This window comes from Episyrphus balteatus, chromosome 3 (genome assembly GCF_945859705.1).
Source record: "Episyrphus balteatus chromosome 3, idEpiBalt1.1, whole genome shotgun sequence".
In the NCBI taxonomy this organism is placed as follows: domain Eukaryota; kingdom Metazoa; phylum Arthropoda; class Insecta; order Diptera; family Syrphidae; genus Episyrphus; species Episyrphus balteatus.
This window is the reverse complement of record NC_079136.1, coordinates 37,657,466-37,801,644: the sequence shown is the minus strand read 5'-3', so window position 1 is coordinate 37,801,644 and position 144,179 is coordinate 37,657,466. Positions and strand designations below refer to the sequence as shown.

The 144,179-nt window shown below is 30.5% G+C and overlaps 7 protein-coding genes across 17 annotated transcripts in view; 4 read left to right on the top strand and 3 right to left on the bottom strand.

Moving 5' to 3' along the window:
• LOC129915242 (uncharacterized) overlaps positions 1–2,156 on the top strand; it is a 2,217-nt gene extending 61 nt beyond the window's left edge. Inside the window, exons 1-2 of one of the 2 annotated variants that reach the window (XM_055994722.1) lie at positions 1–224; positions 1,377–2,156. The exon at positions 1–224 is cut by the window's left edge and continues 61 nt beyond it. In XM_055994722.1, coding sequence (XP_055850697.1) covers positions 95–224; positions 1,377–2,089 — 843 coding nt within the window. In that variant the 5' untranslated portion in view covers positions 1–94 and the 3' untranslated portion in view covers positions 2,090–2,156. Of the gene's footprint in view, positions 225–757; positions 915–1,376 lie in introns of those variants that run through there. The other variant, XM_055994723.1, reaches the window with a different exon arrangement.
• Positions 2,157–2,820: 664 nt separating this feature from the next.
• On the top strand, positions 2,821–9,706 carry LOC129915240 (DNA ligase 1-like). The gene is made up of 2 exons (XM_055994720.1): positions 2,821–3,158; positions 8,777–9,706. The coding sequence occupies exons 1-2, from the start codon at positions 3,005–3,007 to the stop codon at positions 9,526–9,528; spliced, it is 906 nt and encodes a 301-aa protein (XP_055850695.1). The 5' UTR covers positions 2,821–3,004; the 3' UTR covers positions 9,529–9,706.
• A 49,422-nt stretch (positions 9,707–59,128) lies between these two features.
• LOC129916339 (endonuclease III-like protein 1) lies at positions 59,129–62,575 on the top strand. The gene is made up of 5 exons (XM_055996203.1): positions 59,129–59,358; positions 59,426–60,061; positions 60,115–60,288; positions 61,929–62,088; positions 62,154–62,575. Exons 1-5 carry the CDS (start codon positions 59,239–59,241, stop codon positions 62,417–62,419), a joined length of 1,356 nt encoding a protein of 451 aa, XP_055852178.1. The 5' UTR covers positions 59,129–59,238; the 3' UTR covers positions 62,420–62,575.
• Positions 62,576–64,411: 1,836 nt separating this feature from the next.
• LOC129913111 (GATA zinc finger domain-containing protein 10) lies at positions 64,412–115,066 on the bottom strand. 9 transcript variants are annotated; one of them, XM_055991608.1, is made up of 10 exons: positions 114,538–115,066; positions 102,805–103,429; positions 71,470–71,828; positions 71,246–71,412; positions 70,984–71,192; positions 68,467–68,604; positions 68,245–68,329; positions 68,108–68,189; positions 67,501–68,048; positions 64,412–67,325 (listed from the first exon to the last, which is right to left on the bottom strand). In XM_055991608.1, exons 2-10 carry the CDS (start codon positions 103,073–103,075, stop codon positions 66,935–66,937), a joined length of 2,250 nt encoding a protein of 749 aa, XP_055847583.1. In that variant the 5' UTR covers positions 103,076–103,429; positions 114,538–115,066; the 3' UTR covers positions 64,412–66,934. The 9 variants fall into 9 exon arrangements, with proteins under 9 accessions (XP_055847583.1, XP_055847585.1, XP_055847582.1 ...); XM_055991610.1 differs by having other exon boundaries at positions 102,805–103,221; XM_055991607.1 differs by having other exon boundaries at positions 114,548–115,066.
• A 5,839-nt stretch (positions 115,067–120,905) lies between these two features.
• LOC129914933 (THAP domain-containing protein 1-like) lies at positions 120,906–122,426 on the bottom strand. Its single transcript, XM_055994385.1, has 3 exons — positions 121,863–122,426; positions 121,231–121,486; positions 120,906–121,020 (listed from the first exon to the last, which is right to left on the bottom strand). Exons 1-3 carry the CDS (start codon positions 122,074–122,076, stop codon positions 120,906–120,908), a joined length of 585 nt encoding a protein of 194 aa, XP_055850360.1. The 5' UTR covers positions 122,077–122,426.
• A 2,582-nt stretch (positions 122,427–125,008) lies between these two features.
• LOC129913644 (26S proteasome regulatory subunit 6A-B) lies at positions 125,009–126,633 on the top strand. Its single transcript, XM_055992416.1, has 2 exons — positions 125,009–125,343; positions 125,403–126,633. Exons 1-2 carry the CDS (start codon positions 125,134–125,136, stop codon positions 126,477–126,479), a joined length of 1,287 nt encoding a protein of 428 aa, XP_055848391.1. The 5' UTR covers positions 125,009–125,133; the 3' UTR covers positions 126,480–126,633.
• A 2,515-nt stretch (positions 126,634–129,148) lies between these two features.
• Positions 129,149–143,650, bottom strand: LOC129913643 (protein sel-1 homolog 1). Of its 2 annotated transcripts, XM_055992413.1 has the most exons (9): positions 143,493–143,650; positions 142,891–143,290; positions 131,688–131,908; positions 131,280–131,621; positions 130,865–131,219; positions 130,661–130,809; positions 130,269–130,603; positions 129,994–130,198; positions 129,149–129,837 (listed from the first exon to the last, which is right to left on the bottom strand). In XM_055992413.1, exons 2-9 carry the CDS (start codon positions 143,273–143,275, stop codon positions 129,370–129,372), a joined length of 2,460 nt encoding a protein of 819 aa, XP_055848388.1. In that variant the 5' UTR covers positions 143,276–143,290; positions 143,493–143,650; the 3' UTR covers positions 129,149–129,369. The 2 variants fall into 2 exon arrangements, with proteins under 2 accessions (XP_055848388.1, XP_055848390.1); XM_055992415.1 differs by lacking the exons at positions 142,891–143,290; positions 143,493–143,650 and adding an exon at positions 132,708–132,785.
• Between the last annotated feature and the right edge of the window lie 529 nt (positions 143,651–144,179).

The following is a 144,179-nucleotide window of genomic DNA, read 5'->3' as shown; positions in this document are numbered from 1 at the left end:
TTTCATTGCAAAGCTTTTGACATTGATTTAGCAAGTTGGTTTAGTTTTATTTTAATTATTAATAAAAAAAAAAACAGAAATCTTTGAATTAAAAATGTTTGACCATGAATTATTTATTGAATCAGTGAAAGCGCGTCCGGCTTTATATAATAACTCAAGAACAAAAGCTGGAAATGTTTCAACAGAATATTGGAATCAAATAGCTAACATTATGAAAATCGATGGTAAGAAAGAAAACAAAATAACAAAGCAAAGTTACAGTGCAGACGAACAAAATTGGAACAGTAAAAAATAATTTAAACTTATTGGCTACTTTTGGGAAAAATAATTTATCAAAAGACAATAAATTTACAAAAATCAAAAAAGGGTTGCCAGATGCCATCAAACTAAAAAAAAAAATAAAAAAAATTTTTTAGGCTAGATTTGATGGCATTTTTAGGAGTGACTTAGTCCACTTTCATAATTAAGGGCACATTTATCTACTGCGCAGTTCTTAAAACTACTTTGAACTACTTGTGCTGTATTGAAAAAAGCTGCGTTCCTTTGGAAATATTTATCTACTTTTTAGTACTTAAAACTACTTTGATCTACTTTGCTATACTGAAAAAGTAGTTCAAAGCAGCTTTAAGTACTAAAAAGTAGATAAATATTTCCAAAGGAACGCAGCTAAAGAAGTTCAAAGCAGCTTTAAGTACTAAAGCCTAGTACGCAGTCTCCAAATTCGATCACGAAAATGCAAACGAAAAAATATCATCGAGTATTCTGTCAAAGTCAAAATAAAAAAATCCAAATTAATTTAAACTCAAGAAAAAAACAACAAAAAATAATTTTTAACAGAAGAACTAAATGAACTAAAAGTGAAAAACGGTCAACACTGCTTTTGAAATCAAGAAAAATGCATAGGACAATAAAAAGTAAGTGACAAATATGTAAGTAAAAACTCTACCATTTTCCCTCAGAGCTGGGTACTGAAAAACAAAAAGCAAGATGAAATTTCGTTAACAAAATTTTGTATGGAAAATTTTGCTTCAGCTGCGTACTAGGCTTAAGTAGCTAATGTAAACCGTGTTAAAATCTCTGGTTGGGTAAAAATGGTTTCCTTGGTTCTCAAGCACAAACTCTATGCCAAGTGATTCATCTGTTGAAAGTTCTTGTCATAATGTTAAAGAATAATCAGGTTCATTCTGTTATCGCGACTTATCATTAAAAAAAAAAAATAGCAGAGCATTTATGTGTAGACAAATAAAATGGCATATTTATGGAGATCGACCCATTTTTCCAATTCTTAAACAATGGCCGATTTCACATAATAACGCAAAAACTTAAATTTTTCAAATATTAACTTGCCTATTTCAAATATTTTTTTTTGTTTTCAGTTCAGGAATGTAAAATACTATGGAAGGGTCTTCGTTCATCATATGCAAGACATCTACAATTTATGAGGCAAAATGAACAAGACCCTAAACGAAAACCAAGGAAACCCTGGTATCTTGCAGATCACATGTCCTTTCTCGAAAAATACATTCAAGTGAAATCAAAAGATAGACTTTACTATAAAACAACGAAAAATCCAAATATTGACGATAATGATAATTCAACATCGTTTTCAAATATTGAATATAAAAGTGAAAATCGAACAATGGATGAAAGTTCAATTAAATCTGAAGAATTATCATTCAGATCAGAAGTTAATGAAGAACCAAACACTTTGATGAAAAGAAGAGAATCTTACGAAGAAAATAATGAAGAGTTAACTAATATGATGGAATATTTGGTAAGAGAATCTGAAACAGAAAACAGCTCAAGTGTGGAAAAATCTAGAATAAAATCTAGTGATGAGGATGGAAATGAAACACAACCTGCAAAACGTATTAAAATGAATACAAGAACTGTATCGATATTAAATGCCAATAAAAAAACTATTCCACCACGTGAAGAATCATTTTTGAGATTTCTTCAAAGCTTGCTTCTTGATATTGGAAAATTGTCGAATAGAAATTTAAGATTGTTTAAGGAAGATGTCTTAAAAGATATGAACAAATATCTAGATGAGCAGGAATACTCCACTCGAGTTCGATTATTTGCTTAAGTTTGGATATAACTATTATTTAAAAGTTTTTCCTTATGTAATACAAATCCTAAGTTATTTGAAATAAACAAACATTGTTTTATAAATAAAGAAATAAGGAATTGTGTATTTTATTTTTACCTCATCTACTTAAAAAAAATTTAACTTGCGAGTGTTAACGGCGCAGTGGATTTAGTGCTTGACTGCTAACTTGGACGTTGTAGCCCTACCTTAAAGCAGCATTCTTTTATCTATCCTCCAGCTTGGACGCCACCTGTTGGGGTTAAAAGAGATAATAATTATCTTAATCTTAATTCACTCTACCTTACAAAATTCTTTCTATTCGTTCTAACTAGTTACGTGCAATATGCATTTAAAATGACCTAACAGGCATATTATACAATTCATAACTTTTTCATGTTCTTTTAATAATTCCATCTACTCCTACATTTTGATACATTTTTCTACCCCAGATTAAAGACGACGGCACTGCACACACAAATGAAAAGTTACTTTGCTTGTGTATTGTATTTTTTTTTTTTTTAATAATTCAAGAATTACCCATGTAAAAATTTCGTACAAAATATTATTTCATACGACAGCCCTGGTAGTTCATTTACTAAAAGAACATTACACGTACAAAAATGTGTACACAACAATACACGAAACACTACATTAGCATTTATATTACACACTCATATGATACACTCACTCACTTACAAATTAACAATGAAAACAAACAAAAATGAAACAAACAAAAACGAATTCGCCTCTGAATGAATCTCGTTCGCTTTGAGTTGCTTTTGCTTGTTTTGTTGATATTTTTTGATGATAAGTAGTATTGCGTTTTCAGTGCTTGAGTTTGTGTATTGTGTTATTATTTGTTAGTGAACAAGTGTGAACAATTTTAATGCAAAACTAAAAAGCAAAACAATAATGCCTCAGTTTTTAAAACATCGAAGAATTGAAGAATTTATTTCAATGATTAAAGATCGACCTGCACTTTATAATTACGATTTAGATGAATTCTATGACAAAGAATTAAATAATAAATTGTGGAGAGAAGTAGCTACAGCATTTGGTATTAATGGTGAGTAAGAGAATAAAAGTACATAGTTATACCTTCACTAGGGTTGCCAACCGTACTCTAAAAAAGAGTATTGTATTCTATTTCACGTATGTGTACTCTATAATCTATAACTCTGATAGAGTACGTCAAAATACTCTTTTTTTACTTAAGGCTGAGTGTGCCACCACATAAACATAAGCATTTTAACGTTTACAAATTGGTGGATAACTTTCATATTTCTAAAGATAGAATTGAATGAAAAAAGAATGAGGCTTAAAATATTCGACCTTATAATTTCTAAATTTGAACAAATGTAATTTAGAGAGTACAAAACACTATAATTTTTGTCGTTGTTTTAGTACGACCTCTTTGTTTTGTGTTTGTTTCTGAGTCAAACTTAAAATTTAATTTTTTACTAAAATTAAAAATTTTTTTTTAATTCAAATTTTGTTCTCTATTTTACTTTGTTTTGTTTAACACCTCAAAAAATTAGATTTTTTCTTGTAAAATTTCAAGGTATTTAAAATTGAGTTAACCTTCTTATATATTTTTATTTCGATATTGTAAGCCATATTATTCTATCTGTTCTTGCCACTTCAGTATTCACTGAGAGAGTATTTTCGGTCTTGAATATGAAGTGGCGAGAGGAGTGGAATAGGGCTTCGTTGAAATTGATCAAAAATGAGCTCTTAATGTATATGAATTTGGAATTTGAACGTTTAGTCATACACATATTTTAAAAACAACAAAAAAATTGTAATGTACTATAAGAAGCAAAAAAAAAAATACATTTTCAAGACTTGAAATAAATGGTACTCTTCTTTTTTCAAATGTACTCTTTTTTTCGTCTCTGAAAGCAAATACATATACTCTATTCCTTGTTAAAAAAGTTGGCAACCCTAAACTTCACCTACCCTAAATAGATGATGTTTACTATGCATATAAATATAATACACTTTGTTAATATGTACCTACCTAGTCTATACATATTTGTTTTAATTTTTTTTTATCTTTTCTTTAAAAACAAGCATGCAATTCAAAACATAGGTGCATATAGTATTATAGATTTGAAAATTATTAATATATTCAGTGGCGAACGTTGAGTTGTGAGGGCCCCGGGGCAAGACTAAATTTTGGGGCCCCTTTGATATAGAAAATAAGAACAAATAAAAAAGTATGTATACGCCCACTTATTTTTTTTTGGGGGCCCCTGATGTACCTTTCATTTGTTGGTCGCTAAAAATATGCAAGTAATAATTTTTGGGGCCCAAGATAATATGTAATTTTTTTTTGTCTCTCTTGTGTCCGAAGTGATTCATGTCAAATATCTTATCTTTTTGCTTATCTTTTGGCTTCTCTGCATTGTCTCCTTACGGGGCCCTGGCGTGTTGGGGGCCTCGAGGCACCGCCCCACTTGCCCCAATGGTATATTATTATAGATTTGAGATATAGTTGATCAAATTTTATTTTGTGTACTGTGGGAATGGGTATAGGTATTGCAGGTTGCGTAACTGAAAGATGGTAGGTAGGTATTTCATATTATCTAAAGAGCTTAAATTCAATACAAACATAAGTTTCCAAATTAAAAAAAATTTACCTACCATTTTATGTCAAATTAAAACGGATTAGGTACATATTACGTAAAAAAAATGGGTTGGGTTCGATATCCCGCTTTTTATATTCCCGAATTTTTAAAAGCCTGCTTTTAAAATCCCGGTTTTTATAATACCGTTTCTTATAATCTCGTTTTTTTTTAATCCCGATTTTTACTTTTCCGATTTTGCAATCGAAACTAGTAAAACAACTAGTTTTGATTGCAAAATCGTGATAATAATAATCATTTTTATCAAAAAAAAAACAAAACCGACTTCCATGATTAAAAACGGGTTTTTTTAATAGTTCCTATGGCTTTAACTGAACGAAATTGAAATGGGACCACACTGCAGCCACTAGCTTTCCAATACAAAAAGAATTATCAAAATTGACTGACTCTGTCCAAAGTTATGCGGTAACAAAAATAAAAAAAAAAAATAAAAAAAAAAAAAAATACAGACGAATTGAATACCTCCTCCTTTTTGGAAGTCGGTCAAAATTAGACCAAATTAAAAAACGAGAGATTTTTTTAAATTCATTTCATTGTAACCTTTTCACAAATATAACCTATAAAAATAATAAAGTACCTAATTTCGTTTGAAACAAAACAAAAAGTGAAGTCAAAGCCTAGAACGCAGATCGCGCTTAATTTTAGCTGACGGTTTTTTTTCTCCGTGTTTCTTAACTTAATTTTCGTCCGCTCAGTTATGATAGACAAAAAATTTGTAGTTGGAAACGAATGTGTAATTTTCTAGCTGAATCTGCGCTCAAACACAACTAAGATTCTCAAATAAATTTTACTTAGGCTAAATTTTTTCGATAATTTGTACACGGAGAAAACAGACCACATAGAATTAACCTTAATTTAAGAAGATTTCTGCATTGTTTTTTGCTAAGATTATTTTTAAGATGAACATTCACATAAAAATAAGATGAAGTTCACATAAAATTTAACTGAGTTTAAGTGAAATCACCTTAATTTAAGCGGACACCACCTTATTTTAAGGTGTTGAAATTTAATGTGTGCATCATCTTATTTAAGGGTGACACTTTTTTCTCCGTGTATAGGAGCTAAAATTTCGCTCGATCTGGGTACTAGGCTTAAATCAATTAACAAAGTAATAAAAAGTAAAAGTAAAACAAAGTAAGTAAAAACAGTTTTAATCATTTTTATACATATTTTAATGCATTTATTTTGAAAAAAAAAACGGGATTGTCGAGATTTTAAAAAGCGGGATTATAATAAGTCGGGATTTTGATTTTAAAAATCGATATTTTAAAACTTTTTTTCGGGATTTTTGAAAAACGGGATTTTATAAAGCGGGATTCCGATACGTTCCCAAAAAAAATTGGTTGTCTGGTGTAAAATCAAATCGTTTTATACTTTGAGCTGCTGACTCTATACAGGGTGTCCCACAGTCACCGCACAGTGTGCAATTTTGCCAATCTAGCGGAACTAAATTCGTGGTTCCAAGTAGACTTAATTTTTGCTATGAAAACCAGTTTAATTATATTCAACATGTATTTCTGCAAATGCCTTATTGATTTTCAGATATATATATCTAATTATAAGTCCGATATGAGTACTATGTACAAAATAGATGGGGAAGAGCCGACATCGAGCAATCGAGTTGTTTATCAAAACCATCTATATCTCGAAAACGAAGCAAGATATCGAAAAACTTTATTTAATCTTGTTGTATTATATTATTATGAGGAGTCTAAAATCACTACTTATTCACAAAAATCTGATTTACGCTTTTTGAAAATATCGAAAATACGTTTTTGGCCTATAAATCTGAACAAAAAAAAAATATTGTATGGGGGCCGCAGCTATTCACAAAAACCCTTTACGGATTCTGATAAATAGAATATTGAGCGAGGTCCTTAGCGACATTTCACGAAAGATACATGCGGATACATTTTTAAAACGCTGGACGAAGTCAGAACAAATAATTGAAATAAAGGGCCTAAGGTCTTGAAAAAAAAATTAAATTTTCTTCCATTTTAAGACTTAACAACACATTTTTTTTTGTGGTTACATCATAATAGATGTTTGTTCTTTTCATACAACAATAGCTCAGAAAATGTTTTTAATTCATTTAAGTTAATTTTTTTATTAAAAAATTATTTTTTTTTTAATTCACTCAGTTTGTTTATTTTTTTTAATTACTTTCAGTAGTCTTTTTTAAGAAAAAAAAATTATTTTTTTTAAGAGAATAAACTGGGCTGTAATATAATCAGTGAGCAAAATTAATACTCATTTACGTATTTTTTTTTAAATAAAATTATATGAAAGTGAAAAAAAAAACAACTTAAAAAACGATGAAAATTGGGTTTGATGTAGAGCCTACTATTGCACGTGTATTAAGGTACACGTGCTACACGTGTATTTAAATAATTCGTGCCGAAGCACGTGTATTTGTAAATACACGTGTATTTGTAAATACACGTGTATTTGTAAATACACGTGTATTTATATTTACACGTGTATTTATATTTACACGTGTATTTATATTTACACGTGTAAATAGCGTTCGAACAGGTAGATTTGGTGGCGATTTCCTAAAATATGTATTATATTGAATGAAAAGGATATTGTTAAGTTTTTTGCGGTTATTGGCTAGATTTACACATTGAAATTACACGGAAAATTTAATTGGAAATTCTTATTCAACCCTAGCCATATAAATCTTGGAAAAAAATTTTGACCCGATTCCCATTATCGTATCGAACTGAACTTTGTACACATATGAAGTTTGGATTGCAACGCAATATTTTGGGGTCCGAACTCAGGGGAGGGGCATTGGGGGGTTGAAACACCCCAAATCTATTTTATAACATTCTAAATATCGCAAAAGCTTTTGTAGGTAAATTGCAAGAGAGGGGCTTTGGGAGCTCATACCACCCAAGCAAATTATCATCTTCTTTCAAATATAAAGTAAAAAAATAAAGCAGATTAGATATTTATAAAACACCTTTTACACTTTCACTATGAACTTAGTAAACCATATGATCTTCAAATAAACGGTGATTAACAAAAAAAAAAAAAACATGTAACAGTTGGTACACTTTCTTCTGAGAAAGACACAGTAGGCAATATGCAAATATATCTTGGAAAAATTTATTAGCTTTTTTTTAATGAAAAGGCACATTATTATTTTTAATTTTTGAATAAATTATTTATAAGGTCTTCAAAAAGTTCAAATACTATTTTTCCAATTCGAACTATTTATTTGCACAATAATCTTCAGTTGTTTAGTTTTAAAAACTTTTATTTTACCCTCAAAAAGCAAAAAAATCATTTTGTTTCGTATTTACACGTGTAAATATAAATACACGTGTATTTAATAAATACACGTGTAAATAAGATACACGTGTAAACGTTTTTTAGATACACGTGTACACGTGTATCGGGTACACGTGTAATTAAATACACGAACAAAATCGTAGGCTCTAGCATTAACATTTATTTTAATATTCAATACTATAGTTGAAATAGCTAATGTATGGTTATCAAATAGCCAAAATTTTAAGAAATTCGACGAATTATAAAAAAAAACTATGCACAAATACATTGCATTGAATTTTTTTATTTGCATTAAAAAGAAAAAAACGATTTTTAAAAACCCTGCACTACAGTCTATTGAATTAGGGCCATGTAAAAATTTTGGGTAATTTTCCAAAGAATTATATAAAAAATTTTTTAATTATTGCATGTTGAAATTTTTGTATGCAAAAAAAAAAAAAGAAGAAAAATTAAGATTTGTAAACTGTCATATGGTGATCACTTAAACCAAAAACGAGAACTTATCTGTGGCAACCCTGACAAAAATATCAACTGCGCAAACTGTGTATCTTTAAATTAGAGTAGAATCACAAGTATGAACTTTAAAGTTGGCTCCAATATTAAGGTTTGTTATTAATGTTTGAACATTTTCTATGTTATTGTTAAGTAAAACGTTTTTAAATTAAAAGATAAAATTCAAGTGAATATTGGTTTGTTCATAATTTTTTTTTTAACAAATTTCTCTTTAAACTTTCAGTTGGATATTGCAAAACGAAGTGGGGTAGTATACGTGTTTCATTTGCCAGACAGATTCGAAATGAGAACATGAATGATCCAAGAAATTATAAAATTAATTGGTATCTAAAGGATAATATGGATTTCTTGCGAAAGTATATGCGTAGTAGAGATAATAAGGATAACAAAAATAGAAAATGCAAAAAACCAACCAGAACAAAAATTATAAATAAATCAAACTTAGAATTATTGAGAGAAGAATCTAATCTATCTGGTTCAGCTTCTGAGGTTAAAAATGAGCTTATTTTTGAAGATGAAAACGATGAAGATGATGAAAACGAAAGTTTAGCAAGTTTAGAATTCTTTGATGAAGATATTTTGGATGAAAATAAAATTGATTCCTTAAGTTCAGTACCGACCAGTGAAAGAGTTGGCAGTGAGAAACAAACTACAGTAGACACTTGTACGAATTCAAATTATCAAGAAAAAAGATTATCAGAACAAAAAGCGTTCCCTAAAAGTATAACAACAGATCATGTTTATAAAACACCATTAAGGAAACAATCAAGTAGACCGGAATCGTTATCCAACATCCGAAAAGAAAAAAAAAGCTTTTCACTTGCACCTGCTGTACAAGAAGATAAAACCATGACTTTTTTCAAGAGCATCTTTCATGATGTCAACAAGTTAAATGGAAGAAGACAACGTCAGCTTAAACAGAAACTTATGGAACATTTGAATGAGTTACTTGATGAACAGGAAAATGAATCGTAGTTACTAAATATATAAAATATACGACTTCAACAATGTGTTTCTATTGATTGATCTGATATTCCGGAAGGCTGGCATGTTTTCTCTTTGAACCACAAATTAATTGTTAGGGTTTTATTATTAGAAATACATTATAAGTTTTATACTTTTAATTTTAGAGTTTTAATATGTGGTTGTTTTTCAAAACTGAATATAAAAAAAAAGAAAACACTTCAACTTAATAATTGAGTTTTGGATTTTAATAAGCATGCCCTGTTTAAACCCTTGGTCCTAGAAAAATAGTTTATATCTTTTTAAAAACGACGTTTAATGTTGACAAGTTCTCAACCTCATCAAACATTTTTTATTTAAGGCCTCATAAATCAACATACATATATACCAATACCTACCTATTCCAAATAAGAAAGAACTTAAACCCTTTTGGGGCGCCATCTAGCGTCAAAATAAAAAAAAATTTGATTATAGTACAATATATTTTTGGTGTGGAAGTGGATTCAAGGTAGAACCATTTTGATGGCAAAAGTAACATTTCAGCTTCGATAAAGGTATAAGGGAAGCTACATTTCAGCTTCTGTTAAACTTTAGTAAGATTGTTGGGCATAAAAAAAGGAGAACGTTATACAAATTGGACCCTTTATAACAATGTTCTTATAAGGTCTATAAGTAGCTTAAACAAAGCTTTACCGAAGCTCTACTGAATATTTTAGATTTGAAAGTTAGTTTCCGAAGAGCTTGTATAGCTCTTTAATACAAGTCTTATCGAAATTATAGAAACAAATATCAAAAAAAAAAAATTTCTTTTTCAATTGGTTTTGATTTGATTTTTTATCCTGAATTTTATCTTTTAATCTGGAATCATTTATTATATTCTATTACATAAATCAACATACATATACCAATACCTACCTATTCCAAATAAGAAAGAACTTAAACCCTTTTGGGGCGCCATCTAGCGTCAAAATAAAAAAAAATTTGATTATAGTACAATATATTTTTGGTGTGGAAGTGGATTCAAGGTAGAACCATTTTGATGGCAAAAGTAACATTTCAGCTTCGATAAAGGTATAAGGGAAGCTACATTTCAGCTTCTGTTAAACTTTAGTAAGATTGTTGGGCATAAAAAAAGGAGAACGTTATACAAATTGGACCCTTTATAACAATGTTCTTATAAGGTCTATAAGTAGCTTAAACAAAGCTTTACCGAAGCTCTACTGAATATTTTAGATTTGAAAGTTAGTTTCCGAAGAGCTTGTATAGCTCTTTAATACAAGTCTTATCGAAATTATAGAAACAAATATCAAAAAAAAAAATTTCTTTTTCAATTGGTTTTGATTTGATTTTTTATCCTGAATTTTATCTTTTAATCTGGAATCATTTATTATATTCTATTACATTTTTACCTCAACCAGGAATTGAACTTGTTATCTGCTTGGTGGTAGTCCACCACTTTACCCAGTCGGCCATCCTAGTATATTCATTAATGAAATCAAAAACTAAATCAGTTCAAATAGCGGAAATGTCAAAACAAAAAAATTCCGAGCCAAAATATTCAATATCAAAACCAAAAAGTATCCGAGCTAGATTATTCAATATCAATATTAGAACCAAATTCTATAAATTCATTCAAGCTTATCCGAAAAACAAGCTTTCTTCGGTTAAGTTTCTTTAACAGTATTATAAAGAACTTATTAGAAGTTGTTAAACAAGTTCGAACTTCTATAAGCAATTATATTCTGAAGCAAGCTCAATACAAACTGTATAAAAAGTAGTATCTGCGAAATTTCAATTTACAGAAGCTGTTGTGTTAGTTGGGGGGGGGGGGGGGGGGGGGAGTTAAAACACCCAAAATTAATATTGATCCACTTCCAATCATCGCATCGTATGGAGCTGAAAGCACATAGTTTGGATAATTACACATTATAATAGTGGTGCGGACCAAGGGAGGGGCATGGGGGTCAGTCGAAACCCTCCAAATCAATTTAAGTCAATATATGCAGTATGGATGCAAAAACTATAATTTGCAGGCAGTGGCGTACGTTGAGTCGCCGGGGCCCCGGGGCAAGACTAAATTTTGGGGCCCCTTTGATATTTGGGGGCCCCTTATATGCAAAAAAAAATACGTATACGCCATAAATTTTTTTGTATCTCTTATTTATTTTTAGGTTTATTTTAATGTTTTAATATGTTCGTAATGCACTTTGCTATAGGTACTTACTTAAAATTTCTGTCGCAAAAGTAGTAAATACTTGTACTAGGGGCCCCCAAAAATTAAATATTAAGAGACCCCTAAAATCAAATTGGTTTTAGCTTAGAATTGATAGTTCTTGGGGCCTCTGTTCTGAAGTAATAGTATGTACACATTTGATTTTCCATCTGCAAACATAGTTTATTTCTTTTGGGGCCCCTGAAAAATTATTTTTGGGGTCTCAAAATTAAGTGCTTAGAGGCCCCTAAAATATAATATAATTTTTTTGGAGCCAAGAATTAATAAGTATTGGGGCCTCTGTTCTGAAGTAATATTCGGAATGCCACCAATAACGTAATGTTTTTATTTTGGGCCCTGATGTATTTATGTTGGGGCCCCTGAATTGATATTTAATTTTCCATTTGATTGTTTTAAACCACTGAGGTAATAGCTTTTGAGGATCCTCAAATTATATTTGTCATGCCATCAGAAAATTTGATGAATATTTTTAGGCTCCTTAGTAATAGATTTTCGGACCCCAAAATTAATATTTGATTGCCACTCAACTAACGGGGTTCCTGAAAAATTATTTTTTGGGACCCTTCATATAATATTTTTGGAGCCCCGAAGTCATATTTTTTGAGGCTCCTAAAGTAATATTTAGTAATCCATCAACAAGTGTAATTTAATTTAAAAAACAATTTTTTTTAATTTAATTTTTTTTGACGCCCTGAAGTAAAGGCTTTTGGGGCCCCTGGCCTGAAGTTGTTTTTTGCTTTTTTAGGGCCCCTAATGTATTATTTGTGGTTGCAAAGATTTTTTAAGTAATATTTTTTGGGGCCCTAAGATAAAATTATAATTTTTCTTTTAAAAAAGCAGTTTATTTTTTTGGAGCCCCCGGGGGTAACCTTTTTATTAAATCAATATATATTGTGTGGCTACCAATGCATTAGACATAATTTGTCTCCTTTGTATCCAAAGTGATTCAAATACTTCGTAACTCAATTTATGCTAACAGTTTCTTTCTCTGCATTGTACCCAGTGGGGGCCCTGGAGTCGGTCGGGGGCCCCGGGGCGCCGCCCCGCTTGCCCCAAGGGAGTGTACGCCCCTGTTTTCAGGTACAAGCGGAAGAGAACGGCTTTTGGACTCATACTAATTAAAATTTTTAACCTACTTACTTTAGAATACAAAGTTAAAAATACAATAAACAAATATGGAGTTTAAAAACTAAAAATACGCTTTTATCACGCACTAAAAACTATTAAATAATTTCATCGACTTATATCAAATGGTTGGATCAAAAACCGTAGAGCGCATAGTTTAAACTTTATTAAAGTACACACACTTTTTGGGCTCTAAGCTATTTTTGATCTAACCATTTGATATTCATATTAGTCAATTAAATAATTTTATAGTTTTTAGTGCGTGATAAAATCGTATTTTTAGTATTTTAAACTTTTTATTTTAATTAGATAAAAGTTGTAAGAAATTTTCTACAAGTTTTAACTTGATGGCACCTAAGGCTGTTACCGAATAACTCTAATTAGAAGCACTATCGATATCGAGTGAGTTTTCGCATCCACTCATAAAGAAGACATGGGACTCAAAGGTTATAAAAACACCATGTTTTCAGCTATCCAAACCAAAAATTGTTATTTTGCTACCTATCTAAATCTTAGCTATATTCATACTTTAAGATACTTCTTTACACACACACACAAACGCACAGTTCAAAATCATTAAAAGAGCACTTTGTCATGCAGGAAAATGAAAATAAAAATTTACTATTATCAGCGACATAAAAACTAATGGGATTACTTCCTGAACTGACATCACAAGGAAATTAAACGTGACTCTTTTTGACACGATATTCTTGTAACTACTTCTATAACGTATCTAAAACACATCCTTATAAAATGCACTAGATTCAAACTTTAACTGTCATTTCATTTTATATGTGTCGCGTTTTTTCTCAAACCTCAACGTCACGATAGAAGAGAATATTCAAACGGAAAATAATAAAAAAAAAAAACTTCCATTAGCTAGTGACACTACATGGATAAGGAAAACTTCAAAAGTTCCTCCTTTATCCTTTAAATAAAAAAAGTTCCTTCAACAACATAAAACCAAAAAAATGGAAAAAGGATAAACATATTCATACACTTTGTGTATGCATTCATGCATATGTTGTAGGTATAATAATGATGGGGTTATAAAATGACGAAAAAATTCACGTATCCTTTATTCGTAAAAAAGAAACATGAATTTTGCACATTCGACACAAATTTTACTTTATTTTTCATCGTTACATCTTGAAATAGTTTTCCCACAAACTAGAAAGAAGGGGTGCATTAGGAAGAAAAAAGTGAAGATTACAAAAATGTTAATCCGGCAAACCATTAAAAAAACCAAAAAAAAAAAAACTTCCCGAAGTGTATTATAGTGTCCTTGAAGTTTTCTCGTTATACTCAAAAGAATGTACAGGGAGAAATTCAAGTGCAAAGTTACTTCAAATATAACATTTATTACGTTTTGACGATATCTTATGAACGATAAAAAGAGGAAATAGCCATAAGGATATCTGCTGCATCAGCAGGACAACTTCCCACGTTTTCTAATTATAATCCTGCGTTTGAGGATTTTGGCCACATTGTTCTCGTTTTTGTGTGGACGAAAGATAAAGTCAAACTGGGAATTATTAATTGGAAAATAATAATTCCTCTCACTCTTCTTTGCCACAGCAGAGTCACTTCGATTTCAAGTTTTATTTTTTTATTTGGTTTAACAAAATATAATTTTGTTAGTCTTCCTTGAGTAAACACATTGTAAAGTCAAGAGTCAGCTTTGTTTGTAAAGTTTTTCAGTGTATCTTTTAATGGATGGTTTTTTGTTGTTGATTCAGTGTTTAATGTTTGTTTAAAGGGAATTGTCTTTGTTTTGACAATATGGTGGTGGTTGGCTAGCGGTTAATTAAATACTCATCATTTTGACAGCACATTTCGGGGTGTTCAAAACTTATAATTAATTAAGTAATCATTTTCTTTTTTTTATCGCATTCCAAATATGTAGGTATATTAGGGTGGGTCAAAAAAAATCGAAATTCGTTTTTTCGATTTTGTACTCCTAAAAATCGATTGCTAGACACCTCTAGAATATACACACTAAATATGACCTCTTTATATTAATGGGAAGGTCATTCACTTCGCAATTTTCCATTTTTACATCAAGCTTCTACTAAAAAAAAATTATGTGTGCAATTCACACGTGGTAGAAGTGAAACCTCAAAAAATCATTTTTCTTGAAAAAAAAAAAATAGAAAAAATCTACTTATTTTTATTCTATCACCTTCAAATCTATGTTTTTTATATGACAACCAATATAAATTTTATATCATCTGAAAGCTTATTATCCAAGTTGAAAATACATATATCGATCAAGTCTATGAGACATCTAGAAAAAGAGCTAGAATTTTTTAAACTCGATGAAATTTCATCAAAAAAAGCAAAAAAACATTTATTTTTATGTTCTCATGCTATTAATTCAATTTTTTTGTTTGACAACCTATAAAAACTTTTATACCATGTGAAAGCTTATTGTTTCACCTTTCATATGACGTATCAATCTCATTTCAAAGATGCCTACAAGAGAAGTTAGAATTTTTCAAAGTCAACCATGTCGAATTTCCAGACTGAGATTACGGTACTTCCTACACTGGTGGCTGGTCATCGGCAATAGATCTCCACAGGTGTTTTGAGATATTTTTTCAAATTTTTCCAATTTAAGATTGGGTAACTTGTAGAGCACGTACCGTTTTATGTGATATATAAAATAAAAGGTTATGTTATCAGCATGTGTATTAAAGTTAAATCAAATTTGTATGTGCACTAGATCAAAAGATATAACGTGTGTAGGAAAAGAACATCTTTTTACCGTTATCTCAGAACTCAATTAAAAAGTTAATAACTTTTTATTATTAATTGAATTATATTCAATCACTCCGCTTAAAAATAAAAATAATTTTCATTATTTTTTTCACTTTGTTTAGTTATCTCAGAACTTTGAATATGAAATTAATTGAAATTTTGTACAATTATAATTTATTTATAATTTAATTACCTATCTACAGTACAAATTTCATTCATCTATCTATTAAAACAAAAAAGTTATAACAAGTTGAATGTTCGTGTCGCGTTTTCGTTTTATCTTGTTTTAAATCACTACGATACTAAAGAAGTTTTCACTTCAAAAATCACTTTTTTATTTATCAACTTTTTAGCTAATTTTTTTACATATTCTTGTAGAAAATTTAACGCTCTACAAAAAAGGCCTTATACACTTTTTTTCAATTATATAACCGTTAAGTAGATATTTGAGGTAAAAAAATTGAGAAAATCTTTAAAAATTCGTTTTTTGTTCTTTCATATAATCGATTTTTCGGAGTACAAAATCGAAAAAACCAGTTTCGATTTTTTTTTTGACCCACCCTAATGTTTATAAGGTATTATTAAAATTATACTTCTTTTCGTGAGCCAAGGAAATAACAATATTGGCTCAAAAAGTGAAAAAATGTTTTATGTTTTTCCAGGGGGAGTTACAAAAATGACATAGAAAGCTTAGTTTTTCGTTTAAAATACAATTCGAATAGGTTCACTTCTTTGCAAACCAACTTTAACTATGCTATATTTACAGGTAAGTTTTTAGTTGGTCTATGTAGTAGAGGCCTTATAAGCGTAAAATTTAATGTTGAGTGGGCATTTTCAAATTTTAATAAGGAATTTTTTTGCTATCTCAGTTTTCATTTGATACGTTAACATATAATACATATATTCTATTAAAAAAAAAAAACATCATCAATAATGTCATCCCTCCGCAATATCCATACACTGTTGATCAGAAAAAGTAATGGCAGTTCTATTGACTTAACTATTTAGTATCCGGGAGCAAAGAATTACATAAATTAGCCCTGAGACACTCGAACATGCTGATAATAAATATGGTGCGTTTACCATGTTCGTGTTAATTTTACTCTTCTTCTGAATATTTTAAGTAAGAACATTTTCTTACGACTCGACTAAACAGAATCAATTATTTGGAAATTGAGTGCAGAGCAACCTGTGATGGAATCGGCTTAGGTTATACATAGTTGAATTTCGCATTTTTACCGACTTCCAAAAAGGAGGAGGCATTCAATTCGTCTGTATTTTTTTTTTTTTTTTTTTTTTTTTTTTTTTTATGTTTGTTACCGCATAACTTTGGACTGAGTGAATCAATTTTGATAATTCTTTTTGTATTGGAAAGCTGGTGGCTGCAGTGTGGTCCCATTTCAATTTCGTTCACTTTTAGCCATAGGAACTATTTTAAAAACAAAAAAACCCAGTTTTGATCCATGGAAGTCGGTTTTGTTTTTTTGCTAAAAATGATTATGTATTGTCGTTTTCGATTTCTCAACTATTCTTTGCTCCGAGACAATCGATCACCAAAAGCTATTTGGTTCTAGGCATCACTTACGCTTCAATTTCTAAACTCAACAAATGCTTAAAATTCAGCGCAAAGCGTAGTGAAGTGACTAACAACTCTTAACCAGCGTTACCACTTCCAGAAAAAAAGTCGAAGAAAAAATGGAAGTAGATTGAGAAAAATCGAAAAAGATTTCAAAATATCCTTTTTTTTATAAAAATCTACTATTAGGGAACCCGGCCGAAAAGCTCTGATTTTGACGATTTTTTTTTCTAACGTAGGTAATTAAAAATACTTTAAAGTCTATAGATTAAAAATTGCCGATGTTGTTGTATTGTTTTTTAAGATTAAAATTAAATTTTTTTTGAAAAAAAACATTTTTTTTGCTTAAATTTCATAAAACAAAAGATAGCAAAAGATTCCCTAGGTAATTTAAGGAAAAAAAAATATGAGGGAGTAAGGGACAATCTTCCATCGTTTAAGCGATAAATGCAATTTTCTAACATTCTAAAAAAATATTTTTTAAAACAACGGCAACACCTACAATATTTTAAAATACATTTCTAAAAAGCCAGAAGCTCATTCTTATCTCTAAAATTTAAATGCACTAAATTTAATTAAGAGTTTTTGAAAAAATAGTCCTCAAACTCAGAATTAAAAAAAAAATATTATTAAAAAAATTTAAAATGACTTTTTTCCAAACTTTTTCTAATAAAATACGAATTTATTTTTAAAAAATCTTTGGCCATAAATATTATGAATAAAAAATAAATTTATGTTTAGATAATGAACTTTAAAAAAAAGTAAGTACAATTTTTTTTTTTTAAACTTTTATTAAAAAAAGTTCTTCGAAAATGAAATACTTTTTAATTTTTTTCATAAACCGTTTTGACATTTCCTTTTATAATTTCAAATCATAATAAATGCGGTCAAAAATATTTGAAAATAAATGCATTTTATATTACGAAAAAGTTTAAAAACGACATGTTAAAATTTTTTCAATAATTTTTTTTTTTTCAAAAATCTGAGTTCAGTTACCATTCTTACAAAAGCCCTCAATTCAATTAAAAAAATTTTTATTTTAAAAATATGACTAGGCTTCTAGCTTTTTAAAAATGTATATTTAAATATTGTAGGTGTTGCTGTTGTGTTCAAATATTTTTTTTTTGTTTGAAGTCAATTAATAAGAAAATTGCATCTATCGCTTGAACGATTGAAGATTGTCCCTCACTCCAATATATTTTTTTTCCTTGAATTTCCTAGACAATCTTTTGGCATCAATTAATTTATGAAATTTAAGAAAATATTTTGAAAAAAATTTTTTTTTGTTCACAAAAATCTTCAATTAAATTTAAAAAATCAAAACGGCAGCACCGGCAATTTTTAATCTATAGACTTTAAAGTATTTTTAATTACCGACGTTTGAAAAAAAAGATCATCAAAAAGACTTGTCATTTAAGAATCCCTTACAATACTCACGCCAAACTATTGAATATTTTTATATAGGTAACTTCAATGAGTGAAGTTCATAAATATTTGTTTTTCTTTGACCATGTGAACTAGAAATGTTAATTTTTCGAGTCATAATGCATATTTTTGCAACTGCTCATATCCAATTTGGGAAAAATATGTGTTGAATAAATTCCGAATATTATCCAAGTTTAAAAGACACCGTCTTTGAGTAAAAATATGTGATCATATTTTTATTCAACTTAATTGATCATTTTCTCAAATTCACAACTTAAACCGTTCACATCTTCAACTTTCTAACTCATGACTCTCAAAAACTTTTTTCTAATCTCGCGAATCACTCGCTTTGAACTCATCATCGTTCTAAAATTGGGCTGGTAAAGCCGCTTGTTTCACAAAGCATCTACTTCCTTAATTTCGTGAAAAGTTTTCAACACTAATGCTCTGCTACTTTTTTGTTGTTTGATCTTCGCCCATTTCGCTCTTTATTTCCAGTTTTACTTATAGCTCTAAGATGATACTGTGATTAACGTTGATGTTATTGTCAACTCGTCCCAGCACACTTAAAATCATTGAACTTAGAAGCAGTATACAGTTTATTGAGAAAAAAAAGTACGCATACGCCACAGTGACCTTACATTTTTAAAACGGATTTATAACGAAATAATCGTTTTAGAAGAACTTAAATTGAACGTTATCTGCGTATTATGTTTACCCAGTCGACTGTAAATCCATATTTATTCATATGTAAGGGACTCTTACTAATTTTTGTTTTCATGGTCTTTTCCTCTTTAAAACCAGATTACTTAAATGTTTAATTAATAAATCAAATGATTAACTTTTTAAATAAATCATTTTTCATTTTATAGATACTTTTTCCAAATAAAAAATGAGGTTGAACCACTGACTGCAAACTTTTCCACTCATCAATCGATAACACTTATCATACAAAACTCACTTATACGAGTACTCTATATGTTTATTAAAACCTTTCAAAGTTTATTTGAAAAACTTTAATTTTAATCCACTCACTACTGAGTGGCAGGTGAGTTCTATACCACACCATCATAGCTGTCGCACGATTTTCAATGTCAAGTGCTAGTAACGTATACACCAGAGAAGCCGCAGTCCCAGCAAAAAAAAAAACGATATAATAAGTCTTTGCATCGATAAGTTCGTACGTGCGAATCAATTATTACCTTTACGTGAGAACCGACAGCAAATTGATTAGATTTTAGCTGAGACCACCTGGGTGATGATGGTGTCAGTGTCAGTGGCAAGTGACTTTGTCATAGAAACTTTTGTTAAATAATATCGATTATGTTATCGACCGGCGTCATGCTCAACCAATATTATATTGTTGGCAAACTTGATACATCTGTAACTGTTTGTACTCATAGTATAGCTCCATTTGCAAAAGACAGAAAGAATTGTTTATTATATGCGATGTGTATATTCGTCTAGACAAGACAAGAACCGTATTACATTTTAGATTGAGATAGCACAAGTATACAAATGTGAGTTTTTAAACTTCCCAAAAGTGCCCATATCGTGTGCGAGTTAGATACGTGCTTATCAAATTCTTGTGCATTAATTGTTCAATCGCAGCTAAGTTTGGGGAATTATTGTATCAATTAGTCAATAATAAGTTTCAAAGTACAACAGTGTAATCTTCATTCGAGTAATCTCAAGACAATGTACGTGCTTAGGAATTGATAAACAATCCATGAGGCACTGAGTGGAATGCACTGCACACGAAAACGATTTTGCTATCGAAGTTTGAGTTTTTAATGTGTTAGTCATATTGTCAATTTAATATATATATGTTATTAACATTATAAAATCAATATGGCAGAACTATCGATACAGTTGATTGGAAAAGTTCTTTACTCCCATGGACATTTTTAATATAGTTCTTAAAAAACATCGCAAAAACCCTAGAATTACATTTTCCACGTTAACGGTTGTTATTGGAAATGTAGGCCCAATTCAGCCGCTTTGTCTACGGACCAAAAACATTTCCATCCGACCACGCAGTAAGCTTCCATAAGCGTTTGTTTTAAATTTACTATAAACATCGCAAAAAACATAGAAATACATTTTCCACATTAACGGTTGTTATTGGAAATGTAGTCCCCATTCAGCCGCTTTGTCTACGGACCAAAAATATTTCGATCCGACCATGCAGTAAGCTTCCATAAGCGTTTATTTTAAACTTACTATAAACATCGCAAAAAAACATAGAATTACATTTTCCGCATTAACGGTTTTTATTGGCAGTGTAGGCCCATTTCAGCCGCTTTGTCTACGTACCACAAGCATTTCCATCCGAATAAGCAGTAAACTTCCGTAAGCGTTTATCTTGAACTTACTATAAACATCGCAAAAAAATATAGAATAAAATTTTTCATATTAACCATTGTTATTGGAAGTGAAGACCCAATTCAACTTTGACTACGTACCACAAGCATTTTCATCCGACCACGCAGTAAGCCTCCATAAGCGTTTATCTTACACTTACTATTAACATCGCAAAAACATGGAATAACATTTTCCACTCTAACGATTGTTATTGAAAAAGTAGCCACCATTCAACCGCTTTGTCTACGTACCACAAATATTTTCATCCAAAAACGCGGTAGGCCTCATTTTAAAATAACTATAAACATCGCAAAAACATTGAATTAGATTTTCCAAGATAGCTAACAACAATTTTTTGTTTTCGTTATATCCCATCTCAAATATATCTTTTTTTCACATACATATATACGTTTTTTGAATTTTCTATCTTTTAAATATGAGAAGAAAAAAAAAAACAATATCAGCTTCATGCGACCCAGTTGCTAATAATTTATTTTTATCATCAACCTCATTTTTAAATGAAATCAAGTCAAGTGAAAAACAGCCAAAATCTTAACGACTCAAGTTTCAAAAAAGTTATCCATCTTAAAAAAATTCTAATAAAATAATAATTAAAATGCGAAAGGTACACAGTACACATCCTTTCAATCTGTTTTCTTTATTTTTTCTTTTACCCGAATAATTAGTCCTTTTAAACATCAACAATATTCAATCCATAGGGAACTTTTTTTTACAACATTACTTACCTAGTATTTACAAAAAAAAAGTCCTTTCTTATCTCATCGAGGACACACTCAATTAGAAAATCAAATAAAATTTTAACTTTTCCCTTAAAAAATACTAAAAGTAAGAGGATAAAAGTACCCAATTTCGAACAACGTAATTACATGTTTAATTGAATTCGCCAGAAAATATGTTTATGTCCTGTTTGTGTAATTTTTTTTATTTTGTTTCTTGGTCCTTTATTCTCTTTGAATATTTTATATGCGCGAAGGGTGAAAGTACTCTACTAATTTTGTTTTTTTTTTTTGGTTCTCCTTTCTGTCTCTTGTTGTTTTGAAAAGTCATTGTCCTTAATACTTTGTGCACTGGCCCTTGGTTATTAATTGAAGACAGAATGAAAAAAAATATGCTAATTTAATAATCTAGCACAAGGACACGCATCCTTAGCTATACTCTTATACTTTTACTTTTGTCATCACGTAGTTTGATTGTAATTTACAAGAGCATATTTATTTTTGAATTTTCTATGCTTAACAGTAGCAGTAGGGAAAAGACTTTCGAATATAAAATTAAGGATATCTTACCAACTTCACATCTGTTAGGTAGCTAATTGAATTTTGTTGTGGGTCTTGAAATTGAGTTATGCGTTTTCAATATAAATCAGCAATTAATGATTTTTTTTTTATTAGTATATTTTTTTTTTAAAGGACAATTAGAGTATTCTTGAATGCATTTGCATATCCTTGGAGATGAAAATAAAGAAAAGAAAGAAAAATACTTGAATTTTGTGTAGTAACATTATTTAAGGAAGATTTACAACTTCCTATGGCTATGGGAGCTTTGTCCTTGTTGTTGTATATAGTTTCATCTTACTTGTCTCGATTACCCTTTTTTTTCAAAGATGTTGTGTTGTCGTTGTACCATCTGGAGAGGATGTCCTAAAACTAACAACAGCAGTCATGATGCTACCTTATTTGCATGCAAATTAAAGAAGAAATCTCATTACGGGCAGACAAAAAAAAAGGACTAAAAAACCAAAAGAAAAAAAAAGAATAAATTTATATCTCATTTGTTAAGCGATTTATAGCGTGGCGGCCGGCAGTGAACTTTATGCGCCATGATCGTGCAATTTGTGCTAAAAAAGAAGAAAAGGCAGACACAGGATAGGAGAAAACTCTTAAAAGTAGACAATTTGATTGTACGATGTGGTGGTGGTGTAAATTTCAGATTAAAACATCCGAAAAAATGAAGATTTAATTTTTCTTTTTTTTTTTTAATTTTATTTGACTTGCCGTTGTCCTTTTTGGGTTTTTCCTTTTTAATTCTTGAACTTATTTTTTTTTGGGTTTTTCCTTTTTAATTCTTGAACTTATTTTTTTGGTATGTGGGTAAGGTAGAAACGTTTATTTGTGGGATTTTAATTGTGAAAAAAAAGACTAAGGAAATTTGACAATTTGAAATTCATTCTACTTTATTGTGTTAAACAGAGTCAAGTGGTAGACAGCATAGCTTTTGTTTACTTTTGTTGTTTGATCTTTATATCAATTTTTTTTATAGCATCTTAAAAGGAGCTTTGCACCTAAAAGGTTCTATTTCTCTTTATTTTTCCACTGAGGAACAGGGGTGGAATCGAATACGTTAACGTTTTGTCTACATATTTCTGTCTCTATTTAATTAGTAGAAAAAGATAGGGACAAATAGCGACCATACGTTAGCGAACGTATGCTGTAATTCAGTTTTTTTTTATGTACATAGGGGGAAGTGGTCACCCTTCGTACAGTTTTTACGTATTTTTTTTTAGTTATTTATTTACTCACTCCAGTTTCGAGAAAATGGACTTTATTTGTAACATGTATATTATTACACTTTAGAAAAAAATTTGACACTTTTAAATCAAAGGCTTAAATAGTAATAGCCATTTTACTGGGATTAGATTTTTGTACGAATCCTCCCCACCCGTGGGGTACCTTCGTACAGCACATGGGGTACATTCGTACAGGATATTTAAAACGTTAATTTGACTAACTTTTGATTTGTCAAATGCCAAATATGAGTTTTAAAACATTTAATTACTTATTAATTTATCAATTAATTGAACTTGACTCAGAAAAAAACAAAAACAAATAAAAAACTTAATTTTTCGCGATTCGATGATTCTGAAACAAATTATTATTTACATATATAAAAATACCAACCTTAATTCACTATAGAATGCTAAATACTTATTATAGAGGTTTAAATTTCGTTTCAATAAAACTGTAACTCCGTGTTTTGATTGTTATCTGCTGAAGAAAATTTACTGGCGGGCATACGTATGTACATAATGCAGAAAAATCGATTTTTGAAAAAATGTACTGAGATTTTGCAATATTTATAATTAAAACACAAATTTAACACTTTAAACAACAATTCTTCATTACTGTTTAGCCAAAAACATACTTAACTTAAACACAACATGACATCAAATGTACATAAAAAAATTACTCAGAGCACTAAAAACACAAAAAGTCTTGTGGCGACCGAATCCGTTGCACTTAGGATTCAAAATTTATCTAGTAGCTCGGCGCCTACTATGTCTATGCACACTAGTAAGCACGTGTTTGAATACCGTTTAGTTTTTGGTTTATGCTCACTGTACGAAGGGTGACCGTGTACGAAGGGTGACCACTTCCCCCTACCTACTTTTGTTTTTTTTTTTTTTAACTCTATTGATTCATTGCACTTATGCATCTGAAGTGACCCAGAAAAAAAATTTTGTTCTTTTTGGGCTCCAAGATTCTTCAAATTCGGTTCCTTGCCTCTTACATATTCTGTCAGCACTGAACACCAATCGAGATTTTGTCTTTTCTCTTTTCTTCCAGGAACTTCTTTGTGCAATTTGGATACCTACAACATATGTCAACAAGAAAATTCTTGATAGCTGGAGTTCGTCAAGATTCAAAACTTTGACCCTTTCAATACAACATTTCTTACTCCCGACCAAACGACTACTGCAAGAACTTGCTTTATACTGATGGTTTACTCCCGTTTTTGTCTTCGTAAAGTCGAGGTTCACTTCCAGAAACTGTGTTCGAGTTCTAAAAATTCTATGACTCAAATTTATGAATTCAGTCAAAAACTTTTTTTTAATGAGGGCTTGAAAATTTGAGTCAAATAAAGAATTAAAATTGAATTCTCTTTTTTTTAACTGATGTCAAAAATGGGAAAAAATTTTATTTGGGTCTAAATTTTCTCATTCAATAAAAAAATTTAGTAAACACAGTCCAATTTTCCGAAAAATGTGCTAAAACGATAAAACAAAGATATGAACCTACATTTTTTTGTTGTTCAAAGCATTATTGAAAATATTGTTGGAAATGACGAAAAAAAAATACTGTAAAAGTTTCAGCCCTTAATATTAACATTAAGTACCGCCGCATCGCAAATTTGTATTTTCCATATGATTTACATGAGAAAGATTGTGTTAAAAAGTTATAAAATTTCAAACTCAAAAACACAATCTTTCCCATGTAAATCATATGGGAAATATGATGCGATGCGGCGCACATAGGAGTATTTGCAGTAAAAACCTGGTCATAAGTCGATTTTCTGAAAATCAAAATTGACACCAAAAAGTTTGGCAAAGTAGGTGCAAAATAAACCTGTGTCAATATGCTGCACTCATTTTTACTTGCGATATAGGTACTATAGAGGGCAAGTTTAGGATTCGTAAAAAAAATCGAACTCGAGATAACAATTTTACATGACATTACGATGATGGAGAATGCCAAAAAAGTGGGTCCGGCAATTCTGTCTGTCTGTCTGTCTGTCTGTCTGTCTGTCTGTCTGTGTGTCTGTCTCTATCTGGAGCTACAGCCTAAACGAGTGAAGTGATTTTCTTCAAACTTGGTAGTTAGAAGTTTTTGGTGATTCCCTAGAGGGGAAATTGAAATTTTTTTTTATGAAGAAAACTAACGGTACCTGCCATATAACGGAAATAGAAAAGTTAATTTTTTTCAAAAACGGCTCCAACGATTTTGATTAAAATTTTTGTGTGTAGTACTACACATAAGACCCAACTTTTGAAATAAAAAAAATTATTGTTGTACCGTTATTAATGGTACCTGTCATAGAACGGTTTTTTTCGTTTCTGAATATCTCGTACAACATTAACCCGATTTAAATGAAAATTTTTATACAAAAGTGTGTAAGTAAAGACAATTTAAAAATTTTAGAAAATTTTCAAAAAACGCATTTTTGGTTTTTTAAAAAATATTTCAAAATTTTTTTTTGAAAAATCAATTTTTTGAAAACGGATCAATGAAAAATTTTGAAATTTAGTTTTTATGTGTAAATTAATTATGTCTTCAAAATGGCATACCAACTTTTTTTTTGAAAAATGTTAAAAAAATTTTATATATAAAAAATTATTTTTTTTTAAAAAAGGCTCCTACAATTTTCGAAAATTTTTTTCTAAAAATACCTTTTTATACAAGAAATAAAATGGCATATTTGTTTTTCTTTTTAAGATAATTTAAAACGGAGTTTAATTAATTATAAAAACAGATTTAATTTTTTTATAGTACTTATGAAATTTCTTCAAAATATCAAATTTTAAATTTCTTGAATAAAAAGCTTTAACATTATAGTTACTTTAAGCATAAGAGCAAGTACGTGCGACCCCAGTCGTGCAATTTATTTTGTTTGTTTTGTAAAGTTTTGAAAATGTTAGATGGTTTTTTAATTCGGGCTTAGAACTAGTATCTAAAAACTTGATATTTTTGGTAAGTTATTATTTGAACTTTAATGATTTTGTTTTAGTATACCCCGTTATTCTGCGATGAATTGAAACTTATGAGTTAGTTTATATATTCTTTAACACAATGCAACAAAAATTGGGTGCTCTAAAGTGCTCTTTAGAGAATCGAGGGTCAATTAGTTTTTCACTTTCTGATAGAAAATACTCCTTACTTTATGCAAGGTTTTTTATTTTTAAATTAAATTTACTGATGTTATTAGTGTATTTTATTTTGGGTGATCTTAATTAAGGTTGGGGAAGAGAGAAAAGAAACTGAGAATTGCGTCTTAGGGATGAGGAAAAAATTTTGAGAAAAATAATGTCGACAGGCGGAGTACAACAGGTTTTAATCAATTTTTTTAGTTTTTGGTAAAAAAATACAAATAACAAAAACTAAGTTTATTTTGTATTTTCTTGTAGGAATACTCATTTTAAACAGAAATAATAACAAAAACCATGAAAAATAATTATGGCCAGGTTTTTGATGACAATACTCCTATGTGCGGCGGTACTTAATGTTAATATTAAGGGCTGAAGCTTTTACAGTATTTTTTTTTGTCATTTCCAACAATATTTTCGGTAATGCTTTGAACAAATCAGTCTAATGTACATAATATGTACCTACTTTTATTTGAGATACAAATTTATTTAAAAGCTAACTCGGTTTAACGCCGATGGAATTTAATTATTTTGAATATACTTACTGAATTCACCAAGTTTATTTCTTAAAGTGCAGTACATTAAATTGAGTTCGTGAGAAAATCAAGTTAAAACCATTTTTTCAAGGGTCTTTGACTTATTTAATTGTAACATTTTATATTATTATTACCTACTAAGTTTGAATTTTGAAATTAAAAATTAGTATCTTTGATATGTACCTACCTACAAATATTTTTTAGAGAATTACTGAAGTCCCCAGATTTGACATGCATTTTTTGCGCAGAAAACCTTAGTCAATTCAGCAAGCTTGTTTTAAATATGGGGTAAGTTAAAGCATTACCCTGATGTGTTAATTTTTTTTAAACTAAACTAGGAGTTTCAAAATTTGGCAAAAAACATTTTATTAAATTTTGAAACTTCTAACATTGCCCTTCATTTATATGAACGTACAAAACGCAATTAAAATTCTAATCAATTTTAATCTAATAAATCAATCTTAAATGATAATTTTAACCAACACCATCCCATCAGCTTAGTTACTATACGTATAAACTCAATTTTCATTAAAATATTGTTACTCAATTATTATTGAACAAAAACTTACAGAGTTTCTTATAGCTTTTATAAGTGTCCTTGTTAATATTAATTCAAAACATCAAAGTAAATCAAAATTACCTTCATAGTATACATAGTTAACAATCCAGATTTATCCTGGTAGTTTTGATGTAACAAACAAATATTTGCATATCCTTGTTAAGGATATAAGCAAAACTATCATCTTTTATATACACGCTCCTTATAGAAACATACAACATAATCTAATTTTACTCCCAAAAGCATCAACATCAACCCTCTCCTGATTCTAAAAATATCTTAAGACAAGGGACCAAAAGTTTCTTGAAGAAATCACGTCACTATGGTTAATCGAATAGTTAGATCATGTTTGTCATAAAATACGAGTATATCCTTTCTTGTCAAACTATAAAAATCCTGTTTACATAGCTCAAAGTAGTTATGTCACTATATGTATAGTTGGTTGGCACATTAATTGGTGTAAATCTCTAGGGTGACACGTCATCATCGTTATCGTCTTTGTTGTTTCTTGATAGAGAATCCTTTCGGATATTATTTGATATGTTTGATATGTGAGCGCGATATCAAAAGACGTACGCACACACATGTTTGTACTTGAAGACGCATGTGGTTGATGGTATAAAAAAAAAGGACTCAGACATCGTTACTATTTTAACAAGGACTTCGTGGAATGAGCATCAATTAAAATTATTTATTGTGCGTATGGTTGCGTTGTGCGTTCGGGATAAAATGTTGTGGTTTATTTGTGTTATGTTTTCTACGAAATATGCGAGGAATTTTTTTTTTCTATGTATATGTTCAGTCCTTTTTATGCAAATTATGAACCTATTTTTGGCTGAACGCTATGAAAGTGGTCTTTTTGCAACAGCTTGTCTTACTGGCAAACAAACGACGAAGCAATTTATGATTTTAATATTTAAATATACATATAATATACGTGCCACATGTGCAGAGTTGGAAAAGTAATTAAAATTTTAACCCCAATGCATTTAAAATATTAGCTGTAATGGAGTCGAAATAGAGGAATGTGTTTGCTAAGAAATAAGTTTTCAGTAGAAGAATATGGAAGTTTTATGCAACAAGTTTTTTTTTCACACAAGAAAAAAATGTTTATTAAAAAAAGTAGTCAAGTCGATTTTGAGAAAACAAAATTGAAAAGTTTTATAAACTCCATATAATCCATATTTTCTCCACCTAATTCACTCTTTAAACGTGAGTTAGAAGAATTCCAACAAGAACATTAAGGGTGATATGCTTTAGAGAGCGAATCCTCGCATCGGAACCAATTATATCAAAATGCATGAATTAATTTTGTTGACCATAACTTTCCTGAGCTTGCAGTCGAATAAATGTAGGATTAAAAAAAAAAAAAATTCTGAAAAAAAGGGATTCAAGACACCCAAAATCCCGAAAACTCAGAATCCGGAAAACCCAAAATATCGAAAACCCAAATTCCCAAAAAACCTAAAATTCCATAAACTCAAACTTCCGAGATAAAATCCAAATGGCTAAAAAAAATTTTCGGGATTCGCTCAAATTTTTTCATTTTGTGTAATTGTTCGGAAAAAAAATTCAAAGTTTGAAATTATGAAGTCTTTTACTTCTATGAAATATTTAAAGTTCGCAGAGGAAAAAATGTTATAATTAAAAAAAGTCAATGGGAAAGTTCAGAAAAGGTTGGTGCTCTGATTGGTTAGCTGTCATTCATAATCCCATTACCTTTCTTAGGGTTCGTCACTATGTTTGGAATATTCCATTTCTGAGAGAAGTAGCATTTGTCATTCCAGAACTCTGCCCTTTTTCACTTATAGGAAGCAATAATTTCATTCGCATTTGTCTCCTTTCAAATACTAAGCTTTCAATTTTATTAAAAAAAAAAAGTTGTGAATAATATTGTCGTATTCTTCGTTTTTTGCATTTAAGGTTCCAATTGTTAAATTTACCATATCACTTTCTTTAATGCTTGATAAAATTAAAAAAAAGCAATTTATGTGTTTACCAGAGCCCATATAGGTTCATAATAAAATTGTATATCTTCTTGTACTCATACCCGTCAACTACCTTTGCTTTTTTTATCGTTCGACAAATGTTATTGTTTTCGATACCGAAAGCACTGAGTAAGTATCTTAAGGGATTTTGGCATACGCCCGCGTTAACGTTCATTGTATCGGTCGTTCCGCTTACGGTTATATAACCTGCTTACGACAATTTCAATATCAATGTTATCTATGTGGATACAGCTTTTGGTTTTATAAAAATAAACAATTTCACCATCATCCTGATGATCTCTGGAATGACAAATAAAAACATTTACGCAGGTTTTTGATGTTTTTATTTTTTTTTTTTTTTTGTCAAACCCTGCCAAATCAAACTACCCCACCTCTTTGGCACAATAAAAGGCCTTCTCGTTAACCCACCCACGGCATTTTTACAACCCCCTTAACCCACATCACAAAACTCACATTCGAATTGGCAACGTGATTGTAAACTTCCCACACCACCCCCGTGGTAAGTACACATAAATACAATAACAGTATCACTATACATTCATCCCCCTCACTGTGATGCTTTAGCTGAATTTATGCAATTAGAAATTAATACTGCGTTCGTCATAAAATAAAAATAAGAAGAAGAAAAATATAAAATAAAATTGTATAATGTTGAATGTTTATTACACGTCGCCTGAAGCTGCTTCTTTTTGCAAAAAAAGACTAACAGAAAAATCATAAAGCATCCTTATATTCTCATCCAGTTTAGTGAAGTTTACGACTGTCATTGCGTTAATATTGATGTTGATGGTTTACGAGTCCGGTGGCAGTTATAAAAATGGCTGTGGCGTTTGCATTTGGCGTCTATTATAAATTATTTTGACATTTTTGTGTCATTTGGAATGTTATTAAAATTAATAACCAAAAAAGGAACAATTCGCACAAAAATTGTATAACAATGAAGATGATGCGTAGAATGAGGTTATAAGTTGTTTCAATTGTTTTCCACAGAAGTATGTTCCGTTCCTATTACAATTGCATACAAATTATAAGAATAACAAAGTTTTATGCTGGCAATAAAGTTTTACTAACGAGTTATAGGTTTTCGATTTCTGCTAGTTTTTATTTTACTATACTGCCTTCATAATAACATTTCCCGTTTGGATGCAAATTCTGATTACCAGTTTTAAAAACAGCCTGAATCCAAAATATTCCAAAAGCGACTTTTAAATGGAAAAATTACATAACTTTGAAGAACAGATCAACACCAATTGAGCTTCAGCTGGTAGCTCATCTACTTTACCAAGTTTCAGTCAGTTAAGGTTTTTGTGATTTTTTAACCCTTACATCTCAGGAAATACTCATCCTCAAGAGCTGAACTTTACGCAGGTGCTTGCTTTTGAAAATATGATGTATAAGTTTAAAATGTCTGGCATTTTTTTAATAGTAATAAGAAATGGCCTGATTTGATTCCTTTATAATTAAAGAAATAGATGTTAATGTGATTAAAAACCTGCAGTAAATCCGGAGTACTTAAATTATTTCAAGTTTCGTCATTCGCTAACAAATCTGCTCCACAGAGTTCGAGACGCGGGACAAATAGACCGAGAGCCGGGAGCAGATTTCTTGCGTGAGAGGTAACCGATTCATATGAATGTCAGAGGTAGCGTTTATTTGGGGCGTTGTCGAGAAAAAGCGCATCCATTTTTCTGAAAATCGATTTAGTGAGGGTAACCACTTAAAATTTGTTGATAACCAACGCCACATACTCACTGATAACAAATATACCAATGGCAGACATTTTAAGTGCGGCCAAACCCCCTGCAGACTGTCCCGAAAATGCGTTTTTTTTTGGCGTTTTTAGACTTTGGGGCAACCACCTAAAATTAATCGCATCCTGTAGCGGTGGACTCCCTGATAACAAAAATACCCATGGCAGATATTTTGAGTGCGGCCAAACCCTCGGCAGATGGTTTTGAAAATGCAGTTTTTCTGAAAATTGATTCATTTAGGGTAACCACTTGAAATTAGTCGCATCCTGTAGCGGTGGACTCCCTGATAACAAAAACACCCATGGCAGACATTTTGAGTGCGGCCAAACCCCCGGCAGACGCTCCCGAAAATGCAGTTTTTCAGGCAGACTAAGGTATTCGTCATCACCATGACCCACGCTACCTCTCACATTCATATGAATCGGTTACCTCTCACGCAAAAAATCTGCTCCTGGCTCTTAGACTAAAAAACGACATTAATAATTTTCTCCTAATTGATTTTACTGGTTTCAACAAAAAAATTTACAGTAGCTTAATATTGAAATTTTGAAAACTATCAAAAAAATTAATTTTTGATTTAAAAAAAAAGTACAGTGTATTGTACCTACATATATTTAATTTTTTTTTTTTCAAAAAATCAATTAAAAAAAAAACGGGCCAATGATATTTTCTGAAATTCTGCAAACGACTCAAAAGACAAAATAAAAATCTAAAAATTCTTTGTAAATAAGAAATGGACGTCAAACCCGTTTAAAAAGATGTTTTTGTAATATTAAAAAAATATTTTTTATTCAATTATAAAAAAACACTTTTAAAAATTTCTTCTTAAATTAAATACAAATTCTCTGAATTTAAATTTTTTAAATTTTCAAAATGAAATAACTCAAAAACCTATAGGCTGTGAGAAATAATCCAACTTAAGAGGTCTGATGGTAAAAATGTTGTTGACCAGTGCTATCATCCGTTTGTGTGTTTCAACCTGTTTTCGAGAAATTGATCTTTCTAAAAACGAAAACTCAATTTTTTGAAAATTTTGTCTTAAAGGAGATGGCACATTTTTGGACCCAATGTGTGCACTAATGAAATCGGTATCAAATGATAGGTGACAATAAGCACATTACGTGGGTAAAATATTTTCAAATTCGTTGGTGGGATTTTGGAGATATTTGAGTTTGAAGTTTCGGATTTCAAAATCAAGATTTCAGATATTTTTCCAAACAATTAATAGTAGAATGCGTAATGATGGATGTACAAAAATAATATTCGTATCAAATAATATTGGTATCAATGGATATTTCTTACATGCAAACTTGGAAGTAATTGTTTTGAAGAAAATGAAAAGCTTGTATAAGCTATACTTACAAAAAAAATTCAAACTGTATATTTCCACTCAGGTACGTGGTACCAACTTTATTGAAATATGAAATATATTTAAAGACTTTTAGTCTATAAGCCACGTAATTGCCTTTAAAAGCATATATAACTTTAGATTTTTTCAATAAAGAATAAACTAAAAACTATAGATTTAAAATCCTGCAGCATTGCCTAGCAAAAAGTAGTAAAACCACAAACAAATAAGCCAAGTTTTCCTATGCTGAGGTGAAGTTGGGCATAAAAAAACCAAGCTCAAAAAATTGGTTTTAAATTTCTACCTTTTAGTTACCTTTTCTTAAAGTTTCTTTAAATCTGACAAAGTAAAACAATCATAACTAAATAGTAGCACTGTATTTGTTTAGTATTTATGTACATAGATTGAAAACAGTACACATAGTTAAATATTATTATATCCCAAAAATGTACGGAAGTTTCCAATTAAAATAAAGAAAAACTATTTAAAATACAGTATGATTTTATTTGCATAGAAAAAAAGTTCGTATACGCCAAGGTGAACTTAATTTAATTTTATTTTTTCAATATCAATTATCTCGGGTGAAATTGCTTAAGCGAACAATATTTTCTACTGGTTTTAAAAGCTAAATATTCCATTTACAGGATAACGAATTTTTTAAACAACTGAATCTTTCCATTTTCCGAGACCGTTTACACGAATAATTTTAACAAAAAATTTTAGAATAAACAAAACAAAAAGGATTTTTGTAATTGAGAAACAAGTTGTATGTAGATAACCTGCATTGGAGACTGGCCAATAGAATAACCTAAGTGAAGAAGCTTATCACTTTCCTAAATGCAGCGAAGTGATGAAAGTAGGGTTACTTGTGTAAGGTACATTATGAGCCTTGAAATTTGGCTTAATTCCTTCCCTTCCCTTTCCCTTTTTGCATTTTTATAGGTTTTCTCTGAAATTCCTTTTTGATGTTTTTTAAACCCAAAATGTTAACTTAAGTTCTTAGTTGTTTTATTTAAATCTGATTTTAAATCTGCATGCACAAAAGGAAGTGCTCTGTATAGGTACTCATACTCATTCCTGATTTCCAAAAACCAAATTAAAGAAGAAACGTTCATAAATTCGCATCGCATTCATAGCACAAACCCTGTGTTGCCACATCCAAAGGACTAATGAAGCATTAAATTATGTTGGTAGCACATACGTCACGTACTCTGCCATTACACAATCTACATGCAATCATCCAACTTAATCCTTTTCGGGTTTCCATGTGCAAAATTACAAAATCGCAAACAGCGTCGCATATCTACATACACAACACCCCCGCCATAATGTCTACCAAATACGAAATAATTTTCCGTTGCGAACAAAAGACAACCATCAGAGCCAAAGCCAACCAAAAACTCCTCTCGCATATTTGCTCATCTGTGACAATGTGACAGAGTGGAAGAGAAAATAACGAACGATTCATAAGCCTGTTGCCTCAACCAGCTTAAATGCAGGTTTGCATACAAATTAAAACGCGTATCGTCGTCGTATCGCTTGTCATTACATTTTCGAAACGCACACATGATTTTGCAAAAAAAAAAAAACCAACGAAATATCAACCAAAATCGAATCTGATAAACTTTCACGCTAAAAAGATTTCTTTTTTGATTGTCCTTGTGCCTTTGATAACCGTGACGATGACGAGCGGTATTTCGGTTCGGTTCATATGCATATGAGGCTAGGCCATAGGGGTTAAGAACTACTAACTTGTTTGGAAGTACATAAATCCCTGCGCCTGATATGCATGCAATAAAGAAACTTTTTTTGACTTCATATCGTCCAATCCACGTTCCACCACGTGTGTTACCACTTCAGAATTTTCTCCCAGGAAGATGTTACAAATACTAAATATTGTGAATGTGAGAGCAGACTTGGCAGCAAAAGAATGTCCTTAAAAAGTCGTAAATCTTTTTGGTAAGGTTAATTTTCCTGATGCTGTTTACTTTTATTTTTCGCTTTTTTTTGGAAATTACAATAAAGGAAGACGCGTGTTTGGAGAGACGGTAAAAATCTATTAATCATTCTGTCACTTGACTTAAGTATTCAAATACAAGGAGGAAAAAAATCAGGAAAGCTCGTTGTAGTGTGCATTAAGTAAAGGTCCTTAAGGAAAGGACATTTTGCATTTAAATTGAGATGTTTTATTTTTGAGTACTAGTAAGGTTTTTGTATTGCATATTTTGGTTTCTTGTCGAAAAAAATCTCGAGGTTTTAATTAAAACTAACATTACTATAATGGAGGAATACGAAAAAGTAGTTTTCTAATTACCGTCCATACTCTTTAGAACTGCAGTATTGTACAGATGCTATTTAAGTAATTTCAAATAAATGTTCTAATTTCAATACTGAATATGGATTCGTTTGCTCTTTATTGAAGTTAACCAATTTTATTTTGAATAAAAAAAATTGAAAACAGAATAACTATCTTTGATCAAATAAGTGACACGTCATCCTTCTGAACAACTTGGTTAAAACACATAATATTTTTATTTTGTTTTACCAATTCCGGAATTTCCCAAATTCCGTCCCAAAATCCATGGAGGGCTAACGAGCTAAAATAAATAATTTTAGCAGAGTACCACTAAAAGTGTTGGATTTTTCTTAGACTTAGACGGAGATCTATTACGTTTTGCAGGGCTTATCTCGCTGATTAGAAAAAAAATCATTATACCATCAATAACCTGGCATAAAATGGGTTTTTGACCTGGTTTTTTGAAATTGCAAAAATTCTGTCTTCTTACATTTTCATCTAATGTTACCATATTTAACTGTTTCAGAAAGAAGATATTTAGTTTAAGAATAAATAAAACCTGTGATTTTGCAAAAAAAAAACTAGACATTTATTTTTTCACAATAATTTTCTTAACTTTGACATCGATTTTAGAACGGCTAAAACAATGAACATCGTTTGGAAATTGTCATGAAAATTTTTTTTTATAAACAACAAATCATTATTTGAAAAACTTACCCTGTTATTGTAGTTTTCAAAAAAAAAAAAAAAAATATAAAAAAAATTCAAAGTTGAGCTTAGAACGAAGAATTATTCATATTTGAATTCAACAAAACGGGTTATTTCAGAGCTTGTCGTATAAGGTTAGGAACACACATGCGATTTTGGTCGCACCACTATACAATCGCAAAAATGGATAACAACGAATTTTATGCCTTCTAACTCACAGAAATTCACTTATAGTAGGTTCACACCATAACAAAACTGTTTTACAATTATGAACACTAGATGGTGCTACTTGCTGATCTCTTTGACATTTCTTGTCAAAAAGTAAATTTTCAAAAGAATATGTATAACTTCAATAATGCTGAAATGGAAAAAAAATGATTCGTAAAGATTTTTTTATTGAACGGTAGAGAGGCTCAAAATCGAGCTTGAGCTATATCCGCCATCTTGATTAATAAAACATGTTTTATTAACCCCGACATTTTTTATTTTTGTCAAAATTGAATTAACGGTATCCGTCATAGAAACGTTTCATTCATTTTTGACTTATACACCAGTGCCGAAGCCTTGAGTTCTTAATATGGGAAAAAATGGTATATCTCGATTTCCGGCAAAGCTAAAAGTCCTAAAAAAAAAGGTGGATGGAAAAATTGTTGTTAATAAAAAGATCTACAACCTTTGTATCGATAATTTTTTCACAAAACCTCAAAATTTATGTGAAAAGTTCAAATAACCGAGTTTGCGGTTTTTCATTTTTATCTTTTTCAAAAAAAAAATTTCTACAAAATTTGGTGACAACTTGCCTTATTATGTCTCAAATACACTGTAATTTATTTGATTTAAAATTTAAAATATTCACCTTATTTTGACTAAATATAAAAAAACACATTTTGACTAAATATAAAAAAACACCCTAATTTGCAATCGAAAGTTCACGTGTCAAAATATCAACTTTTTTCAAAAAGTCGGTGGGCATTTTGTTCGTTAAAATGTTTACTTTCTGATGGTGTACAAAAACAAAAATCACATAAGTATACTATAGTACATGTTGTCGTAAAATGCAAAAAATGAAAAACGCTTGAATTCGAATTTTTTTTATCATTGTTTAAAATTTTGGCTTATTTATTAAAATTTGCACTTTAATTACTCAAAAACCGTAAGATTTTGATTTTCTATTACTCGTTTACAATTAAACAAATTTCAACGAGAATTTGTACTTTACATATGTAACAGTTTTAGTAACCGTAAAATTCAAAATTACTAACATTTTTGAAAAACACACTTTTAAAATTTTTAAAAATTTTCAATTTTTTTTTTAATCGGGTTGATGTTTTTTTTCGGAACTTTGTTTTCATGTGATGATTAATAATTCTAAATACTATTTAATTCTATTTTTCCACAAGGAAGTTAAATTTTTTTTTTTGTAAGAATTGTTTGTATAAAAAATTTAATGGTATTCTTCGTTTAATGACTAAAACATTTAAATACAAGTTTTTTTCTTTATAAAACAATGTTATAATCGGACCAAAGAACGTCATTGGATTCAAGAGTATACCTGAACAAGAAGAGGACCTGAACAACCCGAGTTAAGAAGCTGCCAACAGAATTAATATTTAAAACAAACACAATGACAATTAACTGTAAATTTAGCTTAAAAAAAAAAAAACAATGTAAAAACGTTAGGCCCCTTTTGTGCCAACATATTACTAATATAATCAATGTACATTTTTAGATTACTAGCTTTAAGCAAATTGTATATATAATAACTGTTCAATAAAAATATCGTTAAAAAAAATTCAAGAGTATACACAGACAAATGTACATAACATAAAAACAAACATTGAGTTTTATATTAAAATTTCTAATTGACAGGTACTAATGATGCTCCTGGGATTTTTGACCGGTAGGTTTTCCTGAGACTGAGAGCCTGAAGGATCTTCTGATGCCTTCTTCTGTAACATATAGTGTGAAAACTTGTAATCGGTAAAAACATGTGAAAGCTCCAATACTTAAATCAGTAATGAAACTCAAAAGATCAAATTTCGGGAGATCTCATTAAATGAAATACATTGATGAAATATTATTGTAACAATAACTATGTAATCTGAGAATATATGTACTTCTACTAACGTTGAAGAAAAAATTCGTTCTGGCAAACTTTCCTCATACCCAAAATACTCCTTATCCGAATACTTTAGAATTAGATATGTCAACGTTCTATTTCACCATTCAAATGAGTAATAGGTCTGTTAATATATTGTCATAAGCAAATAAAAGAGTTTTCCTTCGTAATCCAAACAAATATGCACAAATAAAATCGCAACCCATTATCCCACAAAATTGCACTCATTTGTTCTAACATGACACATAGACACATAATATCCTTACAATAAACAATTCATGCATGTTTTTTGTATCCAAAATTAAAATATTGATATCAATCGGTCAAAATATCCGGAACGAATTTCCAATCAAAATTTTTTTTATTGACTATCCAGTATAGCTTGTACTTGTATGTGAAGAACTGGAAGAACAAATCCAAGCCACAACAACGAATAACCAACAAAAAGAGACCTTTTTTTCGAATTATTTCAGCAATGCAAAAAGCAATTCATCTAGCTAAGGGTTGTTTATAGATAGTTTATTACAAAAGGACATAATACAAACACTTGTGTCGGCTCGATGGCTATATTCTGGAACAAATAATGCGAAGTAAGGTGTAAGATCGGATGTCATAAATATTATCAATATTTCCACTTTACTGAGTTTTGGTAATTTCAGTCGATTTGTCATAATGAAAATGCAATAATATAAGAAAACATTTGGTGTGATATAACCAACCAACACACCCCACTTGAAATCCTGGAAATGTACATATTTATGAAGTTTATACATTAATTTGAATTTCGGTGGAAATTTAACAAAAAGGAAATTGTTATTAATGTTTTAAGGAAAATTTATTTGAATAGTTGTCGATAAATTATGAAACATTGGTAAACTTTAGAGAAATGTTATAAATCTTCCCAATGAACTATGTATAGGGTTAATGCTCGTTTTGAATCTTCTGAAACCTCTTAAAAAGCTAATGTCTTTCATATTCTTTAAGAGTTTTTTTTTAATACATTCTAAATATCCGAAAAGTGAGCTCGAAAACATGTGTGGTGAATCTTTTATTCTACAAATTCAAGTCACATACAAAAGACTGGTATAATCAAGAAATTTTCAAAACATCGCCATCAACTTCGTTAAACTAAAAAAAAAATACTTATTTCTTTTGCTTGACTCGTAACAAGGTTACTTTGATTGATTGTGATTACATGACACAAAAGTTAATGCGTAAAATACCGATAAAAGTCCTTGTTTTCTTTTGGGAATTTAACAATTGAAAAAACCTAGTAGATGCGAACCTGCCCACCCCACGGCTTAATACTCAATATTCAATTGGAATGACTTGTAATTTTCATGTGTGTGATGATTGCTGTGATGGAATAATGATTAAGGAGTTTTGATTTTTTTTTTCGTTCGTTTAAGAAGCCTAATCAAGAATTCAAAAAATTCAGTACTCAAGGGAAATTACAATTATTTAGGATATGCATTAAAATGAGACTGCAAATTATATATACACCTTTTTTCCTGTACGAAAAACAAGCAATAAATTAAAAAAAAGGATAAACTCTTTTCGTTGATGATAACTTTAAAACCTTTCTCTTGGAGAAGAAAATCTCCAGTTATGCTCAACTTTCACTTTCAACTTTTTACTTTTTTCTTTTTTTTTCTTCTTTTTTCTTGGTGGGCACATGGCCATTTGTATAAAAAGGATTAAACAAATGAATTATTGCTTGGTTGGTTTGGTGTGGTGCATTTTAGATTATTCCTTTGAGGATAAACTATAGGAATAAAAAAAACTCTTTCAAATAAAAGAAGATATTTTTTTTTTGTTAAGAATTCTAGGATTTGTACATTTTAAAACGTGCAAATGAAGACAAATGAGTATAAAAAAAAAACTAGAAAAAAAATGAGCTTTCTAATTACTTTTCAAAGGTAAGATCTGTTCTTTGGACGAAAAAATAAGAAGACAGATGCGACTTGCAATTAAGAACCTTTTTTTTTCGTTTGGGTTTTATGCTAATGAATCAACAACCGTGTAATATACACATAGGTATTTGTACGTTTATCTTTGAAGGGTTCTTTCATTGCAATAAATTTACGTAAACACTGTTAGTATGTACTTCTCCAGACTGTCTAAAAATTTTTGAAGTTTTAATTCTTTACCGATACTTTTTTATTTAAATATAGAATTTAAAGGTAGGCCCAAAGTAGGCACAAAGATATTTGTATACACAGTTAAAAATTCTGGAGTATTTTTTAATATTTTTTGGGTTACATATAGGTCTACACCAGAAATGTATTAAAATTTAATACATGACAAGTATTAAAATTTTTTAGTTCATACAAAATGTATTAAAATTTAATATAGTTGTATTAAAAAATAATACAGTTTATATTAGAATTTAATACCAAATGTATTAAATTTCAAGTATTGCGTTAAAATTTAATCTTTTTATATTAATTTCTAATAAGAATTTTATTAAAAGATAATACAAAAATATTTCAATTCAATATTAAATGTATTTAAAGTTAATAAAATGTATTTTTTTTTTCAAAATTCATTACTGAAAATAAATATTTATCATAAATAATATAATAATGGTTATATTGTTGTCTCTATTTTATTTGTTTCACAAACTGTGGAATGTAAAATCTTTTTGCCGATCAAAATTCATATGCAATGTATGCATTTTGCTTTGAAAAAACACAAAGCACCTTCAAATTAGTACAAATTTACAGTTTCTGATTTAATTTTTTTTTTTAGAAAAGGTACCTCAAACAATGGATTAAAATTTAATATTCTTGTTTTAAAATTTAATACTTTTTATATTAGTTTTTAATAAATTTGTATTACATTTAAGTACAATTATATTAAAATGTAATACAATTTATATTAAAATGTAATACAAAAAAATTAAAATCTAATACAGCTGTATTAAAATTCAATACAAGATTAGAATTTAACCCACTTAATACTTAAATATTGAAATTTAATACAAAAAAGATTAAAAATAATTTTAATATTTTAGAAGTATTAAAATGTAATATTTTTTGTATTGAAAATTGCTTTAATACAAGAGCTGTATTAAAAAATATTCCAGAATTTTTAAACCGTGTAGACATAATTTTCCTACATGGTAAGTGTGATGTATGCATTTGGAAACGACATACAGTATCCACCAATAGGATTTCACATTTTTTGACGTTTGGATGTCAGCTCTTTTGTTTTTAATTGAATTCTTACAATTCTCATCCACACATCTGCACTTGTCGCTCTTGTCTCAACTTTTAAAAATTCAGATTTCCACAAAACGGGATAGGTCAAAAAAGATTTTGAGCAGTTATTTTTGAATATCTTCCCAACTGTCAAAGAATAAAACTTGTACAAAATACCTTTCATTTGACACCATTTTTGAGTGACGTGTTTTTTATCGTTTATATTTTGAACACTTGTGTTGTTTTTGGCCACCATCTTATCAATTGTCAAAAAAATTTTAGTTCAGTACAAAATTACCTATCGTTTGACACTCATATTGCTTTTTTTTTAGTGCTTTGAGATTTGGTAGTTTTTGTCAACCATTATGGCCATAAAACCATAAATGTCCCAACAGTAAAATATTGCTAAAGAAAGTCTACATTTTGCGCGATAAATATTTTTTTTACGAAGTTCCAACTCAAATGCTATTATTACGGTAATATACTACGCGAAAAAGTGAGTTCGTCAATATAAAGTCCAAACCAATGGAGTAATTTGCTTCAAACTTGGTATTTAAGAGTTTCGGGTATAGTTCCCTAAATATTTTGGACCAATACACATTTTTGAACCGTATCTGTTAGAGAACATTTTTTTTTTGTTTCACTCTTCTTCGAAAACGAATCAGCCAATTTTAATGAATATTTTTGTAGCCATAACAAAAGAAAAAAAAATGAATTGTTTCAAACAGGTTGATGAATATGATGTTATTTTTCACGAATCTACTAACAGCTCCGATTTTTCAAAACTCTATCTAAATAACACAAGGTTATACAATATTTTTAAACTTTCTTTAACTTTTTATGATATACATAAGTATGGGTTCCTTCTATCCATATAGATACAAAACAAATCAAACTTTGCTATCACTAGTTCACCCCTTGTTTACATGGTAACATACAAATCCCTTTCTTGTGCTAATTTCTCTCCTTTAGTTCCTGATGCTTTTTTTTCAATCTCCTTCCGTTCCGTAGTATACCCTTTCATTTTCAATTTTCCTCCATAATAACACAATTTTACCCCAAAACTTTTCTAGCGAATCTCATAAATCTTAAGTCCGCGAGCGATTGACATATCAATAAACCGGGTGCCCTCCTTTTCCTTTTGAACAAAATTCTCCATTCCCCCTATCCACGCAGAATTTTATGTGAAAATGTATTCGAAATAGCATATTCCAATCCAATGTAATTCGTAAATTTCCTGTTTTCTGTCACCAGGAGAGGACTCACCAAAAAAAATCAAAATACCTTTGTTAAGTATCCTGATCCCGAATCCTAGTATAAATAGATTTCTGTCTTTTTTTGTACTTCCTTCGGAATGTAATAAATAAAAAAAAAGTTTCATTACACAAAAAAAAAAAAACGAAAAAACGAAGGGTTGACAATAATCCAAGTTGAAAGGATAATAATAGAATAGCGGAATTAAATTTGCCAGTTTTTTTATATCGGCAGAAGCAGGACTCGCAAAATTGTTAGGTATCCTTGTTTGTATGATTCACATATGCACCAAGCACAAACGATATAGGGTGTAGTTCCTGTGCACTCATAGGATAACTACGTTATCCATAATATAAACTTCTTTTGCATGGTTGAATATTTGGAACGAAAGTTGTTTGTTAAGTGGGTCCTTGGCAAGGATATCAAAACCTAATAAACCGCGAATTTTGTTTTTTCATTTTTTTTTGTATTTTTTATTTTTTTCTTTTCAAATCGAAATCGTGGACTGATTTTGTTACGAGATTTTTTTTCAAGTTTGCGTTTTCTATGAGTACGATGAGTTTTTTTTTTAGAAAATAAGACGCAGGTACCCTTTTGTATAAGGAATATACTTTTATTTCGTTGCTGGAATTATTAAGTGGTTGTTTTGTATAAAGTTTCACTTTGAAAGGGAGGGCAAAATTGAAAACGCAAATTGTGTTTTATCAAATCACAACCTGTTCAATTTTTCATCTTTTTTTTTGTTGTTGTAAATTGAACTTTTTTTCCAATTTTATTTCTCAAATTTAATATTGCCAAGTTGAGGGCGGAAAGCAATAGGAGCCCTTGAACATTTAAATCGAACCAAGAGAGATATGTTAGATTTTCAAAATGAGCTGAGTATAAATTCTAGTTTCCAAATATCAAAACTTATTTGAAAGACAGAAAAAGCGTTAGTCCTGATTTCAGTTGAATGCCTGATGGGACATCAAATCCCTTAAACCTCATAAACTAAAATGCTTTTAGTTTGTCATTTATTAAATTATTATTATTTCATACCAAAGGACATTCCATTGAACATTGACAGCGTGATAACTTATAATAAATTTTTTTAGATCCAGTGAAACACAAAACATCAACAACAACAAACTCCCAAATCGTCCATAACACCACTAATGTCCTTTTTGGACAAGCAACCCTTAGGATTAGGACACGTACATACTTCAAATTCATACCCAAAAAAAGAGTGTTTTTCCAACAAAAAAAAAAGGATAGGAAAGGGAAATTCGATCATTGCATCCTTTCGAATGCTCAAAGGACACTCATAATTTCAACGCGTAATAAAATGACATAACTAAGTGAAAGAAAAACCCTATTCTCAAAAGAAAAAATCAAATAAAGGATTCACATAAGCGGAAGGGTGTGATAACCCCCAAAAAAAAAGAAAGTGCGTTTCGATAGAATACATGGGTTCCAAGCGTTTGTTTAACAATTTAACTGTTTTAGATTTATGATTGGCGACCCTTTATGCTACCGCCTTTGCATAAAAGATAATGTTTGAAAAAAATAAAAGGATAACAAGCAACAACGCATCATCGCATTATATCCCAATAAACATAACTTTTAATATGTGCAATCATATGTGAGAAATTTATACTTTGTTTACACCGTTTAGATGTGAGAATATAATTTTTGATTTCGGTAAATGGGTTTGTTTTTTCTTTTTTTTCGGGAAGTTCTTGGGTATGAAAAGGAAATTTATACAAAAGCGGTAAAAAGAGGGAGTCGTTTTCTTTGCATTAACAACCCTTCTTTAAGAAACTGTAATCAATTGCAAGACATTTTATAGTTTCGGTTTTTGAATATGTAGTATTCTAATTTGTAAATTCAGTAACCGCCACCAAGTTATGGTGTCATGTGAGACATTTACATATCTATTAGCGTTATATTATCAGAAAATATTTGTATCCATGATCTTGAGATTCCCTCTTACAATGTCAACCCTTTTTCAAAAGGAAAACAATTTTGTTTCGAATTTATATGAGAAAACTTTGAATAAAAGATTATGTCCCATGCTTAAACAAGTAATTAAGCCATTTATTCTCATTTAACACAAGTATGACAGTAATAAGTTTAAATAGTTATGGCTTTAAAATAACGAAATCACCTTTTCAAATATTTTTAACCTCTAAACTAAGTATGCCATTAAATTTCTTGTAGGTATAGCCAAAGAATTTTTGAAATTTCTTGTTTTAAAAGTTGTTGGAGGCATTTTAAAAAATAAAATGCACGACTGCACGTATGAATTTGCTCTTATGCTTAAAGTTGCAAATTTTCGAAAACTTTTACAACTTAATTTGGTAAACCGTTGTGAAGAAATTATTTTTCCACATTTTTAAACTAAATTTTAAAAACAAAAATTGATTTTTCAAAAAAAAATTACCTATATATTTTTCAAAAATCCAAAAATCATATTTTTAAAATTTTTCTTAATTTTTAAATTAAGGTAGCTAAAACATTTTTCTATAAAATGTTGGTTGAAATCCGTAAAACGGCTAAAAAGAAAGTCAGAAATCAAGAAAACTTTTCTTTGACACGTACCGTTAATAAGAGTTTTTGTTCATAGTTATATTGAAATCATAAAAAAAAGAGGTTGTCTGTAAAGCCGGTTTACGGACGATGATTTAACGTGATAACGTCGTCAGAAAACAGGTTATGTGCTTTTGTTTAAAATTAGTCAATTGAAGAGTTTACTTTTTTCAAACAATCATAATTTACAAGAAAAAGCTAAAAAAAATACAATTTTTATTTTCTCATTATATTAATTTTTTTATTTTAAGAGCTTACAAAAAAAATTATGCAATTTAAAAGCCAAGTATTTCTTCTTAAGAATAAAACCATTTTTAAAATTTTTACAATGCGCAAAAAGTATAAAAATAATTTATTGAAAACAATCATTTTCATCAAAAAAAGCAAAAAAAACATGAATTTTTATCTTCTCACGTCATTAATTCCATTTTTTTTCTAACAACCCATACAAAATTTTATACCATCTGAAAGCTTATTGTCTTATCTCATATACATATATATTCAGGTCTATAAGACATCTACAAAAAGAGCTAGAATTTTTTGAACTCGATCAAATTTCATTAAAAAAAGCAAAAAAAAAACATTTAGGTATTTTTATGTTCTCAGGCTATGGAATCAATTTTTTTTGTTTGACAACCTATAAAAAATATATACCATGTGAAAGCTTATTATTTCACCTTTCATATGAGGTATCAATCTCATTTCAAAGATGACTACAAGAGAACTTGAATTGACTTTTTTAAAGTCAATCATGTCGAATTTCCAGACATTACGGTACTTCCCACACTGGTGGCTGATTTTGGGGCAACAGATCTCCACAGGTGTTTTGAGGTTTTTCGCAAGTTTCTTGATTTAACATTGTGTAGCTTGTTTCTTCCGTTATTCAGCCAAAACTCACTAAACCATTTTTGCACATGTATGCATAAGGACAAAACCTTCATGTCCTATAAGTTTGAGATTTCTTGAAAGCTCCAAAAAAAAGCTAAAAATCAAAAATTACCCAAAAATATCCCTAAAAAACAAGGTGGTTTTCAAAAATTCATATTTCGAAACGCAGAGTGTTGGGAAAAAATCCGTATCAGACGACTAATTTTTTTTCCCTCATCTTTCACCTGGCATCTTTAGAATTGTCAAAAAAAATTTTTCTTTAACCCAAAATCATCATTTTGTCATAGCCCCAACAGGTGTACAACTTTCAAACAAAACGTTATAGCTTAGTTTCAAAATTTTTTAGAATTTTTTCTTAAATGCAGTTATTCTTATAAAAAATCAATTCTCTACAACTTTGAGTTTAGATTTTAGCCCAAATTTCATCTCTCCGTTTTACCCGCCTGTTTACCCTATTAAATGACGGAGTTTTTTAAAATCCTTCATTTGGATCAAGCTTTAGGTTATTATCTTTTAAATAAGCTATAGCAGATTTTGGTATCTCTAATAGTTTATTTTTAATTTTTAATTAAAATTTTTTGCCGCACTGCGAAAGTGCGAGAGTGTAACGTTAGAAAATGGCGTCACTTTTTTGTTGTGGCTGCCATGGTTCATCGATTTATAAGACGTTATCACGTCAAAATCCTGCAAAAGTTACAGTCCTTAATATTGATATTAAGTGCTGCCGTATCGCAAGAATGATGGGGATGGAAAAGATTGTGTTTTTTGAGTTTAGAAACTTTTTAATGGTTCATCAATAAGGCTAAACTAAATCATTTTCTTGTATAAAATTGAACGTCTAAAAAAAGGTCTCATTCATTTTTTTTTCCTATAAACGCACCACCGCGTTTTGAAGTTATTCAACTTTAAAATATAAAATGTACTTTTTTGACGAAATTCGTAGGTTTTTAAAAAAAAATTGTCAATTTTTTGGTTTCACAGATTGTTTTTATTTCACATGAAATGGTATTTCAATACTCAAATAAAAATATATTTCACTTTCCAAAAGAGCTTATTCGAATATCTTATAAACTATCTGCATGCAATCTTGAAGCGCCTTCCATTTTTAATTAAAGCTACATGAATGAATACCCATAAAAATTATTTGCATTGTTTAGATATCAGATCCAAAACTTCTTCCACGAAATGATAGCAATCCACACCTCTTTCTAATAATTTAAAATATACATTTTAAGACTATCAACCAATTATGCTAACATTGCCCATAAAATATCCCCGGGTGGTCCTAGATCAGAAGTCTATAGCATCAAAAAAAAAAAAAAATGCTTCTTTTCATTAAAATATTTGGGAAATTTTCCCTCTTCTTTATTAAGAGTAAAATCTTCTTCATTATTGTTTCCATTGTCCGTGAATAATCTCATAAAGTAATAAATAATCAGCGCATTTAAAAAAATGTTAACACTCCTTTCGCGTGCCATGGTCCAATCCTGGGAAGAATTATTCTCATCTAGAGAAAAGTGAAAACGGCCTACAACGCCATTATTTGTATATGGCTCGCTAAACACGCCCGGGATTACATGAAAATTTTCAATTAATCCTGGCGCAACCCCATAAAATGAAGTTAATAATTTCCACTTTTTTTTTGTAATGTAGCTTCGGAGGCAAAAATTATGATTATTATTGTTGTTTTGTTGTTGTTTCCTTTTTACGCTTGATTATATTTAATAAGAAATACTATGAAAACACTGTAAATTACCTGATGCTGGCGGGCGCCCCAATCTTTGCTGTTATCGCGCACCCCTTCTCACTTTCTAAATCACCCTTAAAATTTTTAAAAATGTTTTCGTGTTTTTTTTCTGTCTAACAAAAAAAAAAAAAGAAAAAAACCGTCACGGTGTTAATTTAGTTCATTGTAATCATAATTAAAATTGTAACGCGCTTAATTTTAATGTCATCATTAAATCTAGAGAAAACACACAACAGAAACAAAAAATTGAAGAGTCCTTTGGGCTTCAATACTTCGTCGAAGGTATAACTTTTGACGAGTTGTTCATTTGTTTTTTTTTTCTGTTCTTTTACTGTCGTCCTTTTTTGAACAAATCAAGGACTTGGAATTGTCGATTGAGGTTAGCGAACGGGTGCTTATTTGTTAATGAACGATAAAGCTGAGAGGAGGGTTCTCTAATTAGTCGAGCATTTTATATTCTCAGTGAGTTAGCTCTGTGCTCCCTTTAAGGACTATGGAGCCATTTAGTTAATTGTTATGTTCGATTAAATGTCGGTGGAAAGCTGTTGATTTCCATTTGGGTAATTCGGTTTGGCAGGTTTTACGATAGCTTTAAGTTGCAACAGATGGCGGTGTAGAGTCAATTAATGCTACCGCCGCCAGTCACAGTCTCATTGACTGGAAAAATTATTTGACTGCGAATGTTGACATTTAGTCTTGAAATTGTAAAAAAAAAAATGGAGGGCTTTGACAAAAAAAGAAAAGTGACGTCTTAGAACTTCCAACATTGAAAAGCAAATAGCTTTTAAATATATGTATACTATGAAATGTATGTACACTGCACTGTGTACATAGTTGTTTTTTTTAGATCAATACAATTCTAGCGTGACGTATTGATTCTTGAAAATTTTTGTGAGGTTGACTTTAAGGTTATTCAAAATAATCGGTTTTTTCTGAAGAGGACTTTGGAAAACTCGTCTGAATAATTGCTCAACAATTAAAAAAATGTTCCACATACGCCACAGTGTACCTATGTTAATCCGCAAATGAAGTAATACAAACTAGTATATTGAACACTTATCAATAAAAACAATTAATTTTGTTTATTGACTATCAAAATTTCAGAAGTTTTCATTCGAAATATTGCTAATGGAGAGGTATGATTTCGGAGACCTCTGCAGAATTTCACTCTCTAATTGAGGTTCAAAGTCTCCGTATTGCATTTTTGCTTTAAAACAGTATTTAAAGTCCAAACATATTTGCTCTTCATATTTATTATTAGGGTTGGGGTCAAAATTCTGCCGGGGTCAAAATTCTTTTGTCAAAATTCTTTTACAAAATTCTGCTTTCAAAATTCTGCTTTTCAAAATTCTGTTTTTCAAAATTCTGTTTTTCAAAATTCTGCTTTTCATAATTCTGTTTTTCAAAATTCTGCAAAAAATTAAAAAAGGGTTTGGAAAATGTTAAAAAGCGCGCGCTTTTTAACATTTTCCAAACCCCTTTTTTAATTTTTTGCAGAATTCTGTAAAATCATCTTCTTGAAAAATTATCTGCTTATTTGATTACTTACCTTAGTAATTTGTCATTCTTTGAATGCAAATTAATGTTTGTTTTATAAATGAATAAATTTAAAAATATTAAGAAAAGGTTTTTAATACTAAACATTTCCGAAAAAAATTCAAAATTTTTTAATTTATTAAATAAAGATGAATATTCAAAAATTTTAGTAAGAAAAGGAATATCTTGTATCAAACAACATCGGTTCCAATAAGTTAAACATATGTAGATTTTATTTGAAAGAAAGTCAGTCTATGCATTTTAAAAAATATTTGCGACACTTAAACAAAAAAATTTAGGAAAGAACCAATGTTGAATTACATTAATGAGGTGTATTTTTCTTTAGTCAGCGCATATGCTCTAAAAAAAAATACAGAATTGGCAGAATTTTTTTGTTTAAGTATAATACTGGCAGAATTTTGAAAAGCAGAATTTTAAAAAGCAGAATTTTGAAAAGCAGAATAGAAAAAATGCAGAATTTTGAAAAACAGAATTTTCGTTAAAAAAGCAGAATTTTGAAAAGCAGAATTTTGAAGCCAGAATTTTGACCCGATCCCTTACTGGCAGAATTTTGAAAAGCAGAATTTTAAAAAGCAGAATTTTGAAAAGCAGAATAGAAAAAATGCAGAATTTTGAAAAACAGAATTTTCGTTAAAAAAGCAGAATTTTGAAAAGCAGAATTTTGAAGCCAGAATTTTGACCCGATCCCTTATTATTATTATCTATTACACTGGTCAACAAGGTTTTTGCCACAAGAACCAAAATATACTTTTTTTATATGTTTTTGATGTGCTGAACTCGAATCTGAAGTCCGTTTTTGAAATATTACCGTTAGAAAATGCCGAAAACTTCATTTTGGCTGTTATATATATGAACTGAGATATCTTAAGTGTAAGCTTACCTATCAGATTAATTTGAGTTAGTTAGTCTTTGGCTTATAGGTAAGCTTAAACTTAAGATATCCCAAGTAATAAAAGAGATATCGGAAAGATTTAAACAGTTTTTGGAAGAAGAAAAGCAGTTCTTACAGACACTATTACAAATAATTCTGAAATAAATTGCTACACATTATAGCTCAACCTCAAAAACTATAAAAATAACGTTTTTTTGCGTTTTATAACGGTAATATTTCAAAAACTAAGGCCAATACTTCGGATTCAAAATCAGCACCCCAAAAAAATTCATAAAAGTATATTTTGGTTCTTCTGCAAAAAAAAAATTAAATTTTTTTCACCAGAATTATCATTGTAGCCAACCAAAATATTGATTTTGTCAGGTTATAACTGAAATAGTTTTCGACGTACAAGAAAACTTAATATACCAAAATGTAGGAAATTTAGAGTTGTATCAATGTTATTAAGAGAACTATTTCGTTTAGAAGAACCTAAACTGAAAAAAAGTGTAAAAATCACGATCATCACAGAAAATTTTACATGTTTTCGTTAATAACTTTTTATAGAGAAACTTTACAAAAAAAAATTATTTAATAAAAAAATTTAAGAACACATTCTTCTACAAAACAAGACAAAAAAATCCATTCTACGATAAACAGGAGCCGAGAAAATCACAAAAACGCATTTTTCGAAATGGCGGCCAAACCACACGTTTTTGAGACAAAAAAAAAATATATTTTCATGTTTGCCTTAATGCGCCTCTTTATATGAAATGTCAAATTCAAATCCTTTCCAAAAATTCTCAGATGACCCATTTTGAGCTCCCTATATCCTGTATTATTAAGATATCTCGAGCAATTAAAGAGGTATCGGGAAAATTTAAATAGTTTTTGAAAGAAGAATATCTGTTCTTATAATCACCGTTACAAATTTGTATACAATAAATTACCCCACATAAAAACAGAAGCTCGAAAACAGCCAAAATGACGTTTTTAGCATTTTATAACGGTAACATCTCAAAAATGGAGGCCAATCAAATTTTTCTGACTTCAGATTCGAGTTTAGCACATCAAAAACCTCTAGGAAAGTATATCTTGGTGCTTGTGGCAAAAAAAAAGTTCAATTTTGTTGACCAGTGTTAGGGTGATTAAAGGTCACCCTTTTGAAAAATGTAAATAATTTTATTTTTTTGCATCAATGCCATAAATCAATAATATTTCATACCAAAACATTTTATATTATAATTAGCTAATATTTTCATAAAATTTTATTATTGCTTAACCATCTATTATTATGCTATCAATTGGAATTGAAATTGGAACTTTACAAACAAACCACCGATTAATCTCTCATCTAATTACCATCAGCTTTATAGAAAAAATCAAATAACACAATGTTTAATCGTTATGTAGTCATCAAAACCATAATCTATATTGGTTTTATTGGTTAATTCAATATTTATATTAAACAAATATAATTAAAATCGATTTGATTCAATTGAATTGCAGTTATGCACATCGGGACAAAATTGATCCGAAACTAACAAAATATAACAAAATAAATTCCTTTTTGAAAAATGCACAGACATAGATTAAAGTCCCCCCACCTCTTTTTATCCTTGGAAGTAGCACTGGTCGATTTCATTGTTGAGTATTATAATTTTTACAAGAAGGATCATCATCGAAAGGGGATCATCTAATAGCCAAGAAGTGCACTACTGTGTTTTTTGTGGGGAATGAATGCGAACCAGTGATTGGTCACGTTGTTATAATGCCAAAAATCCTGAAATGCGATTATATGAATATCAATTGGGAACTTCCCCCAACCCACACTTAATATAAATTAAAATAAAAAAATAATTTTTGAAAATAATAATAATTTATGTACTTGATTTTGGCAGCTTCCGCATCCCCACAGGAAACGAAATTTATACAGCCGTTTGCTATTATGCCATAAAATATATTTACACGCGTAAATTACTATAACTTTCTCTTTGTTTCGTGGTTGGGGATATATTCGATTTGTGGGGTCGTGTTGGTTGCTATACCCATCGCCATACCAACGCGCCACCAACATCAGTGCCCATGAATTGCAAAATTATCACGGAAATTATAATTCCATTTCACTTTCGTTCTGTTACCCAACTCTCACCCTTCTTGGCTCAATTGCGATGAACGAAAAAGCAAAAAAGGGGTAGAGAAATCTAGCAAAGTGATTAAAATTATCGCACGAGTATCCTTGATGATGATATTTTTAATCCCCCACCTAGATTTGGGGAAGGGGGATGTGGTGTTCATTTTAATGAATTTCCCGCAAATTTATAGACTTGCAAAAGGAAGGTTGTTCTTTTTGGAAAATATGCATATGGCTTCGGAATGATATCATTATTTCTGTTTAATTATGCTAGCTGTCTTGGTGCAAAGTCCCATCCCGTCCCGACTGTGCTTTGTTAGTGCGGTTTACCAGAATATGCCACGTCTGTTTATGTCTATATTTGCCACAGGATTCCAAAAGAGAAAGTCTGGCATGAAATCTTTTCGGCAAAAATCGACCGCAAAGTAAAAAGGAGGGAGGATAAAAAAAAGAGTGTTGAACGCGAAATTTTATTGCGTTTTAAATTGCCTCCCATGGGTGGTTTGTATTATGTCATGAGAATAGGGGACGGGGGTAACCTTATATCTAACTTAAGAAAGATACAATCTTTCGCTGTATAAAGTTCAATAATGTAACCGCTTTATAAGTCCAAAGGATAAAGGCATTTACTCAACCAAACTGCGTCGATAAAAAAAAAAAAACTCATCGATGTGGGAGCTAATTTTATGGCATTTTTTTTTATTGACACCGTTGTGTTGTATACGCATGGAATGCTATTTATGTTCGTGGATTTTTTTTTTACTTTTTTATGGGGTCCTGTGTTAAGTTCGACGCCAGTCCGATTTACGTGCGGTTATACAAAAGGACGTTCTTGTTATCGTGCAATTTAAGGGATTAGTGACTCGCGTAAAAATGTAACTTAATTTCAATGTTTTCTATATGAATTAAGCAAAAGAAGCTTGAAAGAAGGTCATAAAATAGAAAGTTTATTTTTTATCGACATGATGGTAAGTTCAATAAGATGTTTTGTTTTTTCACTAACTCCTTCAACTCTGTCTTACGCTTATAAGAAAATGGGTTCCTTTCCAAATTTTCTTTTAGCTGTTTTAAAGATATAATTTAGATGAAATTAGAATCTTTAAAAAGAAAGATGACTGTTTAAATTTTTTTTTAACAAAAAAAAAATAACCAAAAATAAACTTACTTTTTTATTAATTAGAGTAGCAATTTTTAGGCAATTTTCGACATCTTCTATCTTTTCAACAAAAGAAGCTACAAACTTGCATTAATTGTTGAGATAGTGAAATACAACAACCTCAAAAAATTTTAAATTCTTAGCGTAAGTAGTTTCTAAGTTTTTCAAAAATCACAAAAACTGTAACTAAATGACTCATTCACTGACAGATCATCAAAATGATGAAGCACTTCCTGGTTCTGGTAGAAACTTGAAGCTTTGTACAGTAATCTTATTATGCATCCAAAGGAAAAAAATGAAAATTGGAGATAGGCGGGTTAGCTTCCCAATTCCATTAAATTCTTAGAATCATTATGGAACATTTCTGCACTGAAAAAATTATTATTCTTAAAAACTATGAATCTTGTTCATAAACCAAAATTCATACATTTTTAAGAATAATTCATTAAATTTAAGCACAAATACTTAAAAAAAAAGTTTAGATTTAAGAAAAATTCATAAAATTTAAAAATTTTCCTATGGAAAAAATTTTTATGAATTTTTTTTAAGAACAAATACGAAGGTTTATGAATAAATTCATAAACTTCTAGCTCCAATTTGAAAGAATATTTTGCTGAATCTTAGAATCTGGACATACTTTTATGAATGAAATTCACTATTATTTTCCATTCAGTTGTATTTTGAGTTAAAATAATTTTTAAAATTGACTTTTTTCCCTTCTAAAATTGAGAAAAAAATTTTTAAAATTACATTTGTAAGGAGTTCATAAATTTTGTGTTTTTAAGTATTTTTTCTTAAAATGAATGTATTTTTACTTAAAATGAATGTATTTTTTCTTAAAATGAATGTATTTTTTCTTAAAATTAATGTATTTTTTCATTAATTGAAAAATAACGAAAATTTTACCGATATCCTGCATTCGGTAGTAAGAACTTATTCTTAAAATCTAAGAATCTGTTTATACTTTTTAAGTTCGAAATTCATATTATTCCAAAATTTAAGAATTAATTCATTTAATTTTATGAAAGTATACATATAATTCATGAAAAATTCTTATCTTTTGAGTTTTTAAGTATATTTTCTTAAAGTCTATGTATTTTTTCATCAATCTATGAAATAATAACTGTTGTTTTGAATCTATGTCTTAGACGGATTTCTCTGCGGATTTACCTAGTTTAAAATCTGATATTCAAAGTGGACGGTCGTTGCCGAAACAAATTTGTGAATAAAAAACAATATTTATTAAGTGTTATGCATTTTAAACCACTTAAACAATTTTAAAGAGTATAAGACATTTCAACAGTGGAAATTACTGTTGGTTCACGTTGCCTCTTTCCCATATACTCAGATAAGTATAAAAACATAATATTTTAAACATTTCTTTCTTTTATATATTAAATATATTTTAAATTTTTTTACTATAGGTACATGAGTAATCTTCAATTTGAGAGCATGTTATTTTCGCAAAAAAGCGAAATATAATAGAACCGGCAAAAGGGCACTAAATACTGCTTCGTAAAAACCATCTTAAAGGCTGTTTGCAACAGATCCAGAATCCAGTACACCCGAAGTTGTCATTGCAGAATAAAGCAAACACATCATGTTTGAAAAACATAGAATTTAGTAAGTGTTGCATGTTATTTAATTCCTTTAAATATTTAAATTTTGTTTTAATTTTGTTTTATTCTATATAATGATGTATCTACCTAATTTTTTTTATATTGTGATCTTTCCCCAACTTATTCAATTTTGTATTGTTTTTTCTTTCAGCTGCAGCCTAATGCTGCCGATTACAATAAGGTAAAAGATAATTCTACCTCCTATTTCGATTTTTTGAACCAAATAGTACATAGTCATTTTACTAATACAAACTTTTTTTTATCTTTCCAGATGATGCATCAATTGAATCATTTATTTGCAAAACATGATAAGTTCACTTTTTTTCAAAATTCTTTTTTTTGACTTAATTTGTACTCCAGGGATAACCGCGTCTGTCTTTAAAATATGAAGTATCTACTCCATCTATATCCGATTTTACAGCTACGCGAAATATTTTTTTAGTATCAAAAACAGAATAAGTCCCGGACTTATCATCTTTTGAAAATAAACAACAGCTTCTTTTTGTGTAAATGGTATATTAGATTAATGGCTGAAAATCTTAAAGTTTAAAGCTACTTTAAAGTTAAATAAGCAGTCCGGACATTGTATTTTATTCTCAAATACAATTGTTTGATAGACTGGGGCTAAAAGTAAAATTGCATATCCATTTAAAAACTAATTTCACATCCGTTTATTTTCAAAGTATGATAAGTCCAAAAGCGTTTTTATTTTTTATCTTTTGAGCTATCGCTCCAAAAATTAAAAACGAATCGGTATTTTGTAGCTAGGCAAGAGTTCTACAGAATATATTTTTTATAAATTTTTCTACGCATATCAAAAGAAAATAGAACGTTTTTTTCTTCTCCTGAAAAATTTAAAATCATAAATGATTCAATTAAAAGAAAAATTGAATTAAAAAATAAGTGTATAGTGACAGCGGCCAATAAAACATTTTTATTACGTTTAAACTCAATCATTTCTTCTATTTTTAAGAACTATTTCATTTGTTTGTTTTAGATTTTGGGTTGTTTTCTTTGGCTGTTGGTTTGATTGGAATACAATTTTTTCAGGAACAAATTAAATGCTTGGAATGGTAATGTATATTATATGCATCTATATAAATAAATGCATACATTTAATGAAAAGTATACATACATTTTATGAAAACAATCATAAAACTTTAAGAAAAATTCATAGTTTTTAAGATTTTTTTCATAAAATTTAAGCAACATTTCATTTAATTTTTTACGAAATTTATGAAAAAAATCATAAAATTTAAGAAATAATCATAAAATGTAAGAAACTTTTCTTAAACTTTGTTCTTCAATTATAGAAGATTAAAAAAAAGTTTTAAGAAATAATTCTTAAATTGTATGAATTTTTCTTAAAATCTAAGAAACTTTTCTTAAACACGTTCAAAACTTTTCGAATTCGTTTATGGACAGAATTCTTAAAATATAAGAACTTATTCTTAATTTTTAAGAAAGATTCATTCCCTTATGAATTTGTTCTTAAAAAGATTCTTAAATTTAATGAATTTTTACATTGGCTCATTTGCCATGAATTTTTACATTAATTTAATGTACAAATTCATTAATTTTATGTACCTTTTTGGTTCAGTGTGTTTATCTCAAAATATTGAAAATAGGAAATAAAGTAGATCTAATAGATTTCAAGCGGAAATAAACGATAGAGATAAATGAGCAGAATGAGAATCTCAAAAGAAAATATAAAAACCAAAACATTGCCATTGTTCAGAGTAGCAGCATTAAATATTGAAAAATTCACCACGATGCAAAGTTGAAGTCTATCAACATTTAAAATGAATTTTCTTATGCCTAAATAATGTAAACTTTTTGTAAAGCTTTCTTATGTACTTTAATTTTTAAACCTAAACCTCGCTTATCTCATTGAAATTATAAATTTGTGAATTCTCTTTAATTTTGGAAACCTATTGGATAAGTTCTATAACTTCTTATAGATACTATTTTTATCAAATAAATATTGTATTAAACATTCTTAAATTTTCGTAGTGCGATTTTCATTTAATTGCAAAATATATCTAGCATAAACTAATGCTAGATCGTTCAGCCATCATGTCAGATAACCAGAGCCGCACTTAAAGCAATTGACTCATATGCCATCAACTCCAAACTCGTATGGGAAATTGTGAGGAAGCTGAACGAGCTTGGCAAGGCAAGTAAAATATTACTCTAATTGGTTCCCGTTCCCGGACATGTTGGAGTAAAATGGAACCAAGTAGCAGCCTCCTTAAAGATCTCCCGTCGCTAGAAATATTACAAATAATTAAATAGGTACCTGAAAGTTATTATCAACCTGGAGACCGGCCACCGGCCTGTAAGAAATAACTTGCAGCTGAATTGGGGGCACAATTGACCTTAAAGGTCGCGGTGCAACTTCCCCCCACATACATATACATTCATTCATTCAATAGATTACACAAATAACCAAATTTTTATTTAAGATTTTCTACTCAGAGGGCATGTTAATCGTCCATTTTCGCTGAACTGTTACAAAACATTACCATACTTCTGATTATCATAAAATCTTGCATCTTGTTGAAATGGCTGATACAAGAGATATAAATTTTGAAATTGGAATATTTCTGGATTTTCTACTCAGTAAAAATATATAATATGTACGTTACATTTTTAGGACCCTAATAATAACACATTTTCTTAAAAAGGGGCTTAATTTCCAATCCCAGTATTAACTTAATAACAAAAGATTACTCTGGAATTTCAAATTTTGCAGTACACCGAAAAAAAACAATATCAATTTAACATTTTTAAATATCAAATTAACATTTTTTAAATATCAGCCAAAAATGCTCTATAAAATGTGTTTTATGTTATTTGTTTTATTTAAAATGTTAAAACAACATTTTTATTATCAGGATGATATTTAAATGTCACATTTTGGAAATTTTTTTTTGATATTTTGTTATCATTTTTTCATATCAATTTCTCATTCCAAATAATTGAAAAATATTAAATAAAAAATTCTAAAGGCGCTTTGTGTTTTTTTCGAAGTAAAATGTATGATTTACTGAGAAAATTTGATCGGCACTAAGATCTACGATTTTACTTCACATAGTTTGGGAGAAAATAACAAAACAATTATATCCCTTTCAGTAATGTTTTGAAAAAAGAAAGAAAATTCTTAAAATAATAAAAATAATAAAAATGAAAAGGAAAGAAATAGGTTTCATTATAATTAACTAAAACGTAAAATCTAGTCAACATTGATATTTTAACTGTCAAAGTGAAATTTTCACTATCCCACCTGAAATTAAAAAATGTCAAAATGATATGATAAAATATTAAAATTGATATTTTAATTGTTGGACGACTTTTATCACTGAAAAATGTTAATTTGAATAAATCCTACGAATTCACTAGTTATAACGATTTTTCTGAAAGGTGGCCGGCTACTGGAGACGGCCGGAATTAGGCAACTTTACCCTAAAATCTTCCGAACGTTGTCAAAATTTGTCAGGTCTGCCTTTAATTTTTATATTTCAATCGCAGTAAACAGGAAATCTGTTTTTGTTTTAATTTATAAAATGTCATTTGAAAAATTAATAAATTAAAAAATAACAAATTTTCTTCGTGTTTCTTCGCGGAAAATGGTGAATATTTGTTCAAAAATGAGTGGTGTGCGTGGTTTTTCGTTTTTTGTGCGTTTTTCGTCTGTAAATACAAAATATAAGAATTACGGTAGCTGACATTGGTCGCCAAATTGTTTTGACAATTTGGCGACCAATGTCAGTTTGGAAGATATTACTTTTTTATGTGTACTGTAGGCAACTCTATCCTATTCCCTTTTCAAAATTCATTACCTACACGTTTATAATTTAGAATTGAACTATTTTGAGATAAAAGAAATCTTTATTTTCCTTTATCAATGTTTGAAAACTTTAATGTCATCTAACAAGAAACGGATCCATAGAGTTTTCATATAAAACTTAAAAAAAATATGGTAGTCATTTCATTCCGTTTCCGTTTTGGGACAAAGATGGTTCTTGTCTTAGCTGTGTATTAGACCGCCATCTACATCTTCATTACACAAGTACCCACAGTGAACTACAAAAATATCATTCATAAATAAAACGCATGATTTTGACGTTTATGCGTAGAGACGATATTTGATTACATTTTTTTTTTGTTTTCTTCTTGCACTTTACTGTTTATTTTTTATCAATTTTTTTATTTTTACTTGCATTTTATAAATCAGAATTTGATTTTCAAATATTAATGAATTTATTTAAAAGAATTGGAAATATATTTATGAAAATGGCACCTCGACGAAAGCCTGTCAATTTACCCGAGAAACTTATCCAGCAAGAAGATAAGATCAAAGTTGAACCAATCAATGTACGAAATTAGATTTTATGAATTTTATGTAATACAAAATTGAATCACACATTAATCTGTCTTTTAGGACATTGAAGATTTAATTAAAAAAGAACCAATCACATCACCGTATTTCTCGCCAATGAAAACAAGAAATCAAAGATTAAATGCAGATATTAAACCAACTTCGTCGCTTGCTAGTCAAGTGATTCCCCCTCAAGTTCTTGTAAAAAATGTTAAACAAGAACCAAAACCTAAAAAACAGTCTGTAAGAGAGACTAAGAAACAAAAAGAAATGCAAGCTATTCTTGAAGGTTTAAAGAAACTTCCCGAAGTCGACGATGGTCCTTTGGAAGTTTTTGTTAAGCCAGAACCTGTGACAATAGTTGAACCTATTGCCACCAAACTTAAGAAAACTGTTAAAACCAAAAGAGTTCCTAAAGAAACAGCAAAGTCTGTTAAAAGCAAGTCTGCTAACGAAACCCCTGAATCCTCAAACCAAACAGTGGCTATTAAGAATGAAGAGTCCCCATCTTCACCCATAAAAGTAGTTAAACGAAAATCTAAAGACTCTTCAAAGTCCCCAGAACACAAACTAGAAAGATGGGAACCAAATAATTGGTCACAAATTCTTGATAACATACGAGTTATGCGAGCGAATGTACCAGCTCCAGTTGACACTATGGGGTGTGATAGATGTGCCGATGAGAATGCGGATGAGAAAGTAAATTGTTGGGGATTCTTTATAATTTTAATGATTTATTTATTTTCTTATAGACAAAGAGGTTCCATGTTCTATTGGCACTGATGTTGTCAAGTCAGACCAAAGATGAAGTCACTCATGAGGCTATGAAACGTTTAACAGCCGATAATAATTGTACGCCACAAATAATTGCCGATATGGAACCGCAGAAGTTGGAGACACTACTTTATCCAGTGTCTTTTTACAAAGTTAGTAAAATTTATTTACCCAAATTTTATGTTACATTTTTGAAAGATGGTAGTTAGAAATGGCGGACTTAGAGCCCAATTAGAGCTGATTTGCCCCGTTTTAATACCTTAACTCTTAAAAAGTTTGCAGAATGGTTAAGTGGGGCTATGACCAAGGAAAACAAAAACTAAGGACACTGATTGTTTTGGTCCTGAAAAATTGTTGGTTTTGAACCTATGGTTCCTTTCCGTATGTAGATATTGGTCCTTGTCCAGTACAATAGTCATCTGCCTAACAATCTGTTACGCTGATGTCCAGTGTTTTTTGGTTCCAACTCCCATTCAGTAACGCAAAGCCGAGTACGTCAATAGGGAACATAGCGAGCATTTTGCTCGAAAATAAACCTGCGAATGTGTCTCATTTTTGGTTTTACTACTTAATTAAAGTTAAAGTAGGGCATATCCTCCTTTATTGTGTTGTATTAGATTTATTGATTTCCCTAAGGTTTACAAGTTGTCCTTCTCTCTACTCTTCTCCCCTCTCTCTCGCCTTACCACTTCTCACTTTTTCTAAACCCTTTATCCACTCCTTCCCCCTCCCTGTATGATTCATTATAGATAGAATAGGTTGAACCTTGCCTGGCTAGTTCATCGGCACATTGCCTGGTACCCAAACTAAAATGATATTCATTCTACAGCCATAAATAGCTTTGATAGCTGCTTGACTAGCAATGGCTACATTACAATTCGATATCTATTTTGTGATCGTGAATCTTTCTGGAATCTATTTCTAGGGAAGAAAAAATTGTATTTAATGTAGACAAAACCAGAACTTGAACTTTAAGCGCCACCGCTACCAACATGCTTCTCCAGGTATCTCTTTTACTTAGCTTCACTTACTCACGCCAAGTTGTTTGTGGGACTCATCCGTTGAGGCGCGGTCTTTCTCTGCTGCATATGGTTTCTCTGGTGTGGAGTCTTAAATTAATCGGACATAGTTGTCCATGCCTTCCTCATGGCCTATCCATCTCAGTCAATACACTTTTTGTAGTTTCGCCGGATCATTGTCATTGTACAATGAACAAACCCGTACATTTCGTTCCTATATCTTCTACTAAATTTTCTATTAATGTCGACAGGTATAATAATCACCCGAAGAAGATTGTAAAAAACTTTGTCAAATCATATGCATCCGCACAATAGATTATAATGATAATACAAGGACACTTCCGTTGCTCGATAGAGCGCCTTAATTCTTATTGACGAAAAGTTTCAAATTATCGCATAAATATGCAAAGAGGAAAATCAAAAAAGTCCTACTTTAAGGGGAATTTTGGTTTTTGTTGCAGATACAAAATTGCGACCTGCAGCTGGTCATCCGTAGAAAAAAAGAGTTTAGGATCATCCAGAGCAACGCCATCATTTCGATGTAAAAAAAATTCATATTAGCCTATTCTGTTACCTGTTGACATACCAAATAAGTCTTTAAGCCCTCAAATAAAAAAAATGTTTCTACTTTGTTCTTCATGTCTAGGTTACTTTCTTTACATATTATCCTCAACAGGATGTGCAATAATTCCTAAGAATCTGTCTTCTAAGCTTTCTAAAAGTGTGTATTTCACCCGTTCCTTATGTTTTTTAAATTTATTATTCTATTGCAGAATAAAGCAAAGTACCTTAAAAATACATCCAAGGTTCTCGTCGAGGAATATAATTCGGATATACCCAATGATATTAAAGGTTTAATGAAATTACCAGGAGTTGGACCAAAGATGGCACATATTTGCATGAATGCCGCTTGGGATATAGTCACTGGAATAGGTAACACAAATTCTGCAGAATAAATAGGTACTTATTACTATTTAATTGTATTTTATTTTTTCAAGGTGTTGATGTGCATGTCCATCGAATCTCAAATCGTTTAGGTTGGGTGCGTCAGGAAACCAAACAACCCGAACAAACTCGAAAAGAATTAGAATCTTGGTTGCCATCGGCTCACTGGAAAGAAGTTAATCATTTATTGGTTGGATTTGGACAAACTGTTTGCACCCCACTTAAACCAAAATGTGGTGAATGTTTAAATAAAACAATCTGCCCGGCAGCTTTTCTTGTTAAGCCTAAAAAAGTTAAACCAGAAAAAGTAGTTTTGTAATCAAAAAATTGAAAAAATTGTTTTCTTCCTATTTTTTTTTTTCTTTCTGTGAAATGAAATTTAAAGGTTTTTCTTTTGATTTCGTGTAAAATATCATATATCTAATAACAGCCATACTGTTTTCATTGAATAAAAGTCTCATTTATTTAAAACATAGCCGTTTTTTATACATGTTTTTGTTTGCATTCAATCCAAGTTCGGGGGTCGAATTACGGTATATGACTATTGCCGTCTCTATTAAATCAGTATAAAAAAAAAAGAGACATATAGCGAGGATACGTTAACGTATTATCGCAATCTTGTGTCGTAATTCGGCTTCTGATTTCTAATCGAAATGGAGACGACGAAAGTTTACAAAACCAAAGGAGATCATCTTCTTACACGCAGGCGACCACTGATCAAGAGTATGAAATTCTGGGAATTCTGTATGAACTTGGGGGTTGGGTTTGTAGATGAATTTAATTTTGTCAAAAAAGGAAAAATTACAATTTTTTTTTTTAAGATATATCGTTTTTCTTCTGACTAGGCATTAAGTTCTTTCTAATCAGTCCGAATATGCCCTTTTTTTTAAATTTCATGTTTCAGTTCTGGTTACATTGCAATTTTTTAACTTAACGGTCACTGTGGCGAATGTGTTAATTTTTCTTTTGCTCGGTTCTCATTTTTTCAGTGCAAGCCACCTGCACTAAGGTTCAGTTCGATCAGAACCAAATGCCACCTAACTTTTTATGACATCTGACCAATCAAAGCGACTAAATAAATAATAAAAAAAGGCGCTTTCAAAAACAACAAACATGAAATCACTATATTTCCAGCCAACAAAAATTATCTTACAAAATATGAGACCTTGTTTTCTATCTGCAGCCTAAAGCTTAATAGTTCAATAGAACGAACAAGAACGGTGTAGTGGAGTACCTATACTAAAGCAAATTACTTCGAAACTCGGCCGATTTTATTTTCAAATACGGTAATTGAAAAAAACCGTATTCTTTTTCGTGATAAAATATAAATTTATATTTCAAAAATTGGTGGCCAATTGTTAGAAGAATTCAGTAGAGAAAATGATAAAAAAACTGTCCCATATATTTTGCTCCTGATATAACACTGTTCAACAAAGTTAAACTTTTTTTGCCACATGAACCAAAATATACTTTTTTGAAGGTTTAGGAGGTGCTGAACTCGAATTCAAAGTCAGAAAAATTCTGTTTTTCAGGTTATGCTTCAAAGTGAGGTATTTTATTTCAACATATTTTAAATATATCAAAAAAGGAGGCCAGTTGAACATCTTTGAAAGTATTATGTATGTTGTTGACTTGAGTAATTTAATTAACTTTTTGATTAATTTCAGAAATTAAAAAAGTAATATTGAAAACAAATTGTTTTGTTAACAAAAATCTTAACTTAAAAAAAAAAACAAGATAGCGACAGCGGCAATTTTAAACCCATAGAGTTTGCGTAGGTATATCTATTCGGCCCAGTTGTCTAAAATTATCATTTTTTTATTTAAAGCTCTAAAATGCCTCAATAAAAACGAAACTCATTTTATTTTAAACGTATGAATTTTTTTTAATTAAAATCATTTTTATCTATTGTAGTAAATTTAACAATTTTAAAACTTTCACAGAGATTATATAAACATAAAGAATAAAATGAAAAAAAAAAAATTTAAAAAAATAAAACATTTACAAAGAGTGAAGAAGTTATGGAACGCTTATTTTAGAATTAAAAACAACTTTTTTTTATTATTAAAATCTAATAAAATAATGAAAAGATAATAAATTTTAACTTCAACAAGAGATAAACATTAGATATTTGAAATCGAAAAAAAAAATAATAATAAAATAATAAATTTTAAATACTATTTCACTATTGCTTATGTAAATGGCACTTAAACTACTTAAAAAATGTTTATTTAATTTTTTTATTTGTTTATTCTATCTCATAACGATTTCATTCGAATTATGTATTTTTTTTTTAATTTAATTATTTTGATTTGTTTTTTTTTTTGTATTTCATCAAATTTTGTATTTTCTATTTTAGGTACTTTTATTTTTAAATATCATAAAATAACACAAGTTATTAGTAACAAAGTGACTAAACAAAACGTTACAAAAAAAGAAAAATAACGACAAACGAATGCAATATGTGTGAAATGGAATACAAAGTAAAATAATAATATTTTTTTTGTTTTAACAAGCCACAAGTTATTAATTCGAGAAATGTTGCATTGTGTTTTTGTTAGTTTAAAAAAATAATAATAAATTGGTTTTAAAAGAAAGCGCACTTTATAATAATTGTATATTTTAAATACAAAACCCAGCCCTATTCCGCTTAAAGATATTACCACCAGAATCTGTTCAACATCAATTTTATATTTGTCTTTTGTATAATCTTTTTCCTGGTGAGTAATATTAGTTTCTAGCAAAATAAAGCTGTTAAAAAAACCAATTTTTCTGACAACTTTAAGGCTAATAAAAAAAGGTGTGTGAGAAATATAAAAGCTACTAATAAACTAGTAAAATAAAAAAAAATAAAGTTAAGCTTGTTACAGGGTGATTCTCAGTTTAATCCAAAAACATGGAAAGGTTAAAGCTACCATGTACGCTAGGATTTATATTTTTCTAGCACTATTTTCTTTTTTGTCTACAATAACTCCAAGTACAAGATTGTAAGACATCAGTGTCTTTCAGTTGTACCTACCTCGAGACTCAAAACAGTTGTAATTGTTAGTTAACAAATTTTTACATTACAATCTGTTTGGATTAAACTGGACTCAACCGGTTTTATATTTTTTTTTTGTTTGATTTTATTTTATTAATTGGATAAGAGTTTAAAGATAAGAGGAATTGATTGAGAATCAAAATTTTTATGAATCGAGCTTAAGCTAAAATTTGGCTTTAGAGATAACTTGAATAAGCCTACTTAGAAGCCAATGGCTTTAATAATACCATTTATTGGTATGCCAATATAATTCTTAACATTTTGACTTTAAATTTTCATCAAGTAGATTCCTTTATTCCAAAGATTTGCAAAGTTAAGTTTAAATTTAATGTGTAAATCTATCCGGAACGTGACATGCATAAATCTGGATCTTAAAAAAGAACTTTATTGATATTCAAAATATCAATTAGCCATTGAAAATGGTTTAATTTTTCTTCAAGAAGGTATAAAAATTAAATCAACGTCAAAAGAAAAAGTTCATCCTGTTAAGAAATTGGAATTTAAACCGGCCCGAGTTCAAACCGAATGAAATTAATCCGACGGCAGTCGAAAGCCAAACCGAAAAATGATGAAACATGATACGTTCCTTCATTTTTGTTTCTAATTTAAACAATTTATTTTTAGTTTATTACTTTGAAATCTGTTAGAATGCCTCATTGATTCACTTTTTTCTTAAACCCAAGGAACACGGTGAACAAAATTCAAAAACCTTCTTGAAATGAGGTTTGTTTTAAAGTTAGAACTAGAACTACCAACTAGAAAACAAGTTATGAAAGTATTTTCTATAAACTTGTGTGCAAAAAAGTCATTGTGTCACAAAAGAAGGTGGAGCACAATGTAACTCTTAAATAAAATAATCTTAGACCAATAGTACAGATCAATTGTTTGTAAGTGATCAGTATTTTTGGATATGGTATATCTAACTCGGCGAGGGGTCAATATGACCCACAATAGTTTGAATATATTGAGAATTTTTATTTTTCATAAAAAAAAAAAACGGTTTATGATCAATTTTTTATTTAAAGTTTTTCATGGGACAATTCGATCCAATCCAAAACTCTGATTATTTTCAACTGTGTGCTGGCTTAAAAATGTTTTGGAGGCAAAAGTGAGCTATAAATACGCAAAATTTAACAAGCTAACTCACATTTGCTCCAAATAGAGATTTGAATGAATTGTTTTACCTAAATATCCAAAAATACTTGCAAAAACACTAATTCTTTTTAATTTTTACATACATGAAACATTTGAGATTGAAGATTGAAACTGCTACAGAATAAAGCATTATAGACATACTAGAAATCTCACGCCTGAGGAGAAGAAATGTAATTACTACACAACCTGAATGATCACAAGCAAAATGACCAATGCTAAGAGAATATTGAAATTTCTTAAAAACCGTTGATAACATTTTTAAAAGGCAGAAGATGAAACTAAGCTAATGTAATAAAATACATAATTCAAAAAAGTTAAGTTAACCTGAGATTTACAGTAAAATTCGCGTTTCATTCAATAATTCTTAAACTCTTCTTCCTCCCATCTAATAAACTCATTCCATTTTGAAATTAGCAATAAATAATAAAACTTGAAAATATCTAAGCCATTTGAGACAGCTGTTGCATAAGGAATAACAAATATTAGAATTACAACTACAATTACAGTTAAACTAAGAAAAACAATTAATAATAATAAAAAATAAATAAACAAAAGTATTTTGTGTAACAACAACAACTGCTGCCTGCCTACAGTAGTAGTGTCATTTAAATTGTTCTCATTACTCTGTGGTTGCTAGAACTATAAATCAGTGATTGGACCAGCCAAGCTCAATTTTGGTGGTAGATGATTATTCTGTTGTTGTTGTTGTTGTAGATGTTGTTGTTGCTGCTGATATTGCTGTTGTTGCTGAAGTTGCATTTGGTTTGAGCTATTTAATTGAAAAATTTGTGACGCAGAAGATGAAACTAATGCTGTTGTTGGTGCGGTATTTGTTGCTGAATTTGATTTGGGTGCCGGCGATGATGATGAAGTTGATGATAATAAAAAACTGCTGTAAGCAGGAGCAGCAGCCGAAGTATTGCAACCATTACCACCACCATTTTTACTACCACCAGGTGTTGTGGCAATCATCTGTTCATCCCCACCATTTGGGAATTTCACTTGAAGCTTCTTAACCATATTCTCCAGACTGCTCTCGTTGTCGTTTGAGATAAGCATGACCGGAGATTATGAAAAAAAATATAGAGAGAGATTAAGTATTAGTAAAGGAGAGAGTCACAGATAGAGAAAGAGAGATCATTAAAAACAAAAAAACAAACAAAAACTTATTATAAAGACCATTAAAAATATTCAACTACACCCACGCGATAATACGATTGTCGGCTTGTTTCCGAGCAGCTATAGCTTCCTGCAGTTCCTTTTGAAGTTCAAGTGTATCTTTACCAACAACAGCTGCTGGTTGTTGTTGTTGTTGTTTTGGGACTCTTTTTATCGACGATCTCTCCTCAGGCCAACCATTATTTTTCGTAGTCGAATTCACAATCGAAGTTTGACCATCCGAACTGGAAAACGAATGCCTTTGATCTGATGATTCCATTGAATTCAATGAATTTACTCCGACAGTTCCTTGCTCGGCAATATGCAACGAATTCATTGGTTCCTCTTCTTCGGTTGCTTGATGAATAACTCCATAGTGAAGATTCAAGCTATTGGCACGTTTGGGCTGACGCATATCTGGAAAACTCTTACGCGGCCCTGTCGGCCGCGGAGCATCTTTATCATAAATTATGTCAGGGATGCGTTTGTTAAGAATGGTAGCTAACATTTGACGCATGTACTTGTTGTCGGTTTCCAAGCGTACCATCCGTTTGTTGGTTTCCTTACTGTCAGCTTTGAGATTTTGAACTTGTGACTGAAAAGAAAGGTGGTTTTTAGAAATTTATAATTTTCCAATTAAAAATGATGTTTTACCTTTAAATCTTCAATGTCTCGTAGCATACGAAGATTTTCTTCACCCATTGACCAAGAACGTTCCTCGACCATTGATTTTACCCTAGAAAATAGTGTTTTTAGTAATTTCTTTTTTGACTTTAGTGTTTTAAAGTTACCTGCTTAATAAAGCATCTTCTCTAACCCTAGCTGATTCTTTGACTTCTCTAACAACATCCGTCATCATGCCAGGTGTGTATGCACCTAAAAGAGTATTTACAGTTTTTCAATGGATATACAAATATTTTTAAATATTTTATGGATTTTTTTTCTTGAAACATTAAACATAAATATTATTATTTTTTTAGCAATACTCAACAATAATGATATATAATATGTACCTGAGTGATACGTTGGCGCTGGACTTTGTGTGCCAAAGCCGAAACCCAGAGGTTGGCTGTGTGTGCTTAGTCCACTCAAGCTATCTCTACGGTGTCTCAAACCCCAATTAGGTGCGTGTTTTAAAGCTTCAATTTCAACTTTTGGTTTTTTTGGATGGGATTTTTTTACGGTTTTGAAAAATAAATTTTAAGAAAAAACAAAAATAAAATAAAAAAAAAGATGAAATAAAAATTTAGAAGATAGAAGAGGAATACATAGAAATACATAATACAAGTTTTACATACAACATATTTTAATAAGAATTTTGAAGTTACAAATAAAATGAAGAATAGGTATTGTATTTTTGTATGGAATGGAATGTGTATGGATGTTTTACTGCGATGATGTGTAATGGGATGAAAAGCGAGTACTTGTGGTTTGATTTGTATTTTATTTCTCAACAAATAAAGCAAATTAAATTAAAACATTAAACAAATACACAGAACATAAATTAATTGGAATTAAAAAATTCTTAAGGTATTGATTCCGAAAGTAAAATGCCTCGAGTGCAGAGAGAAATAGAGTTGGCTGTAGTGGAATAACACCTTGTGTAGTAACCCTCACGAATATAATTTTGCAAAGCAATTCTCGACCACCGTTTTTTAATTACGGGGGAAAGGGAAATATTTACTATATACCGGGAATGATTTTGGGAGAAAACACTAGGTCCTATTAACTTAAGAATATAACAGAGTAAAAATGATTTTACATTTCGGCAATCTCTTGTCGGATGTGGAATAGATCTAATAAACTCAATTTACTAAATTTTATTGAAAATAATTAATGCCTTCAAACGGGAAACACACTCGAGAGTGAAAACTTGGATTTAGTCCATTGAAATGTTACATTAACCTTGCATTTTGGGTAGGACAAGATTTTTTTATTTTGATGTGTAGGGGAGGTTAATGTGAGTATACAATCTAGTTTTCGGGGTTGAAAGCCCCCCATTTGGCCGCCATCTTGGAAAAAGGTGTGTAAACTGTTTTTAATCGTTATCTTGCGAACGGTAAGTCCCACAAAAAATATGTCTAAAGCGATTTTGTAGATAATTTATTTCTCTACAATTTTGATTAAGGTACTTTTTTCTGTGAAATTGAAAATAAGAAAGTTATACTTGAAAATAGATGTACATTTTCAAGAAAAAAATCTTTGAAGCGCCATAGCTTTTTTTCTACAACTTTTATTAAAAAAATACTCATGACAGTTTTTTAAGATCATTTAATTTCCAACAATTTGATGTGCTCATTTTGCAGATTTCGTTTATATAAAGCTGCTGCAATGGTTTTACAATTTATTTTCGTACTTTTATGTTCATTTTATTTTTTTTTACTTCAATACAGGCTGATTCAGAGATATGATATGAGATTTGATATGAGATTTACGAAATGTATATAGCACCATGTTTCCTCCAGTAACATCACTGTAACTCACTATTTGTTGCATTATTAGTCCACATTTGAATGTGAATTTAAATTATGCCGAATCGGTGTTATTTACTTTTGTCATGGTGAAATAAGACCGAAAATAGGTTTTATTTCAGTTTCGTAAAGTGAAATAATACCAAATTTTGAAATTAGGCGTTATTTTATAGTGATACCACAGCTAAGGAGATAGATTACACTAAGCTTCTTTGAAGATAATTGCCAAAGACGTCGTCTTAATTGTTTTTGGCGACTTTTACACAAAGATAAGAGATGGTAGAAAGACGCAGTCAGCACGCAAGCACAACGGTTACGGACATAGGATGATCGACTTCAAGAGACAAGAGATCAACAAACTTATCGATCAACATGGAGGAGTTGTCATTCAGGAGAAAACTGACGCGGACAGTAACAAATACAACATTGGATTAAGTATTTTTGCTGCATTTTTGCGTATTATGGGAACTTTAATGTCAGCGAAGCTTTAGCAAATTAAGATTCGAAACATTTAACTAAATGAAGAGTGAAGAATCTCGAATCGAAGGATCTTATTATCCTTATCCTTAAGAACTCAAGTTTTTGCTCATAATTTTGATGTTGTAGATGTTTTTTTTTTTTTCTGGAAAAAAAATTCGAAAACGAATAAGAAGCACTGGATACATAAATTTGAGAATCCAAGTTGAAAATAATTTTTTTTTTTTTTTTCAATAAAAAGAACCTTGCGGGTAGACTAAAGAATTTAAAGTTGACACCCATTAGTGCTGGAAAGCTTTTATATGTAAAAATTAATAAAAAAAAAATACAAAAATTGTTTCAAAACAAAAACTTAACAACAAAAAAAGCGTTGTTTTGAAAATACATATTACACTACAAGCTTTCGAATTAATACGAATCCAAAGGACTGTTTATACAATAATTTTGAATTCCTCATACAAATTAAACAACACATCTAAGTACTCGGAGCCGTGTAAATATATGGCATTAAAATGAGTTTTAAATGAATGTTTAAAACAAAGCTGTTTCATTGGATTCACTGATATCAATAACATCTCTCACCTTTTGTCTCATGAAGATTTCGACATATTTTTGAATTTGTTTCATGCAACATATTAATTTGTTCCATTAATGCTGCAAAGAATTTATTATTATTGTTATCCATATCGCCTCCTTGATTTGGATAGTTCCTGCGATCTGGTGTATTTTGGCCACTTACTTTGGAATCATTATCGGACGGATTAAGTAAACATGGATCACTGAATCTGAAACTGTCACAGTCTTCAGTAATAAAAAAATATGATTTTCAATATTCCAAACTCACCCTCTACTCATGTTTGGATTACTGCTGCTACCATCAAGGACATCTGTTGAATTATTTTCATTCTCTGATCCCAGGATGTTTACAATTGGCGGAAGACTGGCGAATTCGACTGAACCATCAGTGTGTTGTAATAGATGATTTATTGGATTGAATGCATAAGGATTATTCTGGAGAAGTAATGAATACAATTAGATTGGTTTAAAGTATGTTTTTGTAAAAGTTACCATTTGAAAGGCCGGATTGAATGCATTTGAATATGAGGGAGGTCTGGGAAGATCAAATAATTGTTGAAATTGTTGTTTTTGTTGTTGTTGTTTGAATTGTTGATGAAATTGTTGTTTAAATTGATTTTGTTGGTGTTGCTGTTGGGGTTGTTGTTGATGCATCGGGGGCTTCTTGTTCGATTGGAAACTTTTTGATGGATTATAATCGAGAAACTCTGACGATGAAGACAATTGAGTTGAGCTTGCATCTTTGAGGCACGTTTCTAGCCATGCATTTAGATGTTCTCTCGAATATGTGGACGTATTTGGGACGGTTGTGTTCCGACTTTTAGATTTTCTACGTTTGTTACTATCAAGACCTAAAAATAAAAAAAAATTTATTTAATGATAAAGTTAAAGTATTTTGAATTTGAAAAATCTATTTCGAAATAAAAATTAATTAAATAAATAATAATGAAGAAATAAAGATTTTTGAATTAAAAATTGTCCTTTTCTGCTTTGCTGATTTTTAAATCAAAATCAAAAATTTTTAGAAATATTCCAGATATTTTGCAGAGAAGGAAAGAAAATAACGTTTTATGATCAGGAGGAAATACCTTTGAAGAAAGAAGAAAGTATAATACATGTATTTCCTGAAAATTGATTTTGTGTTAAAACTCAAACCCTCCAGTCCAGTTAGGTGTATTTAGTTTTTGGTCGGGACTTAAGTTTCAAGGTAGTCTTCTTAATGTTAGCAAATATAGGATTTCGATTTAGCGAAAATTAAATTGAATATTCTTAAAAGTGTACAAATGTGGTTCATCATAATGATTGAGTCTAATCGATATGCAAAGGATTCAATTTCCAAATATGTAGATTGGCAAACTTTTTGGAATGCCAAAAATGATTCGGTATTTGAGACAGATAATTCTTATATTCGTTTCCTAGCATTGTCACGATATATCAAAATATTAGTGATGTACATATATACACTTCGCGTCACTTGAATAGAAACAACAATTTTTCTTTAGAAAATACCGATTGGCGCTTCGGTGAGGTAACTTAGTAGATTTTTGGTTTTGCATTTTCAAAGAGGAATTTTTAATAAACAATGTTGTAAAAACAAAAAACCCAAAACAGAAACCGTATGGCTACTAGTTGCGTTTTTTCGCATTACTTCACAAAAAACAGTGTTTTTTTTGCGTCACTTGAATAGAAACAAGCTCTTAAATTAGATAAAAATGATGAAAAATCATGGACAACACTAATTTTTGTAAAGCAGTCTTAAACTTTGACATTATTTGCACATTATAACCAATTATGGGCTACGAGCTACCATTAGGCATCACAGAAAATGCATTAATAGAATTAAACATTGAAAATGCACTTGTACTGTACACAATCGTGGACCTAATTGGAGAAAGTGACTATAGTGTTTGGTAACTTCTTACAAATTAAGAAAATGACATTTTCTACAATTTAAGGTTTGAATAAGTGAAATAAACTTTCGTTTTCATCCGGAATGCATCTATTTTGTTTCTATTGCGTTGTTTTTTTCTGGAACTCTCCTTGTGCAATCTCTAAGAGGGTTGTTTTTCCACGTTCCTAAACTTCCCAAGAGCTTCTTCCATTATTTCTTTGTAAAAGTTTGCATCTTTTTTCGAGGCGTGAAGCTTCAATTTTCCTATTGCACATCATAAAAACAAAGCGTATTACTATAACACATTTTATTGCCCTTTATTGGCGATGCGATAAAAGTTATTCTTTCATAAACCAATGAAATAGGACTAATATTAACGTGGTCCATCTGAGTTAGTATGTTTTCCTTTAAAAAATCACTCTTTACCTCACTTCTTTTCAGTTCAAATGCAACTATAAAATAGTTAACTTTTTTGTAATCTTAGTAGAACTTATAATGTTGTTATTTTGCATTTTGAGGCTTTTTAAATGTTGTGCACCTTTTATAACTTCCATGATGGAACAAACCAACACATTACCATCGCACTAACACCACGTTTTGACCGATTTTAGAGGCAAAGTGAAGGAAATTGCTGCTAGTTTTTAAATTATTTTTTTCTCTGCTCTTGATTTGGGTCTCACCTGTCTTATTTTTTTATTCAATCACTAGTTTACGATATTTCAAAAATATTCTCATACAAATTTGGCAAATTTTCCAATATCTTTCGCGATTTTGCATAGTGCAAGTGCATTTCCAATGTTAGCTGCTATTTATGCAATTTCTGTGATGTCTAATGGTAGCTCGTAGCCCATAATTGGTTATAATGTGCAAATAATGTCAATGTTTAAGACTGCTTTACTAAAATTAGTGTTGTCCATGATTTTTCATCATTTTTATCTAATTTAAGAGCTTGTTTCTATTCAAGTGACGCAAAAAAAACACTGTTTTTTGTGAAGTAATGCGAAAAAACGCAACTAGTAGCCATACGGTTTCTGTTTTGGGTTTTTTGTTTTTACAACATTGTTTATTAAAAATTCCTCTTTGAAAATGCAAAACCAAAAATCTACTAAGTTACCTCACCGAAGCGCCAATCGGTATTTTCTAAAGAAAAATTGTTGTTTCTATTCAAGTGACGCGAAGTGTAGAATGTTTTTAAAGCAAATATGGCAAAACAAATTATATTCCGCGTAACACCACTATTGTTGAAGGACAACGTTTCCATACCGTAGCAAAACTAAATTCAATTAAATTTATTAACTAAACTAATAATATATCGCATGCGACTAAAAAATCAAGTACCATTTAGAAAAAAAAGCAAATGTGAACGGAAGTTTAGTGAAGTGAATCAATTAAATCTCAAAGAAAATAATTTAAAAACACTCAAGGAGTGGCCCTAGTTGTAAAGAAGAAAATATAACATAGAATTTGAAATCAATATCGCATGTTCTTTTCGAAAACCATTTATGAATATAATTATTTTACAATTTAGTTTACAGGAATTTGTTCATGTACATATAATAATTAAAATTTGTAATCAACAAAACAAATGTAAAAAAATGTTACACATACACCAGAGTGACAGGTTGAGTTTAAACTTTGTAAATCGACTCTGATGTAACAAAAAATTGATTCAATAGAGATGTTGGAGTGTTTGAGTGCTCCAAATACAAAACGTCAAACGGGAAATTGAATTAAAGTTTCAAAGTTTTTTAACCCTGTTTAAATAGAAGCTAGAAATAAGTAAATATATAAAAAATATATAAAAGAAGTTTCTCTATAGTCAAAAATCTGCCTTTCATTTATAAAAATGACAACATATGTAAATATATTTATTCAAATTAAGCGATGCCTGCAATATGCAGAGGTTAATCCGCTTAAAAAAATTCGTTTTCGACGCACGAAAAGTTTCACTTTTCTAACACCAATCTCACTTTTGTATTTCAATACTTTTTTTCAAGTGGAAGAAACTAAATCATATTCTTAATGCATTATTTTACTTTTTCAACAAATCAATACTTTTTTTTTCAAGTGGAAGAAACTAAATCATATTCTTAATGCATTCTTTTACTTTTTTTACAAATCACATTGATTGGTTATGATACATCATGAGGAACTTATATTGAGATACAGTCGCATTCACTTATATGAAAAAAAAAAAATGAAATACATACATACACAAATAAAATGCACGACTGGGTCGCACGAACTTGCTCTTAGAGTTAAAGTTGCTTAAATTTTTAAGATTTTTTATATAGAAATTTGAAAAAAAAAAAAATCGTTTAAAAAAAAAAATAAAATAAAATCTGAAATCAAATTGCCCTCCAAACAAGTATGCAGTTTTGATTGATATGTTAAGATGCATTTTTAGAAAAAAAAAAATAATTTCAAAATCGTTAGATTTAGAGCCGTTTTTTTTTAGAAAACTAATTTTTTATAAATATTTTTTTTTTTTTTAATTTTTTAAAATAAAATTGGTATGCCTTTGTACAAATTACTAATCAACATCTAAAAACAAAATTTAAAAAAAAATCAATGTCCCGTTTTCGAAAATTTGATTTTTCAAAAAATAAAAAAATTGTTTTTTTGGAAATTTGTTTTTTGGTTTATATTTAAATTGTATAAATGCTTCCTCACAAAAAGTTTCGTTGAAATCGAATAAGCAGTTTCGGAGATAATCGGATTTGAAAAAAAAAAAACTGTTCTATGGCAGGTACCGTTAATAATGAATGATTTTCATTAGAAGATAGGCCTTAGCTTAAAACTAACATTTGAATTTTTTAAACAAAATCGTTGGAGCCGTTTTCGGGATATTTCAATTTTACTAAAATCGGTATATGACAAGTACCGTTATTTTTGGTCCTCCTTATACAGACTGACAGACAGACAGACTTCCAGGACCCACTTTTTTCGCATTCTCTACCATCGTAATGTCATGCAAAAATGTTATCTCAATTTTTTTTTTGTACGAATGCATAACTTGATTTATAGTACCTATATCGCAAGTAAAAAAGGAAAGGAATTTAAAGGACTGGAAATAAATTTTGGTTTAAAGCACACGTTCTTGTTGATCAGCAAAGTTTATTGAAAATTGAGCCCAGAAGAACTTCATTTGAATTTAAGTCTAACGTGTTTTTTTTTTTTTTTTGTTACCAAGGTATTTTACTTAAGTAAGCCCGTAAACTTAAGAAAGTTGAATGGTCAATTTTATTTATGCCTTTCATCTTATAACAAACTCTTAATCAAAAAAAGGTCACAGATTATTCTGGTTAAAGGAACTAGGTCAGGTTAAATCAAAGGTTTTTTTCTATACATAAACTACTGGTAATTCTGGTAAAAGCACTAATTGTCCTGAAAAATATTCCGATAAAGTGCTAAGATTCACAAAATTCAAACAAGAGCTACCAACAAGTACAAAGTTGAGGTTTTTAACGATTAATTTGAATTTTACCCTTTTTAAAATCGAAAATAAGTTATTCATGTTCTTGATCTTGGTGACTGCACTAAAAGTGATTCGTTCATTCAGTCCCAGTTATAAAAAATTTCGATACCTACATGAACTTTTTATTACATTTTTCCAATTTTTCAAATGCTGACCAACGTTATTTTCAAGTAGAAGTTACTAACAAAATAATTAATCTTACTTTTTTCAGTTTTAAAAAGTTGCTGCAATAATGAATTCTCCTAGTTTTGCTTCACTTAAGCGGTTTAGACTGTATAATGCCAAATATTTAAGACAATAGTCACACCAACAAAAAAATGCGTCAGAATATTTACGAAAATAACATAAACCAAATAAGAAATCACAAAGAGAAAAAGAAGAGAAAAGCCAACTGAATTAAGTTATACATTTTAGTATAGAAAATTTCGATTGCAAGACTGAAAATAATCCACTTAAAGCTATAGGCTATTTGCCATAAAAAGAACAAGAAATATGCTAAACACAGAATATTCAATTAATCATTTAGCAAGTCGAAGACGATACGATAACACATGAAAAGGAGTCACCAAAAACAACATTCCATGCAAGCTCAATTTTTCATTATTTATCTTTTGCATATAAAATATGTATATCCAACTTACATACAATATATAAAGGTATGTAGTCATCTTTTAAGGCTCTTATTCAGTATACCAGACCACCAAAGACACCCCAGATCTCGTTTTTGTGTGTTGTTTGTTTGGCCAATAAATTTGCTTTAAATGGTCATTCACTCGAAAAACTCGTATCACTTGATATTTATAGAGCTCACATGAACAAAACGTGTTACACTTAATCCCGTAGAAGGCACATATAAACTTAATCCCTCTTTTTTCTGATTTAATAGAGATCGCTAGCTACAACAACAAAAAATAAAAAAAAAATAAAAACAAAATCCCTCGAAACTGCCTTGATAAACAAATCTTTTGCAAATTTTACTGCGTATAGAGCTCTATAAAATTCATTGCAGATTTGTGTTCCTTTTTTCAAACCTAGGTAAGGTAGACTACAGAGACATTTATTTAATCAAATCGCATTATTGTCAAGGCGGGTGGTGGTGGTAGTGGCGGTGGCGCACGGATTTCGCTTAAATGGAATCAACTATAAAGGTAAAAAAGTTTAAAACCGACTTTGGATATGGAACCAGTTTTCGTGGAGTAGGTAACCTCTTTTGGACTTTTGCACAGAATGTAAACATTGCACCATGTCGCGCCAGTAATAACGACAACGACTCGGATTCGATTCAACTCGAATATAAGGCGACGAACGACAACGACAACAATCTCTTTAGATTTCACTGAACTTGTATTTTGATATTGATACTGATAAATACCATTTCTTTGTTGTTGTTGGAAAAATTAAACCACGGTTTTTGATATCATAAATCATATTCCAATACCGCAAAAATAAAGTTTAAACTTGCAACCTTACTCCTAGACGATTACTCACTGAATGATGATTTTACGATGAGTGTTGGCCACTCACCATTCAGCCTTCAAAATATGGTTAATGATGAAAGCTGGCTTTATGAGGCCGCCTTAAAAGAAGTGGCCCGGTTATTGGCACTGAGTCATTAATCGTTTGATTATTTTTTTCCAATATTCACACGCAAGGGTTTGAAGTGTGAAATTATTATAAGGATTGAAGAATAAACTTCCTTTAGTCGAAGGTACTTGAAAAAGTCTTACAAAAAACTGATGATAGAATTTATTCTAGGATGACACTTCTTTCTTGTTAAACCAGATCACCCACCATCATCATCTTCATCGTCTTGCAACTTTAACCTAGTTTCGGTGGTTGTTTGTATTTTTTGCCCTGATGAAATTGAAAGTCTTATACAAAAAAATGTATATCTTGTAATGATTTGATGATGGGCGTGTTATGCAATTGAACGTCATCGTCAGTCAGTTTCAAGTGCGCCTGGGCATAGTATAGGCATGGCATATAATACAGTTAGGTGCAAAAGTATTTGTTTACAAGTTTTAAGAATATATTATGTCAATATGAACTTCAATAATAGCTCTGTTTGAATAAACACTTAAAAAAGTTGTTACCCGTCATGAAGCTTGGCAAATAACGATGAAAGATCAAAATGGTTTATAAAAAAACTAGCTCCGCAAAAGTAGGCTCCAGGAAATAAGGCCAAAAAAAAAAGCGAAATAAGGTCCAAAAAAATCACACAAAACAACAATTTTTTTTGGTGATTTATTTAATTTTTTTTAATTTCATTGTGAAATAAAGGTCTAAAGCTGAAGCGAAACGAAATTTTCCATAAAAAATTTCGTTTACGAAATCTTGAACGAAATTAAATTTGTTTTGTTTTAGCTTAAAAACTTATTTTCTGGTGTTTTTTGTTGAATTTTTTTATTTGTATTTTGTATTATGTATTTATTTTATTATATTTGTCCGCTGTTGACTTTGGAGGCTTAAAAATGTTTCGTTTCGCTTCAGCTGCGTAGGTACTAGGCTTAATGAAAATTAATTTTGTAGTTTAATTCAATTTAATTTAATTTAAAAGCAATTTGGGGCAACATCTTTACAGTGAAAGGCATAAAAAAGTATGAGATACCTAAAAAAAATTGCTCGATTTCTTGTTGTTTACTAATTGCTCTTACATTACTCTGAGAAAAGTTATTGCAAATTGAATAACATTCAATATGCAATAACTTTGCTGTTAATTTTTTGACAACAACATATAAAATAGAGGTAACCGAAACCCATGAGAAAAACATGATACACTGATGAAATTTGGGATGAGGGACTAAGATAAAGTAGATACAAACGATCCATACCTTAAGTTTCTAAAGTATTTTTGGTAAAAGGGTTTTTTTTTAAGGGCTGAGTTAGTGTTAGAAAATTTTATGTTAGCAGATATAAATATTGTTTATTTTTTAAACTCTTTGAAAACGTTTTATTTGGTATATGAACTAAGAATCTAAAAAGTCTACAATATAATTTTGAGTGGACGGATGTTTCGTTCTTTTAAAATAAAGATCGAATTCAGAATTAACAACATAAAAACTGTGACAAAAATGATACCCTAATGAAAATTTGGTAAAAATGTGTCATATTAAGCAGAAACCAATAATCTAAGCTGTCTATACAAATTCTTTAGGTGAAAGGGTGTTTGCTTTTCGGAATACGGAAAATACGCAATAAGTCCGTTAAATCAATGGTAAAATGGTACCTTTAACAAAAATGTTTTTTTTTTTTTCCATTAGGATAAAAAAGTCTATTCATTTTTTTCATGTAAAATGGTGTATTGAAATTCAGCAATAATTGAACATTTGTGTATAAGAATATCATAGTTAATAGGGTGTTTTTTTGATGGGAACAAAATTGATTTGCACCCTAGTGAAAATTTTGTAACAACGTTGCATTTGTGATAGAAACCAAAAATAAAGAGACTTCCTAAAAAAATTTGGGCGAAAGGCTGTTTTTTTAATTCGAAAATGAAGTTATTCGAAAATGAAGTAAATTCTGTAGTAAGTCCCAAAGAAAGGTTGTTTTTTTTTTTTCTTAGCGCGAAGAAATTAAAAAATAATCCAAATACGTTTTCCGTTCAAAATCTCTACATTTCTATTACTCGAAAGAACACTCTGTATCCAAACTAATTGTATTTGTATTGTATGAATTCCATAGATACTCGACTCTTATTTTAATGTTGCATTTTTACTAGATTTCAATCGAGTAAGTACCCAATTCAATTTTTTTACTCAAAAAATCACCCTTTCACCTAAAGGTAAGTTTTATTTTCCAGTAATATGACAAATTAAACGTTATACTAAAAACTATAGTTCTAAGAATAATTTACTTTTTTAAAAAAATTTGTTGTTTCACAACACTGTTTATTATAACCTGAGCAGACTAAGAGGCAGAACAAGTGCCGACCTTGTTATGGTTATGTTATTATATGACGTTTCGTTCCGATTTAATGATTTTCATTGGTTTTTTCTATGTGGTCTTTGGTGTGTCGGACATGCTGCTTTAGAGCTATTGAATAAAAGTCATTCAATTTAATTTGATGGTATTACGGTGTATTAATATGTACTTCCGACCACACATACTCTTATAAGTAGGTTCATAATGGAAACAAGTTGAGCCTGATGCAACATTTAGAGAGAAATCAATTGACCTTGATTGTTGGCTATAAGAAACAAGCAAACTTTTAGTTTTTCATGGGCAAAAAATTCAAAGTCCCCAATCGCACATTCAAAATAAGCGCGGTCATTTGTAGTGATTTTATTTTCATTCGATTTTCTGATCTTCTTATGCACAAGTTTTTTTGAAAACAAGGCTTTTAGCGGCACTCTTTTCATTTGAGTTTTAGAAAACAGGGGTTAGATGGTATTAGCCTGAAAACCAAATTCTAGCTGAATACTATTTGTGTGTGTTTAAAGACTGACGGCAAGGCTATTGAAATCAAACATTATTAAACACTTTTTCTAGTCCTAACGACCTTATTTGCATGCACTCAAGAAATTGTAAATAAATAATAAATTCACAAAGTGTACAATGCAAACGTTGTTTTCTCTGCCGTAGTTGTTGCTATAAATATACGCGTGGCTAGTTTATCACTGGAAAATATTTGGTTTTCGTTTTCCTTCTAGACACAGTTTTCAGGAAATGATACGTTATGGAGAGACACAGACAACAATTATTTATTGCTTCTAAGACTTTACATTCGAGATTTGCAGTGCCAATACATTTGTTAAATTATTAAAAATGAAGATTCTGATGGGTAAACGTTTATGAACCTCTTGGTAAAGTATAGAAGTGACAATCTTTTTGAGATTGCAGCCATAAAAAAGTTCAATGCTCAATCAAATCTTGGTGATCTAATCAGAAAAAAATTGCACCATTGCAGATTCTTTATCACTTCAGTTACAGTGAATAGCAAGTAGACACAATCTGTGAAAAAAATCACCAATTTTAATAAAATAAAGAAAAAAATTGACACCCACTGAGGATCGATCCTACAACTCTTGGGTCACTAACCGTGTGCTTTTCCATCACTATCACATTTTTAAAAATGAAAAATAACAATGAAAAATAATTTTAAAATTTGTTTAAATTGTTTCAACTTCAATTTAAAAATGTTTAATTAAATCAATGTTCACCATATTATATTTTTTTCATTGCATTGTTGTCCTATATTTTCAATCAATGTTGTCACAAGTGGATCAAAATGACCCACGACGAAATTTGATCGTTCGAAAATTTAGTATTTATAAGCCGATCTTCTTGAAAAAAAATTAGGATGTACTTGACGCCATTCCTTTATAAATCAATAAATCGAAAACATTCTACGTACTTCACTGATTTTAGATGTTTACTTAAAGCCTTGTATGTATATATTTTTGGTTTTGATGACAAATTAAACGTTTATACTTAAGTTTTTAGACGTTTTATACGAATCATTGGCCTTTTGGGACCAATTACAGATTTTACTGTCTCTTCGAAAAAAACACTCTTTCACCTAATTTTTTTTTTTTTTTTTATAAAAACTCTTTATTCTTGATTTCTATCCCAAATTCAACGTTTTCACCAAATTTCATTAGGGTGATCCATCATTTTTGTTTTCACTCAAAAAAACACCCTGTTAACCATGAAATTTTTATAGACACAATTCCTGAATTTCAATAGGATACAACTAGTACTACTCAAGTATTGCACACTTTTGCAAACATACCCATATTTTCTCTACATTTAAAAAAAAACACCCTTTCACATGAAAAAAATTTATAGATTTTTTTTATTCGTAATCCCCATGAGAAAGATAACATATTTATTGAATTTCGTGAGGGTATCTTTTATAGCATTGATTTTATTGGACTTATCGCGGATTTTCCCTATTTTCCCAAAAAAACACCCTTTAACCTAAAATATTTGTATAGACTTTTTGGGTTCTTGGTTTCTGTTATAAATGAAACATTTTTACCATTTTTCATTGGTGTAACAATTTTTTCCTAGTTTTTGTGGTACTAATTCCGAATTTCATCATTTCTTGAAAAAAAAAAACACGCTTTCACTCAAGATATTTTTGCACTTTTTATAGATTCTTAATTCTTATACCAACCAAAACTTTTTCACCAAGTTTTAAAAATTAATAAAATTTAAGTTAGCTGTTATGATACCTTTCTCACACACAACTTAACCTTTCAAAAAAACACCCTTTCACCAAAAATAATTTTAAGAACTTTATGAATCCTTCATCCCGAATTTCATCAGTGTAGCATGTTTTTCACATGGATTTTGGTTATATTTTACCCGTTGAAGTCAAAAAACAAGCAAATTTGTTTTTAATCGGCAATAACTTTTCTTAGAGCAATCGTATTTCGATTCAGCATCAAAAATACCTTGAAAACATGTGTCATATGATGATATTTGACTAACAATTTTTTTTTTTCAGTATATTTTTGACCTTCACCCCTTCCCTCTTGTCCGCGAAAAAACACCCTTCCACCCAACTTTTTTTTTTAGACTTTTTTTTGTCCTTGGTTCTTGTCCCAAAAGCAAACTTTTTGCCAAGTTTCATGACTGTAACAATTTTTTTTACAAGGTAATATTTTCCCTAAATCGCTTTTGAATTCAAACTTATACTAAAATAACTAATATTCACTATTATTATTACAGTATTTTTTTTGTTATTTAACTTTAAAACTAAAAAAAAAAACATATATTTTAATGAATCATTAAGCATTTTATTAGCAACTTACAAATTTCGTTTCTCATAGTATAAGAATTGTCAGGTATAATTAAAGCCATTTAAAGTTTAAAAACTTTAATGAAACAAAAAATCCTACTTGGAATTTGATATTGACTTTTGCCTTTCACAGATTAATGAAAACTACCAGCATCAATAAAATATCTACTAAATAAAATTTCACATAACATACAATTTCAAACATTCATTCGACACAGTATGAGCTGTGAATGTGAACTATCATTAAAACTTCATAATGTTAAGTATTCATTCATTTAATGACATTTATATAACTTGTTAATATGAGTTATAAATCAAAACAAACTTAATAATGTCATGCTATTATTATAGAAAATGTTTGCTATAGTACTGCGTAATTAAAAACTGCACAAGGTTTATTTTTTTTTCTCCTCTATTTTGTCATTGCAAATTGAATAAAATACATGGCAAGGTAAGTACACTGGGAATTTGAACTAATTGCAATTAAACTTGATGTGGATAATCTCAAAAAAAAAAAAGGAAAAAAAAAAAATAGACGACAAGATCATGGATTGAATTATTGTACTGAGTACTGAAATTGTATTATTATCTGTAATTCACAGCACGGAAGTAAATTATAATTTAGTCTTAAAAAGTTTGAAAACAAATTAAATTTCTTCTTTTAATAAGTTATTATAATTGGGAAATCTATAGAAAAAAAACAACAATTAAGTCAACAATTAAAACAACTGTTTTTTTCATAACAAAGCAATATTGTTTTAATTTGTTCTTTAAAATAAGCGCATACATTTTTTTTTTAATAAAAGAAGAATGTCAGAAGATTCAGTTTTATTACACGACAAATCTTTTTTAGAATTTTATTTAATTTTCAATATATTTGTTTTTACCTACCATACAACGAAGGATATGGTATTAAGACCACTGAGGTACTTAGTTCTCATTCAGTGGGAAGGGGGTCTTGCTCGCTTAGAGTATGCAGAGTCGACAGGCAGGAGGCGCCTATAACAACAGTTTTTTTTAACTAAACTGTGTGTTAATTCCAAATTAATTGGAATTAACACCTTCGGGGATTAGTTCCGTTCGCGTTAATGTACTGCACCATTTTCAGACTCTTGAAAACTTAATTTTGAAATAAACTAAAAACACGCTTTTCTTTTTATTCTTACATAACATCTTCTTGGTGAAAGTGGGATTTACAGCCCGATTCTTTCACACCAGTCACAACTTGTAAGAGTCACAAAAATTCTCAAAATTGTGATCTCCTATAGAGCAGGTCACAATTCACAACAACTTAACGAAGAATAAACGCTTTTTGTGACTCTCACAAGTTGTGACTGTGGGAGAGAATCGGGAAATTAGATTCACACATAGCATGGGAACTAACTCCACTTTATTAAAGTGGATCTCGTTCCCAGTGAGTGGAAACTAATTCCCTCAGTGGACTTAGATCAAGGCACAGATAAAAAAGGGTATTTACCAATATAACTGCTCGTATAGACGAAAAAGTACATTCTCAGAATTTTCTCGCCGATTCTCTTGTACTTATTTTCTAATTTGGAGACAACTATTGGGCCCCCACTAAGTGGTTCTGGTAAGTAAATGTGATATAGTATTCAGTTTCTGGGACACCCTATAACATATATATCTAGGTACAACATTATATTGTACGATTTGCATGTCGTCGGTGAAACCAGAAAATTTTCTGAAAATTAGATTTGAATGCCATCTGTTAGACAACCCGACAAACAATTTTGGTTCTATAAAGCTTTACAGATGCAATTGTTGCTTCTGTAAAGTTTTATAGAAGCAAAATTGTTAGTAGGGAAACCTAATATCTACGGTTCCTTAAACTCAGAATCCCCTTAAAGTTCATAGTTTTTATTTTATCAGCAAATTAGAAAATGAAAACTCATACAAATGCCTTAAAAACGATTTTATTTTTTGCTCTCCTATAAAATTTGCTGAAATGGAGTTACACACTTTTCTGGTTTCACCGACGATGTCACGTTTAAAATGCAAACAAATTTCATTAGAATTTTCAAACATAAAAATAGCTATACAACAATGCGGAAATTCATATGTATATATATGATTTGATAATGACCGTAGGGCTTAGCTAACTGAGCACAGTCTTTTCACATGCAGTACCTATTATACGCAATCTGTTGGGAAAGAATAATAAAACTACATCAGAAGTAGCCTTTTATTGGTATAAATTGCAAATATATAACCTGTGGCGCCATAAGTGTTTATGCAACCGTGACTGTTGTATCAAAAGTCTGTATAGTGTTATGATTCTGCAGAAAATAAAAAATGTTTGCAACTTAAGGTGCTGGCAAAAAAGTACTTATGCATCTCACAAACGAATGCTTAGCGACACGGATGAAAATAGTAAAAAAAAAGATAAAAAACGCTTTGCTTTGTTATTGTTCATCTGAACCGACGACGACAATATGACATCTACGAGTTTCTTTTGAATACAAATTACAGAAAAAATGTTGCAATTGCAATGCTAATGCATAATTCGTAGTCTTTCGTAGTTGAATTTGAAATGGTTGGACATTTATTTCGAGCAACAGCAAGTAAAGGCAGTGATAGTCGCTTGAAGCTCTGATTTGATGGAGACAGAGTTGTTTCTTGTGACAAAAGAAACATTTACGTATAATTTTAGTCTGATTTGATGTTTGTAATCTGATAAATGCATAAAAAGAGCAGTAACTTTGGAATTAGATTACGGTTACGTAGCAGACGAGAAAGATACAAGTCTTATGTTAAAACCGACTTTTGAAAAATGTTAAGCAAAAGTAACAGCAAAAATATTTCGTATGCCAAAAAATTGATCAACCCACACAGAAGATAAACCAATTAATTCAAGATCAAACATTTCAATTGATATAAACTTGACCTCCAAATTCCGAAACAACTTTATATCCAAATATAGAAACTCCAAATATAGATCTAGACCCCATAGGTTAAACAAAATAGTTCCCCAACAAATTAGATACAACCAACACAATATTTTTCTGTACAACAAGAACCGACAATGACGCGACACATTACCGCACCGGATGCATCAGCGCACAAACATACAACATTGTCATTTTCCAAATCAGATAAAAATGGGGTTCCCAAACCCAACAAAATCCAAATAGTGAGTGAATTGTTATAGTTTCCGTTGAGATTGAGTAAATTGATGGCCCATTAATCTTCCCCTCAAATTGTTTACGGTTCGAGAGTAAAATAGAACATTGTCTCGTGTAGCTTAGCGTCAGATCGCGTAGGGCATGGAGAGAATGGAATAAAGTGCGGTATTAAGCCAATAAATTATTATCAACCCAATAAAATAGATTACAAAAGAAGGAAGAAAAATAAGAGTGTTTGTACGCGATTACGTTTCAAAGTGAATGGAAGCCATCAGAAGATTTTTTTGTTTCACTTTTTTAAGAACTAACTTATCTGCTGATCTTTGGCCCTAAATAGATGGGATTTTAAAAAGATACCAAAATGTTTTGTGTTGGAAGAAATATTCCGTTAAAACACAAATATTTCAGGAGTTAATGTCCCTTTTACATCTGTAATATAGAATTATGTAATATTAAAATATGCGATGGCATAAAAAGCGAGAAGGAATTTGTTATGTAGACTTGAAGAATTCCACTTTGGCTTTTATAGCTATAAAATGCGTCATTACATATTGTTTCTAATAAAGCTAAGACTGTTCAAATGCCTATTTAAATTTCATTTAACCAACGTCACTTAAACTCTAGTCTTTATTACAGCTTATTTCATCCGTAGGTCATGCTTTTGTTTACCTTTTTTAAATATATTTTACTTGGTCTTATAGGGAAAATATTGGTTTCGTTTTTCAACAAACTTGTACTTTTTCTTCATGACATTCAACCAAAGGGACAAACTAATAGTATTTCGGGCCATAAATAAGTCTTAAACATTAGCTTAGTAACAATAACACTGGTTTACAGCCAAAATGGACGCTCAATCCCACTATTTTTTTTCTAATGTACTTTGACCTCAGGGACTCAGAAATCACTTTAAAAAAAATTACGATGGATACGTTTTCGAGATATGATTTTTCAAAGTTTTTTGTCGTTTTTTTGAGTCTACTTAGTATTCGGGCTAATCTTGAGTAATAAACGACTAATCTGAACAGAAAAGCCGGCGCCTGAAAGCTGAGTAAATAAGCAACAAACACTAGAACAACTTTTCTGGGTCACTCCAGGTCCAAGAAGATACTTTATCTTTCAACAAAATGGTCACAAAACTTGAATACGGCTAAAATTGGATAAAAAATGGACGTTCAAAATCTACTATTTTTGGTCTTTTTGAACCATTTTTCTTCAACTAATTTTAAAAAATTAAAACATTTAACACTTTGAGGATTCGAAAGAATTTGATTTTTTCTTTCAGTAATGAAGTTTTTTTTGCAAAATTTTGCTTTCGTATATGCAACGAGTTGTTGATGTGCTTAAGAGTATGGAGAAAAACCTGAAAGAGCGGAATAACAATAATCATACTTGAAGGAGCTAGTTAAAATGCTAAGTCTATTCATTTAAAGTGATGAACTGAAAAAACTACAATTGGGTGAAGCTAAATCATGTAGTGGCGCATTGCGTAGTGTACTGGCCTCTGAACTCGCTTGGTCTAGATCAAAAACTCAAGTGTGACGGAAAAAGTTTTTCAAATTAAATGAAAAATTACTAAACTAAGCACCACACACAAATGGAATAAAGGAGACTGATGACCGGATTGGCATCCGTGAAACAATACTGTAACTCTAGCCATAAACACTTGGTGGTAGCACCTTCAAGATGTTGTTGTTGTTCAAAAATTATAATGGAATTGACGGAATAAATAGCAGCCTAACTGCAAGTATGGAAACATACGAAACTGAACTTAAAAATTGTTTCTTAACATGTTTTAATACATTGCACTTAAACGTCTGGAGTGACCCAAAAAAATTGTTCTAGTGTTTGCTGCTTATTTACTCAGCTTTCAGGTGCCGGCTTTTCTGTTCAGATTAGTCTTTTACTACTCAAGATATAGCCCGAATACTAAGTAGGCTGGAAAAAACAATGACAAAAAACTTTGAAAAATCAAATCTCGAAAACCTATCCATAAATATTTTTTTTTGAATAAGATTTTCGAGTTTTCTGTGCTCAAATCTATACGAAAAGTATAACGGCACTTGGTGTCCAAAAATTTTAATTTTAAAAATATTCAACTTTGCACTATTTGTAAGCAGAATTATTTCTCTGACATTCATTTTGCTTGATAAAGATCCCTTACTTATTTGCGTTTTTTGAGTGTTTAAAAATAAATAAACTGTTGATAATAAAGACCGCGAATTTTTAATTTCATGGCAATTGAACATTTAATGAAGAAACTTTCGAAAATTCGAATTTAAGAGGTTTTGCTTACTTTTTTTTTTTTTAAATGTTTTGGAGAGATATTGCGAAGAAATTTTGAAGATGAGAGTTCAGCCGCATTATGAATTTTGGCTTTCCTAATTGGTTACAAATTTTTAATTGATATGGGCCAAAAGTCCACAGGAGATTTGTGTGAACTTTTGACCCACTTGGGTGGGTTGAAGTCCATAATTGATTTGTGGAGCTATGACCCACACTAGTGAGCCAAAAGTCCATTATAGACTTTTGGCCTGTGGACTTTTGACCCTGCGCCAAAGACTCCATCTCAAAAAAAAAAAAAAAAAAAACAATTTTTGACAAGTTAAATTGTATTCGTTGATTAATAATTTCAAGAAGCCACAATGAAATCCCCAAAAACCTAACTATCATAAAAAACCTAAATAGCATGCCATGACAGACACCCAATGAGACATCATTATAAAACTTGAAGCAGTTTGCAATTACGAAGGACAAAAAAAAGCGTGCGGCATATATTTAGCTGTCATATCTTCTTTTGTGTATTCAATGTTTTTGCTACTCTAAACTATCTCTCATAAAAATAAAAAAAAAACTTTGAAACTATTCAATATAAAGTGTGCGGCAGATAAAACACAATGAGAACTTTATAAGAGATATCACGCACAAACACAAAACACAAAACAAAATTAATTCAAAACGATTATTATTATGGTTTACATTATTTTAGCCATTAGCGTAGTTAAAATTAAATCAATGAGGGGTAGCACCCTGCCATCCTCAATTCTTTGAGCCGAAAAATGTCTAAATTGTTCACTCCTAACTTAATCGCCAAAAGGTAAAGTAACGTTATGATTTAAATCCAAAATATTATGTTTCGATTCGAAATTTAGTAAAATATGTATGTAGGTATTTTTTTTTTCTCAAAACTTATCAACTTTTCAAAATTTGTGAGCCTGTTGTAATACCAACAAATATCGTAGTTTTTTTTACCTTTACGAACTGTATAAATTCAAAAGCTTCGTATTTTTTTTTTAACTACGTCACTGGCTTCAATCGAAATACACATTTGAGTGGGCCAAGGTTATTATTATTATTGTTATTGAATTTTATTTATTTTATGATAAGTGACACAAGAGGATACACTTCAATCTTCAAGAGCTGATATTAACTTTATATCGCGCTAGTAATGGCCATTTGATTTTATTGTTTCATTCAAGAAAATACTTTTATCTTGCTGATAAAATACAATTCAGTATCAGCAATTAAACATATTAAGAAGAAGTAATGACTTCTTGATTTAATTTTAAGGGGAAACAATTCAAGAGTATTTCCACTGATAAGAGGAAATAGGTACAAACTTTGCAAGATGTAGGTAGTCAAAAATGATATCCAGTGCTTAGATTACCGTCTTCTAAAAATATTTCATTGAAATCGGTGCTATCGTTAACAAAACTAGAAATTGGGATGTCTGCATTTTGAATGGATAGTCTTTTTAGGAATCAAAACCTATTCTAACTACAAAAAAAAAGTAAATAAAGCAAAAGTAATCAGCGATTAATTCAAGCTGTTTTAATGCTAAGTCTTGTTTATATTAAATTATTCTGTTGAGTACCGAAAGCATGATGGTAACTCTTATTCTTCATTTGCAAACCAAGAAACGCAGATTACAGTCTTGACGCCAACAAAAATTAAGCGCCTCCAACTGGATGTCATTAAATCTTCCCTATACCAAACCAAGACGCATTTAACAAAGCGATGTTTAAAGTGCCTTTGCATCTAAATCTGCTCTGCTTATCTGCTTTATAATGGCATCGTTTTAAAAGTGACGATGACGAGAGAGACGCGATAAAAGGAAGTTTGTACAAATAGCACACATTGCTTCTGTCTGTACGAGTACTACACTCGTTGCTTAAAGCAAATATTTTCATGTGGTTAACGCGGGTGCGAAAATCTTCTATTCAGCCAGAGTTTACATATAAATAAATTTTAACTTGGAACTTGAAGTGCATCATCATTCTCTCTTCTGCCTTGCGACCACAATTTCGCTTGCTCTGCAAATGAAGACGATCCAATCAAGCAATGAGGCGATGCAATGAAGCAATGGACGGAGGAGATTGTAATTGTAATGGTGATGATGAAGATGATGATGACGATGGAAATGATGCTGGTTTGCGTTTTAATGGTATTTTTTGTCTGTCCGTTTTACCGTTTCTCATGATGTGGGATATCCTATATACCAAAGATACACATAAGCTATGCACCAGAGATACCCAAAGGAGATGGGAAACTTTCGTACGTTTTACCCCCCAAAACCCATTTGTTTATTTCGTGTTGTTGTAATCTCTTTTGTATTCGTGAATAAATGTGAAAAACACACATAGTGTAGCCACGGTGTTTTTTCGCACACCTAAGCAAAAATGTCAATTTTTCACGCATACTTCGCCAAAAATGTATATTTTTTCACACATACTTATCCAAAAATGTCTAAAGCAGCTTGTAGGCAAACCGCGTATGACGTCAGAAGTTTCTCATCTCTTTTGGGTATCTCTGCTATGCACGTACTATAATTTACTTTTCAGTTTAATGTGTAAACAGTTTAGTTTAGAAAATTGATAGTGATATTAGCGCAGGGACGGTTATCACGGGCGCAAGTAATTATAATTCGATTATGCTGATGACTGAACTTATTATGCTGCAGTCTTTCTGTCTGTAATACCGTAATTTAAGACTACGATGCGCATCTCTTTGACCTCAGGAAATTGATACTTTATCACAATTAAAAACAAAAACAAAACATTAAGCTGTCTGACTTGTCTAATTGCAAGTGAGAACAAAAATGGTTGCCTATATAAATGAAAGAGTAACACAGAAGTGTTTAAGCGGCTCATGAAGGAATTTGTGTATTATATTGCCTGATGCATTTGAAAATTCTATCAAGACATAAGAAATGTTAAAGAATGCAATTTGTGGCTATGTTGTTGATATTCCTATGTGATACTTTGTAAATGAAGGTTTTATATGTTAATTGGGCTGATTTCTGAATAGAGAGTTAAAACTATTTTAGTGATAGGTATGTTTTTTAAATCAAGTTTTTGAAATAATCGATTTAATTTTTAAAATTAGCTAAATATTTTTTTGCTGTTAGATGTTGTGAACGATTTTTTCGTTTTTCTAGTACGCAGCTGAAGCGAAACGAAATTTTCCATACAAAATTTCGCTAACGAAATCTTGAACGAAATTAAATTTGTTTTGTTTTTGCTTTAAAACTTATTTTCTGATGTTTTTTCTTGAATTTTGTTATTTGTATTTTTATTATTTTTACTTAGCTATATAATATGCGATGGTATTTTTTCGTTAACATGTTCGCTGTTGACTTTGGAGACTTCAAAATTTTTTGTTTCGCTTCAGGTGCGTACTAGGCTTAACCCAGGCAATAAATACAAAAACAAAAAAGAAAAAGCTTCGGAGTCCCTAATTACAATTAAAGATTTTTAAATTCAACTGTCTTTATTTTGCCTTAGGTAAGCTCGAAAGTCAATAACCGAATCGTCACCGCATCATGACTTATTCAAGGTCAAATGTAAAAAAAATTGGAATTTTCACATTTAAATTTTATACAATGAAAGCTGTCGAAAAGTATTGAATGCTAAACTTGCAGATCATATACATATTCTATGCAAAATTTTTCGAAACTTTTTTTCTCCGAATGATCGTTTAGAAAATATCATTATTTAAAAAAAAAAAAACATTAACCCTCTGTAGGCACACCTCTTTTTTGTGACAGGTGCGAATTTGGTCTATACTTTTTCATGTCGCTAGAACTTTTTTCGGTCACAATATTTTATAGAAAATCAAATATGAAATTGATATAGAATATTCCGAAGAATTCGAACATTGTATTCACAATTCCGAAAAAAAATATTTTCACCCTTATAAAGAGACTTTTTTGTGACCACTTTTTTGAAAAATCGTAATTTTTTTATTGCCAAATTCGCACCCGTGTGCCGACAGAGGGTTAACCAACCAAATTATAAGTTCTTTGCGTATTGCTCATAAACCGTCAATGTTACTGAAAATATTTTTCATGCAAACCATTATCTAATTTTCTATACCAAGAAATAAACACCTTTTTTTTGTGAGATTGTATTATATGCGGACGGGAAGTGCTCTGGTTCGAGGGCATTAACACGAGTTAAACCAGCCATCCTAATAGAAGAAACAGAAAATAATTGTGAAGATATAATATATATATATATATAATTGCCCGAATGACCAAACTGCCAAGTTTTGGCTTGGAAGACCTCTGAATCGCGAAAGAGGACGTTCTTGTCTTTCGTTTGGCACCAATTTCGTCTTTTAACTAACTCAATGGTTCGACGCGCGCCCAACCACGTCAACATAGGAAAAAAACCTTATAATTGCCCGTATGACCAAACTGCCAAGTTTTGGCTTGGAAGACCTCTGAATCAGAAAACAGGACATTCTTACCTTTCGTTTGGTACCAATTTCGTCTTTTAACTATCTCGATGGTTCGACGCGTGCACAAAAGGGCAACAAAAAAAAAAAAAAGAAAACCGAGTATACCTTAATATAGACTGCGTGGCCAAACTACCAATTTTTGGTTTGGCAGACCTCTGAATTATATAAGAAGAAGCTCCATCCTTTCGTTTTTTACCAATTTCATCCCTTAGCTCGACAAGTCCAGGGTCCACAGTCGGTCAACACAGAAAAAAAAAATCAAATCGGGTTAGTAGTATCGGGTCTAAGTGACCAAATTGCCAAGCTTTGACTTGGAAGACCTCTGAAATATAAAAGTAGACATTCTAACCTTCGATTTGGCATTTGATAACTATAAAAATGCAGAGCATACTTTTTGATTAATATCTTAGAAATATAGGTATTTTTTGACATTCTTATGGTCTATTTTTAGAAATTTGTAATCTATTCCTAATTTTTTTTATGGATTTAGTAAATTCATGTTGTTATGTTTGATTTGGTAACAAAACAATTTCTTAAATCACCGGTCAACACACCAAAAAAACAAGACTTTAACAAAAGACTCATTTTCATCGTTTCCAACCTTAAAGCTGTTCGCGTGCAGAAACTGCCAAAATTTGGCCAGGAAGACCTCTGAATTATTAACGAAGACATTGCTACCTTTCATTGGACACCAATTTTATCTTTTAGCTCGATGAGTTAGGAGGGCCCTAAAAATCGACTACTCTGATGCGCCCTACCGCCACTCCTGCCAGGTTACCGAAAGGATGACCTGTGGTTTTTTGATACACTAATTGAGTCTAAGACCACCATGGCAATTTTTTTCTTTAGCTCGATGAGTTGAAGGGTGCCTACAAAATGCACCCGATTTCACCCTGCTACGCCAATCCTGCCAGGATGCGGACGGGAAGACCTCTGGTTTTCGAAGTTACTCAGAGTCATCTTTTACTACAAAAGTGAATTTTTTTAAACTTATTATTATTATTATTATTTTAAACTTGAGTACAAAAACAATAAGTAAATTGGCCTACAGGGAATTTCCTTCAACAATTCTATTTTCTATTAGAATTGGAATGTTTGGTAATGTTAAACAGTTTTTTTTCCTTAATTAACTTATTTCAACAACCTTATTTGGGACACTCTCATTTTTGATAATGAGCAGTAAAATGTCAACGAATGCAATAAACTATAAAAAAAACATAATTTTGACCCTCCATTACCTTTGGACTTGCACTTATAAACTAGAATTACCAGAAGCTTACCAACACTTTTTTGCTTTCCTCTAATATGTATGCGTACTGTCCAGTAATTAAAACATATATATTACTCGTCGAGTAGGTATGTAGATTGGTTCTTGGAAATGAGCATTCAAATAAACTGACCACTGTCACGAGACTCACTTCTGACACATGCTAGATATTATATTTTTTATACTTATAGATATAATTTACACGAGACTTGTAACTTCCACTTTAGCAGCAACCTGGTAGTCGGTTATAGTTATAGATACACTGTTGCATGTCTGGGTTCATTCCCAGTTGTTGGTCTTACATCTGTTCTTTTGAGCACGTTTTTTTTTTCAATGCAAATCAGCGACTTCCCCTTTTGTCACTTTTCTTATATAGAATTAAAAACGGATGATTATGACATGACACATGTGGTGGTGTGTATGGCTTTCGAACTATAAATATTTTCCTTTTTTGAGCAGACACGTCTGCAATAACAACAACAACGTAAGTTATCGCACGCACAACAACAACAACAAAAAAACGCAAGCAAACATAAAATCCGATAACCAATTAGAAGGAGTTCCCTTCTCAAGCCCCCCAGACATTTAGCCTTGTCTGCGCGAATCTAAGGGTTGGTCTCTTGGTATTGGAAGAGAAAGGACAGTGCCTTTGTTTAAAGGGTGGTTGCCCCCCGTCTCGCGACAATGGAAATTACTATAAAAAGAAAAATATTTACAAAAAAAAAAAAAAAGAGTCAAAGAATCAACACGACGATGAAGAAGAAAAGACAATCAAAAATGCAGACAAGACACCTTCTTTTTTTGTGTCTGAAAGAACGACAACTGCCAAAGAATCACTGTTTACGAAATTTCTGCACCAAACAGTGACAGTCGATGAGGTTTAGACCGATTTCTGGCCCAGAGTTTTTGTAATTTTTCAATCGAACCGGCACTCCCTGCAGAAGACTAACGATTTATGCCAAAATGTTTTGTATTTTAATGCAGTTTTTTTGTTGTTGCTGTCGTGTGTTCTCTTTTGATTGTAGTTGTTGGGTTTTTGAAACGAACAAACGTCAACAAAATACAACTTCTCTGAGAAATCAATAGCCGAGGCAGAGCTTGACGCATGACATCACGGAATTATATTCTGTTTCGTTTCGAACGAAAATGCACGAACGATACAAACAAAACAAAAAAGAAATTGTTTCGCAAAAAACGAACCGAACAACAAATCGGTATATTATATCATCAACTGACGGCTTTCAAACGGCTATTTGGTGAAGTTGCAAGCCAATAATTATCATTATTTTTTAATGCTAATCAATTTGGCTTTTATTCATTATCAAGTGAATACAAAATAGTATGAAGATGACAATAGACTGACGATGAGAAGAATGGAAAGGGTGAACGGGGATTGTGCGGTTTCATTTAATTTCCTATGAAAGGTGAATTTAAAGCTGAGTGTGTTGTATTGTAAACAGGGAGTGTTGTGGAAAGTATTGTTTGACAGAACAACAGGCAACTTGACTTCTGAATTTAGTGTTTGAAGCTTTTCGGTAAATTCTTTGTTAAGGAATTTATCAATGGATTCATTCGAAGGTAGTTAGGTAGGGCGTCTTTGTTTACAAATCTAAAGCAACACAGTTTGAATCAGTTAATTGTATGGCGTAATGTCTATTGGAGTAAAGCCAAAAATGAACATTCCAAACTAAACCTAGCAGATACCTCACCTATATATAAATACATGTACTGATTAAATTTACTGACAATATCTTTTTTGATAAAAAACATAATCAATTAAAAAGATAACTAATTGTGTTAATGAAACTGATAATTTGAAAAAAATAATTATTTCTTTTAAAAGCCGTAAACAGTTTTTGCAAGTCAAATAATGATGCCACTCGCAGTGTCAGTTTATTAGCAGTCTTCCATTTTATACCCATTGTTTGTTTTAGGAGATTATAGCAAACAAAATGACTAAAATTTGACAGTAAGATTGGTGTTTCATTTGTCGCTTAAACGATTTAAAACAATATTGATACAATGCCATTGCATTTGCCAAATTTTGGTGAAAATTTAATTGAAGAACATATTAACATAATGTGAATTGGACTCAGGCTTATCAAGTTCGTAGAATCAAACTATGCTTACTTGTTAAATTAATATGCTCAAGACCAATATTTTTTTTAAATGGCGATAGAAAATTAGAAATGTACCTATACGTGGTTTGTGAAAAAATTCAAATGAAAAGTTTTTTTCAGGTAATACTTTCCAATGAACGCACCTGGGACCTGACTGCGGAAAAGTTTTCCAAATTAAGTCGAAGAAAAAGTCTAAAAGAAGAAATCAAGAGTGATGCTTAGGGCAATTTGGGCGCTTCCATATTTTTCATATCCGAAATATACAGGGTGTCCCAAAAGTAATGGATCAAACGATAGTAGATAGTAGATAGAGCAACTAGATAGATAGATAGATCTCTCAGAATTTGTTAACTTTATCTCAAATCTTTACGGTTTTCGATTAAATGCAATTCTTATGAAATTTCGAAAAAACTTACTTTGCGGCGGTATTTTGCTTCCTCCGCCCATAATTGATTTTTGTTTTTTTTACAATTCTTTCAGTAAACTTGTCCAGGTATTGCAGTTTTCACTAACATAAGTATAAAAGTTTCCAATTTTAATTCAACAAAAACAGGGTTTTTCAGAGCAAAATGTAAACCCATTTTCTTGAACTGTTGTTTGTTTATTTCACTTTGAACAAAAGCATCTATTTTTGTTTGTTTTTGTTGCTCTGAAAAATCCTGTTTTGTTGAATTCCAATTGTATTTTTTTTTTTTCAAACTAACTTCAACTTTGGAAACTTTTATACTTTTTTAAAAACTGCACCGAAAAAAACCAATATCAATTTAACATTTTTTAAATATAAAATTAACATTTTTAAATATCAGCAAAAAATGCTCTATAAAATGTGTTTTATGATAATTAAAATATCAAAACAATATATTTATTATAAGGATGATATTTAAATATCACTTTTTTGAATTTTTTTTTGATATTTCATTATCAATTTATCATATCAATTTTTCATTTGTTTATCATTTCAAATTATTGAAAAATATTAAACAAAAAACTCTTAATGCGTGTACTAATTTAAAAGCGCTTTGTGTTTTGAAGTAAAATGTATGATTTACTGAGAAAATTTGATCGGCAATAAGATTTTACTTCATATAGTTTGGGAGAAAATAACAAAAGACCTTTAATAGAAAAAATAATATCATCACTATTTTATAAAGAATATCTCATAAATGTGACGTCATACATTCGAACTTAAAATATTAAAAACATCCAAATTATAATTTTTCCGGGGTTGATATTTCCTTTTAAATTTTTTAAAATATCATTTTTTCTAAAATCCACAAAATTATTTTCTTTTCAAAAATTCAAACAGCCATCGTTTGTCGACCTCGAGAAATCCACTTTACGTTTAGAAGATATTCAAAAACCAAATTTTCAAAATTCCTCAAAAAAAGTTATGCATACACCATGGTGTACCTATGCACTGAAAATTTCAGAGTCCCTTAAATCCGCAAAAATTATTTTTTTGTTTTCAAAAATTCAAACGGCAATCTTTTTTCCACTTCGACAAATGGATACAAACCAAAAATCATCGTTTGTCCACCCTACGTTTAAAAGATATCTATTCAAAAAAACTAATTTTGAACATAAAAATTCAAAGTCCCCAAAATGTACGCAGATGATTTTTGGAGCCACCACTGTGCGCCGCAATCAATCTGTGACAGTAGAACAAAATATAAATCGTTGCAACCAAAGTCTATTATATAAAAAGATTTAGAATGAATTTTTACAGGCCTTTTAGTTGGTATGATGTTTTCTAATTGTTTGCAAATAGAGGATAGAAATTTTGAAGTCGCTAGTTTTGCTCAATTCTTGAATTTCGGAGCAAATGTTGTAAATACATACAGCCTTTTAAACAAAAATTACACTTTTAGATTTAATAAATTAAACGATAAAGCTTATACCTATAGTTTTTTTTTGTCAAGAAAAGAAAACCATAAAAAGTTAAAATAAATGAATTTATTTCAGTGATTGAGTTAAAATTAAAATTTTAAATGTATCAAATTTTTATGTATTAATCTTCGAAAGATGTTTATTTTTTATTGTACCTCTTTTATAGCTTTAGCTGTCGAGTGTGTAACATAGAAATGCATTCCACTTGTTTTTGTAAAAACAATAAAATCTAAGAATAAATTAATCTTTTATAGTATATATTCATCAAAAATGCTGTTTATTGTTACAAGATCATAAAGTTTTGATTGCCTTTATTATATGGTGCATCAATATACGTCGATATTTGATTGCTTCTATGAAAATGAATTTTAAAGGAAAATCTATTTTTCTAAGATTTTATTTAAAGAAACTAATACATACATAGCTTCAAAACATAAAACGGTGCTCGAGCTCTACGAAAAAAGTTGTAACAATACTATGTATGGTTCATTTATAACCATTTTTTTTGTACAATAAAATTATATTTTCCTAAAAAGTTCGACAGTTTATGTTGCTATGCAGTTGGAATTAGTTTTCTTTAAAAATATTTTGAAAAATATTGCTTCAATATCATTATGAATGTTCATTTTTAAGAAAGTTCATAATATTTCGTTTTCTTTTTGTATAATTTCTGACATTTTTGCACGCACTGTTACATTTTTAATTATTCCTTGGTTCAAATGAGTCTTTTCATACATTTTTCTCATCTAAAATTAATTTATTCAAGATTAATAATATTATTATGCCTGAGAACTAGTTCAATTCAACGTTCGATGAACTTTAAAAAAAAAACAGAATATTATAACAATAAAAAAAAGTGTTCTTCTTCCAAAGAAATCACAATATCCATCTACGGAACTCTCACTTCAAGCTACAAAGTCTTAACTCAAAGCAATTTTGTCATAATTTTATGTACATTTCTCTATTTAGGTAGATAATAAAATGCAAAATTAAAAAAAGACAGCACCAACAACAACAAATTCACATTAGTTGTTGAAGATGACTTTCGTTTCTACAAGATATATACGCGAAAAAATAACAGGTTGTCTCTCAATATAGATAATAATAATGACTAAAGGTAATAATTCTTCAAGTAGGTAACTTTTGTATCTTTAACTTTGTTTTTCATCTTTTGTTTTTCCTTTTTTTTTAATTTTTTCTTTTCCATTGACTGAAATCGTGAAAAATAGTCGAAATGAGTAAAAGAATGTTTTGGTTTTGTGTTAAAACGTGTTCACAATTGCGTGCCATCTGAAGATAAAAGATAAAAAAATTGTCGGTAGTAAACTTTAGTTTTCTTTTGACTCTAAAATGCCAAAACATGAAATGGTTTCTTACCAAACAGGGTGGTCTTGGTATATATTTGGAATAACCACATTTCAAAAAGAAATCATTCCTAACAATGTCGAGATGTTTTAGGTGACTCAGACTTCAAGTAGCTGAGTTTTCTTCCATTCACTATAGAGTCATTGAATTTATAATTATGTACTTCCAAATTAGGATGGCTTATTTCATTTTTATTTTACCTTGAATTCACAGATACAAGCATTTTTTTGTATTAACTTTTCAAATAGAATAATTTCAAAAATACATTTAAGTTTAAATAGCCATCTAGACCTTAACAATAGACTAAATCGTTAACTGAATAAAAAGCAATTAATTACTTCTGCCGCAGTTTTTGCAATGCATAAAAAATCCATAATATCTGATATTTTCCCAAAATACTCTTCCTGGAATACCCAGTTTAACTTCATTATTTTTTGTTTTGGTAAATAAAATGGGCGTTTTAACGTTCGCCGCAATAAAATGTTTAATTAAGTTAATTTGTGTTGATAAGGAAGTTGTATCTTTTGAAAGCGTATCGTGTGTTTCAGCTTTTGTGTGCACAAATGGCTCATTAGTCCGTTGGGAAATTTGTTATGGTCATTGACAGACAAGTTGTCGATGATGTTGAAACCTTAGCCGCAAAAAATTTATCAAACACGCCGGCCAATGCCTATCCCAAAAACTCAAAACGAAATTTCCTTGAAGATACTCCCCCTTTTTGATGGCGACAGTTTGTTTATTTTAATTTTCTGATGGTAAAACGGAAGATAGAATTTCTTTTTTTATTTTCATTTTTCACCACGAATAACATACAATTTGATAAATGTAGATGGCGTTTGTAAAGAATCCATCCTTCTCTTTGTAGTAGGTAGATTTCTACATCTGGATCTCTTTGGATGAGAAAATTGCTTTTGTTGTTGGTTGTAAAGGGGGGAAAAGACACAAGATGATGCACTTGAAAAGGTGCTAGACATGAGACTATTGAGGGGAGCATTTTAACACTCAACCTAAAATAAAATGAATGTGGGGAGAATTTGTATAATTATTAAAATGCACACTCGCACAAGTACGTATTTCCTGTGTTTTCAAGTTTTTTTTTTTGTTTGTTTCATCCTATGAAGAATGAGAACATAATATGCAACTCAATTTGAAACATTTTTCTCATTTTGATGATTTATATTTGAATGATGTTTAAGATTTTGTGATTTATAATAGGCAAGATGTCAAGGATATCAAGTGTCATTTCAAATATTAAACAAATAAATCTTCATTACTTGGAAATATTTATTTTTTATCCAACAAATCAGGAGGAGATACAAATAATAGGCTTGAAAAAAAATTCAACTTAAATTGATGTTGGTAGAATTTGGATTAGGGGTCTCATAATTTATTTTTAACTTTTAAAGTAGTCTTAAACCTCGGAAGGATTATAATGCACTATATAAATTTTAAATAGAAAGTGGAAGTCTCTCTCACTGACGCAACTTTAAAACACTTTTTAACCCAACCCTGTTAGCAATAGAAGGCCGCCATTACGCAGACGACTGTTGTACTGGGCAAAGGTCAACATTTACCATTCTTCGTGCTGCATTACACAGCATTACACTATCAAGCTCACACTGGCCAATGTAGATTTTGGTTTAATTTGCCACTAATGTCGTCTTTAAGCTTTATGTGATGCACAATGCACTTTACTACACCAATTGTGCCAGGATTCGGACGGGAAGATCTGTGCTTTTCGTAACTGCTTGAAGCCTTCTTTTAATCCCAATTTGAAATTTAGTTTAGCTCGATGAATAAAGCCTTTCTGCAGTGGCCGCCCGGGCTTTTAAATAGTTTCTATAAATTGGATTTTTCTATAATCGAGTTACGGAAGTTATAGAGCAAATTTTACTATTCTGTATCCGCCACAAGTATTCCCCAATAAACGGTGAAAAAAAAACAAATATTTTACCAGATTGATCTTCCGCACCATTCTGTTATTTTTTTTTGTATGTGGTGTTTCTTTTAACGCATGAAGGTTTTCACATAATTTATAACTCATATATGGAGGTTTCACAGCTGAAACCGAGCAATTCAAAAAAAGAAAAAAATCCAAATCTGCACAAAGTCTGACCCTACTAACGTCTTTTATTATTTTGATCCAAAAGTGTTTCGATTCAAATTGTCATTTGTTCAAAAAAAATATTCACCATAAGATTCAATTGAAACGTATTTTATGTTTAACTCATTATATCTCTGAATTCACTTTTTGTGACTTGGTCCACTTCAGCTCTTAGCCCTCTATATAATCCAAGAACTCACGTCACCATGAATTTTCTTAAAAACTTTTATATGCTTCCCATTTATCCAAAGTCAGAAAAAAATATGACTTTTTTCCGATCTTCATTCCGTAGAATAGAAAGTTGACAATCTTTTCGCATTCAGTTCAATTAAAAAAAAAGTTCTATATATGAAAATGTGTGCTACTTAAAAAGAAATCCCAATTTTGATTTGCAAAGGACGCTTAAACGGAAACAATATTCGCAGGAAACAGTATCATCAACCTATACAATTTCTGTTAAATTAAGTCAACTAAGGTTTCGGTCTACAAATCTTCATATCTGGTCACTAAAGTCGATTTGAAAATCCGAACTCTGAAACAATGACATCTAACAAACCCAACTAATAACAGTCCATTTTAAATAAAATTTTACAAAATAACATCATACACAAATTAATATTGACAATACAAAAACAAATTAAATATGTATTATCAACACTTAATTAAGAACTCGATTAATAAAATGTTAAGTACCATTATTTCTAATCGTTGAACCAATTTAAGTCTAAACACACAATGAAATGCTTTCATTTACATATTTATCATGTTTAAACACTCCAGATCAACTAGATAAAAAACAAAAGATCCAATAAAAACGCATACAAAAATGAGATAACTTTTATCTCTTCCGCAAAAGCATAATATAATATAATGAATAGCATTTTGAAATCTCTTCCATCATTAACTTGATGCTCCAGTGATTACCCATCCTCTGCACTGTGTGCAGAATGTATGTATAAAAACAAAAAAATGTATAATAAAAATAATAATTGCACAACACAAATACATAGATAAAATAAAAGTAGGTACATTGTATAAAGTAGAAAAAAAAACAACCTTAGCATAGCTAAACAATAAAAATAGACTTACCACGATGATTATTTGCATTCTGGTTCGTCCCATTCATTCCATTGCTAATTCCAGCTGGAGCGGAACTATTTGATGCTCCCACTGGCGTTGTTACTGCACTAACTGCTGCTGCTATTGCAGCAGCAGATACAGAAGATGTCGAAGCAGATGTGGTCACCGATGTTGTCAGCACCGGCGGCGACGGCAATGTCGCTTGTGTGTTGACTCCAACAACTCCTGCAGTACTCAACGAACCATTTCCATTCATCATTAATTTTTCATGGCCAAACATTTTTATTTGAAACGTTTAACGTTTTTCTTGGCTTCAGAGAAGAAAATAACAAAAATACTATTTTCTTATTTCTCACAAAAATGTTTTTATTAAATTTGCATCGAGCAGAGCAGTGCAATGCAACGTTTTTATATTTTGTCTGTTTTCTGAAAAATTCAATAAAGTATTCAAAGTCAAAGGAAATCATCGACCAAACAACGACGAATTGTTTGGTTACTTAAAGACCCGTGTACGCTCTATTGTAGAATGCACCTGTCGTCGTGGTCGTTTCCAAAGAAAAAATCTATTATTTTATTACTTTTTGCTCGTATACACTATAAAAACTGGTTGAGCGCAAATTAATTCAGCATTCAACTGGAGGTAAATTATACAAGAAAAATAATAAGATACAAAAAACAAATATAAAAGAAAGAAAGATACAACCAAATGAAAAGGAAAATCAATTAGTCTATATTGAAAGTGAGAAGTGATGTTGTGTTTTTTCTCGCCTTGTATATTCCAACACGTCTTGCCTCCCACCATTCTTGCCCGCTCATGCTTTTGCATTATTTTAAGCAATTACTTAACGGTTTCTTTTTTAACCAACAAAATAAAAACAATTTTGTTTTGTGTAAATAGGTGAATAGGCAAAACATAAGAAAAAAATTGTTTAAATTTAATTTAGACATGCAAATTTACTGTTTTCTTTTTTCTTGTACATTTTTTTTCCTTAATTATATTTTCTTTTTCTTTTTTTTTATGTACACACATTGTAAATTTATCGTATTTCGGTTTTATTTACATATTCTTTTTTTTTATTTGTTGATTCACCTTTTGAAAAATAAAAAAACAAATATTGTAAAAAAAAGTTTAATTAAAAATTAAATAAACGACGCTGTATTTTCAATTAAATTTTGAGCTTTATTTATAGAAAGTGCTCGATGCAAATGACATAAAGAGATTCATATTTATCCTAAGGGAGTCACAAAAGTCAGTTTTAAGAAGTTGAGTATCTCGTTCTGAGTCTTGTAAATTACATATATAGAAATATTAATTAGATACTAGCATGAATATGAAAATTAACATCGATATCTTACATGTTGAACAATAATTTCGAGTTATTAGCAACATTGCATTCAGAATAGTTCTTTACCGATCGCTTTCAAAAAACTCAAGGGAATGCATATAGAAACTTATGAGAAATTTGAAAGCGATCAGTAAAGAACGCAATTGAACATACATAAGATAGTTTTTTGGATAGAGAAAAAACTACCAAACTCCAAACATGGTGACTTAAACTTAATATTTAGAATATTTAGAAGAGACATCGAAAATATTTAAACAGATTTTAATAGAAAAAAATTTAGTTCTTTTAGAACCCGTCATAGATTTAATTATGACAAAAATTACCACGCGCAAGGACATAACCTCAAAAACTGTTAAAAAACGGATTTTTTTTATTTTTTAACTTGATTATTTCAAAAACGTGATGTGATAGAATTTTTCTGACTGCGGATTCGAGCTCAGAACACGAAAAACCTTTAAATGTAATAAAACCAGTGTAGGCGAATAATTTTTCAATTTTATTGAAACCCAATTAAAAGCTCATATTTCTTCTAAAAATAAAGCCATTGTTTGTGTTTTTACTGTTATTATTTACATAGCTATTTTGAGTGATAACTGATAAAACTAGCAAAAGCGAATAGCTGGATAACGGATTTAAAAAAAAAGCATTTATTTTTATATTGAGAACCAAACGAAATTTGAAGTGGAAGAAACTTCGAATAGTGTCAATTTCAAACGCTCTGTGATGGCAAGTAAAAATAAACAAAATTGCATGTAGGATCTATCTCCTACTGTTTGGATGGTTTAAAACACAATAGAGACAATAAAAACACATAAAGAGACAATATTACATATTTTTTTAGCATCAAAATTGATGTTTTCAAAAAATTGTCCTATTTTTAAAATTAAGAATTTTCGTTTAAATCGTCGTTTACGAGAAATTCAGTATTCAAGAAAACAGAAGTCAAACTACGGCATACGTACGTTAACGTATTGACGCTTTAAAGCTGAAACACAATCACGCTTTAGGGCGTCGCTTCGTTGCGTTACGTTGAGAAATCCTCAACGCGCTTCTGTCACTTTGACTTTGAACAGCTGATTGCAACATAAAATCTGCTGTCAAATAAAAAAAACACAGTCACTCACAAAATTATTGGGCCAAGTCTTTATCTTGATTTAATTGTGGAAAAATGAAAAAGGATATTAATGTGTTTAAAAAATGCATAGAAATTTGTTTATTCTTTAATCCTATAGTTATAAAAACAAAACCAATCAAAATATATTGTTTTTAACAATAAAACTCAGTCTAAAACATCATTAAATTTTTTTTGTTTTTAATACGTAAATTGTTTTGATTTAAAATATCTCGATGTCGTTTTATTGTGCAAAATCTATATAGAGAAATTAAAAAACAGACATAGTCTTGCAATAATTTATTTTTTTTTATTCACATTTGGCGCAATAAGAATGTGGGTGACTGTAACTATGTCTGTTAAATGTCAGAAAGCGAGCAAAAGTTCAGTCTGGTTGAACTTTTGCTCGCTTTCTTACGTTTCCTTACGTTTGTCAAAAAAAGCGTACGTAAGAAAAGCGTCATTGTGTGAGGATACACAGATTTCCTATAGTTGAACTTTTCGCAGTTGTCAAAATCGACGGCAAAGCTTTTAAAGCTGAAACACAATCACGCTTTGCCGTCGATTTTGACAACTGCGAAAAGTTCAACTATAGGAAATCTGTGTATCCTCACACAATGACGCTTTTCTTACGTACGCTTTTTTGACAAACGTAAGGAAACGTAAGAAAGCGAGCAAAAGTTCAACCAGACTGAACTTTTGCTCGCTTTCTGACATTTAAAAGACATAGTTACAGTCACCCACATTCTTATTGCGCCAAATGTGAATACAAAAAAATAAATTATTGCAAGACTATGTCTGTTTTTTAATTTCTCTATATAGATTTTGCACAATAAAACGACATCGAGATATTTTAAATCAAAACAATTTACGTATTAAAAACAAAAAAAATTTAATGATGTTTTAGACTGAGTTTTATTGTTAAAAACAATATATTTTGATTGGTTTTGTTTTTATAACTATAGGATTAAAGAATAAACAAATTTCTATGCATTTTTTAAACACATTAATATCCTTTTTCATTTTTCCACAATTAAATCAAGATAAAGACTTGGCCCAATAATTTTGTGAGTGACTGTGTTTTTTTTATTTGACAGCAGATTTTATGTTGCAATCAGCTGTTCAAAGTCAAAATGACACAAGCGCGCTTTGAGGATTTCTCAACGTAACGCAACGAAGCGACGCCCTAAAGCGTGATTGTGTTTCAGCTTTTATGTCTCTATCATTTTCTTCTGATTAAATAGAGAGAGCAATAGTCAAAACGTTAACGAACGTATGCCGTAGTTCGACCCCAGTTCTATGGCAACTGCCGCACACAGGTAAATTTTCCCAAATTCATGGCCAAAACTACAAAAAAAAAATTTGCGATTTGTTGTTTTTTTTTAATGCCAAGTTGTTTACAAATAACATAAGCTTAGAACCTGATTGATCATGCGATGCAAATTGTAACTGTTTAATCAGTAGATGCTTTCAAACTAGAACATTTTAATTAACGAGTGCAGTAGCAAGGTTGGTTTCTTATAAGAAGTATTTTGCTTTATTTTTTATTTAATTTTTTTTGGCGATTTTTAAAATAATTAACATGGATTCTGTTGCTAGTGGTATGTTAAAAAAAGATAATGACAAAGATAATGCAAAATTTTAAGTCTAAAGTAAATTTTAAAGCTTTTTAAGATAATGTGTTTGAGCAGTAAAAACAAACAAATTTTTTTTCTTTGATAATGAAAAAGTTAAGTTGATTTGCGTTTTTCTGTACTGAAAATAGTGTTTGAAAAATAGTTAAATGTTTCCTTTATGGGACACAATCCTAAAACATTGCGGTTTTCTGCGACTTTTTATAATATTGGCTTCAAAAGGTGTTGGGGACGGTGATTTTTTTTTTTTTTTTTAATTAGATTTTTCTTTTTTGACACAGGATCGTAATTAACTTTCATTTTTCTTTCAAGAAATAAGCTTTCTGAATTTTTAAAAAGCTGTTCGTCACGTGACATTACAGAAAACATTAATTTTTTTGGTACCAAAGGTTGAAATATTGAAATTTCGGAGCAAATAGAGAAAAATTTAACGGATTTTGATTTTGCATATATGAACATAGAAGAAGATGGCTGGAGTGCCTCCAGAAATAACAACACCTTCTTAAAACAAAATATAAATTGGTTGCAATATGAAATATCGTTTCCATGCTGAGCCCATGGCTTTGTTGGACGGACTCAAATGGATTTTTCAGACCTAAGCGAACGGTCAAAGAGACGTAAAACAGAAGATTTACGTTCTAACTATAATGCCGAAGAATTAAGCTATGCTGCGCCATGCAACTGCGAGAAAAAGGGAAACTTGTTCATCAAATGTAATGAAAAATATAATATTTTCAACTCCTTCACGTGCTGAAAAATATCAAAAGCTTTGAAAAAAATTGACCAGAAAATTATTCCATATACAGCAGAAGAAGCACTTTCAATAGTTGTTGAAGGAAAATTAACTTAGTTTCATAATAACCATATGTATCCAAACTAAAGCCTCAATAAAATTTTTTCATTCATTGGACAGCTCGGCGAAGAAGCCCAAGAATCACGAAACAAAGATATAAAGCGTTTCGAGAAAGTTTCTCAAGAAAATTTTCGAGGCAGCAAAATATGGAAGATGTGTTTTATAATCTCTTGGTCTCTTCTGACCCATTAATAATAAGTGGTTTGAGAAAACTAAATCCTAAAACAAAAAATGCGTTTCCCTCTGAAATACTTCAGTTTCTAATAGAACCAGAGATCGAGCAAGCAGACTTATAGTTACAGTTTCACAACTCACAAGTCATTGAATGATATACACACATACATGTTTTAGTCTAAGAGCCAGCGACCTAAAGTTTGCAGGTAATTGCTTAGTATTCACCCCTATGAAATATGTTTAAGGACATCCCCAGGCATGTTACTGCAAAAAAAAAAGTCTCGTGAGACGTGGCAAAAACGGTCTGCCAAGCACTTGAATGTGAAAAAAATTTTAAATTAAGAACTCGACCTTAAATCAAAAAAAAAATATTTAAAGAGAACGGCAACACTTACAAAACTAAACGATACCTTTTTTTAAAGGTAAAAAGTTATGCTACTTTTTGGTTTTTATATAAATGTTTTTTGATGAATAGTTTTTGAAACAAAAAATTTCAAACACAAAATTTTGAAAAAAAATTCAAAAAAAGTTCAAACAGTTTTTTTTTTTCATAAAATTTACGCAATCAAGTATTATTTTTTTTTTGTTTTAATTTCTCTTATATATTTTGAGTCAAACACCGAAAACTAAAAGTCAAAATCTCTTTTACTTTTCGAGAAAACTGAAAATTACCAAACCTTCTATTTTTTCAACCAACGCCAAAATTACGGCTATTAATTATGTCTTTCAGAAAGGAAGTAAGATGTTCACGGGTTTTATTGCAGGAATCGTTCAATGGGTTATAAAAAAGATAAAACCGCGGAGTGCTATTAAATGAGAGGGTGGGAACTGGAGATAGGGGTGCAAAAGCCCCTTTTTTGGTTTTTTCAATATATCTCGTAAACAAAGCATAATTTTGAGATATTGTTCTTAATAAATTTTGTAGAGAATAAAATTTCCTATAATAATAATGTTTTTTAATAATTTATAAAAAAAATTTTCTTAACAAAACAGTCAAAACAAACAAAAAAAAATCAAACAAAATCAATTTTTTTAGTTTTTTTACTTTTTTGGTTGTGTCTCTTATTTGGGCTGAGATAGACATTAACATTGCTCTAATAAAACATAGAAAATTAAATTTTCTTTGAAATGCTGGTCTCATCAAATTTTTTCATTGAAAATTAACCAAAATATAGCCATTTGAACCTATCTTTTTTTCGCAGATTCAGTTTTTCTCAAGTAAAAAAGAAAAATTTGAGGGGAAAGTACTATAACTTAGCAACCAAGAATTGATAGCGGTTTTTTGTAGAAGGGTTAAATACAATCATTTTTTACTATGGGAGGGGGTGTCTATCTTCCCCCGTTTAGGCGGAAGGGGTTATTAAAAAAAAGAAAAATACTTAAAATCAAAAAAATTTATTAAAAAACAACGGTAACACTTACAGTTATGAACGATACTTTTTTCGAAAGCTAAAATTATACACTAAATTTAAATTTTTAAGTTAAGTTATTTAAACCGACTATTTCGAAATAAACGATTTCAAAGTCAAAATTTTAGAAAAAAAAGTTTAAAAAACACGTTGATTACTATTTTAAGAATGACTTTGGATTTCAATACGAAGTTTATCCATAAAGTAAACAGCCTCAATTGATTTCTTATCAAAAACTGAAAATCATTATGTTCCTATGCCTTCTTGTTTTCCTTAAAAAATTAAAAAATGCAAAAACTACTTTCTTTACCAGGCTCATTCATTTATTTTGAAAACTATTGATTCAAATAACTTAACTTAAAAATTTAAATTAAGTGTATAATTTAAGCTTTTGAAAAAAGTATCGTTCATAACTGTAAGTGTTACCGTTGTTTTTTAATAATTTTTTTTGATTTTAAGTATTTTTCTTTTTTTTAATAACCCCTTCCGCCTAAACGGGGGAAGATAGACACCCCCTCCCATAGTAAAAAATGATTGTATTTAACCCTTCTACAAAAAACCGCTATCAATTCTTGGTTGCTAAGTTATAGTACTTTCCCCTCTAATTTTTCTTTTTTACTTGAGAAAAACTGAATCTGCGAAAAAAAGATAGGTTCAAATGGCTATATTTTGGTTAATTTTCAATGAAAAAATTTGATGAGACCAGCATTTCAAAGAAAATTTAATTTTCTATGTTTTATTAGAGCAATGTTAATGTCTATCTCAGCCCAAATAAGAGACACAACCAAAAAAGTAAAAAAACTAAAAAAATTGATTTTGTTTGATTTTTTTTTGTTTGTTTTGACTGTTTTGTTAAGAAAATTTTTTTTATAAATTATTAAAAAACATTATTATTATAGGAAATTTTATTCTCTACAAAATTTATTAAGAACAATATCTCAAAATTATGCTTTGTTTACGAGATATATTGAAAAAACCAAAAAAGGGGCTTTTGCACCCCTATCTCCAGTTCCCACCCTCTCATTTAATAGCACTCCGCGGTTTTATCTTTTTTATAACCCATTGAACGATTCCTGCAATAAAACCCGTGAACATCTTACTTCCTTTCTGAAAGACATAATTAATAGCCGTAATTTTGGCGTTGGTTGAAAAAATAGAAGGTTTGGTAATTTTCAGTTTTCTCGAAAAGTAAAAGAGATTTTGACTTTTAGTTTTCGGTGTTTGACTCAAAATATATAAGAGAAATTAAAACAAAAAAAAAATAATACTTGATTGGGTAAATTTTATGAAAAAAAAAAACTGTTTGAACTTTTTTTGAATTTTTTTTCAAAATTTTGTGTTTGAAATTTTTTGTTTCAAAAACTATTCATCAAAAAACATTTATATAAAAACCAAAAAGTAGCATAACTTTTTACCTTTAAAAAAAGGTATCGTTTAGTTTTGCAAGTGTTGCCGTTCTCTTTAAATATTTTTTTTTTGATTTAAGGTCGAGTTCTTAATTTAAAATTTTTTTCACATTCAAGTGCTTGGCAGACCGTTTTTGCCACGTCTCACGAGACTTTTTTTTTTGCAGTAACATGCCTGGGGATGTCCTTAAACATATTTCATAGGGGTGAATACTAAGCAATTACCTGCAAACTTTAGGTCGCTGGCTCTCGGTCTATTTATTTATGTATATAGTTGTTATCTATGCCTGCATTATTTATTTATTTATAATAACGACTGTTCAACTGTTTTTTTCAATCTATTTAATGAATAAGTATTGTATTATTAAATGTCAAATGAAAGAAACCCTATAGCGTAAAGTAAAAAAAAAACGACTTTTTTCATTTTTTGCTTCTTTTTTGTGAATTTTCGTGTAAATTTACTTAAAAATGGTGAATTTTATGGAAATTATCTTATTTTGATATAATCATGCAATAATAAATTGAATAAACACAAAAAATAATTTTGGCCATGTTTTTGGGAAAATTTACCTGTGTGTGCCGTTTCAAAAATATTTTTTTTTATTTTTAAAGTAGGACTACATGTGCGGTAGTACATGATTGTACATAATGTATTATTTTTAATCAAAATTATTTATTAGAGCCGTTTTTAAGTTAAAAAAAAAAACACCTTTTCCATAAGGCAAATACCTTTAATTTTGGTCCTTAAAAATCTCTTATTTCCCCTTTCGACAGGGGAACTAGATACCTAGTTTCAAGCAAATAGTTGGTACCTTGGACAGGCAGAAAGAATTGAGAAACCCAAGTTTTTTTTTCGAATTCGGAATAAATAAATAAAATTAACTTTATTTTAAGAGGGGTCAACAACAAGCATTTTTTTACTTCGCCAAGTAAAGGGCAATTTCGTAAAAAAAAAGTCTCAAAATAATAAAATAAATAAAAGCGGTAACACACAGTTACGAATCAAACCTTTTTCAAAACCCGAAATGTTACAATTTATTCTATTTTTTTTAATAAAGGTAATTATTCAACAGTTTTTGAAATAATTCATTTCAAGACTATGGATTTTAATACAAAATTAAATGATAAAGAAAAGTGCATCAAATGATTCTTTTTTTAAACACAGAAAACCATGAAATGTTCCCACGCCTTCTAGTTTTTGAGAAAGTTGAAAAATAGAAATTTTTATTCGGATTCACTCTGAGCGTGCCAAGAAATTTAGTTTTTAAGAATTTTCCATGCGTTTTAATGATCTTATTGTTGATGTTATTCTGGCCAAACGCGGGAAGATAGACACCTTCTCTTATACTAAAAAAATGCTTCTTTTTGAAAAAATTCTTATAATTTTTTGACTCTAGCTCTAGAGTTATCATCAGGGATAGAATGTAGTGGAATTTGCCTTTTTTTCTTGCTCAATCGTATGACACTATAGATTAAAAACAAACACGTTTCACGTCCCCCTCGTGCCAAATAATATGTATTTTATTTTGCTTTTTTTTTGCCTTTTCTCTTGTCATTGCCTTTTTTTGCTTTTTCTATGTTTTTTTATCTTTTTAGCGTCTTTAAAGTAATGCCTACACACAAAACACTCAAATACAAACAAAAAGCTAACTTACTCCATATAGGTATTACTTACTCAATACATCTATGTATATTAGGGATTCACTAATTACACCACACAACCGCAACCGACACGTATCAGGGTTCAAAAGCTAACTTACTCAATTTACAATATTCGATTGGAAAAGTTCTCCATATTTTGACAATCAAGAGATATTTGGAAGCCGCGAAAGGGGCAGTCGAAAAAGATGTTGTTGAGAAGTACAAATCAGTTTTTTGGGCAATAAGGGACTCGAGAGAGTTGAACAAGTAAATTGAGTGATAAATGGGGAAACAAATCAAGAGCTACCGGCAAATGTTGTAGTGGGTGATGTCAAGTGCTTAACTATTTAATTTAATCTTAAGCTCCTCTTATGCCGACTTTTCACGAGTCGATTTTAGCCGCGCGATATATCGCCCGACTTGCAGCTTACGTTTAAACGAGTTGAAAAGCTTCGCCTCACGCCAAAAATTGACTCGTCGTTGGCGATTTTTACCTTAAATTGAAAAAAAAACTCAAGATTGTTCAAAATTACTACAATTAATTTTTATATTACATGCTTTTTCTCAATAAATGCCTTTTTTGCCTTTTTGGGAGTTTTATTTAGCCTTTTTTTAAGTTTTTAGGTCTACAAGATCCTATCCCTGGTTATCATACTGGAAAGATTCGAAAAAAAAAAAAACTCGAAATTATTTTTTTTTAAAACCGTTGCAAAAACCAAAATTTTTTTGAAATTTTTTCACTTAGAAATCAAATGGTAAAATATTTTTTTTTTAAAATAATACTTTTCAAAATGTGTAGGCGCCTACATTAAAACTTTATTTTAATATAAGCTACTCTGGTCAGTCAGTGGTTCTGTTTTGTTACTGATCCTTGTTGTTGTTGGACAACTTATTGCAATCTTGAAATCTATCTTCAGCTAACGACCTCCTCATTTTTGCAACGAAAGTATGTCTTTTTTTGAATGTTTTGCATTCCTTTTCTTGAATCACTTAATATTTTTTTTCTGATATTTGAAGTCCAAGGTCAAAAACTTCCATTTAACGTTTGATTCGAATACCTACATTATAAGTGGAAAAACTGAGCTAATAGAAAAAATTCATACATAGTCAATGCTTTAAAAGTGTTCTACCAACTTGACACTTATCTCTTTTCAAACTTTATGGATTTACAAAAGACCTTATCGTATACAAATTAAAGCAGATATACAACTTCTGGTTAACCAACACAAACATGCATACTCTACACTGCAGTTGTAAACGAGTTACAAAATAAAGACGAATGTCCCTGAAAAGTTATCCTCCTTAATATATATTTTATAAATTCAAAACATTGCAACAAAAAAAAACCTAAATGTATGCACGTACAAGGTACCTCTACCAGGTGGTGGATTCCATCATATGGAATTCGTGACATAGATTCAAATGAAAAAAAGAAAGAAAAAAACAGAAATTCTATGTAGGTAAGGTACCTATGTACACATTCCGCAACGAGTGACATTCTTTGTATGCCTATGTTTACCCAGCATCGCCACCAGAGAGAGAGAAGAAATTCCAAGGTTTATATTTAGCAGCATCATCAACCCATAGCGCGTAGCATATACCTAGCACGGGTTTTGTGTTTTTTTTTTGTATTCCTTTTCCTCTTTCCAAGGAAGGGAGCAGATACCGATGCGATACATGACATCGAGAATACAATTTGTTTAGGCGTGTGGAGGGTAAAGTAACTTAAACAATTTACTCAAAAACCTCGCCGCCAACCGATAACAATGGAAATTATGAACATCGGATTAGTGGTGCCCTTAATTCCACTTTGTGATCAATGGATTTGAACAAACAACACACAAATCTAACAAAAAGAGGCAGTTATTTAGGAACAACAAGAATAAACTAGCTATTCAGGAAAATTTTAATTAAAACTAAGTAAAGTTGTAAACTAAAAAACTGAGGCCGAGGCGAGGGTGCTTTTTTTTTGCATTTCGCTTCGAAACTATGAGCATTCTTTTATTTATTGCAAATCGAAATGGCTTTAGAAAGACAAGGTTTTATTTGTGTGGACAAGAGAATAAAGCAGGCAGAATAGTGGAAAGCTAGACGAGAAAATCAAGAATTAAAAAAAGTAAAAAATAGATAACAGCAAGAAAAAGAGGAAATAAGTTTTGCATTTTTACAGATTTTTACACAAAGTAGGTATAAGTTGTTGTTGTTGGTTGACGTGAAGGAGAGCTGAACTGGTGGCTTCCAGAGGCTCTATAGACTTCGTTGTTGTTGTTGTTTTTGTTGTTGCCTCGATTTATATTATAAGTATTTTTTGGCTCGTTGTTTTTCTATTTGGTCTTTTTGTGTTTCAACTTTTTTTTGTTATTTTTTTGTTAAATTACATTTTGAGTAGAATTCCTTAAAGATTCATAGGAAATTTGTAGCAAATTGTCACTGACATTTTTTTTTTGTAGGTATTTCCAATTTTCACGAAAACAAATAAACACTGTCACCAGCTGCAATTCACTTTCTCACACAATCGCTGTGGAAATTTTTTTTCAATAATTTAATTAATTTTAATTTTACTTTAGCGCGAAGGACAACTACGATGAAATGAAGCACATACAAAAAATAAATTAAAGAAAATAAAAATGAAAATATACGGAAGGAAAAGCGCCAGAAGACAAAAACGACATGCGACCCTCCCACAATCTTGCTCTTAAATGCAAAAGGAAAATGCAAAATTGAGAAATTGAACGAACAATTTTCTTTTTTTTTTTTTATCACAAGAATGAGATGGAGGTGGAATGGAGAATGTCAGAAAATGAGAGAGAGAAAAGTATTGGAACAAAATGGAATGAGAAGTGATGTTAAGGGTGTGTGGTGTGGCAGTGTTGCCGCTGGGAAATTTAGGCTGGTCGCAAAAAAAGCAAAAAAAGGGGTCACGAAAAAAAAAAAGTCGCATTTCCAAATTTTTTTGTGTATGAATCAAAATCAAACCAAATCCATATAAATTGAAATCGAAAATATCAATTCAAGTTTTTTTATTTATTTATTGAAACATAACAACTTAAAAAAAAATATTTTCATTTAATACTAGTGGAATATTTACATTTGTATTATAATAATTTACATATTACATATGTATACTTACTAGAGTGACCGCAAGAAATCGATTTTCGAAATTTGGTCGGGGGAACCCCATTCCGCCTTTGCAGATTTTTAGATAGCCAAAATTTCAGCTCGATTGGATAACTCTAAATGGTGCCGACACTCGCTCAAAGTATCAAAAATCTTTGTTTTTTCACTGTTTTTCGAAGAAAATTAGCGCTAGCTCCCAAACAGATCGGGTTATTTTCACTTTTTATATATTAAATTAAAGGTAGTGTTGCTACACATAATTCAGGTGCTTAATTTGTTTAGTTTTACTTAAAAAGAAAAATTTTTTCATCAATTTAAATTTTCAGTACTTACCTCAAAAAGAGCTGAAGTGCAAACTCAATTTAAAATTAAACTTTTTTTTAAACTTTTTTTAAATTTTGGCTATCTAAAAATCTGCAAAGGCGGAACATTTTATGGGGTTCCCCCGAAAAAAATTCGACAAGAAATTTTTTCTATGGGAGTTGCGGTCACTCTAATACTTACCTACCTATGAAAAAAATTAATCGGAAATATATGAAACCCAAAAAATTAATTATTTAATAAAATCTATTTTTAAAACTTAAAAAAAAATCAAATAAAACAAAACAAAAATGTATTTAACCTTTTCGATACTTAATATGTGAACTAATGTCTCTTATTTAACTTATACTAAAATGTATGTCCTATTTTAACAAAAGATTGAAATAAGTATACAAATATGTATATATGCATTCTAGGGTTAAGACCATGACCATTAACATTAGTTGCTCCGTTCTTGTGTTATAAGCGTTTGAAGGTAGCCATAATGAATTTTTTTTTTCGATTTTTTAAAAATCGAACGTGGAAACCTTTTTTATTTTTATTTCTATTTTTTTCGAAAAAAAAACTTTGGTAATTTTATGTATATATTTGTTCAAATATCTTATCGGAATCCATTTAAGATTTTTATATGAAAAGTGCATTGCGTATATCTCGAAATATTGCCATTTCAATGCAATCATGTCAAACAAAATTTCGCTTATTTTTTCGATGAGAGCGTTTTCAAACCCCATTTTCTCCGCTTTTTTTGTTGTTAATATTTTTATATATTTCTGTATAAAGTACCTATAACACAACAAATAAAGTACCGATTCACAACAACACTGCTGTTTTTATCGAGAGAAAGTAAAAACTGGATAATTATCTGGATTTTTCAAAAATCTATAAAGATAAAGTTTTTGCTGCTTTTAACACGTAAATTGTTTTGATTTCAAATATATCGATGTCGTTTTTTTGTTCAAAATCTATATAGATAAAGAAAAAAAAAACACGCCTAGTATAAATTGTTAGCGAACGGTAGATTATCAAAAATGAAATTCAAAGAAGAACGTGTTTCCGGAGTAAATTGTTAAGATTTATAAGTGTTTGTAACAGCATTAATTCTTTTGTTTTGGATTAAAAAAAAAATTTTAGCCTCGTAAATCCCAATTCAGACATATGTATAAATTTAACCAAAGATAAATTTGTATTCACATCCATATAAATGTTAAAAATTTACCCGCGGCTAGATATTTAATCTGAAATATGTTTTCACTATTTTTCAAACAACTTAACATTGATTTAAGCCTTGTACCCAGATCGAGCTAAATTTCAGCTCCCATACAAAACGTCTGTAAAAAATGTATGCTCTGCAAGAGTTTTTTTTTATTTTTGAAAATTTTTTATCACTTACGGGTCCCTGTTCTTTAACTTTATCACTGGCGATAAATGTTTTTCAACATCTATATCCAGTTACAGAACATGTGCACATGCCTTAAAAGAAAACGATTAATAAAATCCTCGATATTTTCTGGTTTGATAAAAAATATCGTTGATGCACTCTTGAAATTACTCATCCCTAGCAATAGCAAATGAAACAGTAAAATAACGGAGAAATTTTCACCTCAGTCGAACACATACAAACACAGACATAATTGCAGAGTTTTGTTAAACGGATACAGAGTGGAGAGTGGTGAAATTACTTACATAATACATTCACGATTCACAACTTAGAAGGAATTGCTAGATTTTCATGCAGAATTAAAAAGTCGAGTTGAATTCTGGAATTGAAACACTATTATTTCAATGGAAATAGATTTTTTTTTCATACATATTTTCTAGAGATGAGTTGGGGTCAAAAAAGTCGCAAGATTTTTAAAAAAGGGTCAAAATAGCCACTTTTTCAAAAGGTCGTCTCATGGTCGCATGGGTCAAAAAAAGGGGTCAAAATGCGACTAAAGTCGCATAACGGCAACACTGTGGTGTGGATAGATAATTTACACTTGCAGCCTGGTACGCAGCTCGCGCTAAATTTTAGCTCCCATACAAATTATCGAAAAATTTTATCTCAGCTAAAATGGATCCCATACAAATTATCGATAACTTGTATGGGAATTTTATCTCGGCTAAAATTTAGCGCGAGCAGCGTACCAGGCTTGAGAAATGACAAATGAGGTATGCCGATTTTTCCATTGATGATTTTTTTTCATCATGCTTGCTTGCGATCGTAAGCCTAGTACGCGGCTAAAGCGAAACGAAATTTTCCATGCAAAAATTCGATAGCGAAATCTTGAACGAAAAATTTCGTTTTGCTTTTCGTTTTTCAGTACGCAGCTCTAGCGAAAAATTGTAGAGTTTTCACTCATTTGTCACTTACTTTTTATTATCTTGTGCAATTTTCTTGATTCCAAGAGCAGTGTTGAAGGTTTTTTCACTTTAAATTCATTTATTTCTTCTGTTAAAAATTATTTTCTATTGTTTTTGCTTGATTTTAAATTAATTTAGATTTTTTTATTTTGACTTTGACAGAATACTCGATGATATTTATTTTTTGTTGTCGATTTTGGAGATTTGAAAATTTTCCGTTTCCCTTCAGTAGCGTACTAGGCTGTATGTGGGAAAATAAAAAAAAGCTGAAATTGAATTAATTATTGCTTAAATAATTTCTACTTTAAAATTTTTAGCCCGATTCCATTGGAGTACTACAAATAACACACGATCTTCTACTCGAGGAGATACGAAAGTGTGGTTGTTGTAGTAGATTTCTACTCACGAGTAAGCTACCACCTCCAATGGAACAGGGCTTTTGTGGAAGATAAGGCCAATTAAAGCCTAGTACTCAGCTGTAGCGAAACGAAATGTTCCATACAAAATCTCGTTAACGAAATCTTGAACGAAATTAAATTTGTTTTTTTTTTTTTTGCTTTAAAACTCTTTTTTTCCGATGTTTTTTCTTAAATATTTTTATTTGTATTTTTATTATTTTTACTTTGCTATTAGTCTAAGAGCCAGGAGCAGATTTCTTGCGTGAGAGGTAACCGATTCATATGAATGTCAGAGGTAGCGTGGGTCATGGTGATGACGAATACCTTAGTCTGCCTGCATTTATTTGGGGCGTTGTCGAGAAAAAGCGCAAGTACCATTTTTCGGAAAATCGATTTAGTGAGGGTAACCACTTAAAATTTATTGATAACCAACGCCACATACTCACTGATAACAAATATACCAATGGCAGACATTTTAAGTGAGGCCAAACCCCCGGCAGACTGTCCCGAAAATGCGTTTTTTTTTTTGGCGTTTTTAGACTTTGGGGTAACCACCCAAAATTATTCGCATCCTGTAGCGGTGGACTCCCTGATAACAAAAACACCCATGGCAGACATTTTGACACTTAAAATGTCTGCCATGGGTATTTTTGTCATCAGGAAGTCCACCGCTACAGGATGCAACTAGTTTTAAGTGGTTACCCTAAATAAATCAGTTTTCAGAAAAACTGCAACTGCACACTTTAAAAGGTGTGTTTTTTATTACCACCGGGCTTAACTGGACAAAAAAATGCCTCGGGACTTAACTGGATATCTTGGCAGCACTGCAACTGCATATTGAATGTTTCGAAAACAAACACAAACAAAAACAGACACAAACAAAATTGGAGTTGTCGTATTCTGCGCTTTCGGGTTTTTCTTGTATTTTTTTGTATGTTTTAAAAAGAGATACAAAAATGTATGCTAGCAAAACTATTCAAATATATTTTGTCATTCCAAACGTCAGTTTTCACGTTTGTAAACCAATTCTAAACAATTTATGAAAAAAAAAAAAAAAATAGAAAATTAGTTTGGTAGCACAGATTTTAATCCTGGTCAAAAATTTACACAACTATGGCCGAGGTGCTAAGTTGTTGCTACATGTAACATGTTAGTTGCTTAGCCCCGAGTTAAGTAAGACCGGTTGCAAGACGTTGATATTTTGTTGTCTAATGACAGAGTCAACTTATTTATTCAAAATTATTAATCCTATTTATATTAAAAGTGTGTTTATTTACAAGTCCAAATACAATTGTGTGAAAAAACTACAAGAAATCAAAACACTTTACCACAATAACCATCTTATCACGTTAAGGCGGTTTCATGAATATTCCTATTTGGAAAAAAAAAACGAGAAAATGATTTGATAAAAGGTCTCATAGAAAAAAAAAAAGAAACGTTAATATTTCGAGATAAACGCGATGCACTTTTCAGATAAAATACATAAATAAATCCTTATAAAATTATTAAACGAAAAATATAAATTCTGTCGAAAATTTAGGAAAAAATACAAAAAATTTTCCAAAATTAAAAAAAAAAATCGGAAAAAATTAAACTTATTATAAAATACGTACAAAAAACGGTTAAATCAGTTAAAAATTATCAAATTTTATTTTAGGGTTTATAGATTTTAGTTATTTTACTAATGTCTTATGCTCTCTATCTTTGTAGGCTCTATATCCTGGGTAGCTAATTCTCTGTTTCCAAATTGAATCATTTATTTGCAAAACATGATAAGTCCACTTTTTTTCAAAGTTCTTTTTATTGACTAAATTTGTACTCCAGGGATAACCACGTCTGTCTTTAAAATATGAAGTATCTACTCCATCTATATCCGATTTTACAGCTACGCGAAATATTTTTTTAAGTATCAAAAACAGAATAAGTCCCGGACTTATCATCTTTTGAAAATAAACAACAGCTTCTTTTTGTGTAAATGGTATATTAGATTAATGGCTGAAAATCTTAAGTTTAAAGCTACTTTAAAGTTAAATAAGCAGTCCGGACATTGTATTTTATTCTCAAATACAATTGTTTGATAGATTGGAGCTAAAATCAAAATTGCATATCCATTTAAAAACTAATTTCACATCCGTTTATTTTCAAAGTATGATAAGTCCAAAAGCGTTTTTATTTTTTATCTTTTGAGCTATCGATCCAAAAATTAAAAACGAAACGGTATTTTGTAGCTAGGCAAGAGTTCTACAGAATATATTTTTTATAAATTTTTCTACGCATATTAAAAGAAAATAGAACGTTTTTTTCTTCTCCTGAAAAATTTAAAATCATGGACTTATCATGTTTTGCAAAAAAATGATTCAATTATTTGGATGGATTTCCAGTTCTTTTATTCGTGTTCTTAAGCTTGTTATTGTTTTTTCCGCTTTCGACAATTTTGAATTTAAAATTTCATTTTCGGCACGTAACAATTTTCTATAAAAAGTTGCAAAATGATGAATAAGAAAGCAATTTAAATATAATATTCTTTAGCCGCATTCCCTTGGAGGCTACTCATGAATAGAAATCTAGTACAACAACTTCACATTCTTATCTACTCGAGCAGAAGATTGCAGTACTAGATTTACTAATCATCTACTCATAATAGTCTGCCATCTCCAAAGCAACGCGGCTTTTACAACATACATTTCTTCATATAGCTGATTTGTTTTCTCTAAAGATAACGGATCCGAAGCATTGGCATTACTTAAACATTCATTTTCCTCATTTTCAATTAAAATTTCCGAATCGAATTGTTTCGAAACTGAAATCTCAAGATTATTTTGTTCGGTTTGTTCCGCCGTTATTTCCTTTGAACATTCTGTTGATTCAAATTCAAAATTTCCTTTCAAGTAGATGGTAGGAACTGCATCCGGTTTTAACATGCGATACGCTGTGAAGCCTATGTAAATAAATATCATTTCGTATTTTCTTAAAATTTAAATATGAAACTAGTGATGGAAACTATCGAATGATTTGAACTATAGATAGTTAGTAACTGAATGATTTGAACTATCGAATAGTTCATTCATTTATTCATTTGAATAAAAACTATCGAATAAACTATCGGATAAAAACTATCGAATAAAAACTAGGTATCGAATAAAAAAAACTATTCGAATGAAAAAACTATCGTTTAATAAAACTAAACTAATCGAATAAAAATAGTAACTAAGAATGAATGATTTAAAACTATCGAATGAATGAATATTCTACAACTATCGATAGTTTTTATTCGATAGTTCCCATCACTATATCAAACCAAACTTTAAGCTTACCCATGTCAAATTTAATATTATTTATGAAATCATCTTTGACAAAATGCAGACTGCAAATTCTTGCACTTTGAATATTAATTAGATCTTTTCTTTTGCAAAATACAATCCATTGTTTTGAAATCTTTGAATTTCGTTTAGGAAATTTATGGAAACTTGTATTTGTTTGTTTTGTTCGTGTTGAGTTGTTACATCCAAATACCGAACAACCACCCATTGTTTATTAATTGATATTTGAATAAACTAAATATTTAACTGTCTGTAACTTGCAAAAACTTTACCTCCGGTATAAAAGAGAAACAGGAAACAAAGTAAATAAAATTACATTACATTTAAGAGAATAGTGCAAGAAGTAAACTCTTTACAAAAATCTACCACTACCACTTCAACTTGTAAACTTCAAAAATATATTTTATTTTTGTAGAGCCACGATTTAAATTATAAAACTAAAGTTTTATTACTTTCTCGTTATTATTTGAATCAATTTAAATGGAAAACTTCATTATTTATTTATGCTGCACAAAAATATCTTTTTTCGGAAAAGATCTGACTTGAATCTATTTTTTGTTTTTTCTTTTGTGGCTTGTTCGTTCGTTAATGAACACAACAAATGGTTAAAGAGCGCAAATGGAATGAAATGAAATTGAAATCATTCGTTGAATTTTCGCAGTGATGGGCATAATTATTACAAAAATCGATTCTATGTTTACACAAGCATTCTATTTTTTTTTAAATACAATTTTTTGTACAGTTTTGTGGAATAGCAATCGTATTCACATTTGTTAGCCCCGTTCTACTTTAGATGGTGGTTTACTCATGAGTAGATCTAGTACTACCCTAAGAGCCTGTTTTCACTAGAGCCCAAATTAGGTAATTTCCCAAATTATCTCATTTCGAATGTCAAATCGCATAGGAAAAAAATTAAATTTGAAATCCGAACTGACCTAATTTGCGAAATTATCTCATTTGGGCTCTAGTGAAAACAGGTTATAACGAAAAATTTCGATGTGCTTTTCGTTTATCAGTACCTATGTAGCTGAAATAAAAAAAATTCTAGCTTTTGTGTCGAGTTTTCACTCATTTTCACTTATTTTTTATTTTTCCGGGACATTTTTCTGGATTATAAGAACTATAATTAGGGCTTTTTTTTTCATTTTTAATTAATTTATTTCTTGATTAAAGCCTGGTACGCTGCTCGCGCTAAATTTTAGCTCCCATACAAATTATCGAAACATTTTAGCTGAGCTAAAATGGATCCCATACAAATTATCGATAACTTGTATGGGAATTTTATCTTGGCTAAAATTTAGCGCGAGCAGCGTACCAGGCTTAAAGTCTGGTACGCAGATCGAGCGAAATTTAAGCTCCCTTGCAAATTATCGAAACAACAGCTAAATGTGTTTCTATAATTTGTATGGAAGCTAAAATTTAGTTCTATCAGCGTACCACCCAAGTAACAATTTAGCTTTCATAAGGGTCAATGCAAGCTATTTTTTGAATTGTTTAAGAAGAAGGACAAGTCTTATGCAAATCATTTTGGTGCACATTACCGAATTTCCCCAAGACCTTCCTCCACACGCAATCCACAAGCTAATAGCTTGTGACGAACAGCGTAAAACGACCTTATGCAGGCCTTTTTACAAAACAATGAAACATTTTAGGGAAGCTATAGCTTCGCTAAGGAAACTATCATTTGCATTGGATGTTATAATAAGGCCTTATGGAGGTTGTTATAAGATGTTGAATTTATGAATAAAAAAAAAGATTTTGTTGAATTTTTATTTTCTTTTAATTTTTTTCTATTTTGTTTTTTCTTCTTTTTTGGCCATGTCAATGCTTTTCCTGTCGTTCTGAAATGGGAAGAATTTTATTTTAATTGAAAAAGAACACATTTTTTTTTATTTCACAAATGGCCCCGCCAGGAATCGATCCCACGTACCTTTACATACCAAGCCAGCACCTTACCAGTAGACCATATTCGAATATTAAAGATGAGTGGCAAAAAGGGAGCTAATTGAAACCTCACATAAAATGCAATGTTTTTTCTAAAGTGTTACAAACATTGCATATCTGTAGGATAAAAGCTTTGCATACTTATTGGTGAAAAACATTGCATACTTGAGAGATGAAAACATTGCATACTTACAAGAACCTCTTGGAACAGGTCTTATGAAAGCCTTCTGTCACTTGAAAATAGAAGGCTTCTTTAGAACGGTTCAAACAGGTCTTATCAAGGTCTTCTTTAACTTCTATTTACAAGGCTTCTTCTAAACACTTCCAGATAGCCTTAAGGAGACCTCCTTTTTTTCCAAAATGGATGATTTGCGTAAGTAAGCCTTAAACTAAACTTATACAAACTATAGCTTGCCAAATCGAAGAAAATGGACCTTACGCAAGTAAAATTGTTACTTGGGCAGTGCTACTGTTCTGTAACTTTTAATACTGCAGTGTGATAAATTTTTTGAATGAAGCCTGGTACGCAGATCGAGCTAAATTTTAGCGAAGATAAAATTCCCATACAAGTTATCGATCATTTGTATGGGATCCATTTTAGCTCGGCTAAAATTTTTCGATAATTTGTGTATGGGACGAAAATGGATTTTATAGACGTCCAAAAACGTTTATTCCCAGTGATAAAGTTGCAAAAAAGGGCCCATTGTTAAATTGTTAGCATGTCCATGTTAAAATCAAACCAGAAGTGTGTGTCAAATGTTAAAAATTGGAGATGTGTGCTTAAGCCTGGTACGCTGTTCTCACTAAATTTTAGCCGAGATAAAATTCCCATACAAGTTATCGATAATTTGTATCGAACTCATTTTAGCTCGGTTAATTTTTGGATAAAGCCTGGTACGCTGCTCGCGCTAAAATTTAGCTGAGATAAAATTCCCATACAAGTTATCGATAACTTGTATGGGATCCATTTTATCTCGGCTAAAAATTTTCGATAATTTGTATGGGAGCTAAAATTTAGCGCGAGCAGCGTACCAGGCTTAATTTGTATGGGAGCTTAAATTTAGCGCGAGATGCGTACCAGGCTTTACCCATCACTAAAAATCTGAACGAATATAAATTTCAATTTCATTTCATTCCCATCGAAACTTCGTCATCTCTTTTGTTTGTTGAAAACAAAACGTCAAACACACAAAAAAATTTTCTGTCACAAAAAAAAACATACACCGAAAATACAAGTCATCTAGATCGAACTTTTATTTTTTGTGCTAAACAATTCAATTTCTCCATTTTTCATCCAAAAAAATAATATTAAAAAAAAATTATGGCTGCAACATTAGAAGATAAATCAATTTGGGAAGATGGTGAAGAGTCCTTAGGTGAAGAAGTCCTCCGTATGTCGACCGATGAAATTGTTAGTCGTACTCGATTAATGGACAATGAAATAAAAATTATGAAAAGTGAGGTTATGCGTATTACTCACGAAATCCAAACTCAAAATGAAAAAATTAAAGATAATACGGAAAAAATTAAAGTAATTACAAATCTATTTCTATTTATTGAATTAATTGAATTCACTTTTACTTTATTTAGGTCAATAAAACTCTTCCATATTTAGTTTCAAATGTTATTGAACTTTTGGATGTTGATCCACAAGAAGAGGAAGATGACGGAGCTGTCTTGGTTCTAGACAACCAGCGCAAGGGCAAATGTGCCGTCATTAAGACCTCCACCCGACAAGCATACTTTTTGCCTGTCATTGGTCTTGTTGATGCCGAAAAACTCAAACCCGGCGACTTGGTTGGGGTAAATAAAGATTCTTATTTGATTTTAGAGACTTTGCCAGCCGAGTACGATGCCAGGGTTAAGGCAATGGAAGTCGATGAAAGACCAACCGAACAATACTCTGATATCGGTGGTTTGGATAAACAAATCCAAGAACTGATTGAAGCAGTCGTATTGCCAATGACGCATAAAGATAAATTCAAGAATCTGGGAATTCATCCTCCAAAAGGTGTTCTGTTGTATGGACCACCTGGAACTGGAAAGACTTTGTTGGCAAGAGCTTGTGCTGCCCAAACAAAGTCGACTTTCCTCAAATTGGCTGGTCCTCAGTTGGTCCAGATGTTTATTGGTGATGGCGCCAAATTGGTTCGTGATGCATTCGCTTTGGCAAAGGAGAAATCTCCAGCAATCATCTTTATTGATGAATTGGATGCCATCGGAACCAAACGTTTCGATTCAGAAAAAGCTGGTGATCGTGAAGTACAGCGAACTATGTTGGAACTCTTGAATCAGTTGGATGGATTCAGTTCAACTGCTGACATTAAAGTAATTGCTGCAACAAATCGTGTTGATATTCTCGATCCAGCTTTGTTGCGTTCTGGACGTCTCGACAGAAAAATCGAATTCCCTCATCCAAATGAGGAAGCTAGAGCTAGAATTATGCAAATCCATTCGAGAAAGATGAATGTTAGCCCGGATGTTAATTTTGAAGAGTTGTCTCGGTCGACTGATGATTTTAATGGCGCCCAATGTAAAGCTGTTTGTGTGGAAGCGGGTATGATTGCTTTAAGGCGATCAGCTACTTGTGTTACACATGAAGACTTTATGGATGCAATTATGGAAGTTCAAGCTAAGAAGAAGGCTAATTTGAATTATTATGCCTAAGTTTTGGTTTTTTCTATTTTTTTTTTTAATAATTATGTATTACTTTAATATTTCATCATTTGTAAGAACATTTATTAACAGAACATTCTCTTGGCAAAAAAATTATAAGCAAATAATAAAAAACGTATTTAAATAAAATGATTGGTTACTTAAATTTTCAGGAATGGTTCTTCTTGTAAGTAATAGAGGTCCAAAGTACTCAAGTTTACTGACCAAAAGATTCTCTCGAATATTGTATTGGGGAGCAATTTTTTTACTGAACATTTTGCTTCTGGCTTTTCTTCGGCGAAAAACTTTCCATAGCAGACATTGTTAAATTTCATCTATTAAAAAAAAAAAAAAAAAATTGCATACGGCTGGGCAAAAACAATCGGAACTATTTGCGTTGATTTCAGCTGTCAAGAAACGACCAGAGCTTTGGGATAGAAGACGCAGTTAGTACAAGCTAGCTCACATAAAAAGTGAGTGCTGGAGTCGCTGAGGAGCTTGGGATCCAAAATGTTGATAGCTTTGTAGCGGGAAAGCCCCTGATGGCCTCTTCTTACCCAAATTTTGTGTAAGATCCGAAATAAAAGAGTTTTTATGTTTATTTTTATACAAAATTAATAAGAATCTTACACTAAATATGCAATTTTTTTACATAACCCCTTGGTCCTGCGATCACAGAATTTATTCTCTTTAACTATTTTATTAATCAGCCTTATTGCGATTTGCAACTATCAATCGATAGTTGATAAAAATTAAATTTCGATATCTTATTACTTAATAAAGAAAAGTTTTGAAAGTAGAGAATGGTCCTAACTGTCATTAAATGAAATCTAATTACAAAATTCCATTAAAAAGTTGACCAGTTTTCCTATAAATTAGGTTTAAAATCCCAAATTTCAGTATTTATCAACTATCGATTGATAGTTGTAAATCACAATAAGGTTGAATACTTCAATTTAAAAAAAATTAATGAAAACTCAAAAAAAGTTTAATAATCGGCCTTATCATGAATTCCATTCCTATAGAGCTGAATATTTTTAACTGTTTTCAATCATAAAATTTCTTCAATTTTTAAAATAAAAATGAAATTTCGAAAAAATTCATCTACCCGTTTTCAAAAAATTGATCTTTGAAAACAATTTTTTTTTTAAATCCATTTTATTTTGAAAATTTTTATATTACAAAAGTTTTTAAGGTTTCTATACAAAGATTTTAGTTGAAATAAGCTACGTAGCTTATGGAAATTTAGATAAAAAAAACCGTTATATGGCAGGTGCCGTTAATAACAAAAATATTTTTTCATTTCAAAAGTTAGATCTCATAATATGAGTTATAGTAAACACAAATATTTTCGAAAAATTTGTGTGGGAGGTACACTTTCTATGAGAAATATTACAAAAAAAAAACAACTTTGGAAATAAGAAAAAATCATTCCTACCATATTTCAAGAAAATCTGTTCATCCATCATGACGAAAAACACTTTTTTTTAACTTCTCCATCGTAATGTTGGTTTTGATTAAAACCTCCAATTTTTTTTTGACACGAAACCAATAATTTTCCTATAGAGCAAGTAAAAAAACACATTTCGGGGTTTTTATCCAAACTAACATTACGATAATTGAAAAATTTTAAAAAATTGGTTTTCGTCGTACCCGGCCCATCGGTTTGTCTGTTTGTCATTCATGTTTGTCATTCCAGCTAGGACCTTAGTGAAGGATGGAAATACATATGTGAAATTTAATACACATTTTTTTTTGTAATTTCCAAGGTTCGTTTCTTTTTTTTTTGTTTTTTTTTTTTAATTTCTGCAATAGAAAGAATACCTCCCATATAAGGGTGTCGAGGTATTGCGGATTTCTCGAAAACGGCTCTGAGGCTTTCAAATAAATTTGGTACGAAAAGTGAATACAAACTAAGAATTACATTTTTCAATGTTCTCGCAACAAAATAATTTCTTTTTAATCACTCTATTAGCTTTAAGAACTAACAAAAATATTAATTTGAAATGAAAAAGTACCTAATTAGTACCTTAAATATTAATGCAATCACAACACAATTGTTTTGCTCACCTTGTTTTACTGTTTTACTTACTTGGGAGTCATCATCTAACAATAGCTCTTCTTATTGAATAAAAAGAATACCAATTTATATACATACCATATAATATATATATTTTTTTTTTTATAAATTATTAAAGTCTTTTATATTTTTTTATGTTTTCTTGTTGTATTCGTTATGTTATTTACAAAATATTGTTTAATCATTTCTGTTTTGTGTTTTCTTTCCATTTCAATTATAATATAATGTGAATACTAGTCTCGCGTACTTCTAACATAAGTTTATATAGTTTTTTTTGTTTTAATTTATTTTTATTTTGATTTAATTTTACTTTAATTTGTTTGTTTTTTGTAGAAAAAGTAAAATTAAGATTTTTAATGAATTAATATTATAAAAAACCGGAAATAAATTAAATATATTTTTTTGTTTTTCTTTTGTTTATCAACTTTAATGATGTATAAAAAAAAAAACTAAGAAATGAGTACAAGCTGTGCAAAGTACGATTTATTTTTGTTTATCTAGGATTTTTCTTTTTTTTTTTTATATAAATTCAATATATTTCAATTAATTGGTTTGAATACCAACACAATTGAATAAATTAAAAAAAAAAAACAAGAAAATATACAAATCAATGCACAATTATTGTGCCCAGCATGAATATGGACAAGTACAGAGCTACAAACTGATTGTATTCATTTAGTTTTAATGCAAATAATGATAAAATAAAAATAAAATCATTTCTAAAAATATTACTTATTTACAAAAACTAAAAAAAAAAAAAAAAACACTAGATTTTCCTCTTTCAAAAAAATTAGGTTAGAAATGGGGCAACACACATTTAGACTATTCCGGTCTTTCATTGTCTCTTATAACTGTAGATACATTTGGCTTTGTTGCCGTTGATGTTGAAGAAGAGGACGACGACGACGTTGACGGCGACGCTGATGACGTCGATGCTGTTGGTGGAATGGTTGAGGATTGCGATGTGTTGCTTACACCTGCTGCTGAACCACTCGACGAAGGTGATGCACCTGAAGTTGATGGTTCTGATTGTGCTGTTGATGATATCTGATTCGTTCTATTTACTACATCATTCTCCTGATGATCTGAAGGAGATGGTGCGGCTGCTGCTTCGTTATTGGATGGAACTGGCGTTGGTTCGTCTTCGTTATTTGGTGGAGGTGGTTGATTTTGATAAGGACGACGAGTGTACATAATGAAACCAAGAAGAAGCGTCAAAATCGTTATCATATACAGATCCCAGTTGGCTGCTATATTTTCATCCATGTAGAAGATGAATTTGTAGGGAGACTGCAAAATAATAAATTGTTTTAATCAATTTATAGAAAAAGGCAAAGCTGATAGATAAAATAGTTGTGAAAGTGTGAAGGCCCTGATTGTGATCAATTTGGCAATTTGTGATCAATTTTGGAACAAAAATTAAAATAATCAAGAAATAAGTTTTACCTCTTTGAGTGCTTCAAGCTTGGCAATAATTTGCAATTTCATCAAAGCTAAAGCAACAGGAACTTTGGCATCGGCATTAGTTTCGGCAGCCAAATCGTAAAGTCTCTTTGCCAAATGTAAATCCTTTTTCATTCCAAGACCTTGTTCATGCATATAACCAAGATTGAACATTGCTTGTGCATTAAAATGTTGCTCTGATGCTTTCCTAAAATGCAAACAAATAAAGACATATCAATAAAAAGTTGATAGTTAAAATAAATAAATTAATTTTTCACCTGTATAAAGAAGCAGCTGATTCAAAATCAACAGCCGTTCCCCAACCATAATAATAATAGTCACCAAGTTTAACTTGTGCAGCAGAATAGCCCTGAGCTGCAGCACGTTTCCAATAATAAAAACCGCGAATCAAATCCTCATGACGATCATTGAATATTGTGACTTCATTGCGATCAAGAAGGAAGGCAGCATTACTTTGACCAACTTCGTATCCCATCTCAGCTAGCAGAGCATACTTCATATAAGATGTATCCATTTCGTACTTTTTGTAGTCATTGTATGCTTGCATTAGCATTTCACTCCAGCGTCCTCGTTCAGCGACATTTTTGAAGAACTAAAAAACGATGGTATAATTAGGTTAACTTTCATTAGGTTCTGGAGAAAAACTTACCTCGACAGCAGCTGGACAGGAACGCAACATTCCCAAACCGTAAGCATGCATTACTCCAAGATTATAATAAGCCAACACATGCCCCGATTGGGAAGCTGAACTGAAATACTTAAGAGCCAGCTTGTAATCAGTTTTAACACCGTTTCCAGCTGCAAAACAAAACATTAGAATAAACCCAATTAAAACGGGAATTTGTAAACTTACTGAAATACATATTGCCAAGTTGTAATTGTCCATCAACCCATCCCTGATCCGAAGCTTGTGTGAAATAGTTGAACGCTTTGGTGGTGTCTGCAGGTACTCCTAGCCCTTGTAAGTACATCAGACCCAAACCACTTTGTCCAATCGGATCACCCAATTCGGCAGCTTTTTTGAAGAACTTAAACGCAGCTTCATGATCGGCTTTGATATACTCACTGCCTTCTAGATAGAGTTTACCCAGAAAAGCAAAGCCAATAGCATTTCCAGCATTTGCAGCTTGAGTAAAGTATTCCAAAGCCTTTTGTAAATCTTGTTCTGTGGCTTTGCCACCTTGGTAGTATAACTGTCCCAATCCCACCTGAAATGTTTAAAATTTTGTAACAAGTTTCTTTTATTGCAAAGATTTTTGTAAGCTCACTTGTGATTGTACATCGCCTTTATCAGCCAACAATTGATAATAGTCGACTAATTCAGTTTCTTGACTTCCTGAATTCTCCAATTCATCCAAAAGTCGAACGCGATGTACAATTGGTCCACTTGAAAATGTGATCTTTGAGGCAACTATTTTTGCAACGCGCTTATAGAATGACAATGATTTTTCACAACTCAGTGGTACATTGATGCCGAAAGAATAGCGATAGCCTAGAGCCATTTGAGCATAAATATCTCCTCCTAATGCGGCCAAAGTATAATGCATCAAAGCAAGAGGCTGACTGATATTCTTTCCACCTACTCCAACTGAATACAAAAATGCCATCCCCTGTTGATTAAGAGATTGAAATTTATTTTAATAAGATGATAGTACTGCAGAAAAACAAAAACTTACCATGTTAGCTTCTGGTAATCCAAGTTTCGAAAGCTCTTCAAATTCTTTAGCGGCAAATTCAAAATCGGTTGGTCGAATGCCCAAGACATGAGCCCAAGCTATATCACATCTTGCCTTTACGTGATTCATTTTGCTAGCTATTTCTAATTTAAGCTGCCCCAATACCTTGTCGCCTTGGCGCTTTTTTAAAAGTTCAGTTGCCTCTTGGTAGATCATTTCAGCTGAAAATGGAATACAATAAGATATAGTCAAATGTTTGCGTTTATATCCCGGAAGAAAGAGATTTCGTTGGAAGACTATTTTTCATCCCAGTCGATTAATTAATCACTATGATATTTTTTACAACTTAAGTAGAAAAGACCAAAGTTTCATTTGAGTAAAAATTTTTACTCTCATTGTCTGTAGCTTTTAGAAAATTCTGGAACATTTTTTTTTTTATATGTTTTTAGTAAAATGATTTTCCCCTACACTATACAACAAGATCAAATTTTTACTTTATTATAAAAGGGCTTTAAGCTGTTTCTCCCTAAAGTCCGGCTGATTTCGAATACAGCTATGATATAACATTTTAGCTAATCCTTTGACTGATTCCAAACTATTCGCACCCAATATCCCCATAGATGCTCAAAACTCGTAGCATCAGGCGACTGGAGGGTATTTGGAGCTAGTTTTAAAAGCGGCTAACCAATCACTCAGAGATTCAGTGCACCATTATCTGCATTATTGCTTTTTACTTGCTCTATGAGGTAAGTACCACTTTTGTGGGCCGTTTTCCAAAATTGGTATTTTGTCACAGGCTGAACATCGTTTTTTTTGTAACATTCTTCTTGCTATTGGTTTCGTGTGGAAAAAAAAATTCGAGATTATAATCAAAAACAACATTACTAGATTTAGAATTAACAAAAAAGTGGTTTTCGTCTGTGCGTCCGTGTAAATCGAGCCACAACCCAATGACACAGCCAACAGACGGAATTGGTTAATTTTTTGATTTTTTTTTTTTTTCGTAATTCCAATTCCTACTATTGTTTTATACCTCGTTTAGAACGTGATGCTACCACCAAAACCTTTAAGTTTTTGCAATTTCCTCGAAAACGTCTGCAACAATTTTAATTAAATTTGGTTTACGTAATGTTTTAAGTGATTTCAACAAAACTGCGTTCTTAAGTTTTCCTAAAAAAATTCGGAAAGTAGAAACATGGCATTGCCTTTTTTTTTGTTTTTTAATAATTGAATTACACTTTGATTATTTGTCTTCTACCCCACGTTTAAAGCTTACCCGATTGTATTCAAGTTTTACAGGAAAATATTTCTTACGGCCATATTATTGACTAATTTCAAAACATCTTTTATATTAAAACATGTTTAGTGAATGTTAGAAGATGCAAATTTTCCCAAACTATTATCGAGAGATTTGAGAAGACAAAATCTTAAATAAAATTTCAGTTAAAATGCCAATTGGTCGAGTTATTCCAAATTTAAGCAGTCATAAAACATGTTTTAATATAAAACTTGTTTTTGAAATTTGTCAACATGGGAGTTATCATTTTATGATTTTTAAAATGTGCATATTCAAATTTAAAAAAAAAAGTTTTGAAAAAAAAAATCCGCAAAAAAAAATGTTTGTATCAATTTTTTTCTTTGCTCTGATAAATTTAAAGATTAAATAAAATTTCAGTTAAAATGCCAATTGGTCGAGTTATTCCAAATTTAAGCAGTCATAAAACATGTTTTAATATAAAACTTGTTTTTGAAATTTGTCAACATGGGAGTTATCATTTTATGATTTTTAAAATGTGCATATTCAAATTTAAAAAAAAAAGTTTTGAAAAAAAAAAAAATCCGCAAAAAAAAATGTTTGTATCACTTTTTTTCTTTGCTCTGATAAATTTAAAGAATAGGTTAGAATAACAATGATCAGCTAAAAAATTAGCACTTTGAGCTACAAGAGCAAGTACTTATGACCTCGTGCTTTTTATTTTACATTAATTTATTTCATTTATTTTTTTTCGACTTTTTTTTGAAAACGAAATCAAGTTACAAAAATAATTCGTACATTCGTACTTCTTTTTGGACTTAAACTGTTTTAGAATTAAGAGAAGAAAAAATTCTGTTTATTCCTTGTCTTTAACTTACATTATAGGTATAAAAAGTTTGAAAATTTTAAGCAACTTGACCTCTTAAAAGAAGTTCGTTGAACTCAGTCGTAAACAAAACTGGCAACAATGTCGTAGTCGTAAACAACAAAATGACAAAAATGTGTCCAATGTTTTATGAAGAATCTCATCGCGCTCTACCAATAATCTTGAATATTTTTCTAAATTCCACATATTTCACCATACCAATCATATATATTATTACGGTTGTCGAACACCCTTTACCGGGACTTACACCGAACAGATTTTAATAAATTATATCTTAAAAAAAGGCGAATTTCTGCCGCCAGAATCTGGCAAAATATAAATATTTAAATGTTTATAATTTTTAAGAAATCTTAATTTGTTTAAAAAATAATATTCCAGCCAAAATGAATTTTAAAATGACTTTTTACCACTTTCCAATGAATTTGGAAATGTTTGACATGGCGTGTTCCTGTTCACATTAGGGGTGTTCGTATATCATTAGTTCGTATCATCAGGGGCGTTCATTAGGCGAGTAAATTCTCCGATTTGCTTAAAAATTCTGATGGTTAACATTTTAAGCATTATTATACAAACAAATTGCAGATAAGTTTGGACAAAAATATGAAACCTGTCAAATTTTAGAAGTGGGGATGAAATCCTCTCAGAGAAAGAAAAAATTGTGCAAAAGTACGCAAACTCTTTTAGGACAAAATTATCATTTATTAAAAGAAAAAAAGAAGGCACTAGCTTTTGAAAGATTTCAGACTTTTGTCCGAAGAAATTTTTGGGCAGAAATTTGCAAGAGGGGCTCTCTTTTTTGTAAAAAAAAAACTACACAGTTTCAGTCTAATCAAACAGGAATTGGGTTAAAAAAGTTGAAAAAAGGAGAATTATTTCTGTTTTAGGCAGTACCTAAACAGCCCTGTTACATGTAACATTAGTTATACATTTTTCTTTCATTTTTGGCACACAAATTGAAAATGCCAACTTTTGAGGTTCTGGGTAGTCAAATCCGTAAAAAAAATATCACTCAAAAGTTTTATTTTGTATTTAAGTGCCTTATATCATGTTTTCACTAAAATCCAAATAAGATATTTTCGTAAACTATTTCATTTTGAATGTCAAATGGTTAATGGTAAATTGCTAATCCTCATCGAGGTAAAATGGATCGAAAGATTAATTTGAAATTAAAGGCCCCAACCCATAGAATCCGTTCCACCCGTTGTGTCAATTAATCCGTTGAAATTGAAGGATGGGACAGAAAGGGGTGACCCAAAGAAAACGTTGCATGACGGATTGCTTTTTGACAGCTCACTTTAAATTCCAAGGTGTGTTCGATATTTTCTCGATGAATGTGCTCTAAGGAAGTTCTGATGCAAGAAATTGTTAACTATTATCGTTGTTCTTTTTTTTTAATAAAATACGCTACTAGACTTTATGTATGTACTTGCTCTTCAGTTAAAAACAATTTTTAATAACAGATTATCATTTGTAGATATGACTTTGGCATAGTAAAATTGAACTCTACAACAGAATTTTAGTATTTAATTGATATAATTTATTAGATATATCATTAAATGTTACTTTTATTACATTTTCTTCACAAATAAACAACTAAAGTTCACAATTCATAAAATCAGAAAAGAAAAGAACACAGTTCTTAGTTCTGAAATTCCCCGGTGTGCACTCCGAAACAGAAAATCGAACTGATCTATTGTTGACAACCAATGTCAAAGGATACGACAGATGAAAAAGTAGAAAGTTGGGCTATTTCTTCCGTCGAATTCGTCAAATACAAATAATTGATTTATTTTATTCATTTATCACATAATACCATATTTTGATAGGAATAATTATATTCCACATAGTGTAGTTCCGATAACCAATGAAAGATACAAAATATTTTGCTTATTTTTTACTTTGGTGTACTTAGCGTAGTTCCTTCAACATCAAGTGCGGTCCTACCTTTATTTTAATTATTCTTTCAGATCATTGAACACTTCTACATAAGATGTTTCCAAAATGATTGGAAAGTGGAAGTGTTCATCGCTTTTGACAGGATCTTTGGAATAAGTTCAGTGGGGAACTTCCAACGATTGTCAGTATAAGAAAATAGTCAAAAGAAAACAGAAAAAAAAGAAAAAAAAAATGTACAGCTATAGCTGGGATGGTGAAGACATAAACAAACAAAAGGAGGCGCGAATTGTGATAGAGTTTTGTGAATTTAGTTCGTGTTTTCCAAAATAAATATGTAAAATTAATTAATTTTTTTTAATTAATCGGAAATAAAAACTTTAAATTTGAAAACAATCGCGAAATATAAAAGTTTTTGTGGTTAAATGATTTCGAACACACAGTGTTTGTTGTAAGTGTGTGTGACAATATGTTTTTTGTTTACATTTTCCCTGCCGAGATATGTCAAATTAGAAAAGGAAAAGACAAAGATAGTTTTTGGAATTTCCCTTTATGAAAAAAAACACCGCCAGAAACAAAACAATAACAAACGTTTAATGGCGTTTTTAATTGGCAATCCGGAATTGTTCTTCGATTCAGAATCCCAATTGAACAGTTTTTTTTTATTCCGAAGAATCTGAAGTTTAACATGTGCCACATATATGTGTAATCGCACCAAACTTCATTTGTTTTTGTGCTGCAAACATTTTGTACTGCTAACATTTAAATCTATGAATGTGTGAGTGATTCTGCTTCTGATTCTGTTTTTAAAACCAGAAGAGAAATTCTGTTTTTTTCAGAATCAGAACTGTCAGTTTTGATTTTTGGTTTTTTGTGAAATTTTTTGAATCCAAAATGAATGCCATGCTATGGTTTTTGTTTTTTTTTTTGTGAAAAAATTTGTTTGCATCCATCATGGATGTAATGGCCTTCCACTGCGGAGTTAATATTAAAAAAACAAAAGCAACTTTTCTGACAGACAGCTGCCAAAGTTTATGTACAGTCGTGCCAAATATTTGCATGGATTTCAAAAATCAACATAGATAAACAAAAAAACACACCTATGGTTTTTTTTCAAGATTTTTTGTAAGTAGGTACATATATGTATGAACATATTCCGTAGGAACATTTCATCTTCCATTTGCCAGGAAAAGTCTGGGAAGTGTACCTTTGTATGTACATATATAGTATATACATAATGTACATAAGAAAAAGGCCGTAATATTTGAAGGCTCCAGGGGAAAAACAGCACAAGTCCGTTCCAACTCATTTCGAGAAAAATGCATTTTTAAATTTTGTTCTCCATACAACTTAGTACTTAAAGCACACAATTTATTTATTTTTTCAGCAAGGCTTAAATTTGTTTTATAAAAGTAAGGATGCCATCAGATAGTGGTCAGTAAATACTACAAAGACCTCATCATTCGTTTATTTTTGACAAAAAGTGGACATGTGCCGTTTTTCCCCTGGACCCTTCATTTGCTCTTTGCGTGCTATAGGGGCGTAAGTGTTGCACCCCTACTACGATTGTCAACTATCAATTCTTTGCCCCTGGGTAAAAAGGACTTACATAAATGATAGTTTACCAGAAAATCCGATTGAAGTTGAAAATCGATGAATTTTTGAGCATTGATCCTCTTATTTTTATAAGAAAGAGTTACTCTAAATTTATGTTTTTGATTCTCTTTTCATCAAAACCCGAAAGTGCAATTTTGTGACTTAACCTCTTTGTAGCCGGAAGCAAAGAATTTATAGTTGTTAAAAAAAAACTCGATCTCTTATTTGCTTTGAAAAAAATTTGAAAACGAAGAATGATGCTAACCGTGAAATGTAACTGAAAAGATCCATTAAAAAAATGACCAGTTTTCCCCCATTTCGATTTTAAAACATCAAATTTCAGTATTTATCAACTATCAATTGATAGTTGACAATCGTAATAGGGGTGTTAGGTCCGTTAAGGTACTTCCTAGGCTAAAATATGATAAGTGGCTATTAAAAATGAAAAACAATTAAATCACGTAGGTAGATACGAATTTTAAAATTTCCACTTTTGAATAGCGATATAAAATTTAATGGAGTGTGAATTAAATGGGTCTAAGATAATTTTTGGAAAAGCCCAATACAACAGCAAAGAAAAATCGTCAAAGGAAAAATTGTCGGATGTAAGAATCAGACAGAAACCTTACGTTCAACAATTTTTTTATTGACGATTTAAGGTGGTGAATGCGTGATTCAACATCGGTTCAAGTTCTTCAAATTGACCAAGTTTGAGATATTAGTTGCGGCAACCTGTTTGAAATAGAGTTAATTATAAAATGTATGTACAACTTAGGGAACCTAGAAGCCGTGTTTTATTGGTAACTCAGTACTTAGCTCAGTAAAATTTAAGACGGTAAACAACAACAAATGATTGCTAAGGATAAAAAAAAGTTTTTTATTTGTTGGTTTACAGAGAAAATTTTTTTCTTAACATATACATTTTTTACCCTTCAACAATAAAGGATTATAAAAAATAACTAAAAGTAATCGTTTTTTGTTATTTAGAGCATAAAATGTTTACTCAGTAAAATACTGAGTACCAATAAAACACGGCTAGAATTGCTAAATTTAATGTGCCATATTCATAGCTGTTTAACTTAAACTGGGGCTAATCCAATGTATTTTAAATGGGATAAACACGAGTTTTTTAGTAATTCTCGACTTTTTAAAAAACACACTCTGCATTTACATTTGTACCTACCTACCTATACTTTCTTTTTATTTAAGCATGCGAGAAGTCTCGCACGGGTAAGCTAGTAACCAATTTAATAGTCAAGTTAAAGGTTATTGCTCGGTTAAATTTTAAAGTTTTATAACCGATCGTTAGCCTTTAACCTGACTGTTAAATTGGTTAAATATGTAGAATTCAATTCAATTTTAAAGTTCAAGTGACCTCAACTCCAAATTTATAAAGCGTTTCGCCCAGGTACGACAGTGGGCTCATCAGTTAGATCTGTCGTACCCTTACTAAGACGCCTTATTTTGGTCGATGTTTACCGACTCTATATAAAACTCACAGCATGAATATACTGTGAATTCTAATATTTAAAGGGAATTTGTTTAAATTCAGACCTTAGAAAAATGTATGCCCGTGGTCAGGCTGATATAATAACGAAGAAAAAAATAACAAAAATAATAAAAATTATTTAAATTATTTCTATTTTAAGTGGAGCGATTGAATATAATTCAATTTTTTTCTTCGTTATTATATCAGCCTGACCACGGGCATACATTTTTCTAAGGTCTGAATTTAAACAAATTCCCTTTAAATATTAGAATTCACAGTATATTCATGCTGTGAGTTTTATATAGAGTCGGTAAACATCGACCAAAATAAGGCGTCTTAGTAAGGGTACGACAGATCTAACTGATGAGCCCACTGTCGTACCTGGGCGAAACGCTTTATAAATTTGGAGTTGAGGTCACTTGAACTTTAAAATTGAATTATATTCAATCGCTCCACTTAAAATAGAAATAATTTAAATAATTTTTATTATTTTTGTTATTTTTTTCTTCGTTATTATGTAGAATTCAGTTAAATATTAAAGTGAGCTCTAAATTTGTTTATTGGAAAGGCACATTTTGTCGTTGGCGTTGTTAACAACTTCACTGTCCAATGAATCATTTGTGATTCATGAATTGTATTTTTTTCCATGTTTCCTACGTTCATGAATCATATAAGATTCAACATTATTACTAAAAGAATATTATTCTACGTCCCAATATAAACTTGTAAAAAAACATCTCTCGTTCTTGCTTGGAAAAAAAAACATCAATATCACGTCCTATGAATCACATTTGAACATACATTATTTTTTGTACCGCGCTTACAGCGTCCATGAAGCATATGTGATTCATGAACATGTATTTTTAATAACGGATATATTTTATACAAAAAATCAGAGAAATAATTTTAAGCCCCTAAATATGACTGCAGTAAAAATTGAAATACATATATTTAAGAAAACGCATTGTTCCTCAATGAGATTTTTTTTGTATATTCTAGTGAGTAAATTAATTTAAAACGAACAAGAAAATATAAAAAAAAATTAAATAAGAATGAACCAGGATTACAAATTATTTGCACTTTTGTGTGCGGTGTTAAAGCATGTTAAGCAGTATGCAATACCGTCTTCACCATAAGGGCACACGGGGCCCGTGCCCAAGGCCTCCATTCTCAGGGGGGCCCTGAAAGAACGAACATTTCTCTCACACATTAATTCTCAAAACATTTTTGTCGGGCAGACCATCTACCATTTTGTCATAGATATGAATGTTTTTTTGCATTGCATGTTTTGATTTTTAATGATAATGGATATAAAAACCTTCATGCAAAATTTAAGGGTTTTTCGGTAGTTAGTTAGCAACTGTTATAATAATACGGGTTGACAGATGATATCTTGTATCATACATATGTGTATATAATACCATCCTCTCCATTTCGCGCTTTGACCTTGAAAATCGCGAGTTGCGGACATGAGATTTTTCTAGACTTTTGAGGTATGTTATAGAATGCCAAAACGAAGGTATTGAGCAAAAAAAATTTCTATTAGCATTCATTCCTAGGTTAAACCCTTATTTGACTGGATTAATAGACGACCTAATCATTCCAATCTGATCTAAATTGAGTATTTTTATTACATCTTTAGAAAAGAGCAAACAGCTACACTTCTGCCGCAAGACAAGTTGTAAAAATTTCTATTTAAATTTTGGTACATACCATCTCGAAAACACTACAGAGCTAACAATTCTCGGTCTCACCATCAATAAAACGTATCGCTGGTCTTCACACATACTTAAACTAAAAAACTCTCTCATATTCCGCATTAACATCATCAAATATTTTTGCAGAAAAAAAAGTAGTGTGCATATCAACTCAATACTAAATCTAGTACATGCCCTAATACTATCCAAAATTGATTATGCACTTCCAATTTATGGCAACTGTTCCAAGACCGATCTTAAAAAACTAAAATCACCCTACCACGCAGCAATTCGAATTGCGTTAAATGCATATCGCACTACCCCAGTTTGCAACATGCTCGCCGAATCTGGTTTTCCCTCTTTGGAAAATCGTATTAAACTTACCACAGCCAAAACGATACCAAAGCTGCTTACCTCTCAAGGCTCACTTATACAGAAAGATTTACAACTCACTCTTAAAAGGAAAACCAAACCGAAAATAGAAAACGCAATATACCGAGCCACACAAATAGCAAGTGACCTTCACATTGAAATGAACAATATAAATTCAAAACCAGGGCCTTATCCGCCTTGGCTTCTAAAAAACGATAGCATCGATATTACTCTCGCTTCATACCAAAAAACTTCACTGGATCCTGCCTTGCCTCGAATAATTTTGTTTTTTTGTACACCGACGGCTCAAAAATAAATAACACTCCGGCATTCGATATTGTTGATCAACAGGGAAATACCGTTCAAGCACAACCTTTAATTGAACAAAGCTCAAGCAGAAGCCGCTGCCATAATAACTGCCTTAAAGTTTGCAGAAAAGAAAAGTGGTAAATTCTGTATTTTTACAGACAGCCTCTCCACCTTAAAAGCAGTTCTCAACCTAAATAACAACCAAACTCCAATTACAACGATCCGTAACAAATTATCCCAATACCCCAACAAACTTAAATTAGCCTGGATTCCAGGTCACATGGGCATATATGGTAATGAAGCAGCCGACTGCGCTGCCAAGCAAGCTACTACCTCTTCAAATCCAGTCTCAAACATCAACAATGCCAACGATATAAAAGTTTATATAACTTCATCTTTTAATGAAACAAACACTTTAACAGGTATAAATAATTATTATTCCAACCTTATTAACCCAATGTGTATTGCAGCTAAATATCCGCCACAGCTATCACGACAAGAAACCACAGCTATCTTAAGACTGAGACTGGGGCACACCCGCTTCACTCATCAGCACCTACTCGACCGTAACCTTAGAAATGATTCATTCTCTTACTGCAACAACCCAGCAAAAATGACAATCGAACATCTTTTAACCACCTGCCCTATCTTCCAACCAAATCAAACCAGTGTCAACTTACTCGAACTTATAAAAAACCCAAAATCAGACAATTGTACCGTAGCACTTTCATTTATAAAAAAGCTAAATTTAATATCAAAACTATAACTTTAAATGTTTTTATCAAATCAAATTTATTTATAAAAGCTGATGGCTACTAATGTTAACGCTTTTTAACTTCTTATTTTCTGTAATTTTATATTGCTTTAAATAAACTAATAATAATAATAATAATAATAATAATAATAATAATAATAATAATAATAATAATTTATTACATGTTCTTAGAGTGTATAATCATTTTTAATGAGACCAACTATAACAATCATCTTATATCGTTTTTGGTCAAAAATCATACTTGATTCATAGGACGTGTTCATATGATATGAACACTTACTACGTCCATGAATCATATGTAAACACAAAGTAAAACTTTTTTTTAACAAAGCAACAAAATTGTTAATGGTAAAAAAAGCATTTTGCCTCATATCTGAGTCAGTCGCAATACTCTCTACCACAAAAAAAGTTTGGACGTAGAGAAGATTTTGAATCAATTTATGTAGGGACGTAGAATATTTTTCATATTTATGATCATATATGATTCATGGACGCTGGAAACATGGTGCAGAAATCTTCTATGTACCAAATGTTATTCATGGGACGTAAAGAAAATGCCTGTTTTTCTGATACAAAATTATGAACGTAGCTACTTTATTTTACCAGTTTGTATAGGGACAGTGAAGTTGTTTTAATTGTGAGCAATAACATTTCTTGGGCGAAGGGATGGTTATTGAAAAGAAAATGGCTTTATCATATCTAAATTGTTTAACACTCAAAACATACAACTACCAACAAGTTTATTAAATTTTTAAATTATCTACCAATTTTGTACAAAAACTTAATAAGTTTAATATAAAAGGTACCAACAAATTTGTATTTTAGTTTTAAACTTTAATGTTCAGTGTATATTTGAATAAACTAGATCTTATTTTAAAAATAGGTACATACTTATAACTACTAATTACAGGCATATTTTATCTTCACTTACCTTTAAGCTCATCGCCAGTTAGTTCCTTGGGTTCCGGCTTAACCATTGTACTCTCCGCTTCAGCGATTTCTTTTTCCAGTGCTAATCTGTATTGTTGATCATTTCTTGCTTTGATTAACAATGGCAAATGCAGATTGGACATGAAGATAGTTTTGGCCGATTCAGAAGCATCTTCCGTAACTGAAACATCGTCAGTTGATTCAGCGGAAGTAGTTGGTTTAGGTGATTCCTCAGTTGGCGATGGTGGTGGTGGTTCATTTTTGTTTTCTTCACTTGCCTTGGATGTATTCGGCTCCGGTGGGCCTTGTAACTCATCTGCACAATTGACCAACGTCAAAGTTCCCAGAATCAGTCCAATCAGAAGAAGTTTGCTTCTAATTTTCATTTTATAATATTTACTCTGCGGATTGGATTATAATTCGATTAGTAAGGAAAGAAAGACTTTTTTTTTTTGTTGGAAATAATTTGACTTTGGATGTGGTATCATAATTTTATTATTTTGTTGTTTACCGTAAACAGAAAATAATCGGATACGTGTACAATTTGTAGATGGAGGGATTGAACCGGTGATGTGAGTGAATTTTAGTTTAGTTTTTACTTACGTCCGGAATATGATGATGAAGATGATGGTTTTTAATTTAACATTATTTTTTCATCGGTAGTTTTTGATGGCGAAAATCATGGAAATCACACGTAAGAAATTAGATTATTTTTTCTGTTAAAAATTTGGGCAACGAAAACGTCAAAATTTTCTTCTTTCAAAACGTCAAAAAAATTGAAAGAGGGATGACGGCACTGTTTAATGGTGTGTTTACACTTGATAAAAATGGTGATAAAAGTATACGGAATTCCATATGGCGATTATCGCTGGCATTACAAAATTGTCGCTGGACTTAGGGCCAGTACAAACGTGATTCAGCCTTGTTACAGGTATAACTTGCTCTTGCTGATTTCGGTGGATTTGAGGATTAGCTGTGACTAAACATTGGTTTAATCTTGTATTTGGCAATTTTAACATAAAGTCATAACTACAATGACCTAAAAAGTGGGAAATTTACAAAAGTAAAATTTTTTTATTTCTTTGTCAGCTATTACATGAAGCCTCAAGAGGCTTGACTCTTTTTTCGAATTTTCTTTTGATAATCATTCTGTGAGGCGCGTACTATTACACGACGCCTCTTGAGTCAAAGACTCAAATTTGACATTTCTCTTTTAATTTAAGTATTGTTGTTGTTGTATTCCACCAAGAAGCAAAAAGAAATGAAAGGGAATGTTGAAAAAAGAAAGAG

What these genes read in the sequence shown, in the direction of transcription:
- LOC129915240 (XM_055994720.1), top strand. Translation starts at nt 3,005, where the DNA reads ATGCCTCAGTTTTTAAAACATCGAAGAATTGAAGAATTTATTTCAATG. An exon ending in TACAGCATTTGGTATTAATG is followed by an intron (nt 3,159 to 8,776) that starts GTGAGTAAGAGA and finishes TTAAACTTTCAG; the next exon opens with TTGGATATTGCAAAACGAAG.
- LOC129916339 (XM_055996203.1), top strand. Translation starts at nt 59,239, where the DNA reads ATGAATTTATTTAAAAGAATTGGAAATATATTTATGAAAATGGCACCT. An exon ending in ATGAGAATGCGGATGAGAAA is followed by an intron (nt 60,062 to 60,114) that starts GTAAATTGTTGG and finishes ATTTTCTTATAG; the next exon opens with ACAAAGAGGTTCCATGTTCT. An exon ending in ATCCAGTGTCTTTTTACAAA is followed by an intron (nt 60,289 to 61,928) that starts GTTAGTAAAATT and finishes ATTCTATTGCAG; the next exon opens with AATAAAGCAAAGTACCTTAA.
- LOC129913111 (XM_055991608.1), bottom strand. Translation starts at nt 103,075, where the DNA reads ATGTTTGGCCATGAAAAATTAATGATGAATGGAAATGGTTCGTTGAGT. An exon ending in AAATCTTCATGAGACAAAAG is followed by an intron (nt 68,605 to 70,983) that starts GTGAGAGATGTT and finishes AAAAACCAAAAG; the next exon opens with TTGAAATTGAAGCTTTAAAA. An exon ending in GAAGATGCTTTATTAAGCAG is followed by an intron (nt 68,190 to 68,244) that starts GTAACTTTAAAA and finishes ACTATTTTCTAG; the next exon opens with GGTAAAATCAATGGTCGAGG.
- LOC129914933 (XM_055994385.1), bottom strand. Translation starts at nt 122,076, where the DNA reads ATGGGTGGTTGTTCGGTATTTGGATGTAACAACTCAACACGAACAAAA. An exon ending in TAATATTAAATTTGACATGG is followed by an intron (nt 121,487 to 121,862) that starts GTAAGCTTAAAG and finishes TTATTTACATAG; the next exon opens with GCTTCACAGCGTATCGCATG. An exon ending in AATCAGCTATATGAAGAAAT is followed by an intron (nt 121,021 to 121,230) that starts GTATGTTGTAAA and finishes AACTTTTTATAG; the next exon opens with AAAATTGTTACGTGCCGAAA.
- LOC129913644 (XM_055992416.1), top strand. Translation starts at nt 125,134, where the DNA reads ATGGCTGCAACATTAGAAGATAAATCAATTTGGGAAGATGGTGAAGAG. An exon ending in ATAATACGGAAAAAATTAAA is followed by an intron (nt 125,344 to 125,402) that starts GTAATTACAAAT and finishes TACTTTATTTAG; the next exon opens with GTCAATAAAACTCTTCCATA.
- LOC129913643 (XM_055992413.1), bottom strand. Translation starts at nt 143,275, where the DNA reads ATGAAAATTAGAAGCAAACTTCTTCTGATTGGACTGATTCTGGGAACT. An exon ending in AACTGGCGATGAGCTTAAAG is followed by an intron (nt 131,909 to 142,890) that starts GTAAGTGAAGAT and finishes TTCCATTTTCAG; the next exon opens with CTGAAATGATCTACCAAGAG. An exon ending in CCTGTCCAGCTGCTGTCGAG is followed by an intron (nt 130,604 to 130,660) that starts GTAAGTTTTTCT and finishes ATCGTTTTTTAG; the next exon opens with TTCTTCAAAAATGTCGCTGA.